Source organism: Sparus aurata, chromosome 9 (genome assembly GCF_900880675.1).
Source record: "Sparus aurata chromosome 9, fSpaAur1.1, whole genome shotgun sequence".
NCBI lineage: Eukaryota > Metazoa > Chordata > Actinopteri > Spariformes > Sparidae > Sparus > Sparus aurata.
Window position 1 is genome coordinate 5,147,739 of NC_044195.1, and position 132,543 is coordinate 5,280,281.

The window sequence follows — 132,543 nt, forward strand, 5'->3', positions numbered from 1 at the left end:
TATTATGAACTACACACATCAGTGCAGACAAATGACAGAATAGTTAAAAATGTGTTAAATTTGTTGCTCCGTTGTCTGGTGGTACAGCTTTCGATACTTCTGTATCTTTTGCCATATAGTTGCAGGTAGATGGTACCAGTGATGTTCTGGGTGGTTTTAATCACCGGCTGTAGAGCCCTCCTGTCCTGGGCCGTGCATGAACCATGCCAGTTTGTAATTTTTCCAGTCAGGATGCTTTCTACCTCTCCTCCAAACTTGGGACCAGAATTTAACCGTCTTAAGTTTCCTTAGTGAGAAGAGCCTATTTTGTGCCAGGGGGGTGATTTTTGAGGACCATGAAAAGTTCTCTGTTCAGAACTGTCTTTCTTTCTTTCTTTCTTTCTTTCTTTCTTTCTTTCTTTCTTTCTTTCAACCTTTATTTAAGGTTCTCAGAGAAATCATTGAGGGTGATCCTCATTTACAATGATGCTGAAATTACACCACGGAAAATATAAACGTACAAAATGACCACACCAAATCAATTCAGATAGTCACCATGGGAAAACAACCACGTAGATCAACAAACAAAGTCAGTCAAAACAGTAACAGGTTAGAAATGGACAATTACTCTGTAAGCTATGTCCTCAAGAAAGGATTTTAGTGCTCCCAAATGCTGATTAAATGAGATCTTATCTGATGGCAGCCCCAGTTTATGGTTCATTATGACAGGTTTTCACATTAAAATCAGCTTTAGCCCGCTTTACCCTGTCTTGCTTGAAAGGCCGATCTAAGAGGACACCTCAGCAGAGTGATACCAGTAATTTTGTACCCAAAACAAAGTCACAGAAGCATGTATGCAGAAGGACGGCCCCGACATCTCAATTTTCTGCACAACCGATGCTTTTAATAAAACACAGCTTTGTTGATGTTCAACAAGCATCTCTCAGTGGAGAATCTCAAATCCTGCGGGTGACATGAAATCCTGGCATACAATCTGACAAACTGCCAAACACGTACAAACAGACAGGCCATTTCCTAGGGAGCACACTGTAATCTTTCTGACTGTGAACTAAGACACAAATAGTATGTGTGTGTCTTTCACTGTATTCTATCTAAGCAATAGACAAACACAAGCATGTTGCTGAGTCATTGATTTGTACCAGCCTACCTATCATCATCCTTTCAGCAGCCTACATAATGTCAGACAGTAACACTGCAGTCCATTCATTGCAGCAGTCCCTTGATATACTTTTCAGACAGACGGGGAATCATGCAGACAACAAAACTCAGTCTGACCTTTCTGAGGCACCAACTGTGATTCACAATCGAGGTCTGATATCAGCACATGTACATAGGTTCCACTTCTCTGTCTGTCAGTCAGTAGGCTGGTAATTAGGAGACATACAGTTTTTGTCCTCAGGGCTATCAATAATTCAAGGAAAGTTGAGCCAAGGCGGTTCTGAACAGCCCCTCACAGATCTGTAGTCACCACACACATAAGCCACAGTCTGATGAAGTGAACAGACGAAGAGGAAGAAGTGGATATGACATGACATGACATGACATGACATGACATGACATGACGTCCGAATTTCAGCAACCCCTTTAGCGGGCAAACATGAGCCAACTACCACTGCTGCAGGTGATGGTTTGAGACACCTGACAGTCAAGCAAAAGGAAATAATTATATAGTACCATTCTGACATTTTAAATATGTTCATTTTGAAAAGCACCACGTCAGAAAGCATTATCTAGCACCAGTTAGAGGAGCTGCATCTTAAAACACAAGGCAAAATAGGTGATATTCTACATTTTTCATTTTGTCAGCACATGACACGACACGACCAAAACCAACAGTGAGTTAGATGGTTCCTTTGTTCTCTCAAGCATCCCTACCCTGTGACAGTCAGCATCAAGCCCACTGGTTCTTCTCACATATAAACAGTTTGGTTTTTTAAAATGTTAATAAAAGCAGATGTTTGTTTTACATGGTCATTGGTTGGTTGAGTATTTACAGCCCCCCTGGCATTGACTACAATTTAATTATAGTGACCTTCAGTTCATGTGAGTTCCCCTAGTGTGGCCTAAGTATGTGCTTTTATAATTTGATGTTTATTTTATTAATACATTTATGGCATGGGACTGTATGTGGCTACACAGGCAATCATTTTTGCACAATTCCTCGTTGGTTTTAGTCTTATTTGTTGACAATTACAACAATTGCAAATATAGAAAATTATCCTTAAGGCACTTCACGCTGCCTTCATGGTGAACTATGGTGGTCATCACTGGTCAGGAGAAGGCCAGCCAGCCTGTGGTTTTGTTGTGTCAGGACTTGTTTGACAGCGGCAGACAATACTGACAGTAGCAGGAAGTGTCACTGACAGTGGAGCAGAGATAACTTGTTAATCATAAAACATGTGTGCTTTTCACTGTCAAGGCTGTGAGGAGCACGGGAGGCTGTTAAACTCTTTTTGATAAGCCAAATGTACTAATGTCAAAGCAATTGAACTTTTCCTCTTTCTCGTGCTGAAGCATGAATTGTCAGATCCAGATGTGTGGAGCAAATGTGTGGGATAGTGGCAAATTGTTATCATGTCTGGTAACACTGGGAAGTGGGGATGGAAGCTGAGTGATGTCATGACTTTTTGCTATTTTGACTGACAAGCTGGTTGATAAGGCTTGCACTTGTCTGCCATAATCGAGGATTTATGATTTATGATGATGATGAGAACTGGACACAGCGTCAGAGGTGGAGCCACATTCACTCCTATGAAAGCTGCTCAGTGGCGCATGAAACCCACACCTTTTGAATTTCTGGGTGTGTAATTACCCTGATTTTTCTCATTGTGGGGTCCATAGAGTGTGCACACTAGAGACAATAGAGCTGGCTAACCTCCAGATTAGCCCCTGGCTAACTTGAATAGGGATAGTATGATTTAATTGTGTGACTCCTCTAGACCTTCCAAATGATATTGGACCGAATGGATCAGGGAAACAAGTCATTTGGTCGATCACATTTGATCACGTGATCCACTGGGGCAAAGGCTGGCACAGGCCTTGGGGGCTTATGACATCACTGGGCTTGACCATAATAACCTGTCAGGTTAGCTGCTAACTTAGAAGATAGTTAGCTTGGTCTCTAGCTCAACAGTTACAAAAGTGTAAAGCGTTCCTCTTTTGTGGAGAAGTTTATAGTCTGGCAGAGAAGGGTTGTATTGAACTGGATATAGCATCATATTGCATATGATCTAATAGCTTCTTCCATTGTGGAATATCTAGCTTTATGTTTCCTCATATGTCCATTTTTACCATTTGAAATTGATGAATGGCTTCTCTAAACAGTTGTAACATGATGTGGGCACTACTTGGGTAGAATATTAGACTTTTTCTGCCGGTACCGGTCCCCACAATCTCAGATTATGAAAAGCCTAGACAGTATTGCACAAATACTAAGATCATGTGTCTCCCTCTTACGTCTCTGGCTGCAACATATAATCAAATCATCCTTCAGAAGGCCAGTTAAAACCTCGGTGAGTTAAACCTCATTCTGTCCCAGGAGTCTTCTGGTAGACACCTGTGCTTCCTCAGTACAGACTGATACATCTAGCCTGTGGCATACTAGCTGTTATTATGGACTTTATTCCTTATACTTTTTTAAAATTGTATTTAATGCGTTTTGATTAGTTACTGTAATGACCAATGCCTTTATTGGTGTTTGCTCTGCTACACATACATATGAATTGCCCAACTGAGGTTGAATAAGGTGGATTGCATTGAACAAATTCACTGAACACAATAATTCCATCACGATAATGTGATTTCAGTCCAAAGTTTCGCTGTTTGACTGCAGTGGAAGACAGGAGTTCAGGACCACAGACAGCTCACAAGTGAGTTCAGTCAGCTCTGCTCGAGGGGACATCAGCACCCTGGACAGGGCAGAGAGGATCCACACTAACATTGTGTACAGTCTCCACCAACAAGAATAACAGCCCCATTTACACTTATTGTTTCCAGTGTTTTGGATAACATCTAGATAAGATTTGAGACAGTGCAGACAAAATGATAAAAACATGTGAGTGTACCCCAAAACTGTTTAATGACACCACAAACTGCAGCTTCCAAATAAATCCCACAACTGAATATTTACACAGCTGAAACAATTTCAACAGACACTGAACAGTAGAACATTCATGAAGGTATGATTTATTGAAGGACTGTTCGATTAGACTGCATTTATTTAAGCCAGATGTAACTGGCAAATGAGATACTTAGGTTGTTGTTTCTTGTGCTGTTTTTTTTTTATTTAGGTAGTATTTCGAGAAATTATCAATGTCCTTAATACTTAATTCTTACATCTTCTATGGCCCTTATCTTTAGTACTTACTAGAGATTTTGAGATTCATCACCGTCTTGCTTTGGTTGCTTGATAATTATTAACAATCATTACCAACACCTGTATATATTCAAGTTAAATCTGCTGTTAGCTAACTAATCTCCGGACATGGCAGCAATTTAAAGATGCTTTAAATTCAGGGCAAACTGATTCAGGGCAAATTCCTCAAAGCATGATGAAAATACTTGAATGTTGTTTGAATCACATCATTCTACATTCTCACAGTCTAATTCAGCGTCATAAACTGAAACCATATCCAGGTAATGGATTAGTGCCTTTTCTCAGTGTGTCTTCAGTGATGCAGACTCTATTATAGCATCCTCCTACAAAAACAGCAGTGATGCCCTCAATATTCCCTTATGCATTGAAATGAAATAGTTTGATCTCTGTTCCACAGGCAGAGACATGCATGTAACGTCTTAGTCAGGTCCACACTTCCTCTGGAGGCTGGAGGTTAAGTTGTGCTAATGACAAAGTAATTAGGAAACTACTCAGGTGTTAAATCCTCTAATGTTGTTGGTTTAGCTGCCTGACTGGAACTCAATTGTCACCTTTGCTTACTGATACCGACAGGCTGGTCTCACTGTCTGAGTATTCACACACAAACACACGCACACACATACGCATGTACACAAGGTCAAAGCTTCTTGCCTGAAGTGTCTGATGCCAGAGATCAATGAGTGGATGCATCCATATTGTATTATTTATATTCCCTCTCTTGCTGTCTGTCTTTCACTGATTCTGCTGTCAGTGGCTCAGCTGGGTTTCACCACTCACCCACTCGCAAACACTCTATTTCAATTATTTATCCCTCGTTTGCTTCCTTCTTTGTACCGTTTTTCCTTCTTTCCTCTTTTCTTGGACATTTCCCTTCTTTTTTCTTTTCTTCCTTCTTTCCTCTGATGCTGAATTGTTGACTTGAACCTTATAACTTGAATTCTATCTCTTTAACATAGCTCACTGGGATCATAAGATGGCCCCTTTGTTGGCAAAATGAAATATTAGCACATTTGTTTTGAACTTTAATCTTTATTAACTAGGGCTTCTTTTTCTTTCAGAGTCATGATTTCTTGGTCTGGGGTATTTCATTTGATGTGTTTTTTTATTTGTCCATGTTAGACCATTCAAGATGATGTCTGGGTCCACTGAATAGGTCATTTTCAATCATGTGATTCTGAGGACTTGATTGAATTCAGATGGAGGGCAGAAGTGAAAAGCAGAATAGATGAAATGATGACAAGTTCGATATTGTATTCATTGTTGTTCAGTTACAGGGGTACACACTAGGAATAGAAAAAAAAAAAATTTAAATTTACAAGTAAGGAAACAGTTAGCTATACAATAGCCACAACGTTACAATGTTGTATTTGACTAAGTGGTCTCTGCATAAAAAAGCATTATCCCACTTTTAATGACATTTTAAAGGTTTGGACAATCATTAAATGTGCAAGGAACCTTGTGTATCACTACATGTATCACCATACCACCACTGTTGGAACTTGTGTCAGAATAATTAGAGATTAGAGAAAACTAATTGTGTGATCGTGTTTGAATTGTGCCATAAATTACATATTTGATGTTTATCAATATTAAAAGATGATCTTTCATCTTGAGAAAGTCAGAGTTTTTTATTTAAATCAGAGTTTGACGATACATAACTAGAAAGGCTACACACCCAACAGTTGTGTAAGTGACACCGTCTGGTTTAGAGATGTGATATGTAAGAATTCCACTTTAAGGTGTCTAAAACAACTCGACCTGTGTTGTATGTTTCGTTGAGTTGTGTACGGACATTATTACAAGTGTTTCCAACAATGTTCAAACTCACTCAGAGTGATGAAAGACGTGGGCGAACAAGACTAAGTCATGTTTGACGGGTTTTCATCAGCAATGGTGGTGGTTGATCACATTCATGCGAGTCTGACTATGGGGTCATTTGCGTTTACTCATGTTACCCGCACACGTGTTTATTCAACACAAACAGCCAGATTACTTTACTATGCATTATGCCTAAACTAGCTAGAAATGGTATGCACCTTATCAGTGACTTTGTACAGTGGGAGATGATGAAGGTGTAGTTTTGTGCTATGATAAGTATTGGAAAGTACTCAGTACTGAATTGTTGTATCTTAACTAGCTAAACAAACAGATTTTAATTCATTTCTTTTTTTCTTTCAGGATGGCTCCATGAGCTGGCAAAGCGCCTGGGTACGCCCTACTTCCTGTCCCCCCTGACAACGCTGGTCCCCTCAACAGTCAGCACCCTGCCTGCCAACAGCAGTCAGTGGAACGTGTCAGGGTCAGAGGTCGGGCAGGGCTCCTGGAATTCCAGCCAATATTATGGAAACATGTCGGGAGGCGAGGCGGTGTCAGGGACGAACGCTGGTGGTGGGAGTTTAGGGGTGCTGGGTGGCGGCCCGTCAATGCGGAGCAGCTACGTTACATCACTCTACTTTGCTCTCAGCAGTCTCACCAGTGTGGGATTTGGAAACGTGTCAGCCAACACAGACTCAGAAAAGATCTTCTCTATCTGCACCATGCTTATAGGAGGTGAGAAATGTTTGTGTGCATCTTTCTCTTTAGTTACATATTTGGCAGTGCATTTGTTTTTTTCTATTCCAACGTATCAAAAATATGAACAGATTCCAACAAAAATTAAACAACTTTTCTTCTACATTTTAATGTGGTAGAAAAATGCAGCTCTGCTTTCTAGTTAATAACAGGATTTTCTTCTTTCTTTAAACTAAGCCAACACGTTTTATTGGATTCTGGTCCATTTATTTGCAAATGTTTTGTCAAGATATGGTCAAAGACTTAGATAGAAGACACAATCTATAAATAAAACCAACAACAAAAGATGGAAAATGTAATTCAGTAAACATACCTACATTAGAATTTATTGACCAAAGCAATACACACACATTCTTGTCAGATATGCACACTGTTTCATGTGGAGAAGACGTTTAGTAACATAGGATCAGAGGACATTCTGTACAAGCTTAGGTTTTTTTCCAGTCACTAAGTAAAGACATCAAGCAGCGTGCCTTCAATCAAACGTCAACAAATGCTTAATGTTCAAAAGGACTTAAATGTGTGAATGAACTTCTGTTAGTCCAGTGAAGATCCGAAGACTACTGGGAGAAAATTGGAAAAAGATATTCAACCCTGTTTTTCCCACTTTGTAGACCTGACAGACTACTAATTTTCAAAACATGGCAACACATTAGTTCAGTCAACTATAGTCATCACTGTGTAATGCCAAATATGATTAATTCATGTTATTTGATGATTAAATTAGAATTCTGCCTTGGAGTTACAATCATTGGGGATGACAAGTTAATATAGCCTAATACCTTATTTCCTTTGTTTAGTCAACAAGTTGTCAACAAGACAACATGATAAACATACAAACACTGTGATTATGAGCTTACATATTCTAGCGCTCTCCTTACCTTACTTAAAGCATCTTTTTAAGGCCCCTTTGAGTTTGCTCTCTGATGTAAAGTGCTTTAAGCGATCAGTAGACTGGAAAATCAGCCTAGAAATGCAAGTCCATTTACCATGTGATCCACTAAACTTGTTGGGAAACGTATCCACAGATAGCAGCCTAATACAGGAACACATTTTTCGTTTTTACAAAAGTTGTTGAGTGACCTCTTGTAAAATATCATTGAGCATCTCTAATCACAGAAAAGTACGTAGTTCCCTTGTTGCATCAGCATGGAGTATTTAACAGTGAATTGCATCGATTCATCATATGTACCCGAAGGGAGCTTAAAAACTGATTTTTGAGTTGTTTTTCTTAACGAGCAGAATGAATGTCAAGCCTTGTGAAATATTGGATGGATATTATATCTAACATTAACTTTTTAAAAATCATAAAATATGTGTTGGATGCATATAGTACAGTTAAACTATGAATTCTGATAATTTTTGTTTTTTTTGTGCTGATGCACATCAGTAATGAAGAGAACTTAATGTTCAGGAAGAAAGCAATAGAAGGAGAAATCAGAAAGAGATGGAGAGACTGAGAAGGTTGTTTGGTGAGAGGGATGCTGGGATGTGATTGTTATGATGGTGAGAGAACACAATGATGCGTGGCAATGTCTCAGACCTCAGTACACAATAAGTGGGCTATAAACAACCACACACACACACACACACTTTTTCATCCTAAAATATGTGGACTGAAGCAAGGTTGGTCCCCACAATGTGACTTTATGTTTATGAATTTATGTTCTCACAATGTGAGTTGTACATTGACACACACACACACGTAGACACACACACAGACACACACGCACACACACACACACACACACCGCACATACATACACACACACACACACACACACACACATATACACCCCTGGGTCACTATTTGGGAAATTACTTAGACTCATTCATTCATTCAAGAGACGTACCCCTCACATTAAAGGTCTCAAAATGTCCGCCCACTCCAGCCACCGTCGATTTAGCCTGCTACCTGTTGTCGAAATATGATATAATCTGGCCTACAAAATAATTTATTTTGTTATGGTTTATCAGTTGTTTCACACTCATTTCCGGGACACCTTTGTATGCAGTTGAAATCAACAATAAAAGTGAGTTCACTTTTATTTTGAAGAAGACTTGTCGCAGGAAATGCAGTGTTCAGTTAGCACTGCTGTCGCTCACCAGAAATGTGTCTGCAGAGCAAAACAGCAGTCATTGTTGGTATTTTTAGACAATAAATACATTTTTCCCAATGTGTTGGAGTAGTTTCATTCAGTCTGTGGAAGTATTGAACAAGAAGGAGTTATTTGATGAGGAGCTGCAGGCGACAGGCTGCACACCTCCAACTTCTCAGTGCGGTAACAACTCCTTTTCCCTCATTGACATTATCAAGTTCCTTGAATTGACATGGTTCCTTGAGCACTTCTAACAAGGAATCCTCCACCATCAGGAGTGAAATTTGACTCCTGTTACCTGTTATTGCTGGGACTCTGCAGCAGGCCACACTGCCAGAGTAGATGCCTCTGGCATTTTGTAATTGAAGCTGTCATAGGACTATTGATTGATTTTTAAGTAAAACAACAGTGCGGGAAAGTAATGTATTCAGTGTAAGCCCGCACATTTGCTTGCTTTGCAGCAGTGCAGGGTTTAAAATTGGCACCCGCCACTCGCCAAATGCGTGTAAAAATATGTTTTGGCGAGTAAAATAAATATGTCACACGCCATTGGCAGGCTGCTGAAATTTGCAGACTTTGCTATATAACTTTCCACATAAATGCCAAACAGTAAAACAGACACAGTTTACAGCTACAGCAGATCTACTGATTGCGTTTCAAATGTGTCTCTGGCTGTCCACCGTCATTCAACATTTGAAAATGTATCAAGTTGCGCAAGGCACGGGTCGGGTATTGGTAAACATAATGACCGGCCACCGCTGTCAACGTTTTTGTGCCCCTGATTCATGTCTTCATGTCTTCATGTCACTCCACAAGTCCATTCATTTGTCACGATGGAACTTCAGTGAAAGCAAAGCTCCACCAAAGAGCCTGCAATCATTGCAGAAGGTTATCTGATGTGTCAGTGTTTCTCCTATATGTATTCTACTGCGGGATTTTCAGCGCCGCCGTCGCAAAAAAAAACCCCAAAAACATGATTTTTGTCGTTTAATATGACGGGCGAATGGCGAATTTAAGTTGCACACAGTGAAAGCACTACACCCTAAATTATCCTGAAATCGATTATTACTGCTATTTGTATAATTTCTACAAGTCAGCGTTTAAGTTGAGTGACTGAAATCCTCGTCATCCTATTCAAAGGCTGCAACAGGCGACTCATCAAACTGGGGTGAAGTTAGTTTCAGGTTGGATATTCAGTCGGGTCCAGCTGTGACTTTACTGAGGTTCTCCCAGTGTGAGCAGCAGGAGGACGGTTAGCTCACCTCCCAGAGCCGCGCTGAATCACTGGAGACTGATTTAGGGACTGTCATTAAATTACTTAGCAGAAATATATGAATACAAAATAATTGCAGTTTTTTCGATATCTTCCATGTCATGTGACCCAGTGACTCCAAACCAGCAGCAGATTGTATTAGTAAACTGGAGAAATGAAACACAGCTCTTTTTATCGTATTTTAGTGCTTCCTCTATTTTATATGAATATTAATATGCAGAAATTATGATTTTTTTCTCAATAGCTTCCATGTCATGTGACCCACTGGCCTCTGAAACAGATTCTGTTTCCATAAGATATATAATAATAAAGAAAATAATGGTAAAAAAGTTCTCTAATGCTCAAGAGGTTAACATATTTTCAAGCAGCAATGTCAGCTTCTACACTATTTTGTCTTGTGTCTTAGATTCTGAACCTGAAATTCTGAAAAAAAAAAAAAAAATTTCAAAAATCTCACCAGCAGTCACCATTTAAAGGGTTATTTTTCAGATTTTCTTCCAGACCCCCCTAGTGTTGCTCAGTTAACAACTCAGAGCACCGCAGCTACAAAAAAATCTAGGGGAAACACTGTGTTCAAAGAATTTGGACGCGTGGGGCGAACTATTTCTTTCTTAGCTGCAGCAGAAACAGGACAAAATAAATGTAAAGAGAAACAAACTGGAGCCGTATATTTTCCTGCTTTTTTGTACTTTGCCAATCACAACTATGAGTAGTAGAGGAAGAGGAAGAAGTAGTAATTTAGATTGTTCCCTACTAAAAAACAATCAGTGGGCAATTAACAGTGAACAATTATCTCTGTGCAGTTCAGTGTTTCCTACAAGAAATCTGTTGGTTAAGGTCGTAAATTGTGAACACTTCAGTGGCCGGTCAAAACATATTTTGGCCGGTAAAATTTCAAAGCCTACCTGCCATTGGCATGTAGGCCAAAAATCTAATTTTATACCCTGCAGCAGTGTACAGCTGTTTTAGGAAATAAGTGAACCTATGTTGTTTTCATAAAGTAACATATTCAGTGAAAACCAGTTAATTAAAGAGGTCATATTATGCTTTTGGGGGTCCACACCAAAGTTAGTTACTCTCTCCCACAGAAAACACTGCTCCTGTACTGCCTGAAGCCCCTGGTTTGAAGTCAAGCCCATACTTCCATAAATGATGTCTGTTACTATGTAACAGGCGTTATCTAAATATATGTTTGTATATTTTTATAATATATATTTGGATGTACCACAGCCATGCTTACCAGCTGTAGCTGTGTTGTTTTGAATCAATTATAACCCCCTTGGATAACACCACCTTGCTCGGCATGACCCTCTCTACTCTGCCTCTGATGGCTTCATCCTGCCTGTTAAGTAATGCACATGTGCAACTCTCATCAAAGATTGAACAGAGGCTCAGATATCTCACTCCATAGCTAAAATAGAGCTTTCAGGTGAAAGTAGATAAACTTTTTTTACTAGGACCCCCAAATACAATTATGAACCTGAAAATTAGCATGATATAATCTCTTTAAATGTGGGTTTTAGAGTTGATTTTCTTTATGTTGCCCTGATTTATAATAACCTTGCACCCACAGCCGTGTTTGTTGAGTCTTCTATAAATGCAGGGCCAACAAAGCAAAACAGAGAAGGAGTAAAAGACTATAGCTTCATTAATCTCTCAGAATGTTATCCTCATACTGAGTTCAGAGTTTTAGTGGTGAGCAGTCCCGAGGCAGTGGGTGCCCTTCAGTTATAACTCAAAGGTATTTATACATTTACAGCAGACCAAAATGTTCGGGAGGGTCACCCTGCCTAAAGGAGCAGTCATCCTAAAATAATGTCATTAGTCTGAGCGTCGGTGAACTGTGTAAGTGTCCTGTGGTCTGAATGCTGTTTTAGCAGCTTTTCTACTTGGGCAAGAATTACATTTAGGGAGAGAAACCGTGCAGCACACACAGGAAAGTACATTATAAAATAGATAGTTCTTACTGGAAGGTGTTCACATTTAAAGAAATCCTGAGTATGACTGTAGACATGTTAGAAAATATCATCACTACACCAGGAGTCACCTCTCATTCAGGAATAAGAGCTGTTTTGATTTTTAGAATAATCATTTAGCTGTCTTATTGGAGTTTTGTTCCCTGGAAATAAAAGTTTGATTTTATTTTTTTTATTCTAGTGTGGTACTGCCATTTTGTGAAAAGCAGTAATCCACTTGAGGCAGTGTTTTACAGTAGTTTTAGAGCAGCTAAATCCTTTAAAGCTCTGTGCTCTCTAACTCCTTGGGGCTTATTAAGACGTAATGTAAAGGCCCCCTGCTTTGCAGAAGCATTATGGGATTTTCCTGAGTTTGCGATAAAAGCCAATCAAATGACTTTGTAATTGAATCGAGATTGAGACCTAAAAACACACCACCTTTCCTCTGTCTCCAGCACTGATGCATGCAGTGGTGTTTGGTAATGTGACGGCAATCATCCAGAGGATGTACTCACGCCGCTCACTGTACCACACGCGCACCAAGGACCTGAAGGACTTCATCAGGGTCCACCGGCTGCCTAAGGCCATGGAGCAGCGCATGCTGGAGTGTTTCCAGACAACGTGGTCGGTCAACAATGGAATAGACGTTAGTGAGGTGAGGAGAGAGCTTACTTCAACACATGTAACAATAAAGGACATGAGTGTGTAAATATTGCACTGTTTATACTGATTTCATGAGCACTTTACCTATTCATTCACATGAAAGGGTTATTTCACTCAAAAGAGAAAGACAAGCACTCGTGGTGTCTAGCCCTAAAATGGTTTATTTTAGCTGAGAGGCTTTTGAGATATCTGCCTCTGAGATCTCTGCAACCTTTCCAGTACAATTTTTACACTGGTCAACACGCTAAAAAAAGACATCTGCAACAAAAACTCTGCAACAACAAACAATTTCCTAATTACTCAGCATTTTCTACATTCAGCAGTGTCCAAGTGCCAGACTGAAGGCTCCCTTGCTGTATTAACATCACTGATTAGACAAAAATTACTAATCCATAGTACTAATCCATAGTATACAGTATACACATACATGTAAATGTATGTATAATGTACTATTACTTGTACTTGTAATACATTTAGTACATTTAACATCAGATACATTTACTAATTAATATTCATGTGGTTGACTTTCACTTTTACCAAAATGATATTTTAACACAATTCCTTTTTCTCATGTATGAACTTTGGGTAAGTTTTATATCACTGACAGTGAGGTTAGCAGGAGGGCCGGACTCCTCATATCTCGAATAACTGGACTGAATAAATCATTTTGCTTCCACAATAAATCACAATAAGTCTGCGGAGTCAAGGCTGGATGGAGCAATCTTTATTAAAACAGAATCAAGCGCCTTGAGTCCAGGTCAGAAGCGGCCGCGTTCTGATATTATCAAATCTGTGGACAAAACAATGTGCTTATATGTTATAAGTGACACCTGAATGAAAAAACAAGGTTAATTCAACTTTCATCCATCTCCCCATTTTTAAATGAAAGGATGGGGAGTTTTGTGAGTGGCTGTGTGGAAGCCTGCTGTGTAGTTGAAGCAGCCATTGCATGTCTCAGGAAACAAACCCTGTTAAGTGTAAACCCCCTCTCACTTCACAGCTACTCAAGGACTTCCCAGATGAGCTGAGAGCCGATATCGCCATGCACCTGAACAAGGAGCTGCTCCAGCTGCCCCTGTTTGAGTCAGCCAGCAGGGGCTGTCTGCGCTCCTTGTCCCTCATTATCAAGACCTCCTTCTGTGCTCCAGGCGAGTTCCTCATCCGGCAGGGGGACGCCCTGCAGGCTATCTATTTTGTATGCTCAGGGTCAATGGAGGTCCTCAAAGACAACACTGTGCTGGCCATATTGGGTAAGTCAGAGCAACAAGATGATGGTTACAGATAGAGATGTTGATACTTATGTGAATTGTAATTCCCAAAAAAGGACAACTTTTTAGCCTTGAAAGGGATACATTCTTTAGATTTTATTAAATTGAAATACTGTAGAGATATTTTGGAATAGTAGAGTACATTTGTTGACAATGAGTTTTATAAATGTGTCACTACCATCTTCTATTTATTTGCCAATATCTGTATATTTATCCATTTTTTCATGGGTCATATTAGCCAATCAAAAAACTGAGATAACTGCTGTGACCTATGTTTTTCCTTCAATATCCAAGTTATTTTCCATTTTGTTTCCCAAATTACTACGAGGAATAACATCACTTTCCAAAATAATGAAGAAACAGTAAGAAAACTTGTAAATGTAATGCTTTTAGAAAGAGTGAGACTGGAGTTTATGATTGCAGGATTGCAAAATGACATGCTGGGGCCTCATTACAGAAACTTGAGTCTAAAATCTTATCTTATCTAAGTTAGGATTACATTTAGGCCATTATTTTAATTACAGAAACATGCTTCCTAACTGTATTTGGGGGGAAAATCTTATCTCAGGTTAGGAATTTTACTCCTAGAAAACCGTCTTAACTAAAGAACAACCTATGTTTGGAAGTAAGGATGCATTGACCCTCATAGATTCAAAAAGGCCAAAAGCCAAAAAGCGCAGCACCACTGTTGACAGGTCTGTCTGGCAAAGACAGTGTAGATTGTTTTCTTTAAGTTTATTTTTAAAGTTGATGTTGGGACAATCCTGTGCTTCTGGTCTGTTTAGATCTAGGCACAAAAAACACTTCCTTAATTACCATGTTTTGGCTTGCCTAGTTTGGTCACCACAAACACGGCTGCAAATGTCCCAACGTATCATCATGAAAATATCTGGTTTGTTTCTTGTCTTGTTTTGCTTTTTGCAGGGTTTTTTTTGTTTTGTTTTTTTTGCCACTGATATCTCGAGTAGTCTCACTCTTTCAAATGTTCAAATGACACAGTGGTCTCTGATTTGGAAATGGGAACAACATGAACACTGAAATATTGTGACTGGGCAAACCATGTGATGATGCTATCAATCTTTACATCTTCAAATCGTATAATTATTGGGAAGAAACTTCACAAAAACAGAAGTTTCCCTCTCAGCCACAGAGGCAAATAATGCCTCCAACTCATCAAAGCCGAAGTCCAACACCCGTCCTGTTCTTTTCTACTATTCTGAGCTTATAGTTCTTTTTATACATCCATGGTAGCGTCATAAAAATCAATTACTGGACCCAATTTGAGTGTACACCCCTCAAGTGCAGCATGAGTCATCACCATTTTTTATTATTTTCTAGGAAGTAACAAACTCAAAAATGCTACAGAATGACTTTTTTTGCCATTGTTGGGTCTGATACTGGACTGTAGGTGACATACAGAGCAAGACAATCATGATAACAACACTTGAACTTCTTAATGGGAAGATAAGACAATGAGTTAGGAATATTTCCTGGCCCTAATTAGAATACATGTTAATCATGTGCCTTTCATTTGAAGGAAATTGTGTGTAATCTTGTGATACAGAATGGAATGAAAACCACACGTACCCCTGTGGTTTTGATATTTGATGTCAAACTGAGACTTAATGAGAGGATGTGAGATGATCATGATCATGACACTGTGTGGCATAGCTAATGAAGGTGAGAACTGTTAATTTCGAGAACACTGATAAGAACCAGGTGAATTTGTGTCTGTTTGATGCCAAATACTGAACAGACTTTGGAGGGAAAAAGAAGAAAGATAAACTCTCAGTTCAGTGATTACAGTGCTTGGTTTGGTTTCATCCAATCAGACCTGCAGAGCAACTTGATCTGGATTTTATTGGAATTAGGTTGATGAGGGAGAAAGAAAAAAGGAGGAAGGAGAGGACAAAAAAACAGGTGTGTGTGTGTCTGTGTAGGTGTGTGCGTGAGACTCAAACAACAGGGAAGACAGGGCTGAGAGAGCGCTGATAAAGAGCTGTTGTTTGTGCTCTGCTGCTTGAAAGAGTTATCACCATGCTCGACACATACACAGAGTCGAGGCTTCCCACAGTGTTGAGCCTGTGAGCTATACACAGTAATCCTTCAATCCAGTGTGAATAGACATATAGGAAGTCTTCCTATCAGACCACACATATGGCAGTATAGACATTGAAAAAGAGACGATCTGATGAATGAGGATGTTTGTAGGCAGCTGGCCACTCCTGCTCCTTGTCTGTGCAGCAGACAGTATAACGAGATGAAGCTCGGCATGCTTTTAGCGCTTTCTCTCCTCAGGTATCATATACATTCTGCAGACCCCAGGGATAGCCAGTGTAACCTCAACGCTGCTATAGTTTCTATAGTCTAGTCGTGTCTGTAGCACACACACAGTATTGAATAGATAGAAAATCACATTTTCATATCAATAACCAGTTGTTTTGCTGCTCAAATCCACTGTTCAACTTCTAATCCACTCCTGAAAGATTTACACATCTGCTAAGCAACTTTGTGTCTTTGTGTGTTTGTCAAGATGTCTCGTTTACCCAGTGATTTTCAACAACAGCTAAAGAATTGCCTCCGAAATCCACATCAAGTTACAGTTTACATCCGCGAATGTCCAGACTCATATTATATAGCCTTTGTAGTGAGACTTCACACTATATTGACATGTTTGATTCCAGTGATTCATTTCCAGTGAGAAACTTGCTGTCTTCACTGAGAGACTATTGTTAGGCATACAGAGGACTGATGGAGCGCTTCATCACATGGCACAACAACAATGACCTGATGAAGATCAATCAATCAGTCAAACAAGCCAATAAACTTAGGGACTAATGCTTTATGTCTATTAATGTTGAAGATGATGGACAGAAACAAAAAAAAATGTCAAATTACCTCATACTAAACATTTTGGGAGGTCACTTTGACCTTTGACCTTGGAACACCAAATTCTACTTGGACATTTGTAAGTGTCATTTCTACCAAATTCCTGAGATATTGCATTCACAAGAAGAGCACGGATGGACAACCAAAATACTTGTGGGGAAAAATCTCTAGTGGAGAAGCATAAAAAGAAAATAGAGTGTTACGATCCCAGAAGTCGTATAAACAATTCTATTATTTACGCTTCAATTGCCTCTGTACCTTAATGCCCCTCTGTGTTACCTGTGTGTGTGTCTGTGTGTGTGTCTGTGTGTGTGTGTGTGTGTGTGTGTGCGTGCGTGTGTGTGTGCGTGCGTGCGTGCGTGTGTGTGCGTGTTGTGTGTGATTGATTGCAGGTGTTTTTTGGGTTAATTGAGGGAATGAATGTAGGTGATTGAGGGAGCTGATTGGTTCCAGAAGTTAAAGACCAGCTCCTGTCCTGTAGGCTCTCCTCCCTCCTCTAGACTGCCAGCACGTCTGTTTGTGAACTACAAAAAAAAACATTAAAAATACTTTGGTGCTTGGGAGCTCTTCAGAGTGGGGAGTTTCATTTTCATTTTGTGCCAGGGTTTTCCCCTAGGCCCTAGTCCATACATAGACAAAGGAGAGAAAGCTTGCCACCCACAGAAACTCATACTTCATCAGAGGGAATTAAGATGAAAAGGATATTAATGTGGACAAAAAGAAACCCAAAGCTTTCATCCCAAGATGTATGCACTGAGAGTTGCCAAGTTTTCCAAAAGATTTCCAGTAAGCAAGCGTGGTGCTCAAAGCTTCTTGTCACAGTTGGTACTGTCATGTAAAGCACGTATGTACAACAGCAACAAGCTGGACTACCAAGGCCCCGTCCAGACAACAACACTCTTTTGCGAAAACACACATGTATTGCATCGTTTTGGCCGACCGTCCATACGGATCCTGAAAACGCAGCGCCTGAAAACGCACTTTTTTGAAAACGGGTCTCAGGGTGGAGAAATCTGAAAACGCAGCCCTCCCGTTTTCATGTGGATGGCGAATCCGCATACTTTCCAAAACGATGACGCCATCGCCCCACCCCGCAACGTCCTATAACAACAACAACAACAATGGCGGACTACATGCTCGTGTTCGTGCTGCAGAAGATATTGAGCCTTTCTTGCAACTTACATGCCTTGTAGTGGAGTGTGAGTCGCAGCAGCAGTTCGACCTCATTAACGGTCCACACAATCGATTCTGGTTTCCTTGCACTAGCCATTTTCATCTTCTTCTTGTTGTGTTCAGTTTCTCCTTCTACTGTCTGTTTACAGTGCGCAAGCTTCCATTTTTGGTGAATGTCAAGCGCCACCTATAGGCCTGGAATATGAACCACAGTGTTTTCAGTCATTTTCAGTGGATCCGTGTGGACGCAAATATTCGTGAAACGATGCCGAGGAAGACGGAGGAAAAAAAGATCGTTTTCGCCCGTCTGGACGTCCCCCAAGGCTCACATGAAAGAGAAAACAACAACATCACACAGTACACCAAAATAATGTGTCCTGAATAACAGCGAGCTGTCTTGAAAAAAGTTTGAATCAGTGTTTAGTGAAGAGTCAAGCATTTTTTTTTGTCAAATGTCTTAGCAGGCAGCCTGCAGCAGTAATGAGTACTTTATTCTGAACAAAGTCGATGTTTTTTGGGTGGCTGCTATTATGTTTTTTGTCACTAGGAACATGCGAATAAAAGATCTTGTAGTATGACTGTGATGTAAAATATTACCTCTATTATTTCTAAAATAAGACAAACTCTGGCTGCATTAAAGCAAACCTAAATCATGAAACTGTAGAGGACGTGAAAAGATTTCCATTTATTGCGAATACTGCTGTTGATACCAACAAAGGTTCCTCTTCCATGAGGATGAATGTGTATTTCCATGCGTGCTGTAGTGTCAGTCCTCAATTCTCTAGCATTCCAACATAAAACTGCACGTATTTTTATGAAAGATACAGGATATTCATGGATTAAAATTTGTCTGACATCAGTCCTTAATTATGGGCAGAACCTTTACAGATTTAGCCCAATTTTAGCCCATAACTGCCCCAGAGTAATTACCTTTGCCAAGGATGTAATGTTTTTTAACCGTGTCCATTGGTTGGTTGGTTTGGTGTGGCACCGAAAATACTAAAAAGGTCTCCACAAAACTTGGAAGACAGGACTCAGCCCAGAAAAGACACACATTTTGGTGTGGATCCAGATAAAGGGACAGATCCAGTAATTTTCTCTCAATTTCTTTACCATTTTCGCCATTTTCATTACTTTCTCCGAGCATAAAATCAGGTTGCTAAGGTGGCTGGTATCTATGAGTGAATACATTTTGATGCAGATAAAGGGGACTTCTGGGTCTTGGTGGTGGAATGTGTTCTCCTGAGGGCCATTCGAGTTTTAGAATTGGTTGGATTTCTGGCATGCTTGATATGTTACAGTTTGAGCAGAGCTTCCACATGGCTGCTGTCAAAAGATCTGTTATAAAATGTTTTTATAATATTACTTTACATATTGCGGTAAAAAAAGACAGTCTATTATATTCTCTTCTTGGTTTCCAAAGCAGAACATTTAGCTGTTACAGGTAACAGGCTTCTACTCACTGAGTTCTGTTTTTGTGACATAAGCATGTTTTTGTGTGCTGAAAATGCAAATGTTTGTTTGTGTGCATTGTGATCATATGTCCTCGCTCACGTTGCTCTCTGGAGATGAGGTTCTGTGAGTTCCAATGAAGACTTATATCAAACAGGACTGATTCACAGACTGTGTGGGTGAAAACAACCAGCCATGTTCTGCACAACCCATCTCTGCCACAACAATGAACATCATAACTAACAGTAACACATTACAGGTCATTTTCAAAAATACAAAAATGTACATTATTTACCTCCCTAAAGGCCTATTCATTAATTAAAGAGGCAATTAAGTCATCTTTTTCTGTTTGTTCTGATCATTCCTTCCATATTTTATAGTGTTTGACAAAACAGCATCAGTCATTTCAAAAAGTGCCCTAATACAAAATATTATTGAATCAATGGGTTTACTGTTTCCAGCAAACATTCAGTGTTTTTGTCTGTATTTAAAGGCTATATTAGTTGAGTGATGAACGTTTTTTATGTAAACAAAACATTTAAAAAACAAACATCTACAGAGCTTGTAGATTGCAGGGTTAAGGTTACATGGGAGCAAATTGGAGCTGAGCTCCAGTAAGGTAGGGTCTGAGCTCCTATGAAAGCTATAAAATCATACACCTGCGGGGTCTCATATGCATTACCAACAACCATTATTTTAACACAATGAATACATTTCTCAGTCTTTTAAGTATTGATGAGTATTTTTTTTTTTTACATATAAATAGCAAGGCTGCTCCCAATGATAAAGCACCGATCGTTTTCAGCCAATATACTTTGTAAAAAGCCTGTTCAGAAGAGTCTATTAGATAAACACATTAAACAGTTTGTCTATGGCTGTCAGAGTATATGAAAAGCGACCAAAACGCAAGACACACAAGCTAGCAGTTAAGGAAATAAAAAGCTAAAAACCAGTCTATTAGATCCAGAATCAAGAACCTGGAGAACCTCATCTTTTTCAATGTCACCTCCACCTGCCTGTTTTCCAGCTGACTAATCTGCGTCTTCAAAGCTTTATTTTTTCGTCTTTGAGAGACTTTATCTCCTTGATTGCAGCTTACAGGGCGCCGCTGAGTCCCTGCACAACTGCAGGAGGGAGCTGCTCAGCATTCTGCAGCTGAAATGCAGCCGGCATGTTTTGGATTTAAAAGGCAGCAACAAACTGCATCAGCTCAGATGGCTGAAAGACAAAAACATACAAGCCAGTCATACAGTGCTATGATGAAGTTGGATACACAGAGCTCTGTGAGACTGTTTTTCTGCACAGCACTACTTTTAGGTAATGCTAATATCATCATGCTAACATGCTCACAGTGACAATCTTAAAGGGATATTCCGGTGTAAATTTAATCTATGGTCTAAATCACTGTGAAACTGTGTTACACTCCCTCTCGAGAAATCAAGTTAGCAGACCGCTAATTTACAGAGTTTTGTCAACCTCAGAAACGACCGCAGGACAACAATACACTGCAGTAAATGGATCCAAATATAAACCGCCACCAAAAAGCCACAAATAATGCTCAGAACAGCACCAAACTTCAGCAACAGTACAAATAGGGTCTCAACACATAGTCCGGGGCATCTAACCCCGCTAGCTTCGCTAGGGAAGCTATTGGGATACTAAAAACAGAGTTCAACTCTCCTCCATCAGCTTCCGGGTTGGGGAAGTCCCGACGATTACCGAGTGCGATTAGAAATGCTCAATTCCGTTCTTTTCCCTGTCCGCTCTCGATAATAACTGTTATAAACTGGCAGGCAAGACACATATACATTTTGATTGCTTTTCCATGGAGTCATAATCATACATTTTCATCCATGAGCCGCGGAACTCTACTGCACTCGGTAATCGAGTCGTCGGGACTTCCCGTCAACAGGAAGCTGCTGCAGAAGAGTGGTAAATTTAGTCAGCTTTTCAGTGGAAATCCAGCTAAGCTAGCGGAGGTTAGATGCCCCGGACTATGTGCTGAGACCCTATTTGTACTGTTGCTGAAGTCTGGTGCTGTTCTGAGCATTATTTGTGGCTTTTTGGTGGCGATTTATATTTGGACCCATTTTCTGCAGTGTATTGTTGTCGTGCGGTCGTTTCTGAGGTTGATAAAACTACGTAAATTAGCGGTCTGCTAACTTGATCTCTCGAGAGGGAGTCTAACACAGTTTCACAGTGATTTAGACCATGGATTAAATTTACACCGGAATATCCCTTTAACATAATGATATTTAGCAGTAAAAGTTTATCATGACCACCAACTTAGTTTAATATGTTAGCATGCTATCAGCTGTATTAGCACCAAACACATGGTGTATATTTTTTGTTAACAATCAAAGTATTGGACAAAATACACATTTGTCATCATTTTGACCTAAAGTGACCACACATTTAGTACAATTTGTCCAGAGGATATATGAATGAATATATCGAGAAAAAAAAACATGAAAAATCTGAGCTGCTGCTAACTTTCATTTGCAGCCTTTCCACTTATGTTTGGAGAATTCTGTGCCGCCATGATCTCTAACTGCTGTACAAGAACCTGGCCAAACTGAGTAGGCCTATATACTTCTTCTCTTTTAATGGCTGGTAACATCAGAAGCTAATCCCTGTCATTTCAAAGGTACACTTTTTTGTGTTGTAATTGTGTTGTAAGACACAAACCTTAAGCAGTGAATGTTAAAGACAACACTGGAAAAAAAATAGAATAAATGAGAGATTGGTCAGACATGATGCCGCACCTGTTACAACAACTTGGAAGATTTCTTCAGTTAGCTGTTGAGCAGGCTGAAAGCTAATTTCCTCTGGATGTGCTTCAAAGCCTTTGCAACACTAATCCAGCAAGCAGCTTTTCTCAGATGTTTGTGTGAATGTGTAATAGACAGTGATAGACACAGAGATGAGGGAGGACGGGTGGGGGTTTTGTGTGTGTGTGTGTGTGTGTGTGTGTGTGTGTGTGTGTGTGTGCACCAAGGACAGATGTCTTATATGTCTACGCATCAGTTTCTCAAAGTGGCACGATGTAATGAATTAATGGTCCATACCTGTTTGCCTGCATTTCTGTCTGTTCATTCATCTGAGTGTGTGTTTTATGTGTGTGTTTGTGTATGTGAAATGAAGTAGATTTATCTTCAAATGCCAAGCCCCTGGTCCATATTTGATCTTGATCATGACACACACACACACACACACACACATCAATAGATGGAGTGCGGTGCTGTGCTGGTATTAATAATAAATAGATTTTACATTATTAAAGCACCTTGATTATTAATGCTGAAGGGTGGATTGAGCAGAGTCCTGCAGAGCCCAGGAAGCTCTTCACATTCTACAGTCCATTACGGCCTGATTTTCTCTCAAATATACTCCCTGGTGATCCTTGAGAAACCCAGAGCTTCACTTAACAACACAGCTGTTCTGAGGAATTTTCCGTAATCCCCAATACTCCTCTGCTTCTTCATCCAGGTACTCTCTAGCTGCCAAGTTGGACTTACTATTCAATGTGGATTCACTCATTGAATACAAGCACATGAACTGTTCCAACTATTTCTTCTGTCAATATAATGTAAACTGTTGTGTGTGTGTGCATGTGTTTATGTGTGTGTGTGTGTACATCAAAAGACTATACTCCTTTGGTGATTATACATATTTACTGTCATACTGATTTTAGTATGACAGTAAAGCCAAATACTATTACTAATTACTTTGACTATAACCGCTAAAAATGTTCAATAATTAAAATGTATATCCAATGAAGCCAATTTTAGTGTTTACACTAGCAGCCCTTACATAAATATACATAAGAGGACAATTAAACACCATAATGCAAGATTTGCAGAGGGTTTAATCAATACAAACCCCAGTCCCCTGCAGCAAGTCATTAAATATGCATATTAAATAAAATCTGTTTTCACTGAAGTAAGAGTTTTTTTTGCCGACCAAAGCCAACAGTAAAACTATGAAGGCTAACTTTACCTGAGCTTGTGACAATTATAATGCTGAAAACTTTTGGCATTGTCACTGCCATAAAGTGAGACTTTAAGGGTTATCACCTATATAAGCCCAGTTCAGACCAAAGATTTGCGGTTGATGAAAATGTTTCAAAAAGTAAGATGAGAGTTGAACCTACCTGTTGCAGCTTGACTCAGGTCAGCTGATGATGACGCCGATTGTCAAGGCGATGGTGGCTGGTGTAATTAATATAATGATCGGCTACTGCTTTTCCTGCACTTGAAGTTACAGCCACTCTGCACTGATCGCTCTCTCTTACTCAACCGTACATTTCTCAACTGCTTTTTCTCTTTTTCTCCAACGTATTAGCTTCGCAACACACACACCTTTTTTTCTCCATTTAATCATACCTACAAATGCAACGGCAGCAAGTAACTTGCTATCACTGTGCTCATTCATGTTTTAAGCTGCTGCAAATGAAAGGCAGCTTTAAAAAAAAGCCTGAAAAGCCAGCAGTTAAGTTAAGTACAGAGAGACGTTGCATTTGAGATGATACGCCATCTCGTCTGGTCGTTTTGGTGTGGTTTTCAGAGTATTGCAGACAAGCACACTGCAAGCAGTTGCAAGTTTCATCCCGTCTCATCACAAATCTTTTGTCTTGGCTGGGCTTTAAAGTCTTCATAGTTCTGGGTTCCATAGTTCCACATTTTTTGTGAGAGTCCTCTCTCTCTTTTACTAAACAACTAATGGGGACAACCCATTAAGAAGAGTAACTTATGATTAAGTAACTGATATTAAATGAGTCTATTTGGGTAACTACTCAGTATGACGTCTCCTTTGACTTGAAGGTTCACAATAACAACAATGATTCGGTAATTAGTAATCACTTGTTCAATCAGTGGCTGATTGATAGTTAATCAGGAACAACTCATGAACGAAGTGGTCAGTATGTTGACTCAAAGATATTTCTAAAGCTAATTATTACCTAATGATTCATAAATGTACTGACAACCAGTCTTTTATTCTAGTAACTCATCGTTATCTACAATATAGTCCTCAAATCACAGTTATTCAGGAATTACTCATTAAGGATGTATTAACGATCAAGCTGTTCCTGGTTCATTCCTTACTCACTCCTCAGTAACTACTCACACTTTTGTGTAACTTATTGTAAAGTGTTACATCTCATATTTAACTTTGCATGATGTTTAGACTTTTGAAACATGAACACACAATCAGCCACACGCACACTCACAGATTACCAGCAAGGTTATTTAGAGCTAGTTGAATCCATTTTCAAAGCTAAACCCTCCTCCACAGAGGTAACCAGGGTACAGCAAATTAATTTGTTAATTGATAAATAAAATTAATTATCACCAACAACAATTAAAAACTGGTTAACTGTGGTATTATTGTTCATTTGCGCCATGTTAGCAGAGATCAAGCATGTCAATCATGTTGAGATAATTACAGTTTGAGTGCTAATTTGTTAAGTTATCTTGCTACCGGAAATATGTAGGTGGTAGCTAGTTTCTAGTACTGCTTGGTACATGTTGTTGTTGCTGGGATTACTCATTGGCTTTAGTGTGGACCTTTTTTGCAATGGAGTAAGTGCTTTCTACAGACTGCACAAATGTTGCCGTCCTCCACAGTGAACAATGATAAATGTTATATTTCTTGTCATGAGTAATCACCTGCAAGTAACATCTAAGGCCCAGTACACAGGTATGTGGGTGTTTTCTCCCTCCAGATGAGCAACATAGCATCGTTTAAAAAAATAACCTTTGTTGTTACCAACATAGCTGAAAATGTGTCACATAGCCATTCATGTACTGGGCTAGCTGGTGCTGGTGTAAAGAGGAAGCAGATTGTATACTTACTTACAGAAAATACTATGAACGAGACTGAGAAACTGGACTGCTCAACACAGAATCCTCCTGGATAATGCTATTTTTTATTAAAACATTGTAAGCAGGCATTTTTGACTCCTTTTTCCATTATTGCACATATGTTTTTGTCTCTCTAAAACAGACAATATAACATCCTTTCTGCCAAAGTCTAAACTCTCATTTTCAAATGATGCTACATACACTGATGAAACCAAATTAAGATGCAAAAGTGTGTTGCTTCATGGAATCCAAAAATCTGTTTTTCTGACTGTCCTGAAGTAAACACTGATTTTCTGATGTCTTCATCCATAAAAAGGTTTTCCATAAGGTCTGTTTTCAGTTTACTTAGATGCAGTTTATGTGTGTGTGAAAAGCCTGAAATGCACATGTATCTTTGGACTGGGCCTAAATATCTCATGTTGATTTAAGCTAAAAATATATTCTATCTTACTTTTCTACATCAGAAAACTGAAGTGACTGCAGCCTATACACTGGGTGTATGTCCACTTGTAATGGCTGTATAAAGCATGTGAGTCCATTCATGACAAATGGAACATGGTGGTCCTACTGATGATGCCAGCACCTGCTCGACCAATCAACTAACAAAAACATATTCTCTGAAAATGTCAGCAAAACAGGACCGGTTACGTAACCTTTACATCAGCCTTAAATTAACCTTTACCTTGACAATCACACTAATCAGTCTAATATATAGAGGGATGTATGACTTTGAACTAAATGAATGGTGTGTGACACATGTAAAAAAAATGACCTTTTATTTCAATACACCCCCTGCTATGTCGCGCTTCCTACTTTGTTAGCATGACTGGATGAGGGAGCAAGTTTGGTGCCAGTTTGATGAGGTATGACTTCATTGTGCCACTCTCATTAGGTTTTCAAAGTAGCTGCAGTGCCACATTGTGAAAATCCTGCCTACAAGTCTTTTTTATATATATCAAAAAAGGACAAGTAGTGTATAAAACATAAACTGAAATTCCACATCAGGAGCAAGAGCCTTTAGGCAGTGCATACTAAAGGCTCAATCACTGGCATCGATGAAATGAGAATCCTTCAAATGCTTTTGTTCCCTGCCCTCCTTTTTCACCTATACTCAGACAGTCACATACAGAGGCATCAAGGACTAGACAAATAGACACTCTTAAATGCCACTTTCAAGCATTCATCTCCTGCTCACTTTAACATTTTGCTGTGATTACGAGCAAAAGCTTTTCCTGATGCTGCTGACAGTCTTGACTCTGTTGCCACCCATCATCTCTGTGACAAAAGACAATTGAGGCTGAGCTGTGGTAGGCGGTGGGAGTAGAAAGAAGCAGAGGAGCAGAAGTGTGAGCGATGTGAAAAGACAAGAGAGACAGACAGAACATGTGAAAACCCCATCATGCCAAATTAAGTAGCACAAGCACATATGGGGGGGATGGGATTAAGAAATGAAGCTGCAGATGATGGTTGGACAGCGCTGAGTGCATCGACAGCAGGGTGTAGAGGAGGTTTTAGTGAAGGGGTACAGGACCATGTCCAATAGCTGCTATCGCTCACATGGCCTACTCTAAGCTCCTGCTCACCCTGTGACGCCCACCCTTTCTTTTCGCTTTTCTCACTCCGCCCTGCTATTTTTCCTGAATCAAGTCATGCCAGGCTGCGGCAGCCTCCACACTCATTCCCTCTTCAATTTCGAAGGGTGTCACCTTTCTTTCTCTTGCTTCCTCCATCTTCTCAACCTCCCTCTTTTCAGTCCTCCTCCACACTCCATCACCCATTTTAGGTTACAGCCCGTCCCTGCTTTACCCTGTCTCTGTCCCCTCTTTGCTTGTTCTTTCTCCTTCTTCTAAATGGTCTGTTCTCAGCCCAGGTGGCTGTGTAGCCCCGGAGCGGTCTTTGTTTGCTTTGTGCCTTTTATCCCTAATATCAGAGGGGCTTTGTCTATCAAAAGCCTCACAAATGAGTGTGCTCCTAAGCATGCAGTTCCTTGAATGGCCACTTGGGGCTGGTTCCAAAAGCAAGTCTATCTCTTTAAGAGCCCATGTTAACAGCAGAAATAAACATGGTTGCAGCCTATAAGAAAACGTTTTTGGTCTGGATGGCTAAAACCCCCACGCACAGTATGATACCTGTACGAGGAGTGTATTTCCATATGATTTATTTGTTTTAATACATAGGCTCAAAGTTATGCATAATTCGTAATTGGAGTGGACTCTTGGAGTGACAGCTACCTACACACATTTTCTACGAAGCAGATGGCTGCCGGGGCCCACAGGCTCTGGAGGAAACAGCTGTGGGCAGAGCCTGGAGCCTTTAGAGGGATAAACACATGGAGTCGGATGAGCACAGAGTTAGCTTTTTAAGTAGATCATCTTCACTCTCCCCTCTCAAACTGTCTTCACACAAACTCCTTCGGTATCTGTGTGCGTGCTATCTTGCAGTTCGTGTACAATAAGGTATTCTGGCTGTTTGGGGCAAATAAACCCACAATCAATCTCACAAGAGTTTAAATTAGCTAAACTTTATGTGTGAACACAGCTTGTTAGCCTAAGCTAGCTTGGCAGTTTCCAGCTAGGTAGGCTTGTTTAACTAGGCTTGCTTCAGGTCCCCACTTCTTCCCTCTAGATCCTCAGAAGCCTGTGGGTGATGTCATGGTGGCTCTGTTGAACAACAAAGGGTGATGGCGAATAATCTGAGCAGGAATTTGTTATCTCCAACACACTAGCTTTGTCTCTCCCAATGGTTTATTTGTTCTGTGAAATGCCAACTGACAGCTGTTCTGCATTACATTTACTTACAAAACTCGCCCCCTCATCAGGGCCTTCAAAAATAATCCTCCCAAACAGGATTAGCTTTATAGAAATAGTGGATAGTGTCCAACAGGTTTTTTTTCTATACTCACGGGTAAAGACTTGCAGGAGAGTGGCTGAAGGAAAACCAGAAGAAAATTGGTTCTCACTGTAATATCACATTAAAAAGAGTAAGAGACGTTAAAATTGTTGTGTCATGAGTGATTTCCATTTATATTGTATATTAATGGAGTATATTCAAGAGATTTAGTATTGCACTTAAAAGGTTGGATGACTCATGAGAGACCAGTCAAAAGAGGGAATAACCAAAGAAGCAGATGCTAAGACATCCTTTCGTTTTTAGTCATTACTATGATGAAAGCAGTCGTTCTATCCATTAAGGAACTTGACAGTGTTTCTTTGTTAGATGCTCCCCAACCTACTTGGTCATATTTTTACTCTTTTGACTTCAACAATGATGAGTCTGGTGACATCTTCAGGATTAAACTGAACACTAGCCTGACAATCAGGCTGTTCCTCAGTTTTGTTTTCACTTTGTTGTTGAAGCTGATTATGAGTTAGCTGATTATGGTGAACTAGTGCAGTGTCACAGACTCATCGGGGCTGCCTGATAATATCAAACATATCTGATATTTACAATTTAAAATCTGAATGATTACATAGGTACTTTCTGAGCCTGAACACAACAACCGATGGGGGAGCCATCCTGGTCCAGGAAGCAGGTAGTTGGTTTAGAGGAGGAGACAAGTTTAGACAATTTCTCAGGAGAGAAAAATTCTAAAGTATTAAGAGCTGAGACTAACTGAGAATCAGCAGGAGGATGTTTAAAAATCAACTTTCATTTGAAGCCAGAGATGAAGAGTTAATTTTGATCGAAGAAATCATTTGCATTGAGGGGTGCACAGCTCACAGACTTTTTTTTGTGTTTCCGTTTGTTTTTCTTTATTAGGCCGGAGAATTATACTGTTCTAGCAGCATTAAGAGCACGCTTATAATGAAGTACACTATCACGTCATGCAAGATAAAAAACATCCAAATTTGATTTACACCACGCTAGTTTCATTTTCCTGCAGGCCTGCTTGAGTTCTCGGGTTTCATCAGCAAACCAGGGAGTAGATTTCTTTGGTTGTCTTTCCTTGGTAGAGACAGGTGCCACAGAATCAAGGAGAGAAACAAGTACTGGGTTAACATCATTAGTGATTTTTTCCACAGTCACAGTCACAAATGGAGCCAAGACCCCAGGCAAGTTTTTACTGAGTGTCGCTGTGAATGCGGAGCTGATATGACAAGAAGTAAAAACATTTGTGTCACCTGCACAAGGACAGGCTAATGATGCTTCAAATGTTATAAGGAAGTGGTCCAACACGGCAGAGGAGACAGAAGCGACATTCAGGGCTGACACATCTGATCCATGGGAAAGGATCAATTCCACAGTGTAACCACTGGAATGGGTAGGTTCATGATAAAGCTGAATGACGCCAGAAATAGTCCCAAAAGGACCCACGTAGAGGGTCAAAAGGTTTATTTAAGTGGATATTGAAATCCCTAATAATTAAGATTTTATATGAGCGAGTCACACGATCTGCAAGGAATTCAGTGAATTCTTCTAGAAACTGGGAGTAAGCCCCTGGAGGTCTGTAGGTTACCACCAGGTGAAGGCCTGTTCCCTGGAGAAGGCTGTTACTACTTGATGAAGATGGTTTTAAAACCAGAGCCTCAAATGAAGTAAACTTAATATCCTAGTTGGAGGTTAGACTGAAAATAGATTCGTAGATTAGAGCAACACCTCCATATATCCACTGGCATGTCAAACAAATCTTCTCCTTAAACTGAGAGTTCAGCTGCTTGCACCTTTTTTTTGATTGTCAGTGATTTAACTTCAGATCAAACTTCCTGCTCCATTTATTAAGCTGAATCATTTTCAGACCCTGTCTCTGCTTAAAGTTGAAGCACTGTTACTACTGCTTTCACACTGTACATGTAAACTTATTTTAGTGGATCCACCTGACCATTTCAACTGCTTTCAGTGATTGCATTTTGATTGCCACTTTGATAGTATTGATATGTCATCACGTCAATGTCATTTTCAGTTGTCAAGACATCTGTGTTAGTGTTCGCTAGGTTCACCTTTGTCAGGTTGAATGATGGATTACACAGCCGGAACACTTTCTCCCAGCTGTCTTTGTGGAAGTCATTTGCAGGTCCATTCCTTTCATCCTCTTTCTTTGATGATCTGCAGCTCAGAGTGGTTCATTTATTTAACAAACCTCCCTGATTCCTTCAGGTGGAGACTGTAAAAATAAACTCACGCTGAGTTACTGCTTTAAAGGCGCAGATATGTCTTTCTTTCATTAGTGTGTTATTTGTCTTACACCTGTCTCTATGTCGGTGCACCTTCCCAGGTAAAGGAGATCTGATTGGTTCAGACTACCTGACCAAGGAGCAGGTGATCAAGACCAACGCTAATGTCAAAGCCCTGACCTATTGTGACCTGCAGTATATCAGCCTCAAGGGCCTCCGCGAGGTCCTCCGACTCTACCCCGAGTACGCCCAGAAGTTCATCAGCGAGATACAACACGACCTCACCTACAATCTGCGAGAAGGCCACAGCGCTGATGTGAGTATATACAGTCAGGTAGAGCCTTGAAGGACAGAGGGCTGTGAAGGAATTGTTGCTGTTTTGTGTTTTTTTCATTTTCTTATATTAAATTGCTCCTGAATTGAATTGAATTGAAAAGACTGACCCCTTGTGGCAATGGATGATGGGGTTGTTAGATTCTCTCAGACGTTATGTCAGAATGTGGAAATTCAGAAGCATTTAAGAAGACTATTTTTAAATGATAAAGACAAATTGGCGTTGATAGCAGATTTTCCTGTTATTATTGGATACAAAAAATAATACAATACACATTTCTTGTTAGGACAGAAAATCACTTTGCTTGTTATATCACAAAACCTTATCCGTATTTCACAAAATCAACATATCTCAAACAAAGCATTTCTCATTATAACCTGATCAACTGGCTTGATACTTGCAAATGGTGTATATGTGAGGGCCTTTGCAGTACCTAAAGTGAAGCTCTAGCCCAGAGAGATAACATTACACAATTCATAACCATCTGACATGGTGATCTGATTTTATGTATTATGGCTGTGGGTTGCTTTTATTTGGTTTAGGTGCCCTTGAGTAATCAGCATGGGCTGTGTTTGCTGTGTTGGCACAATGAACTGCAGGAATTGAAGTATTTAACAAGAATCTACCCTCCATCCAGCGTCCAAACCTCAGTCCTGACCACATATCACACCTTACGTGGCTATATTTCAATGATGTAACCAACTGAATGAATTATTCAGTACCTGGTATCAGCACCATCACCTCTCCAACTCTGCCTGGACCAGAGACAGCACACTGCTTGGGTTGTTTCTTTTCTACTCTAAGTTTTAAATATAGTTTTACCCTGGTTAAAACACACACTTACAAACCCCAATCAAATGTGTTTGTCATAACAGCCCTGTGAGAGACAATGTGGCCACTCCAGTGTGTGCCCAGCTGTCACCCTGGAACGGGCTCCTGCCAACCTGTGCAGGATAGGCAGTACAGACACAGTAATGGATGGATGGTACTTCAATCAGCTGTGTCCCAAACCATCAAATAACATTTGAACCATATGTTAACCAGTTATGATATTTTTTAACCAGTCACATTCCAACACATGTCATAAAAACAAAATATTAAAGACCTTTTGTGATATAACAAGAAAAGTAATGTGTTACTGCACCAAGAACAATTTCTTGTCAAAGTTTAATGACCTGGTATAAGGTAACAGGAAGAAAATATTTCATAATAACATAATAAAGATATTGTTACAATATGAAAAGAATCTCATAAAAAGAGTGAAGTTCTGCAACAAAATGTTGCTAATATTTTTTAGCTATTGAGGCAGCATTACACTGCCATAATTGTATGATATGTACTGGGCCTATATGTGTTTACACACCATCTACAGACATTCCTAACACCACCTGCATACCTTTCTTCAGTGTTACGGAGGCAGCCATTTGCAAATCAGTCACATCACTCCACGTGCAGCCGTGAAAGTGCAAATTGTAAATCAAGTGTTATATGGTGCTAATGTAATAGCCTGAGTAGACACTCACATTAAGAGAGCTCTAATGGACAAAAGGTATGCATGACTTCTCAACAACTTCTTTAACATTCACACACAGATCTGTGCACACATCACAAGTGCACAAGCCTAGCCTTGAAGTGCTTTTTTTTAACTACCGCTATAAAACACAAACACACAACCTATGCCTTTGGCTGGTGCAGCAGCAGCAGAGGGAGCAAAACACAGGGACAAGAATAGCTCAGTGCTGCTGTTTGAAGCTGTCCTGCTGCTAAAAATAGTGCAGGGGGGAAGCACGGGCTGTCCCTGACTGGCTGAGTCGCCCGCAGCTGTTGCTAAGATTGGATCCTGCTCGATATAAATAGCCCAGCCAGCCGAGGAGAAGAAAGAGGAGGAGGAGGAGGAGGAGGACAGACAAGGGGGGAGGGGGGAACTCTGGCATCTCATTTTCTGTTTTGCTCTTTCTCAAGTCCTCCTTTTCCACTGCAGTGCCGATTGTTTCTCCAAGGCACAGCACACACACTGCGGAGTGTGAGGGAGATGCAAATGTGCAAATGTGTGCACATATCAGCATGTGTCTGTAGCAGTACCCAGAGGATGCGTGATTCAAAATACATCAGCTGCTGCCCATATCTTAAGTCTGGGTTGCAGATGTCCATCGTGTTTAAGTATGCAAAACCCCACTGATACCAACACCCCAGGAGAGTGTGTATGCATATGTATGTGAGGAAAGACTGCTGCAAAATAGAGGGAAAATCATGCACATATCTTGTACCTCTTTACTCAGTGAACACTGCAAGAGGCAGTCTGAAGGGTTGAAGGATGATATGACCATGCTTATATCACAGCAACGTTTTGTCCAGCGCAGACTTGATTAGAAATACAAGAAAGCATTACTTACAGGAGAGGAAAAACTGAAATGTTGGAGTACCAAATGTGGTTTACCGAGCAAAGAAAAGAACAAAAGATCATCATCTAAGTGATGGTTGTGTTTTCAGTGACTGTCCCTGCTGATTCACAGGCTGCAGACTGACTGTCATGACCCCTGAGCCTTCGGCGAAACAATGCAATGTGCAAGAACAACCAGTCCACTGGGTGCACTGAGCCGTGCTATGGAAAGAGGGGGAAATTACAGCATATTGTAGCCCATGTTCTTGTGCTGTTCAATCTCTGCAGCACAGATGTGACCGGGGGAACATATTGCACCTGCATGTACTTTACACACCAGACACACTGCTGCACCAAAATAAGAAAAAGCACTTTGTTCATTCTTGTCCTTGAGAGCACATGCACAGCTTACATACACATCCAGTTGTGCACGTGCCTGCTCTCAGATGTATGCATGAGGCAAATGCAAACTGCACACCCACACACTCACACACAGACAAGTCTAACGCCAACACACGGCAAGTGCACACTTATCACGCCCCCGCATCGCAGAGTGCTCCTTGGTTTCCTCCAGATCTGGGAGCTAAGATTAGAACAAGTGAGCTAAAAATACATTACGGTAGCATGGGGTCGGCTGAGAGGAGGGCAGTGGGGGAGGAAGATAAAAATGAGAGTATGCTGAGCAGGCAGGGACTGAGGGGGAAGAGAGGGAGTTGATTAAAGGGTGAGGAGAGGGAGTGAGGCTCAGAGTGGGAGAGAGCAGGGGGAAAGCAAAAGCATTGGGGCGTTGGCTTGTCTGCATGATGAGATATATAATACATTCATCACTCACTGCACCAGTCATTGTATGTTAGGGCACATGTGATTATTTTGAAGACAGTTGAGGATAAAGGCAGGATAAACTGTCATCACTGAGGAGGATGTTTTTAATGGTGATGTAATGAATTTGTTTGAAGGTAGACTCAATCTCTATTATATTTTAGACACAATGTATATGAAGTAAGACTGACACGTCACACCAACACACTCATGAGCACCAAACATCAAGGAACATCTCATTTGATCAATATAAATGTTCTTTTCTGCTCTTGTTGTAGTCTATGTTGTTGTATTTTAGCTCAGACAGAGTCCTGTTTTGCTAAGCCAGTCTTGTGGAAGTTTCAGCAGCCCAGCATCAACACTGCAGTAAGCCTAAATTATTCAGTTCATAAGCAGGGACATAGCTGATGGGGAACAGGGACAAGTGTAAATGCCGGGGGACTTTGCGTGTGTGTGTGCATGCACGCGCGTGGGAAAATGTGAGGAGGAAACATTAGACGCAGCAGTCTGTATTAAATGTAGCATGACAGGCTTCTTTGCTTGTCTGGCAAATTCTCCTGACGTCTCATCAGGTCCTTAAGTTAATGACTATAGTTCATTGTAATGGCAGCAGCCTAAGACGTGAAACTTATCTTACTATTGTTGCATTTTAGAGTCACAGGACTGGAGGTGCACTACAGATGCTTTACTCTACATAATAGTGCCTGTTTCATTTTGCCCAGTTTTCTCCATATGTCATGAGAAACATAGGACAAAAAGGTTTCAGTCCGAGAAAATAAATAATAAAATATCAAATTTGACACGTTTGAATAGTACAGCAGCACTCCACGCAAGCCAAGGTATAAAAATAATAACAGTAGTGACATGAGGGGGAAAGTGCCATGAATTGAGATACTGAAGTATTTATACGTTTATGGTATATTACTACACACCATTTGTATTACAGTTATGGGTACAATGGGGTGTATACAGTTTTATTATTATTTCATTTATGTTATTCTATTTTTGTGTCTTGATTTGTTTGTTTAAAAACTCTTGAGCCGTTCTAACAAGTGAATTTCCCCAGTGAGGGATCAGTTTTGTTTATGGTTAGGGTCTCAATTATCTCATCTTATTTTTGGATTTGAAACCACAAAAGCATCAATCAATTAGTTGTCAACCACTAATTACCAGCTATTTTAATGATCAGCCAATCAGTTTCAGTTTTTAGTAATAGTAATAGTAATAGTGTTTGTAAGAGTGTTTGTTAGAAAACAAAAGTAGGGGCGCCGTTTAGCTCAGTTGGTAGAGCAGGCCTCCCATGTGCAGAGGCTTTGTCCTTGCTGCAGTGGCCCCGGGTTCGAGTCCCGGCCTGGGTGCCCTTTGCCGTGTGTCTCTCCCTCACTCTCTCATCCCGTTTCCTGTCATATCTCCAGCTGTACTATCAATAAAGCCGATAAAAGTGCTTTGGGAAACACTGATCAACTTGTTTCTTTTTCTGACATTTTGTTGACCAAACTCATCAATGAATCTAGAAAATAATCAACTTTTATTCAACAATGACAAAGAACATATGTTGCAGCCCCTAGAAACCACTGGAACGAAAAGCAAGACACACCAACCTATTCAAAAATTTGACATCACCTTTTTCTCTGGAGGAAATCTGCAACCCCTTCAACTAAAATGTCCCAACTATAAAAGGAAAGGTGCTCAACAGTCTTCAAAAAATATATAAAATGAATGTGATAACTAATGAGGTTTGCTCACTTTGTGTCCCATTAATACTCTGTTAGAAGATGGAGTGTGTTCAGGTGGAGTGGTGTGAGCACTGTGTTCAGTACATCAGACAGTACCAGCTCTTGTGTTTTCCTGCCACCCACTGGTACAACCATGTCACTGCACTAAGTTTCCCAACACTGAGTCTGATGCAACTGTTGCTGTGAGTAACAACAGGTGTCATGGCTCAAATCATTTCAGTGTGACTACATTCAAACTCTCTGTCTCTCAGGTGGACTGGGAAAGTAACGGGGGCTTGGTGAAGAAGCTGCCATCGATCCGTGAGGATGAGGAGGGTGACGAGGAGCAGAGCTCTGTGTCCTGCGCTCCTCGCTCCCCGCTGCGTCTCAGCAGGGGGCTCAACTCGCCCTTGCGCTCCCCTCTCCTGCCACCCAGACCTTTCCGCGCTCCCTCTGAGCATTCCCGCCCCACCACCCTGCAGATACCGGTGGTCAGCTTTAGCAGCGTGCCGCCTGAACTCAGCCCGAGGTGAGTAATGTTTCAGTCACTGTTGAGGACATTACACAGACCTGCATTCATTTACTGGAGACTGAACCATAACCACCACCTGCCAAACACTCAACTTTAACCCAACCTCAACAAGTCTTCACCCGAAAATGAAAAAAAAAGATGTACCTTATGGGGACCTGCTTTTGGTTCCCATAAGGAAAGCAGGTCCCCACAATGTCACTGTGTAGCTGATTGATGTCCCAACAATGAGAGTGATAAACATTGCACACACACACAGATCGCTGGAAAAGAAGTAACCCAGTGTGACAAATAATCAAAAGGATTAAATCAACTAGATCACACACACACACTGCCTCACAGCCAGAGGAGCAACTGCAAATACGCTGCAGCATAGGTGTGTGGCTGCCATGGTAACCAGCAGATTATAGTACTGGTGGCTGACATGGAGCCTGGCTGCTGTTGGAGGGTGAATAGGTTCTCACACTGTAAGATGATGTGTGCACATGGAAAGTAACTGTGCCCATGTGTGCACAGAGATTAATTACAGCATGTCGACTGCACAGTGGTGCAGTGGTGTGTGAACAAAAGCTGCTGAGAAAGTGCTTTTTATATTTAAATAAAAATGCTGTACAACCAACACAGATACACTAATTACTGCTCTTTAAGTCCCCAGTCTCATTTACATTCCTCTCCCGTGTGCTTTTTCTTACTTTTAATCCCTCTTTTCTGCAGATTCGTGGACGGCATTGAAACAGAGAGCAATTCCAACTCATCACAGAAATTTGAGTTCAGCCCTAGCTTGTCACCGGCAGCACCCCCCTCCCCATACCCAGGTAATACACACACACACACACACACACACACACACACACCACCTCTCACAAAGTAGTATTTTGTGTTGAGGTTGACCTGAAGGATTAATGTTTATGCATATGTGTTTGTGTTGTGTGTAGGAATTCGGGAGCACTCTGAGATCAAGCACAGTGTGTCTAAATTAACTGATGAGGTGAGTGCTGATTTGGTTCAAACATGATCATTATGCCTGTTTCACATTTATCACAAGGCTCAAATTATTTTCTCCACAAAAGAGCTGTTTCTTTCTCCAAAGATAATACCATACTTAAAATATTTGTCATTCAGAGCTATAAAAAAACTTGATAAAGTTTTGAATGGTTTGATCTTCGTATGTGTGTGTGTGTGTGTGTGTGTTTGTGTGTTAACACTGTCTGTCTCTTCACCATACAGATGAACAGTCTCTCTAAACAAGTCTCCAAGCTCAGTCAGGAGCTACAGGAAATGACACGCCTGCTTAAGCCCCTCCTCCAAACAGCATCACCACCAATCCTAATGACCATGATGCCAAATTTAACCCCACCCCCTTGCAATGCCAGCCAGCTATCAGCAAGTACCTGTGTCATGTTGCCAACCGCAGCCCCATCTTGCTCCCTCCAGAGACCTGATAACCATTCCCTGTTGGACAGTGGTGACACAGAAGGTGTAGATTTGCCAGGATGCCTTCTCCCAACTCCTCATTCACCAAAAAGGCCTAATCCATCCTCTTCAGCATCACCACAGAACCCACCAAAACCCCCAGGGGGCCACACTCACCCCAACCTCCCTTCACCTGAGGACCAACTTCCTGAGGGATCCCCAGTCCCCCAAAGCCCCCACGCTTCCTCCAGTAATGGGGTATTCTTGCCCCCGCTGCAGGAGCAGCCTCCCATGGCCTCTCACACCCCTTCACCTTCTCTCTCCTTCTCCATGTCTCTCTCCTCCTCACCATCCCTTTCTCCCTGCCAAGGCCCCCACCTTTCCCGACCTGGCAGCTGTGCCAACAGAGACCTGCTCCCGCCGCCTCCCTTACAGGACACCCCTCCTCCGCCGTCCTCCCACTGCTCTGCTCCCCCATCGCTCACATCCTCCCCTGGAGATCTTCGGCTGAGGCCTTTCCCCTCCATCCCTCTCGTATCCCCTACTGTCTCCCTCCATCCATCCTCCCACTCCCTGCCCTTGTCTCTGGACTTTGCTAGTGCAAGGAGAGGGCAGGGAGATAACCAGACTCCACCTTGGTGTAGGTCACAGCTGCACCACAAGGAGGCCAGACCTGTCACTTATCCTCAGGAGCTGGAGATGCAGGAGTGGGGACAACAGGCAGAGGATGCCAATACCTCCACAGAGCACATCAGCTTCATTGATGAAGAGGAGCCAGCATTATGAACGTTTTAAAACGGAGCAGAAGCTCCATTAGAGTGGCAGAGAATGAAAGAGATGTAAAAGTGGTATCACAAGATAAGATCAGAGAAAGTGATGACCGGATGATGGAACAGGAAACAGACAGCTGGTCCTTATCACACAGGAAGTGATATGTCAGGCAGAAAATGCTAGAAGGCAAGACAGGTAGTCAGAAACACACCTGGGAGGCTGAGACGCAATGCCAGATGTCAGCAAATCAGTGTGAAGGACAACTTTACACTAATCAACCAGAACTAAAGCAGCACAATTTGTCTTACAGTTTCAACACTTCAGTAGCATCAGCTGACCCCTGCAGCGACTGGCACACACAGAACCAGAGCACAGCTTTTTAACTGGTTCCATTTATCTCTGAAACCTAATTTAGCTCTTTCCTGCTAACTGTACGTACAATATTGCTTTTTAAAATCAGTATGGATGTCTCCTCAAAGGGCAGGTACAAACACACATATCTCAGTGGGAAACGTCTTTACCAAGAGAGATAATTGAAGCCACCACACTGGGACTGGGAATGTACACTCTTCAGTCAGTCTCAGTCACATCAGGTCACCTCACCTGGAAAGCCAGTTTGCGTCATCAGTGGGATTATTTGTAAAGATATGCGATCATCTGCCTCTGGGCTGGTGGAGGTAAACACTCAGCTGACATGGAACCATTTCTTCCGAGTCATATACATACTCATCTCTCGTATTTGCAAAAAACATAGTTATTTGAATTGGTTCAAATTCTAACAGAAACACATATTCTTGAAGTCAACATAACTTTGAAGTACACAGTCTAGTCAGTAGATGAACATGTAATGGGGCAGAAATGCTTCTATTTGAGAGTGAACCATCTGGAACGTCTGAGCTAGCAGTTGTGTTATAGACAAAATGGGAAAAGTTGGGGAAATGCATATTTCATAAAGCCCGCCCATATATAACATCACCATCATGACTGTTTACAACCAGCCTATCAGATTGTATAGCAGACTCCCACATCACTCCTGAGCTTTAGCCATCTAGCCATTCGTGCCTTCTCCATATACAGACATGGACCTCCCTAAAGTCCTTCACCTGTTCAAGACAGGCAAGCATTTGGATCAAAATTAACATAGAAAGCCATCAATGTCACCTACAGAGAACACTCGCACCTTTACCTAAAATGTAATTTATGTATTTATTTAGGGTGTGGATTTATTTATTTTTGTTGACGAAAGCAATGAGGAAATATATTGTGACTGAGGGATGGAAGAGAAACAGGCTGAGGAGGAAGGTTTACTATTTAAATAGATAACTGGATGCACTCCAGACCGAGTGTAACCTTCCCAATTCTTATGTAGCACACACATGAAACATATCATCAACACACAAGTTTCTTCATGTACAACCTCTTTGCCAACCACTGAGCTTTATGCTGGTACGAGACAACAGCCTGACACTAACAGTACAACAGGCTGCATCACTATGGAGGTCTCAGGACGTCTGTACATTTATTTGCTTTGGTGAGGTGCTTTGTGCACCACGTTACTTGTAATATAGACAGTCAGATTTCTGGTTTCTATTTTCTGTAACGGGAGCAGGGGAGGGACTACCTGGACTCTTTACACACTGACATAGATTCACTGAGCAGAATTCACTGTGGAGTTCTGGTTCTTTGGGTTACTCCGGGGTGGGGGGTGGGGTCATGGGTACACAAAAGGGTTTTTAATAAAAATGCATGTCACAGCTTTTTTTTGCATGAGGAATGTGCCTGCTTTTGAGTTGTAGAGGTCAGAGGGCTGATGGGAGTAGACTGACCTTGCCCAATTAGAGGCTGTTGGGTTTCAGATGATTTATTAACAACTGCTGTTACATAAAAAACTTTACCAAGATTACATACTGTACAACAATAAAGAAGTGTTGTTTTGTACAATCTCTGTCTCTTTTGTTGCTACTCTAGGGAACCATTAACCCTAGCTTTATGTTACAGCGTCACAGAGGTAAGGTATGTTCTCTGAAAACAGAGAAGGTCGAATAACAATACGTTCTGCCGTTCTGAAGGCTTTTTATGTCTCTAACCATCTGGATGAAAAATGTTCTGCTACTCCTGGACCAAATAATTATTTTTGACCCATTACTTGTAACCCGGCTGCTGAAAATGACTTGGTGTTTTTGTGAATGCAAGACGTACATAACTTCATGATCTATCGTATTATAAAATATACAAGAAATAAAAAATAGCAATATAAATAAACATGACCAACCGTAATTGAACTTTTTAGCTAAAATTGTATAAATTAAGCAAAGACATACTGTGGGATCTGACACCACTTTTAAAAACTCTAATACTGTCGTATACACCTGGAAATTATCACAATATATGAGGAAATGGACAGTTAGTGACAGTGTCAGGAGTTCAGGGGGCAGTGCATGGAACTCTAAAATGCTTTGCAGAAACTTGATTTGTCATATCCAAAGCACGATCAGGCAAACCCAAAGTGATCACGCCATCAGAAGATCAATACATCAACCTTAGTTCCCTGAAGGATAGAACAGCAACTTCATCACAGATACAGAATTAGCTAAATAAGCAATGCAACACTCCAAACACTTGAGGTGTGCTAAGAAATACCAGAATTTGTTGGATTCTATGTACTGATGAATACAAGTTAGAGATGTATGGCAGTAACACATGGGTGTATATGAGGAGATGATCAGGAGAGAGAACCACAATGTTTCAAACTGACAGTGAAACATGGTGGTGAGCATATTTGGTCTGGAGATGTTTTGCCTACTCTGGAGTTGGACACCTGCTCCAAACTGACTCCACTCAGAACAAGGAGAAGTGAAGTAGCACTAGATTCTTCAGAGGCATGCTACACCCTCTCTCAACTCCACTGGGCCCTTGAAGACTGAATGAGCCAACCATTCTGTGACATTACAAGAAACATTGTGGAATACTGTCAAATCATGCTGGGATAACATGAGTAAGCGGGTTGAGTCCATGCCAACTCGATATCATGTTTTATTTTATATATTTAGATGTAATCTACTTTTGTATCCAGGTTGTTAAAAGGAATGTCGTGGACATGTTGAACCATCCTCAAAACAATGGTAAGTGTTGTTTGAAAAGTTCTCATGGCTGCGTATTTATTTTTTGGACAAAATAGTTATTAGCTTTGTCGCCCAAACTCCGCGATGAAATAGGAGGAAACGTGAATCCTCGGTATAAACAACAGCGCATGAAAAAAGTAATTTAGGATTTTTCTCCTTTGGATAAATCTGATTGCTTTGGCTGAACATGTGAGCCAACCCCTCAGTCCTCTGCTTTATGTAAACTAGTATTTAAGGTGAAACATAATTGTAACAAGAATAAAGAAGACGCAACACAAAGGAAATCCTTCTTCAGGTCTGCATATATTTTCCAATGGTAACATTCATTCTATCAGAGTTTCCATAAGGTTTGAAATGTCAGGGAACAACACTCTAGAAATATCCTGATGGGAGAAGAAATTATATGATAGAGGGATCAAACACAATGTAGCACTTATTTCTGCTGCTGTGGGTGCACTTTTTGTGCCCTACCCTCCAGGGGCCAGTCTCAAGTTGTTCTTCCTTATTCCTTACATCTATTCTACCCTTGCTTGCTTTTCAGAACACATCATAGTAAAAACAAACCCAGGAGCTTTCATTTATCCCTTTTGACAAACACACACACAGAAGGAGGGGGCTGCCAAAAACAGCAACAGATATTAAATCTGATTCAATAGAGGTGTGAGGATACATACATCCTCCCATCTCTGGTGTTCTGTGTACTCATGCCTGTTAATTAGTAACGGGGCAGGTCAGAGTGAGCACTCTGGAACTACATTTCCCATTGGGATCATAAGGATATTGGACAGAAGTGACAGGCTCCAGTGCACGCAGAACCACAACAGTGAGGGGGAAAAAAAACACAAGGGGAAAATACATTTCTTTTCCTTATTCTCCTGTATAGACCATGTTCACCGTCATATACATACTGAATCAGACTGCAGTGGATCCACCCTACTGTGCCAAGAATCATGGTTCAGAGAGAATGAACGAAAACAAAGAGGGTCAGGGAAAAATAAAAATCCAAAAATAGATATTTATGTTTATATTTATATATATTTATATATTTACGAGGTATGTATCCACAAAAAAGAAAACACCCATTTCAAAATAGGCAGTCTGTGTTTTTCCAAATGTGTCCTTGCTTGTGATGCCTTTAAAGGAAACATTAATATTAAGAGTAATATTATTTAAAAATGTTAAAAATAAAACTGGGAAGCTTTGCTGTCCAACAGCCCTGATCTTGTATCAAACCTCGCAGTCCGGTGCTCTGAGACCAGAATCTCCACCACTGGGAGTCCAAAAGCACCAAGGTGGTGCTGGTTTCAGGCTGCTGCACTCCAAAAGAAAAAAAAAAAAAATCACAAATCTCAAATCACAAAGTCCCAAAGGAAAAAAAAAATCACTTCATTGATTTGCCAACAACCACGGTCTCAGAGTCTCCAAGATGAGGTTTGGAGTGAACAAAACTGTTGAGGCTTGGCTGAGGTGGTAGTTTTGGGTGGTGGGTAGGAGGTGAAGGGAGGCCAGCCACAGGTCCAAAAAAGGTGTCTTTGTGCAACAAAACAAGCCTCGACAATAAACAAAATGAGAAACAAAAAGACCAATGGCAGGCGTCCTCCTGGCGATTGTTAGTTAGGCTGGCAGTAGGGCGTCTCTCTCCTCTGTAGTCATGCTAGGTACTGCTGCATCGCCGTCTTCGCCCTGACAGACACACAATCAGTCCACCTGCTCAGCAATTAAAAACATGTGTTTAATGTTTGGTGTGTTTTATGATTCACTTTTCTGACCCACCTGTCGCTGAGGTTGGGGTCAGAGGCCTGGGTGAGTTTGTGCAGGATGTCCACAAAGCCCATCTCCCTCAACTTGTCCTGACGCTCCTGAGAACCTGAGAACACATTTGACAACAGATGAGAAAATTAATTCATCCAACATTTCTTAGCATCTGCCAACATCTTAAGTCCCATTTAAACGTGCTAAATGATGGGAATTCAAAAGGGTTAGTGGTTTGCAGAGTTCAGTTTGCTCCTAATACATCTCATCATCATCCGGAGCAGAAGTCCCACCATCTTTTTGAGAACTATGAATACACTTGAGAAACACCATCTCAACCATTGTCACTCAAGTATTCACACATTACTGTGGACAAACTTTTTTGCGAACGCCTTCACCGTCATTGTGTTTATGGTGTTTTTGTGCTAGGTCTGTGTGGATTTCAATTGTGCGTTGAGTCGAGTAGGGGTCCAAAAGCTCACATTTGTTGAACTTTGACCTTAGCTGTGCTGACCTGTGCTGACCTGTGCTGACCTGTGGGCGCAGCCAAACACTGTTGACCACTGCTTTAACCAAAAGACAAACAAGAAGTTATCGTGTTTCTGAATGCCCAGAACAGTACAATAATACGTTTAAGACTGAAGCAATTAAAGGGGAATTCCAGTTTTTTAAACCTGGACACTATATTTACATGTTTTGGTGCGCAAATGATTCATGCTTACCAAAAAGTTATGGAATCGGTCCAGTCGATTGCATCACCTGGCAGCCGCAATACAGCTGCAATGTAACTGCTTGTGGCAACTCCAACAGTCAAAGTTGCAGCCTCTAAAAGTGCTGAGGTGGAGGTTTTGGTTCTAAGTTTCTGACAACATTACAGACACACTCCTGTCAGGGAGACATTTTGTAAAATAAGATCCAAGTCTTGTTGATGAACAAGTCTCGTTTAAGCTTGTTGCCTAATCTAGATTGTCAAAAATCAGTTTAATATTCAGCCATGAGAAAGAAAGTCTTGCTGGCTGCTCCTCTGGATAAACCCTATACTCCACTCTACAACTCTGACTCACATTCTCATTGTCGTCTTCCTGTACCAACTCGGCTCTCCTGAGATGTCAAAGCAATATTTCTCCTTGAATGAGACTTGTGTTTGTGGTGACAAAAAGGATCTTATTATATAACAAAAAAGCCAATCTCCATAGGAATCATTTCCCTGATTTTGTCAAACAGTTGGACAAGCCAGCCTGTCAGCTGAGGCAATTTACTGGACTTATTCCTTAACTTTTGTTGTAAGTCATGTAAATATAATGTGCAGGTTTTAAAATAAACTATTCCCCTTTAAGTAAAAGGTATTAAGTGTGTTTTTGTAGAAATAGCACACAATACTGACATATATTATTCCAGTGGATAAATTCCTGAGAGTGCACCAGATGTGTATACCTAACATGAAATACGGTCAGAATCTCTCCTTCCATTATCGAGTTATGGTGTTGAATAATGGTGAGAAAAGTGTTTTTGCACAACACATCATGTCACACATTTTCCCATCTAGCATATGAACTCTTGGGTCATGACCAAAAATGTGTTTTGATTCGTCAAAGTGACCTTTGATAACCAAAACTCCATGTGTCCATGTGGTTGCTTGTGCCAAATTTGAAGAAATTCTCTCAAGGCCAGAGATATCGTGTTCACAAGTAAAGGACAGCTAACGTGAATATGCTGTAATGTGAACACACAAGACCTACAGCGTTTCATCAGACATGACAAAACTTCAGCTTTCCTCACAACCTCTTCCTCCTCTCTCTGAGCCCTTTTCTACATTCCTCATCCCACTGGTGTGGTGTTCCCCTTACCGTCTTCTTCATTCCAGATAAGGTTTGAGATACAGAAGGTGGCAGCGAGCTGCAGTTTCACATTCGAATGCCCCTGTGGGAACAGCAAAAGTCAGACAAAGTTAGGAAAAATAAAACAAAAGGTCACATCAGGTCTCAATCAGATGTTTACTTCTACTGTAACAAACAGTGTGATCTAATAAATAAGAACAAGGGTGAGAGTACCATGTAGTATTTGATTTTCTGGAGCATGTCGTCATTGGTCATAATGAGTTCCTTGGCTGTGTTGCCATCGGCGATGTTGGCTAGTATGCACAGTGTCTGACAGATAAGACAAGTGTGTTACATCACTGCTGCTATCTGATCATTTTGTTTTTGTGATACACCAAAAGAAAAAAAACAAAACAAATTGCCAACAAATTCTTCTTCTAGCTCAACAGACAGTACTACACCACTGAACATACCTAACTAAATAAAGACTGACCCCAGGTGGACAGCTTATCATCACACCTGCAAAATCTCTACTACTCTGCAATGCTGGCTTTTCATGTAGCTGGAGGATGAATTCTGTATGACAATCATTTGTAAGCATAAGCAGAGAGCGAGCTCACCTGTTCTTTGACCTCTATACTGTGCTCTGCTTCCAGGATGAGGGTCACTGCCTGCATTATCTGCTTCCCATGAGAACTCATGATCTGGTCTATGTGCTGACATCATGACAGTTATGGAAAAAAAAGAGTAAGCAGGAGAGAATCAGTATGCATGTTGTAGATTTCTGGGGATTTTATGCAAAAAAAAGCTCATATCGGTGTTTTAATATCTGCAGATTAGGTAAGAAAGTAGGCAGCATTCAAGGTCTATGCAATGCCATAAAAGTCCCCATGGAACAACTCTGACTGCAGTACCAAACACAACAGTTCAAGGAGCAACCTGCAGACCGAGACAGTCTACACTCAGACCTGTGACAGAACTGGAAAGAGTGCTCACTTGCTTCTTAGGGTGCTTTTTGTGCACACTACTGTGGACTGTTTTACATGACATGGATTTGTACAGTCCCTCTGGGCCTTTCACTCACTACATTCTGAGCAGTACACACTGTATCTAAGGAGAAAACGGATAGCAGAAACCAGATAGATGTTGTTTAAAAGGTGTCATTTAAAAATATGGCCAGATTTCATAGGTAGCTCCAAAACTATAGTGGCCAGCCTATCACCTGAATATCTAACAACTGCTGCCCTTTGCTAGCTATCCATGGCTGTTAGGGTGATGGAGGTCAGATTTTACAGCAGCTCTGACCAGAGGGGCTTTTCATATACATGTGCTGGCTCTGCTTGACTCGGTTTGACTCGACAGGTCAGCCTAGCACGGCAGGGATTTGCATTTCCATTACATTACATATCTTTACTGATGACGTGCTTGTCTTGGGTAGTGGGCAAGACAATGTAATTACTCTTCCTCAACTTGAAAGTGAACATGATGAAACAGTAAATTAAAGCAGAAGTCTGAAAGTACAAACATGGACACCGGAGAAAAACTAAATTTCAAACCAGATAATAAGTGAAAGCTACATAATTGCTGGGAGCTGAACACAGCGACATTTACAAATGTATTTTTCTCTGGTGTTCAGCACAGACATGAGCTGTGTATTGCAACACATTCTTTTTTGAGGGAGTAACGGGGGTTATAATATAACGGGTGAGATGTCACCACTCTTGGGATCCACTCTGGAGAAGTCAATCTCTGCATGGCTTGGCTCAACTTTTTTAGGGTTAAACTGGTAATGGAAAAACAAACCAGACCGTGTAGTTTGATTCAGCGCAGCCAAAAATGACCAGGACTGTCACTCAGGGGACTAAAAGACACCATAGGCAGAGACATGAAAGGGTGTCCAGTGGGAGAAGAAGGAAGGAGGAAGAGGAGTGGGAGGTAGTCAGATATCAGCAGAAGCTGAAAACAGCATGTAAAGCCAGGATATTTTCATATCTTACTGAGTGAGTGAAATCAGAATGTTTACGTTTTTATTTTCTGTTTATTAAGTTTATTTTGTTCATTTATTCCAGCAAAAGCTGACAGCTCCCAGCTGAGACTACAGGGGCTATGAGACTATGGCCTCTCAGTGTTTCTCGTGAATGGTTTTGCATTTGTGGCAGCGGCAAAAACAATGGCATAAGTAGGTCTATATCAAATAGGAGAGGTCGGATCACAATCAGTGCTATTACTAAATAGAATGAGGTTGGCGTCGTTCTCTTAGATGGATAGGAATATAAAACTATAAAATCCTATACTGGGTTGCCAGATATACTTGGGCGGGTGTTAATATACCTGGACGGGCCGGCCAAGTAAACTATATATGCAGGTAACACTGCCTCTTGCACAAAGCCGTTTTCCTCTGCAACACAGTACATAGATGTCTTTGACATAACATCCACACTATTTTTTCTTCATACTGATAATGTTATTTATGATAATAATGAAAATTCTGTCTATATCTTACATATTGCTCCTTTAAAGCAACATTATGTAGAAATTGGCAACACCACTGTGATGAATACAAACATCACATATTGTGCTTTAATATATATCAAAGTCAGGTTCATATCACATCTACCAAGACACTATCAGCACACTCATTCATTCAAGTCTATCAAATTCTTACTTTTCCAGAGGATTGTCCATACAGTGCTGATACAAGGCAGCACTAATGTAAATGTTTACTGTATATTAATAATATTGTGTGTATGTGCGTCTCTCACTGGGCGCGTTGACAGCAGATTGCGCAGCAAACCGAGGGTCTTCATCAGCACATTGGTGTCGGGGTCCGATAGCAAGCGGAACAACTGTTCTGTACCCAGACACCGAACAATCTCTCCCTTCACCTTCTGATCCGCCTGGAACGCCATGTTCTTCACACACACACACACACACACACACACACACACACACACACACACACACACAGTAGATATAAAAAAAAAAAAACAGGAAAATAAATGTGTTTCATTATATCAAAAACTTGAACAGTGTTGGAAAGCATAGATTCAATTCACTTGCCAGGATTTTGGTGGTTATAAGAAGCCTACAAGTGTAAAAAGTGTCAGCTCATCTTCTTACCATCAGGGCCCAGATCCCATTGACCCTCAGTGCAGGACTGTCACTCTGGGTCAGACTGCATAGTAATTCAATCACCCCTGACTCCAGGATGGGCTGGAGATCAACAAATTGTTCTCAATTTACACGTGAGAAAATCAATTCCCCTTGTTGTATTACATATTACATATACATTTATAAGTTTCTGTGAGTGTGTACCTCTTTGCTGGGTGAGAACTCCAGCAGTAGATTGCATAGTGTAGAGGAGGCCATGACCAGGACTTCATCTGGTGCGTTCTGCAACAGCTACACACAGCAACAACACACCACGTTACTCAGTATGCTTTTATTTTCACATTCAAACACCTGAAGATATGTGGTATCCAAATACAATATCTCCTCCTACTTTGCCATATGTACTCACTAAAACTAGTTTCATTCAAATACTACTGACCTTCATGAGGGGTTTCCACACCGCATGGTCATGGAAGCTGGTCCTCAGCTGTTGCACCGACCGCGAAAGACTGTGAAGACACCTGGACAGAAGAACAAGTATGATCGGACACACACAAACACAAGTTTAGCTGAGTTTAGTTACAGCTGCATATGTATTGAATCAAACCTTTTATTTATTCAATTTAACCAGTTTGGTTGCATCATTCAGATTAAATGTTATGTTAAAATTTGAAAAAAAAAAAAATACAAATGAAAAAGTAACACATAGTTATCTTACATCTTTTGATGCAATTTAGACATTCAGAAGAAAGCCATTGCAGCACAGGTATGGTTAATTATGAAAATCAATGCTGATCAAATTTTGTAAAACTTAATTTCACACATGTCAGTTAAATCTTGGTGCAGGGACTAGAATGAATTTAAAGTGGAATATAGTATAGTGGACTCGCTTTACACCATACCTGACAGCTGCCAAACGGACTTTAATGCTGGATTCTGATAGACCACTGACTATCCTGTCCATCATGTTCTCTGTCTCTGTGATCTAAAGAGAAAATAGGAGGATATATACGTGTTTACATGTATGTAAACACAAATCATAAGCAATTATTATGACATAATATGATTGCAAGATTGTTCAGGATTAGTGGGAATTATTATTTTTGCATCAAAAGTTCCATTTTCATTGAAAAAAGCATTAACATCATGATGATGTGATATTTGTTGAGCTCTGTACCAAACAAACATGTTCTCTTACATCTGAAGACAAATATTGGTGGGACATCTCTGCAGCACCTCCATACTTCATAATAATGTTGTTAGGTCACACATTTTACCTTTCTCAAAAAAATTGCTGATTATGGCATTTGGATTTGTGCAGCCCTAATGTATGCGCACAATAATAGTTGCAAAATAAAATACATTTGAGGGTAAGGTCACCTTTTTGCGGATGTCCTCGTCGTTGGAGCCTAGTGATGCGTAAAGTTTGAAAGCAGCTTGTCTCAGTTCATGTGCATGCTTCAGGTCATGATCCAGCTGCAAATGACAGAGTGGACAAAGTGAACTGGTGTAAGATGTCAGCAGGTGATAGAACTTTTTCACAAAAATGGTGATAACTTCAACACTGAAAGATTACTGAGTCATAGTGACTATGGTAGCACAGTTAGACTGGCCAAAGTGCTGTCAGAAGTTCTGAGCAAAACAATCTTTGCCTTTAATTAATCTTCTTAACAACAATAATTGTGATAATAATTTTTAGCCATACTAGTTGCTCGGCTCTACAGATGTAATGTTCAGAGTGTCTTTCCGATGGACTAAGTCTGAGTTTTCCTTAAGGGTCAACACCAAGTCAAGGTTGAAATTAGTCCAATACTTTTGGTTTACTTTGTTACATTCTGCTCTCGAAAGGTGCTAAATAAAAAAAAGTACTATTTAAATTGCGACTGGTTCAGGAAGCCATGAACGAGCTACAGCCAATGAGAGCAGAGCTTCTTCTCTGAACTCATTCTAATCATGCCTCTTTGTGTTTACAAGACAGAACGCTGTGTAGCCTGCAGTATAGCAATCTGACAACTTTGTAATTCATGTAGTATGGCCAGGGCATAACATGTCTGTAGACTCTTAGTCTTCTGAGTCTAACAGTACGGACCTATCACATACATTAAACACCTGCCCCTCTTCACATGGCTAAAATACCATTACATGAAATGTTCCAATGACCCACCCTCTTGATGTCAGTAATGGCAGACACAGAGCTGGGGTATTTGAAGTAGTCAGCCAACATTGCCACCAGGTGGTCAGTGGTGCTTGCGATCCTCTGCAGCTCGACGTCGGGCTCCATCAGGTAGGCCAGCGTCTCTGCACCCTCCACCCTCTCTTCAAGCAAATGCTCTTTACTGCACATCCGCACGAGGCACGGCAGAGTCTGGATGAAAAGCAGGAAGCCACATGCACTTTCATTAAAGAAGTGCCACCGACATAATATAATATAAACATATAGACAGAGGTCTCCTACAAGGCTAACCTTTAGGACTACGCAGCTGTCATCTGTCCTGATAGCACCGGCTCGACACATGTATGTTAGACTGGGAAAGAAAGAAGTCACATTCAAGGAAAAAGTATACATCAAAATATATGCATATATTCTCAATATGGTTTTATGTCACTCACCATTTGGCTGCTGTTAGCTGCATTTCAATGGGTTGATCCCTTTGCATCATTCTGACAAATACCTGAGAGAGCAGTTCACCATCCACCAGCACTGGCAACAAAAACAAAAGATGGATAGGTTTAAAAGTGAAGCTCATGAGAGGAGAGGGAGATGGCGAGGGAGAGGAATCCTCACCATTCACCAGTGTCATGGAGACCTGAGTGTTCTCATAGGCCAGGACTGAGAAACACTTTAACGCCTGCATCCGGACCTGGAGAGCCAATGGGGTTGAAGGAGGAGAGAATATAAACACAGGTGAATTAGTCCTAGGATTGAATGGTCGCATCACTGAATTGGGCAAATGCATATGCTTACAGAGAGACAGTCATATACCTTATAAGAGGGTGAGATAAGTAGAGGAGCAATGTTCTGGATGGCGCCATGGTTGAAAAGAACCGTCTGATGCTCTGGGGTCTGGACAAAACAAGTGTCCCGTCAACAATGAATCTTGGTCTGGCTACAAGTGTGATGGACTCTGTTTTTGTGGCACTGTGTTTGTGTGTGAACAAATACCAACAAATACCTTACAACAGTGGGAGAAGATCTGTGTGATGTACTCCTGGGTTCTCTGTGAGCGGCTCAGTAGAGACATTAGATGAGGAATCACAGTGGAGTCCTATAAAAACCATTAACAAGATGGGAATGTTTAGAATTGACCATATAATAATGGCAATAATATTCAATTAGAGGTACACTGAACTGTTTGTATGGCACATGATTTGTCAGCACTATTACAGATTATAAGTACCTGTACATTGTTTGTTTCAAATGCTGCAGAGAACACTTGGACATGTAATTTATTCAAATGTATTTAAAATCTACATTATTCAATATCTCTGATATTATCATTAAAGTTTTAATTGTGTAATGTGAAAGGGTGGTTCACTGTACATTAATGACAGAAAAACTATGATTGAAACGTTGTTTCTTTTAGCTAATGCTTTGGTTTTATAGATTCATTCATTGAATGCAGCTTTACGTTTCTTTAGTGTACCACACAGGCTTCTCCATTGTTTTCTCAGATCTAAATATTTCAGTTTGCTGATGCATGCATTTTGTGATAAATACATTTAAGAGTAATTTGTAAGAAAGTAGCTCCAAAAACTATACGGGGGGAGAGAGAGGAGAGAGAGTCAGGCATCAGCAGCGGGGAGAGTGGGAATATTTTCAGATCTTACTCTGATTTAATTGAGCTAAATCCTCAATTCACAGAGGCGATTGTATAAGACAAACCAAAAAGTGTTTTGATGAGATTTACTTAATTTAGGTTGAGTTTATCTGAAGTGTTGACGAGTTAACAAGAATTATGAAGGTGCATGGTTGTATTTTCTGTTTAGTAAGGAAAATGTGTAAAACTTAACTTTCCCGACATTTGTAAGTTTATTTTGTTTCTTATTAATAACTTGCTCCTTTGACATCTCCCAGCTGAAACCACATGGGCTGAGACATCAGACAAATCCCAGGCCTGGGCTAACAGGTTAGCATGCTAGTACAAAGACACCGTTCATATAACATTAACACTGTTGTTTCTTCACACTATAACGTTAGTTCATTTTTTTTATGTTTTAAACTAAAATTCTGGCCATATCTTACAAGTTGCCCCTTCAGTGGTATAATGGCAATACATGCGGCTAATTACAAACAAATGGAGAGTGGTACCCTGCACCAGTGTGCTTGCTAATTAGACAAGGTATATCAAAAATTGTACTGGTGCTTATGTATTTAGATGACAGAATATGTACAAAATAACCTACAGTATAGAGCAGCTGCACAGGTGTGACTGGACTTATGAAAACCGTTCTCAGACATCTAAGACAAGCTTCAATGAAGATCAGGTCCGGACACAGGAGACCTATGAGCATAAAACACAGGGGTTGTATAGGTGTGTATCTGTGCAAGTCGAAGATCTTGTTCCCCGCGGGAAGTATTTGCATGCAGGAGTATGTGTGTGTGTACCACCCCAACCTTGAAGAAGGGCAGGGATGATGTGACAGTCCACCAGGGACTTGATGTTGTTCTCGGTGCCCATGGCTAGGCTGCCCAGTACCACGGAACACTCTGTCCGCAGCTCCAGACTGGACGAGCTCTGCTGCAGCAGGTACAGTAACCTGGAACCAACGATCAAACACACACACTGAAGCAAGAGTACTGTAAAGGGTGTTAAGTAACCTGTAGGGAAAGGCTGCAACTAACAAATGTTTTCATAGTAGACTAAACTGTAGGTTAATAGATGATCGCTCAGTGTTTGTATGTCTTGTGTTGTCCACAATATAAAGATACACATTTTACTGCCATAGAGGAGTAAAGAAACTGCTAAATGTAATCACAGAATTTCATCTTTTTTTCTACAATAAAATTACTCAAACAGATAACTCGATTTTAAATGATACTTTATTCAAAATACTTGGTGATTAATCCAATATTTGACACCTTAACAATTCATTGCCACAGCACTTATTCCAGGTTCAGGGTATATAATACTACTAAGTAACATCTGAGCTTTAACAGTTCCAGGTTGTTTTTAAATGGCATTTTAATTTTACACTGTCTTCTGAACAAACATGTGCTATTTAGCACCAATGCCAATGTGCTGAACAAAGTGAGTGCGCTTGAACAACATTTTTAATTGTCAAAAAATGGGAAGTAAGAACAAAGGCAAAGTCAGAGGTATTGGAAGTGTAAAGTTGTGCAGAGACGCACCTCGGCACAGCTCCGAGGACAATCAGATTGGCCTTCTGTTTGTTGTTTCCTATGACTGCATTCTTCATGTCGCTGAAGTAAGACACATAACCATTATCAAAATCACCCAAACAATCTATTCAAGGCATCTGTGACAAATGTGTACATATTACAGTACAAAGGAACAAGATGTGAAGTCAGGTAATTAGAGGTTAAAAGTCTGGGAATTCAAAAAAGAAAAACAAAGTTTTGATTAGGGATGCACAATACATATCGGACAGATAAATTATCAGCCCTATAATGGAAAATTTACATTAGCGGTTATCTGCAAATAAAGAAATTATAGACGATACATCTAGCTGATAATACCAAGCCAAATTGCCTTAACAAGTGCAGCATCTACACACAGTAGGTTGTGGTATGCACCTTTAAAGTTGTTTTGTGAGCAGCCAATAATCACAGAAGATTGAAAAATACGCTGATGTCGAACATCAAACTGCTGCACCTATGTAGAGCCACACAATGTAGACATGAGCCACACATGCCATCACTGTGTTTGTTCTTTTAAAAGAACAACACCACAAGAGGTAAAAAGTCTTCAAGTTTGACCATAAAATCTTATCACAGCTATGGAAAAAAAGGAAACCATCTTTGGTCACTTCATCTTAGCCTTTCTTGCTCTTGGCTGTCCACAGAAAAAAAAAAGAGTCTGTATTTCTCACTCAAAACTTGAAAAATGAGGACTCCCGAGTGTCAGGTAAAAAGTTACAAATGGCACTGATGAAAAACAAGGAGAAACTACACTACATGGGTGAAATCATTGATACTGCAATGACTGGCTTATGGGGCTTTCTCTTTCTATTCCCGTTTTTATTTTCCAGCCAGTCCGAGGGATTTCTCTCACTGACAGGCTCCACAGCCGATTCTTTAAGCTTACTCGGCTGCCAACAAGGCTGTCTAATGTCAACAGTGCAGGGCACTAGGGCTACAGACTCACTGACAACACTGTAACTGCAAGTACGTGTAAGTAAATACTGTAGTGGGGGGCCATACAAAATTTCACACCATAAATTGGGTAGAATCATGCTGTCTGTTACAACACATCATGTAAAGTATTCTGGTCCCTATACTTTATCAATACTTTATAATAACAATCCTTACCAACAGGGACATTTATAGTTAGTTAAACATGAGTTCATTGTTATTTCAACATAACAAACAATGAAATCCATTTATTGAGCAACTGCTCATTGTAAAAGTTGCAATTTATGTTTATAACTCTTTGTAAATGGTTTATCAATATTGTGCAGTTCATCTGTACACATTTGGATAGCCATTATACATTTGCGACTAATATTCATCAACGTTTACAATTGCTTAAGAAATGGTTTATAAAGTTTTTCACTGTAACTGTCAGATAACTACTTGCTAATTTGAATTGTTTATAAATGTACCATTTAATAATAATGGTGATTATAAAGTGGTACCTATACTTCTACAACAGGTGAGAGAAAAATGAACTTTTATTCTAAAAATAAGAAACACACTCTAAGTACAGCCTATACTGTTTAATTAAAAAGGCATTTCCCCCAGTGGTGTCCTGATAATATAAATTAAGCTAATAGTGCTTAGACAGTTCACAGATTGTCAGAGGGAGTCTTCAGCATAGCTGAGGACATTAGCTAGATCATCTGAGAAGTAACAAAGACACCAGGCACACAGAGGTCAGCCAGGCCCACATCTCCAAATTGGGGAACAGGGGGTTTACAACAAGCAGAGTCACGACAAGGTCTTGAAGAACACAGAATGAGCCAATTCATTTGTATTCACTGCATTTAGTTTTCCATGCAGTGTTTCCTCTGCATTGCAAGAGCCCAGATGATATCATATAGCAGGTGAGTGAGGCTAGTGGAAAAGTACTGCTACAGCAGGCAGTCAAATTAGTCAGGTGCTCCGCTAGTGGAGCGCTACAAGCCGTAACCAGAGCTAGTCTCTTCAGAAGTTAAAAATAACTATGAAATAGGCAGAGTCCAGGTCACTGCAGTTTAGACAGAGAGTGAGAGTGGGAGAGGGATACAAGGTGTAACTGAGAAGTGAATTGCATTTTGATATAGACATCACATGAAAGTCTGAGCATGTAAACAGAATCTATGCTCACTGAAGAACACCTCAATCGGTTATGTTTTCTATAGAAGTAAGTGTACGGCTTGTAATCAAAAGAAAAAATTTTTATGAGCAAATTGTATCACAGCAACATGTGAAAGACAATTTGAACAGATTCAGAACAGGACAGCTTATCAAAAAAATAAATGAATACAACTTTTACACTATTACAATGTATGGGAAGGTAACGTTTGCTGAACTTACATGACTCCCTGCAGCACTTTCTGTGGGTCGGGGTCGAACAGTCTGTCAACATAATGGCGACTAGTGGCAGTGACTTCCTGCATAAGGACAATAATTACAGAAACACTGGTGACATAATTCAGTGACATTTACATTATCCAGCTCAGACTATCTTGTAGAAAGTTAATAAGAGTAGGCCTTTCTCCAGCTCTCTCTCTCTCTCTCTCTCTCACACACACACACACACAGCAAATATTTTCTGCAGATTAAAAAAAAAATGCAAGCATTAAAGGAGTACAAAAACTAAAAACAATAGCCATTAAACAACAGTTTAAACGGCTGATTTTTGTGATTTTGTCTATGAGTAATGCTGTCTCACTGCTGGCATACATTGACAGACCCACAGTCATGCACACTGACACACACAGCAGCATCCATGACAGGGTCCTTTAAAGGCTGTTATGACACCCAGTGGCTACATGTGACCGCAGAAAAACTTTGTTGATATCATTGACAGCTTTAACCAGAACTTTCTACATGACCCTAGAGGAGCAAACCTTACAGAGCTCATTTCATGCTGCAACCATTAGTTTCTGGTGCTTTCAAGCAATAACTAGGTGTTCAGCATATTCTGTACCTGCATAAAGCGTCTTTACAAATATGTCGTTTATATTTTAGCTTCAATGTTTATCATGCAAGTACAATACATACAAGAACGCGTCCCCAAATGTTATTAGAGTGAAGGCAGCCATAAGCTAACATAATGTCTAAAGGGTATAAATCAAAGTCTTCTTTCTGCATGTACCTAACGTGGGGGCGTTTCACCATTACAAATCCCTAATATGCTCCTTTACACTACCCATTTAACATTAACTTTAGCAAGTGCTATCACCTACTAAAATACATTACTATACCGTACTAATTGCTAGACTTCTCGACTGCTGCCAAGCTAATTGTACCCAGTCGGAAACTCCTCAAAAAGTAGGCAATAGGTAAGTTATGTTAGCTTCGCTAGCTTACCCGTATGCTAGTTGTTAGCTAACGTTACTTCGAGCACCTATGTTAGCTAGCTTAAGAACGTTAAGTTTGCTTTTATATTCCCGACATGCAACTGTGAATATTATCCGGTGGTTGTAATAAAAGCCCAGACCTGCAATGTATTGTCCACTGTGCATTATGCAATATTTTAATCGTGTCTGGTTATTTGCTATGGGAATATTAGTGACAGCACTCTCAGTCTTAGCAGTTAGCTGCTAACTCATTCCGAGTGACACTGACAGGTACTTCGTTCGTTTGATTTTGATTCCTTGCTTCGCCGACGGGGAGACCGGACACATTAACAGCGTGCATCCCTTCACATTTTCAGAACGTTCCCGCCCATCCGGGCGAAGTCAGAATAAAAACCGTTCTCATCGTCAGCTATGTAGGCGGACCGCTACAGTGCTACATGTTGCAAAGCCTTTAACTTAGCTCGTGGGCTAACAGGAGACATACAACCTTGCTCCTAGCGTCCTTATATTACTGATCAAATTAAATTTACAACTCGCTATTGGAGGGCGCATACTGTAAATTTGACAATGATACTTAAAACTATGACAGTGACACTCACAGACAGCACACTGATGCGGAGAGGGGCCTCCAACAAGCACGCCATCTCTCTTCCCCCGATCGAGCGCCCCAATCGGCGCAGCACTTTGCAGACTCTCCGCCCCCCAGAGCAACTGTGAGTGGCTTTTAAAAAGTAACTGCTGCTAAATCACGCCACCCCTCACCGGCGTTATTATAAAAACAGGTCACTATATTCTGCTGAGGGCTCGGCTGCAATCAGAAGCAGTAGATATGACGGTACTGCAAAAAAGACAACACAGCTAACTTGGAGAGCGCTCTCTGTCAGACCGTGGATTTGTCAATTAAGTAAATTGTGACTATAGACGTGACGTAGTAGTGTCTCTTTGAGTCAGATTCGACACGAAAACTTGACCAATGAACCAGTGTCGTGAATTCAAAACTAGAGAAAATACGGACTGTGCAGCAAAATGAACCAACATTTTCTTTGAGCATACTTAACAATACGTAAACATAAAATAATTATATCACAAATATTTCTTGGAATCTACCGCCGATGATCAAAATGGGTTTGCTCAAATAGGGCACGTTCTGCGCATGTGCCGTCAGTGGTGGACGCGAGGTGGGAAAATTCATTCTATCGTGGCTCTGCGAACCTGGAGCGTAAACATGATTTTTAGGAAAAGTTTTTAACTTTGCGGAGTACACAACATACAGACACACTCCTCAGTTATTAATTCTTCGCCGTAAGTGCACAGTTTGTACTCAGCTTCTCTTGTTCTGGTATGTAGGACATATATAGTTCCCTGTTTGCTGTTGGGTCGTATGAAAACGTTGTAACGTTAGCGTTATCTCGCATTAGATGGACAAGCTAGCTAAACTTAGCATGGCTAGATATTGCACGTTTTGTTTTGTTGCTGATTTTTTGTATTAATGTGCTATTTGGTTGTAGCAAGTATCGGTACACAGCGAAGACAAAAGATTGAAAAGGCCTTGTTGACACGCATAATTGGTCAAATGCTGCTGCCACATTTGTCAACGAATAGTCAGGTTTACATACATGTTTACGGTCCGGTCGCCATTCCACATTTATTTTGTCTTACAGCAACTGTGTAACTAATGGTAACCGATTAAAACAACTGTTATGTCAGCTTGTTTTACACAGACTGGCAGTTCTGTTGATAAGCACCCTTGTAGACAGTTTTAAGTCGTATTCCATTGTCCTTTTATCGTTCTCCATGTAGATTCCACGTTTTTCGTCCCCTGTCGTTTCTGATACTTAACCTATGTTTATCCCCACAGGTCCCCAAGAGATTATTTATAAAGAAACAGGCTTCAGCATCTTTGAGTGTGGTGGCTGACAGCCCCTCGATGAGCACAGACTAGCCTACAAACCAAGACTGTGATTTTCTCTGGGACTGTGCAGCTCATTTTGTGTGCAGCATGAAGATTGCAGTAGAAGGGTGTTGTCATGGGGAGCTGGACAAGATCTACGAGACAATCGAGTACCTGGAAAAGAAGGAAGGGGTAAAAGTGGACCTTCTGCTTTGCTGTGGAGACTTCCAAGCAGTGCGAAATGAAGGAGACATGAAGTGCATGGCAATACCAGCCAAGTACAGAATGATGCAGACCTTTTACAAGTTAGTTCTTTGGTCCTCCTTTGTCAGGTTTCAAGAAGTGCAACAGCATTTAAAACATTTATATAACTGTCTTTGTCGCAGATACTATTCTGGAGAGAAGAAGGCTCCAGTCCTGACTATTTTCATTGGAGGAAACCACGAGGCTTCCAACCACCTGCAGGAGCTGCCTTATGGTGGCTGGGTGGCACCCAACATTTATTATCTGGGTAGGGAACTGTACACAGTAGTTGTGATTATTCTGTCTACCTGTCTATCCATTAATCCCTGGGCCTGACTTGGCCAAATATGTTTCTAGGTTATGCTGGTGTTATTCGCTACAGAGGGATAAGAATTGGTGGAGTATCTGGAATCTTCAAATCACGGGACTACAGAAGGGGTGAGGATATTTTTTTTTTACTATGAGTCTGTTGAAGTACAGGTGTGAACAACCTCAAGACGCATGGCAGACTGAGGACGCAATTGAGATCCTATTGCTCGGACCACATTCAGCAGTGAAATATGTCCTGAGCCACATCAAAGGAACACTTACTCAACTGATATCTCCTGTGGAAAAACAAGAAGACGCCACAACAAAGTGAAGAATGAATTGCACACTGTCCAATTTCCAAGTGTTTCACTGTAATGCAAACTACGTGTCTGGGCTCTCCTAACCTACACATGTTGGCAGCATATGCTTGTAAACACACTGTTGGTTTCAACCAATCAATGAACAAGAAACCTCAATATCTCTAAAATGTTACAAATCAGGTGATTGTAAGAGATATGGTGTGAGGAGAAACTAAACAAACTTTGCCAAAAGTTGCTACAACAAATTCTGAATCATAAACACATCCTTGTAAATTTGACATTAAATTAAAATAAATCGTGTTCACTGAATTTTTGAAAGAAGACAACATTTTATTGACTGCAAACAGATTTTACTATTGTAGTAAACGGTAACCAATATAGGCTACTTCTTTGGCACCCATGGAGAAAATCCCCAGACTCCTTTAAAAAAAACCAAAAATAAATAAAATAACACTAAATTAGTGTTACTAGGAAACTTTTTATAAACTTTTTAAACATGGACTAGAACATCTTCACAACTATTTTGGCCTTATTATTAATTCGGCACACATACATGAAGATTTTTCTTAATTGTGTAAAAAGCAACCATTTCTCCCAGTGATGCGTGTGTTTATTTGTTATAGAGCAGGGAAGTGAGATCCAATCACAAGTGGTAACTTGAGAAGTACAGTATGTTGAGTTTAATGCTAATTCCAGGTGTGAATTGAGTAGAGCTGTCCACTTGTAAGAATATTAAAAGTTAATGTTTAAAATTTTACACACTATGCAATGTTTACAAGAAGTATGTGGTCTTTAAGGTCATCACGAATTCCCTCCATACAATCCTGATACCCTTCGAAGTGTGTACCACATCCGAAATATTGAGGTATTCAAATTAAAACAGGTAAATATCACAGATTCAGCTTCTCTTCTCTTGCATACAATTTTGAAGATTATTTATATTATTTATTTGTAATTGATTCATGAATGTTTATTTTCACTAAGATCCAGATGCCCATAGACATTTTCATGAGCCATGACTGGCCTCGTGGAATCTACCACTATGGAAGTACAGGGGAACTGTTGCGAAAGAAGAAATTTCTGCGTCAGGAAGTAGAGTCCAACAGTCTGGGAAGTCCTGCTGCTGAGGAGCTCCTAGCTCACCTCCAGCCCAGCTACTGGTTCTCTGCACATCTTCATGTGAAATTTGCTGCTGTTATGCAGCATCCGGTGAGAGTGACAGTTTTTCAGGACCAACTATATTGTTGCTACTTCAGTATTACCTACTGATACATTTAAATTTTGATTTTAATAATTGTGGGTACCAATGTAAAATACCAAATATATCACACCAACTCAGTGAGTTCTCTTGTCTTTAGGCCAAAGGTAATGCTGCCCCACGTGTTACCAAGTTCCTGTCGCTGGATAAATGTCTGCCTTATAGGGAATTCTTACAGGTGAGAGAAGTTTGTTTTAAAAAAAATACAGCTTAGTTTGTGGATAAGGGGTGACAGTCGCATGAAAAGTATACCTGTGTTGCAGATTGTGGATGTTCCAGAGAGACCTGGTTCATCTGGGGGTCTTGAGTATGATCCAGAGTGGCTTGCTATTCTGAAGGCCACCAACAGTCTACAAAGAATCACCCCACACCCCTGGAACCCCCCAGAGAATAATGGCCTGCATGAACGGTACAGACATTTAGACTTAAAATTGCAGGCAGAGCAGGTGCAATCAATTGAAAGTGCAAAGGACAATAAATATCACTATATGATGTACTATATACGAGTTAACATTCTTTCAAACTGTGAAGTTTACTAACACAATCAAAAGGGGAAAAAAAATAAAGCAGTAATGTAGCTAGCATGATTGCAAGCCTGTCATTAAAAATTGGGCTAACTGTTACATTAGACTTGGCAAAATGTAGCTGCTTAAATATACAGCTGACATTACATACCCTATGTACCTGTATGAGTGTATACACTGTATATAAACTTCTCATTAGTTATTAGGATATTTTAGTGTTTCACTTGATTTTTTATCCTGTGACATATCTTTATATCTATTTTGAGTTGTGTGAATATTTATGGTCCCCAAAAATATTGAACAAACTTAAATTTTATAATCTGCTGGTTATTTTCAAGATTAAATTAATCATGTAGTCAAAAAAAGTCAAAACACAGTGAAACCTGCTCGTCAAAATTTCCCAGTGTTCAAATTGACGTCTCCAAGTTGCTTCCTTTGATCAACCAATAGTCCAAAGCAGAAAGACTCTTCATTTACTGTCATAAATGACAAAGAAAAGCTGCAAATCCTCACCTTTTTAAAAGCTGGAACAAGCAAATGTTTGTCATTTTTGCTTAAATAGTTGAGAATTAATTTCCTTTGGACCAAGTTGTCGAATTTTTCGTCTAATCATTGCAGCTCTTGCTAATACTAAATGTAAATGCACACCCAACCAACAAAAATATTAAGCACCTTTTATTAATACTGACCACAGCAATGCCTTTTGCTCAGCACTTCATCGAGCTTCTGAAAAGATGCAGTTGGCCACAGGCTTAAGTATGCACACATAGTTTGCATTGTGAATAGCATACAGGTGTGGCTTGACCGTGTCAGACAATGCAAGTATAAAAAAACAAAATACAAAATTATCAAATCCAAAAATCAAAAATGTAGTTGTTGTCTTCTCACCCCCTTGACAGTGGAAAGTCGAGTGACATCTTGTAGTCCACAGAACATTTCTATAGCTTTACAACACAATAGCGTTGCAGCATTATCCTGAGGAACTGTGGTGGATGAAGTAGATGGATTCAAATGTTTTTACAAAATGTAGAAAAACTTCCCCTGACTTTCCATTAGCATGGGGGCGAGTAGATAACTTGTATTCTGTGAATGTATTTTAATTTCTTGGTAAACTTTTCCTTTTAAAAACATAAAAATAATTTCTGTCTTGAATTGTCAGTAAACTGACTGAGCAGTTGACATTTCCCTCTCATATCTTTACAGTTCACTTAAACATAAAGGCAAAGCTGTTGTGCTAATAGTTTCTGTTCATGATGTCTTTTCTAATATGGACTGTCTATACCCATCAGGTGGGACTTTAGCGCGTCAGAAGCAGATATGATGCAGGTGGTGGAGGATTTGAGCGGTGAACTGGCCATCCCAGACAACTTTTGCCAGACTGTGACACCCTATGAGCCCAACAAGCCCCAGCCCCACGCTACTTCCAGTTGTAGCACCAACCCTCAGACGACAGAGCTCTGTGCCACGTTAGGTCTCACAGACATCTACGCCCTGGCTGGGCAGGGAGGTGATGGGTTTGGGAGAGCTCAGGGCAATACTGTAGGGGAGGAGGATGATGAAGATGGAAATAGTTTAGGAAGTGTGGATGAGCCCAGTGAGTACCCGAGCGACACTTCGGGATTGTCAAATTCATTTAATCCGGATGAGATCACGATAGAGGATGAGTGGGAGGAAGAGGAGGGAGAGAAAGGAAAGGATGATGTCGAGGACAGGTCTAACTCAAATGCAGCAGTAAAGGGACATGTAGGTGAAATTCACACCCCCAGTCGTATGGTCCTGCCCGATCCCAAATCTGATGCCTCACCTACTCATCTGTCCCACATATTGAACCTGCCACCTCCCTCCCACTCTACTCCAGCAGTAGCCCGCTGTCAGTCTGTAGCAGAAGGGGAAGGGCATTTGGAGCCCGATGATGATGATGATGATGATGATGCCACAGCTGTACGCATCCTAAAACGTACCAGTGATGAGACAGGGGATCCTGGCAGCAGAACCACAACTCCCAGAATCAAACGCAGGAACCAGGTCATCTATACAACAGTAGAGGATGAGGAGAGTGAGGATTAGCGGTCAGGGAGAGATCAGGTGAAAATGGAGGACTCAATCCGTATTATTGTCATTAAGTGTACAGTGCTCCCTTAGTTTAACTTCATATGTAAAACCTAATTTACTTATAAACTGTCTGCCTGAGATATGGCATTATTAAAAGGCTTAAAAGCAGACTGTACACAACAAAATAGTTCCGTTTCAGCATTCCGTTTCTACAGTAAGGCAGTTATAGCCATGGAAATGTTGTCTCTTTATTAAAGGATAAGTTCACCCAAAAGGAAACATTGACTCATTATCTATTCCCCTCCATGAAGGTAGAAAGCTGGGAGAAGTTTTGTAGTCCACAAAATATTTCTGGAGGTTAACAGCAAGGCATCAGCATTCTCTTAAACAACTGAAGTGGTGGGGGACTTGTAAAAAAACAAAAAAAATATAAAATGATTCCATACAGCTCTTCCAATGTAATCCAAGTCTGCAGGAGCCCTGAGATCCAAAATGGATCTAATGCTAAGCTGAATACATCAGCCCATCAACTCGACTGCGAGTAAAGGACATAAATAATGTTATTGTAAATAAATGTTAATTATGTTTTCAATTAAGTGCCCAGTAATATCAATTGTTTAGGATAATGCTGTTATGCTTTGAAGCTCCAGAAATGTTTTTTAGACACAAAAGTTCAGCTGACGTTCCATCTACATAATGACTGAATCTTCAATTTTGGGTGAACTTCCCTTTTTAAAATATTTGTATTATTTTAATCCAACCAAACACTTTTAGAAACCAATCTTTGCTTTTTGTGTTTTTATACTTCATGTAATTTCAAGAGAAGAGGCTGGAAAATGAAAATATCCTATTTTTTTTTAGAACTGAGTTAATGATGCACCATTGTAAAACTCAAAAGGAAATAATAAAAATGTGACTGTTGGTGACTTTTGTTTCACTTATCTGAGGCACGAGGCAAGTGAAAGAAAAGTAATCAGCATTCTGCACTCAAAGCGCCATTCACAGCTTTATTGAACACTATACATACTCAAGGAGCTGATGGAAAAATCAAGTATCATTTTAAGTGCACAGAACACTGAACATACTTGTGATTACTGAATAATGAATAAGCAAACGCTGTTCAATGTATATAATGAGCTGAGGAGCTGTTTGCGTCCTGGGGGGGCGGATGAATCATTTTTGTTTGTATTTGAATACTGAATGAAAATGGTATTGTAGTTCAGATCTTCTTAGTTTGGCCTTTAATTAGTTCACCATATTTCCTTTTTTTTTTTTTTAAATCAAAATGCCTAAATATGCAACCTGAAAATACAGCAAAGATTTTCCTGGACACACATTTGTCAAAATCAAACAGATTTATAACATTGATTAGAGTCCTTTCAATGATCCATTCTGGGTTCACAAGTGTGCTCTGCTTAAGTCAACATACTTTCATTTAAATTAAGACAATATATAACATACAGTGTATTCAACATGAGCTCTTTACATCCATACAAAGAGCCAATACAATATAGCCTAACGACAGGGTGCCATGTTATTGGTTTATTGTACAAGCAGATGTCAGGGAAATGGTTCTCTTGCGCTTAACCTAAGAAGCACACAGTTATAGAAAGCTCCAAACATGATTCACAGAAAAAAGAAAACTGGGATTAGGCACTTCTGTTTTTTTGTGTGTTTTCATTAATTCCTTGCTCATTTTCTTCAGCCAAGCCTTGGACAGCCACCAAGCACACAAGTCAGTTTCGAGCATCATATTGAGTAAATGAATCAGTAAAACCATTTAAGACCACAATGATTTCATGTCCACCAACAACTTAGCCTAAGGACAAGGGACAGGAGGAATACATTAAACATGAGATGGTAGATTTTCTCCTACAGGGCATGGCACAGGTTTATTACATATCAGCCCCTGATATATCATATACCATTATTTATCATTTATCAGATGCCAATCTTTGTTATCTGGGCAGAGATGTCAATGGACTACCACATTTCCTGCTATTCCAATTAGACCCATCACTCACTCTGATAATTCAAAGGTGAGATTAAGCTACTTATTACAAACAGGGAATTAGGAAGTCTTGTAATTGATGTAATACTAGTCTTTGGGTTTGAGGGATGGGTTCTCTGCTACAGGGATGTCATTAGTTATAGTTAACAGTTCCCTGCTTATACATGGTACTAAGTATACTCCATATCAGGTGTGTATTGTTGCTGTAAAGAGCTACAGCCTGTGATGCTTCCCTTATAAACACTCAACCACTGAAACCAAAAACACTTGAGGAACACTGCACTTCAGCTTCTCATCAAACAAGCAAGTCTGTATCTGAAAAACAATGAAAAATCATCATATTTGTGAATACAATCAATCTTTTAAATCTTGTATCAGAACTTTGTAGAAGAATGCTTCCCTCACATAATTGGTGAAGTTTCTATCTGGTCAAAGGGAGAGCAGTCATGTGGGTGAAAGCATCACTACAAACAGACAACAGAAGAAAACAGACAATAAATACGTACAGATTGACTTGTGTTTCGGAGACACTGTGCCATGTGTTGTATTGGATGTGACTGGACCGCGCCACTGACACCAGGGAAGGCCAGGCAGGACAGAGGGGGATTTCAAATTATGGGGTCAATCCATTGGTACATATACGTGGCAGTATTCACAGCAGGATTTGATTGAATCAGGAATAGGGGGAAGCAAAGCAAGCAGGCGCAGGCTCTGACAAAGGAGAAAAAGAAAGCAGCACCAACCTACCCATTTGGCTTTTATAACTGAATGTCTTGACCCCTTTTTCTCCTTTCCTTTCTCGCTGCTTGCCAGCGTGTGCTGCTCATTTTGTGCATTTTTACACAAACAGGATTGTGACTGTAACAATGCAAGGTAGAATAAAAATAAAATAAAAATCACAATTAGTGCTAAATACTACAACAGGCTTGCCACTGCCTTCCACATTCTTTATTTCCCTCTGCTCAATCTCACTTCTCTATACCTCCCCTCATAGTTTCCAAATGCAGGAACTCAGTGACTCAAGAGACACAGATGTGGAATATTGTGTCTTTCTCCATCTCCTTTTGCTCTTCCTTTCCTCTGATTCTCTCCCTTGAATTTCTGTCTCTGATTTTCTGTCTGCTTGGACAGGAGGATGAATGGAGGGTAAGGGGGTGAGTGGATACTGGGTTTCCCCACACCAGGCCCACCCCTGTAAGTTGGTTGAAGGAGACAGGATGGTTGAGAGCTGTGGTGGTGTGGATGGTGGAATACTGGTGAGAGTTGTAGAGGTCTAGTTTCCACCACAGCAGGCTCTGGTAGAGTGGGCATCAGGGTCCTGAAGGTTGACTCCCCGATGTCGAGCTGCATGTGTCGGGTTTTGGGTGTCTGTTTTTGGCATCTTTTTTGCTACATTAAGAGGACAAAGTGAAATGTTTTGACATATCATTCATTAATAATTAATCACAATTAACAATAGACTCCACTTTCTAGCTAGAAAGAAATCCTTTTTTTTTTTTTTTTTAAATCAGGAGATCTGAATCTGCACTGAAATCCACACTTTGGATGACCAATCTTTGGATACATGCACCTAACATTTATCATCAAAGTAAGTACTTTATTTGGGAGGAATTTCAGAAAATGTATTTAAAAATAATCACATTTCACAATGTCAACTCACCGCAAGACTCAACTTCCCACCAACAACTCCCTGTTTTGAGTCTTTTGACCACTGAGGCCTTTCAGGAATCCTTAACTGTTTTTAAATTTCTACCAAAAAAGAGCCACAGACCAGTTGTTTTGCTACCTAAATGTTTTTTGTTTTTCAGCAGATTTTATGTAATCCTGCTGATAAATGACCCAATCAACAAACAAACAGACAGACACGGGTCAAAAGATGCCCTCCTTGGTGGAGGTAACAAGTATTGAAATCCCTAACTACCGTAACAATGTCTTACTCTTTTACATCTCTCACTTTATTTTCATATCCACCTCATCACTATACCCACTGCTAATTCTAGAAAACGTGTGTACACCTGATCTGAAGTATGCATGAGGTATGCACATTCTTGGCACATATTTGTCCTTGATAAATACTAGGTAATGTCTGTATCTGCATGGTTTTTGTGTGTACACATTGTTTATACATCCAGCTCATGGACCTTTGAACAAAACTAAGAAAGATTATGGCTGCAGATTTTTTTTTTTTTTGGCGGCTGAAATAAAATGCGGTGAGCGCTACACCAATCAGAAACACTCAGCTCTGCAAGCCCAACCACGTTCCTGTACTTTTGGAAAGTGCTACCCCCAAATCACAGATCATTCAGGGGGTAAAATAATGCCCCTAGATGACCCTGCAGTGGAAACAAGTTCCTGTAAAGGGTCTTAGATGCTTGAGAAAAATTCTGTAGTGGAAACACTTCTTAACAGCCAAACAACATGACGTGTCTTCTGATATGAAACCAATTTTAAGTTCTAATGCAAAAGAAAGGACACTCACCAATGGCCAGGAAAAGCTCATTGACGTTCATGGCTGTTTTGGCAGACGTCTCCATAAAGAGTAACCCAGTGTCTTCAGCATATGTCTGAGCTTCCTTTACCATACAGGACACAAACAAATACAGATATAACATCAGTAGTCATTTGAAAAACACACAAAAAAAGCCTAAACCTGAAACTAAAGATCTAAAATGTTTCTCATCTGCAAATAGCAGCAACTCAGTAGAGCACAGGCTTGACATCACTCCACAAATCTGTGAGCATTAAAGTGCAGCCTCTGCAACAACTGTTCACGCTGTGTATTCAAGATGTTCTGACAAAATTGCTCTTGAATGCAACAATGTCAGGTAGCAGCTGACTGATAAGGGTTTTTCCACCAGTATTTAAATGCAGTCAGATTGGTTTAGTAAACATGTGTATCACAAAATGTTTGACAGATCCTTGTGCCCTATTCCAAGCATGAGCATGAAAAAAGCCACCCAGTATTCATTAATTGATAACACATATTTAACCTGTCATCAGCAGTGATTACCATCCTTCAGAAAGGTAAGGTTTAGTTGAGAATAGAGTCACAAACAGTGGTGTTACCTCATACTCTACTAGTCTCCTCTCTGCCAGGTCAGCCTTGTTCCCAGCCAGGGCAATAACAATGTTAGGACTGGCCTGCCTCTGTAGCTCCTTCACCCAAGCTTTGGCTCTCTCAAAGGTTTCCTGCCAGACACAGCACCGAGGTCAGATAAACCAGCAACACACAGACCACAACCACAGGAATTTATTCATCACTTAGGAGACAAACCTAACCAACAAACCAACTGAAGCTGATGTAAGCATAGAGCTAGACAATATTCTGCTACAATTATATTTAATATTCGGTTGTGGCTCAGGATGTTTTTTGTGTAATAGTGTAAAGTAGGTTCTGTTTTACAGTTAAGTAAACTGATTTCTAGGGATGCATGAAATGGTTTTCTTCAGCCGATACCAATAACCGATAATTACCTGCTCTAGCAGATACTGAAAAAATAATCATAAATTCAGGTTTTTGTATTTTAAAAAGAAGTTCATTGTGGATTGCAAACAATTAGAAATGTTGAATACCATCGCCAGATTGGTTTGATGCTTCAGGCAGCTGCTCAAAATCTAGTAAAAGTGATTCAAAAAATGTCTAAATATTATCTGGAATAAATTATATAAATGAATGCGGAGACAAAAGCAACAGTATGGTGGTTCATTAAAAATGTTCAGTATGACAATAAAATAATAAAACATCGATTATAGTGCACACGGTGCACTACAACACAGCATATGATACAACTCTACAACTATTTTCTATTTCTGCCCTCTACCTTTAAAAAGTAACAAAAAAAATAGGTTTGATCTAACTTCGTGAACTGCAACAGGCCTTGACAGTATAGCTTCAGGACCCCCCCCCCCCCCCACACACACACACACACACACACACGCACATGAAGGGGGAAAGGAGAGAGAGCGTGAGAAGAAGAAACAGAGAGGAGTACGCAGCCCATGCTATCACAGTCAAACAAATAATGATGTTGTAATTTGGCTGATATATTTCATGCATCTCTGCTAATTTCTTCACTTATTAGAAGAAAAGAGAAATAAACCATGAATGTCAGACCCATAATGATACCTACATTAACAAATGAGTACTTAATGACTCGGTTTATACTGTACCGGCTTGGTGATGTCAAAAACAACGATGGCAGCCTGAGCACCACGGTAGTACATGGGAGCCAAGCTATGGTATCGCTCTTGCCCTGCAGTGTCCCAGATCTCAAACTTCACTGTGGTATCATCTAGACACACCGACTGAGCCAGGAATGCAGCTGGACATGAAGAGGAAAAATTACTTTGTTAAAAAGTACCATCATGCACCTTTTTGCTACCCCTTCATCAGGGTTCAAATTATGAGGAAGCTGGGCTTCTGTAAAGACAGGTCTGTGCTCCCATGAAAACTAGTTAAGCCATACTTCTGTGCAGGTTGCTAATACATTACGTTCTACATCCAACTACTTTATTATTTTAATCCCAAATAATGCATTTTTTTGAGTTAATGAGCAAGTTCTAAAGTTAATGATACAAATAGGATTTGATAAATAATCATCAATAATGTGGATATTATGACTAAGTGGGTAAAGGCATACAAGAAGAACAGTCTGGTAAGTTGTGAAAATTACACTTTACTGTAATGCAGCCTTTAAAACCAAGAAAAAGACAACACTATTGTCACATCACTATATGACTTAAGATGATATTAAGTCTCATATCATGATAACAAATATACTATCAACATATTGCCCTGCACTAACACACATTTCCCAGTCCTCACCTCCTATGGTTGTCTCCTGGAACTCGTCAAACTGTCCCTTGACAAAGCGCAGCACCAGGCTGGACTTGCCCACAGCCATGTCGCCCAGCAGCACCAACTTGAACTGGCAGATCTTGGTCTGTGGTAGTGTGCCGTTGGAGCGGCCTCCACTCCCTCTGGAGCTCATACCGGCCCGTGTAGGAGACGGCAGGGGGGCTGGGCGTCCTCCCTGGAGCAGAGCAACTTGCACTGCCTTCCAAACAGAATGTAGTCAAGTCTCACTGTTGGTGTCTTTACCTCCCTTAACTCCTTGTTTTGTCTGAAGGAAGAAGTGAGAGGTTTGTTTGGTTTTTTTTTTTGGTGCAAGATTACATCATGGCTTGCCTCAAGGCAACGAAAGCCCTTTTTTTAGGGCCATCCATTAAACCTAAAGATTATATGTTTTATGAAGAGGGATGGAGATCTGACATGAATTCAAGGAATAAGAAGACAAGTTTCCATTGCACCTGCATTACTTTACACTTACCAGCCCTTCTGCTGTCACAACTTACCCTGCCTCACACACACAAACACACTTTTCTTTCTTTCTCAAGGCAAAAGCAACCCCGTCCTGTACACTCATAGACTCTGAAGAGTAAGGGTTTTATGAGGAAGGGCGGATATTTCCTTGGCATGAAACCAAAGAATAGCGAGCTTGCCTTGCTTTACATTTCCCAGCCCTGCATGTCTATTCTATTTACTGAACCAGAGCCATGTCTGAAAATATTGCCCGTCGTCAGCTGTGTCCCAGTATCCTGCAGTGAAACTTGAGCTAACAGGGATGCTGCGCCTCAAATTGCTGTCTCCCACCTCATAGACAACAATAGTCAACATCCACCACTGCAGCAAATGATTCATTTGAACATTAATAAAACGTCAACGGCATATAGAGAAGAGTGTGGATGGAGAGAAGCTGGCATGCCTACACTCTGTCACTATCGGCGTTAGGGTTACTCCCACAATAAATGCTATCAGGTCAGCAGCCCTTATCTTGCGTTATGTGCTAATGTTAACGGGACACCGCTCCGACCACTCAGGTCGGACGAGACAAAACTGAATCAAAGCTTCATATTTCGACGCCTAATTAAACATACCAGTACTACAGGTCCATGTGAACAAGACATGAATACTGGGAGGGACATGTAAATAATATTACCGTATATCTGTCGTTTCAGCAGCGCAGGTATCGCAGGCTTAACTGTTGACAATTTGGCTATCAGCTGGTTAAAGAAAATGTTAACACTTCCTGTAAATTGGCGCAGGCGCACTAAGTGCCGCATTGTCAAACCGCATTCCCCAACGGTCCATTAAGTGACTGTTCACACATTTGAGCATTCTTCGGCTCCACTTCATTTTGCTCATGTTCACAAAAGTGTACCCTTGTTGTAGCCGAAGACTAAATATAATGTAATGGAATTTGTATTTACAATAACGAGTATGTATGGTGAATAATAGTTTTATCATAATAATATGCATATTAACAACGCGAATTGAATATTTTTGGCTCATGAACATTACCCCCTGATGTAGAAAGTAACCTGAAAGAGCATTTTAGAGAAACAGCATTGACCAGGAGCTTTGTTATCCCAGACTGTATACTGTAAATGTTTATTATTGTAGCCTCCAGGCCGCAAGGAGGCGCAAGAACGCAGATATGAGGGTACCCGGAAGTTTTTATGACGTCAAAGATGACTTATTTTCATCGCTGAACTAACTACCGGCAATTCTGAAAATCTGTTAACACGTATTTATTACACTGTCCAATGTGTTTTGGAGTGTATCTGCGGAGTGCTGTGGCAGCCTACTGACATTATGCCAACCACCAACAGAAATAAGCAGAAGCAGGGGAGCGACACCGCAGTAAGTCCTCATTTACTACAACTCATCAGCAAGACCCGGTGTATCAAGTATGTTAAAGTCAGTGATGGAAGTTGTACTTGAGTACTTGAGTTTAAATGTGAGCAATGTACTTTTTTTGAACAATTATTTAACAGCCCAAATGACTGTAAAAATGAATATTTTACATGTAAAACATTTCGACCTCATGACAGTTTATACAGTTTATAAAAGCTACTACTACAATAGCTCAATGCTATGTGCACATTAACACATCAGTAGTACAGTAATATAATGTATGATCGTGTAATGATCGGGCATGTTTCTGCTCTGACTGACTCTACATATGATAGTTTGATAAATACATGTTTCCAAAAATGACTTTTCAATGGAGGACAATTATTTTTACAGTAATCATCTTTTGCTTGTGTAAAGGAGTATTTCTTCCAACGCTTGCAACAAGTACATCAAAATGATTTATCTGCTTTTATGATGGCTCGGTTGTATGTGAGTATGTATGTATGTATGGATGGATGGATGGATAGATTGATTTTGCATGTTTGTTTGTTTGTTTTCATTGCTTTCCTCTTGCTCAATCGTGTGTTTCTCCAGGTACAGGGAACTAACGACTGCAGTGTGGTGAGCAAAGTGTCTGCTGCAGCACAGGGCTACTTCCAGGATGTCTTCCTACAACACTTTGTGTGCAAAGTGGCCAGGAGAGCTCCACTCATCAACAGGTCAGGTCAGCAGGGATCTTGGGACTAAAATATCTTGATACCGATTCTGAAACGATACCACGGCGGAAAACTAAATATCATCAAAAGTAATGGCATACATTTTAGATGACAGAATGTGGCACTGAAAATAATTTATTTCTTTTTATTATATATATATATTTTTAAAAGCTGCTGAGCTTTATAGCTTCTCTATCTGTATCCAAGGAGACAAGTGTCTTCTTGTTTTGTTCATTTGTATTGTTTGCTCTCAGAGATCATTAAATAACCTGATTTTTCATTAAAAGCTCAGTGTCAGCAGTAGAAAAAAATTAACAGCACATTAACTACAATTTTATTCAGCATAAAAATAATGAACATAAATGACATTAACTGCAAGTCTGGCAATTCATAAAATAAGACAATACTTTATTTGTCCCACAAAGGGAAAATTTGCAATTTGCATTTCATGTTGATAAAGTTCAAACCCTGGATTATTAGCCTGCAAACTACATTAGTGCACTAAAGTACAACACAAATGACCCAGACCTGGTGGAGGTCTGTGCTAATCAGACCAACTTCTAATAATATAAATGACAATAAATATTATAAATTATTGACAAAAATGTACATGCTATGATTATATTACTAGTACTGATTGACTTAAAATAGATAATTTAAGTGGTGTTGTTGATCAGCATACTTGTGAACACCAGCGCATGTTCTGGTAAAGTTCATGTTACCAGTGTGAACGTTGTGTTTGCATACACAGATGTGTGGAACCACATCGGACTGTTGAACAGTTAGCTTTACCCCTGACTGCCTCCTGCAACTCTGATAGTTGAAAAAGTTCGCTTGACTTCCATCCAGGGGATATTTAACGTTATCTATCGCTAACCTGCAGCTTTTTGAACTCTTTGAACAAGTCTGCATGTCTGTCAGCTGAAAGTGGCACGAGTGCTCCTGCCGACCGTCCTAGGCTTGTTGAAAAAGCAGACGCAGCGAGAGAAATATGGAAATATTTCGCTCACGTTGCCGACAGTAAGGGCAAGCCCACGGACACCACAAAGCCTGTCTGTAAACAATGCTATCCATAATGAACAAGAGAGCCAACACGTCTGTGTCGCTCTGTGACTGTTTGTCACTGTGAAACCACGCCCACTGTGGCTGCAGGCAGTGAGGAAGCAGAGAGAAGCTGCACACAGACACGCTGCCCCGATGTCGCACCAAGTTCATAAAGTACCGATACTAATAAAACGTGAAAAAGTATTGTTATTAACGGCTGGGTACCGCGGTACCTTTCTAGTGTCGGTTTACCGTGCAACACTAGTCACAATCAATACTCGGACATTTTCTGGTCTGTTTGTTGTATCTTTGCTGATAATCATAAGCTCATTTGGGCTGGGCACATTATTTGTGGGTGACACAAAGATAAAATCCATCATACATGAAGAAGAGTTGGTCTTGTTTGAAAAATGTGGTATAATATGTTCTGCAAGGTAATAAAAACAGTGTTAACTAAAAATAAGAACAGACTTTTTTATTATGGATTCACCCACAATATTTTTCTCATTTGCTTGATTAATTGTTTCTTCAATAAAAAACTGAAAACAGTGAAGCATGTCTATCATTGTTTCAGTTGCTGGTTCAATAGCGCACTATTATTTCCATATGGAACAGTGTATATAGTGTATAATCATAGTAATAATAATAATATGTTGTATTTGTATGTTTTAGGGGCTACTATGTACGCTGTAGGGCTGTGGACCATTGCGTGCGGAGATTTCTTCACATTACTGAAAACTGCCCCAAGAGACAGGTAAGTTAACAGCATACTGCCCAACACTATTTTGTATAGACAGTTTAGATTCTAAAGGTCTGTGTATTTTATATACAATCGTTTGTCTTTATTTCTCCCCCTGTCTCTGTCATCTCTCCTCTTTTTGTAGATTTTGTCATTGGGCGCAGGGTTCGACTCTCTGTATTTTCGCCAACAGGCAGATAAAGCACTTAACAGAGCTGTTGTGTTTGAAGTAGATTTTCCTGACGTCGCGCGGCGCAAGGCTGCTCTGATCAATTCGAACAATACACTGAGGGGGATGTTGGACGCATGTGTACCTTCTCTTACAGGTTTGTACTTTCCTTCACACGCTACGTGCTTGTGTGCACTGAGGTTCAAAGAGATTTTCTTTTCAGCAAGATAGAAAAATGCACATGTCATAACTGGATATCATAAGTATATGCCTACCTGTGTGTCTTTAGGACCTGTATATGTATCTAGCAGACAGTACCGTCTACTGGGGTTGGATGTTAGAGAGCAGTCCCAGGTAGAAGAGGCTCTGGGTGGGGCTGGGCTCGACTGGGCTGCCCCTACACTAATTCTGTCTGAAGTGGTGCTAACCTACATGGAAACACGATGGTAAGGTTTGTTTAATCTATTTAGGGGACCATATCACCCCTTTTGTGCATTCACTTTATATAAGCTAGGACTTTAAATCCATGTTCTTTATTTTGATTTTAGGTAAGGTACAATAATAACAAAGCAACTTACAAAGTAATCAGGAATATGATGTTAGCTAAAATCGTACAGCTCTAATGTGAATGTTTGTAGTGGATACAGCACTTAGATTTACCATGACCCGGATAACTGAGAACCCTCAACCCTCATCAACACGTGGTGGTTGTATGTTGCATGTCTTCCAGGTCTGATGCTGTCATTAGCTGGGTGGCAAAGGTCTTGCCGCAGTCACTATTTGTTGTGTATGAGCAGATAAACCCACATGATCCCTTTGGTCTGATCATGCAAGATCATTTCCTGAAACTCAACTCAACTCTACATGCCCTCCGACAGTACCCAGACACTGCTGCACAGAGACACAGGTTCCTGGACAAGGCCAGTATACACACAACATATACTGCAGTCTAATGTACACACTTTTAATAAAGTGGAACATTTCCCCAATGATTCAGGACACTCAGAGACGTATAATAAAATATGATTGTTCTGTTTTGTTGTGTATGGTACACAGAAATGTTTAGTTAGATATATTGTCTCAAAAAATATGTGTGATTGTGTTCAGGGCTGGGAGCAGTGTGTGTGTCTGGATATGAATGTCTTCTACCTCGGGCTGGTCCCTGAGGAAGAGAGGGGCAGAGTGGATAGTCTGGAGCCTTTTGATGAGTATGAGGTAGGTTAGCTATTGAAACGTGTCTCCATCTTCTTATTTTGTGGGGTTGTGGTTGTCTCTCTGTTGTACACTTTATAAATACTTCTTCACACAATAATATTGAACAGAATTATTAATACCTGTGTGCCCTCAGGAGTGGCACCAGAAATGTTCCCACTACTTCATTCTCACTGCATCTCGAGGCTCTTTGATGGCACAGGCTTTACTCCCGCATGCTCCAGGTAGCTATCACTTTATTTCCCTCTCACAGAAAACCACTGTCTACTTACAAAATCTACAATATCTTTGACATGCATGTCTGTATGTTTTTCAGTGGCGATGGTTGCAACATTTATGTGATTGTGCGTATGTTTGTTTGCCTCAGTATCTCCATTGCCATCCATTTGCCCATCATGGAGCCTCATAGCCCTGAGTGTACAGATCATACCAGTTCGTATGGAAGGACTGGGGATGGCCACCTCCTTGCTCAGCCCTGGGCAGGTCCTGCTAACAGGAGGCTCTAGCAGAGGAGGCAGAGGGGCAGTGCCTAGGATCCTCCTAAGGAATCAGGAAGGCTGGAGATCTGTTAATGTGGAACCATCAGTAGATTTGGGTGAGAAAGCTTTCTGCCTCTTGTCAGTAGTACATTTGGATCTTACATTTTCTGATTAATCCATTCAAAGTTAATTTCAGGTTCAATTTTATATTCATTCAGGAAGCTGAGTGCCAGTAAATGTCTTACCCTTATCCAAATATAGCAGACTGGTAGCACTGACAAAGGCATCTGTGTCAAATCATTTGTTCAGAGGAGTCCGCTGGTATAACCATCATTTATATTCTTTTTCATTGTTATCAGGATTGTGCAAGTGAGACCAGTTTAGCTTTCAGTGTGAACAGCTAGTTGCCTTCTTCCAGGTGTTCGACTCTACCACACAGTTACCTCTCTGCCTGGAGGAGGTCTTGTGGTGTACGGCGGTCGCTCCTCTCCACTCAACCCAATCAGAGGCCTTTTCAAAATAACCCTGGACTCCGGTGGTCCATCTGGTCCTCGTGACTCAGAAGACCAAGACACAGTGAAACTTTGTGTAGAGGAGATCGTCTGTATAGGCAATCCACCACCGACAAGATGGAGGCACACTGCTACTGTTGTCAGTCACAAAGGTGAGATTAAACAGGAAGTTGTAGGTCATTTATTTCTTTCTCTCTCTCTCTGTCTAGCTCTCATTTTCTAGAAAACTGTATTATTTATTATATAATGAAGCCTTCTCATTTTTCCTGCAGGCAAAAACTTTCTATTTGTGTTTGGTGGAAAGAACCAAGCAGAGGCAGTTCTGGGTGAAGGCTACTTCCTGTGTATGGACCAGCAGCACTGGACTGAGGTTTGCTTCATGCCTATCTATGTGTTATCGTTAAAGATAGGTGTTAAATTGCACACACACTTGTAGTATTTATATATTGTTGTCTGTCTTTACACTGGACCTCATGCAAGAACCATTCATAGCAACAGGTTCCTCCTTAAAGAATAAGTTCACCCAAAATGAATATTCAGTCATTATCTCCTCCCTCCATGCTGATGGATAGTTGAGTGAAGTCTGATGATCCATGAAACATTTCTGGAGCTTCACAGCAAGACAGTGTTGCGGCATTCTCCTAAACAACTGAAGTAGATGGGGAAATGTAGAAAACAACCCAAAGTAAGATATACTGTGTGGTTCTCTGCAATGTGTTCTATGATGTTCTACTGACTTCATACAACTGCAGCCCACTGTGCTGTGTGCGGTTAATTCATCCCTACATATTAGTGGTTAGTGTAATTTGAAAGGCATACTACGGCTGCTTTGAACGGAGTCATGTGGAGGCGTCGCTGTTTGTTAAAACTACCCCAAAAAGTATAATTTACCCCATAACATGAGGGTGATTAGATAATGACTACGTTTTCATTTTTGGGTGAGCTTGTCCTTTAGGTGACACGTACGAGTGATTTTAGACAAATTGAGTAAATGTGGCAACAGTTTTCTCACACTTGTCATATGACTCATGTCTAATAAAATCTGCCTCCCATTATCCGTCTGATATCTTAATGACTGTCACCGTTCCCCCTTGACCCCCTCTCTCATCAGTCATGGATGCCTCCTTTGTATCAGACATTCAGACAAGCAAGGCATCCATCTATGTCAGACAGTTCTCTCTTTCTATATCTGTGACTGTCACACTGCAGCGCTGCTCTGAAGACATGTGGTTGGACGCTGTACTATTAATATTTTGTAAAAACTAATGTTTCAGATCCTCTGTTACAGCCACTGAAACGGGTTGACTTGTTATCATTTCTTTCTGCTGATTTCTTACAGCAGGACTTAAAACTCCACTTTGTGAAAGTCTATTTTTTCATCTTTGCTAGCATTGCTATCAGTTACATTAAAATGGTATTTTTAAGGGCCTAATGAGGAAATGTCACCAGCGCACACCTCAAATAAACAGGCAGTATTTTGCAGGCAGAGAGTAAGTCAGCATAAAAAGTGGTTTACAACAAATCTGTCCAGTTAAGACAGTTTGAGGATCTGATTTGTGTGAGCTAACTTGACAGAAGAAAGTGTTTGTGTGGTATTACTTACAGATGCCAGTAGAGGGTGCAACTCCGGAGGCCCGTCATTCCCACTCAGCATGTTCATATCAGGGAGGTGTGGTGGTGTTTGGAGGACTAGACAGAAGAGAAGTGCCACTTGGGGACACAGTGGTGTTAAAGCCAAATGAAAGAGGCTTCTCCTGGGAAAGAATAGAGTTGCAGCCATCTCCGGTTCCCAGGTTTGTTTGCCACAGACAAAGCTCCCACATCATTCAGTTAATCGGAACAAAACAGTAAGACCTGAAATGATTTTCTTTGCTTTAGGTACTCTCATTCTGCCCATGTGATTGGTGACAAGCTGGTTGTGGTTGGTGGAGTTTGGCTGCATTCAAGTGGTGTACCAGGTGGTGCCATTATCAACCTTACCACACACAGCAGTGTGGAGTTCAGTCTGGACACGGTAATTTTAATTGAAATATAATGCCACATACTGTGCCAATCATTGATACAGCCCGGGTTTCTTGCCTGAAAGGCAGCATCAAGTGCTTTGTACAAATTCATTTGTTAGAATTCACATTCACTGTTCATGTAGATCTATAAGAAAAGATACTGAATAATGAATCCCTGTGTGTCCTGCCATCTCCAGACTCCTGTGCCCTGGCCTCTGATGCTCCACTCATTCTGCTCTGAACTTATGGACCCAGAGGAACCAGAGTTGCTCCTAATAGGTGGAGGAGGAAACTGTTTCTCCTTTGGCACTCACTTGAACCCTCAGCCTATCACTTTGAACCTCAGACCTGTGCTGGAATGAAGTAGCCTAAAGTGAAAGAAACTGTTAAGAGGCTCAAATCAAAGACTCCACCTGAGGAGTTTCTGTGATCCAAACTCTAACCATCAGACATTCCAGTCAGGATCAAATGGTTAAACTTGGATTATCTGGGACAGTTTTAATAGAGTTCACATCAGGCCTGTTGAAAGCTCCAGACAAGTGTCATGTTTTTTTTTTACCCCTGAGGTGGCGATGTTTACTGTAAGTATGGAGGGGCACAACAGGTTCAAACAACATTAAACAACTCGTGTATGGAAAACCCAAAGACATGTTGTCAGTTTGCTTACTGGACAGGCTTTTATTTGTGAGACCTCAGTTCAAAATCACAAAATAGTCAAATCGACATGGCAGGTCTTTTTGTTTAACATTTTGGATGGAGGTTAAATCATTCAGTGAAGCGCCTGAAGGACTGGACCGTGGGACTGACGGCACCCCAGTCACCAGGCTTGCGGTATTCACCCTTCTCCAGGAAGTACTGGCGCCCACGGTAGTTAGGATGCTCATAGAAAACCCACCAGCCGTCGAACACTTTGCAGGAGTTGACCTCTTTCCAGCGGAACTTCTCCAGAAGTGAGGGACAGTCCTCTGTGGCCTCGAAGACCTGACCCCCGAAGTCTGCCTTCTCATACAGCTGCATCTTGTACAGTGTCCCACTGGCCTGAATGGTGACAGGGGGGAGTGAGGGAGAAGGTGGGGGTATGGAAGTAGATGCCAGGGGGTTAAAATGGAATATGGGCGTAAAGGGGTAGCAGGTGGAGAGTGGTGAATGTAGGGTGGAGGTGGTGGTTAGTGTAGGGGGTTGGTAAACGGTAAGGAGGGGATGTGGGGTCAGAGAAAAGGGGAAGGGGGGATATATAGGGAAATGAGATTTGTATCTTACAAAAGAAAAACGTGTTAGTAATACTGCACCACTAGCCTTTGATTCTGCCTCATCAATTAGATAACTGACTTAAATCAAACACCATCCCTCATTGTTTGCATTCTGTTCTTTATTTAAAACTGTACACACAGCTTGTACCAACTACATTGATTTTTATATGAGTGGCTACCCTGAATCTGCCTACAGGCTGTGGGTCGGTTGGACCAAAGCCTAGTCATACAAATGGACTGACCCAGATATTGGTCTACATTGACAAAGCCCTGCAGTCAGTGTTAACATTAACACCATAGCATGGCCTCTTCAATATGTCCATCAGTTGGTTCTGCTCTCCTCTGCACTCACTAAGGCTTTCAGTTAAACTTACTTCTGGCTGACTCATGAAACTCGAGTTTACAACCCACCAAGTCGGGCTTCTCTGCTTCTCAGCTGAGGAAATATCCTACTAGAAGTCATATTTGAAAATGTTCGTAGTTAATCAAGAGCTCTGCAGCACATTCATGAAAAGAAAATTAGATCTCAGAATCCGCATCAGACAAGATCACAGGTGATGGCTGACTTACAAAGTGGATCATCTTGCAGGAGCTGATGCGGTCATTGAGGCCCATCCAGCGCTGGTACTCTGGGTACTCTCCCCTGGTCAGGACATACTGGTAGCCCATGTAGTTGGGCCTCTCGTACACCACCCAGGCTCCACTCTCCACCCGGATGGAGTTGCAGCGGCTCAGGTAGGTGTGGAAATCAGAGCAGTCGCTATCGCACTCATAGCGACGGCCCTGGAAGTTCTTGTCCTCGTAGAAGACAATCTGTGGGACGACATGTGTTCTTAGCTCCCACTCACATTTCTCACCATCTGCAATAGATGAGCTCATGGGTGAGCCTTAGAAAAGTCACATTTTCCTGAGCAAAGATCCACTATTACACAAATTTTTTTGTCATGCTCTCAATGTGCAGCTTTATGTTTCAGCTGCCTAAACCCATCAACACCTAGAGCACTTTGAAACTCGCTTCACCTGCAAACCAAATTCAAATAAGTTCAAATCCCAATGATCACACAGAGAGACCTTTACCCACACATTCATACTTCGCCTACGTTGTCACAGTGTTACCTGACTCTACGTCCACGCCAGTCACACTTTGTCTTAACTCACCCTGCCCATCTTGGATATAAGGTGTGGGATAGCCTCGGTGATGTTAAGTGATGGTTCCCTGAGGTCTCGATGTTTCACTGGCCCCTCACCAGTCCCTTTTATATCCCCGCCTTACCACGTTTATAAACAGCAACAGTGGAGGCAATAGGGGAACAATCGCTTTGTCATGAAAATGAGATCCAAAAATTGAGTCAGTGATTCTAGTGCTATTCAGTTTTTCCAGAAAAGCGAGGAAGGATTACGGCATAATGGCCGGGCATGATAAGCGTCTATTGACCCCACTTCTCTACTGGCTGGGTCCAGTGCCCACCCCCTGCTCCAGCTCTCGCACCATGCTACACATGCCAGCTCCACCAGTTTGCCCCCACCTGGTGAGGACCTGCCAACTCATGACTTATTTCTGCCTTATGGATGAATCCAGATAGAGCAGTGTACTATGGTGGGATAAGTATTTAGACCATTAATTCAACTATAACTATAGTGGCAAACAAATGTCTTGAAATAATTTGCACTGGAAGTATACAGTCACATTAAAGGTGCAGTATGTAAGAATTTTAGTTGAAAACATTCAAAACTAACTAAATATATCAACATAATGTCAAGAAACAACAGTTTTGACATAATGGCATCTATGTGTTGTGCTGCAGTGATACTAAAATTAGCACACTAAGCCCCGCCCTGTTCTGGTCCAAAGGTGCCGCGCTAGCAGTGTAAACACAGACACTCCCTCTTTGCTCCAAGCTCAAAGGCTGGACTGCTAGCTGCACAGCTAACAGAGCTAAGTAGCTAATAACGGTATAACTATAACGGTAGCTACAGTTCACAACAATTAATGGTTATGCTGTCCCCGATTTGTTTTAAGTATGAATTTGACAGAACTCTAAATCTTACATAGAATACCTTTTTAATGGAAATACTCAATTACAAAACAAGTAACTGAAGGAGTTCAGCCCTTGCAAATGTCACTATTACTTTTCATTCAGGTTGGACTGTAGGCTGCACAGGAATCTCTCTCTCTCTGGCCTTGAAATGCTGGATCTGAACTGTCACCTGTTACTGTAAGACCCCCTTAGGGAATGGGGTGGAGAGGAGGTCGTGTGGCTCGGGCACCACATGGTAAAGCCGCTGCCTGCTCATTCATCCTTCTGGATCCACACATATCCTGCATATTTTGTTATTCAAATCAGTATATGTATGCATTTTTCCCTGCTACAAGGGTTTTTTTAGGATATTTTTCTTCACTCAAACCAAGGGTCAGAGGACAGAAGATGTAATACATTGTACAGATTGTAGAACCCACTAAGGCGAGGAAGGATTACGGCACTTTTATGCCTGTTTTATCTGAAATCATGTCCCAGATGAAATCAACTACGTGCAGTCTTGATATTATTCCAACAAAATTTCTAAAAGATGTCATTGATACAGTTGGGCCCATTATTTTATTGATTATTAACAGCTCATTGGAAAATGGCATTTTTCCTTCTAGTTTTAAACATGCTGCGGTCCAACCTCTTTTAAAGAAACCAAACCTTGATCCGTCTGTTCTTAACAATTTTAGACCAATTTCCAGACTCCAGTTTTTATCCAAAGTTTTAGAAAAGGTTTCATCCCAGCTTTTAGCATTTATGTGTCATGATAACATCTTTGAGAAGTTTCAATTGGGTTTTAGAGCATTACATAGTACAGAAACTGCCCTCCTTAAGGTAACAAATGGCCTGCTTTTAACAGTCGACAGAGGGGAAAGTGCAATTTTAATACTTTTAGACCTCAGTGCCGCGTTTGACACTGTAGATCATGACATTTGTACTGTTCTCCTTCGATGTTGCTATCAAATTTAACAGCAAGTTAAACCTTTCCACACTATACCTCCAAGGAACAGTCGTGTGTTATGATTGGCAGGATTTTAATGAAGAAAAGGTGAAACTGAAACAAATAAAGGATATAAACATAAAATCAGTTCCTTTACAGACCCTTAAACATGATAGAAATAATAACTTATTCTAACAACTGTACATATCACGTTACGTAAAATACTATATAATAACGTTACCACAAATTAAATTACTTCAGTATTCATATAACAAAATAAAACTCACTGCCAATGCCACGCGAAGAGAAGTGAGACTGGATGTAGTGGGATTGCTCTCTTCTTGCTATGCTACACAGAAAAAACTGGCAAACTCAGGTCCAATCTATACGTAACATCTGTTCCTTCTCCATTACCAAAATAAAAGTCTACATTTCAAAATAAAACAATATACCTATCTGGTGTTACACCACACTCCCCGCCTGGCGTCCCTTGGACGCTATCCTTCTCCACATCTACACAGCATCTGACTCCAAAAGTAAGACTAACTCTGAAGAAGGTCTAAGGTAGGTCTTCGGAGGGTGATGAGACGTCACCTTCACTTCCATCTTCCTCACCAAACCATCCTTGCTGGGGTATGTCTTCAGTATCCTACCCATAGGCCACTCATTTCTTCTTGCTTGTTTATCCTTCAACAACACCACGTCACCTTCTTCAAGGTTTCGCCGTGTCGAATGCCACTTGCGTCTGCACTGAACAGTACTCAAGTATTCTCTGCGCCACCGGGCCCAAAATATGTTGGCAAGAGCCTGTACTCTTTTCCACTGATACTTCAGCAGGTCAGCGGCTGTTGAATCCTCGGGAGGGATTGGAGTCACACCAACCTTCTGTGTAAGAAGCATAGACGGTGTAAGGATCAAAGGGGCCTCGGGATCTGAGGACACTGGAATCAGCGGTCTGAAGTGGATTATGGCTGTGACCTCAGCCATCAACATACTCAGAATCTCATGAGTGAGCGTTATCCTTCCAGCTTGTAGCAACATGGAGTCCAGGATATGCCTCGCAGTCCCCACCATACGCTCCCAATTGCCTCCCATGTTAAGACGCATGAGGAGGGTTAAAAACCCAAGTACATCCCTGGGTGAGAAGGTAGTTTCCCACAGTGGCATCACCTTCTGCTGCAAACCTCAGATCCTTGGACGCACCAATGAAATTGGTGCCACGGTCTGACCGTAGCTGTTTAGCTGGTCCCCTGACAGCAAAGAATCTGCGCAGTGCATTAACACAACTTGAAGCACTCAGAGCTTCAATGAGCTCAATGTGGACAGCCCTTGTGGACATGCACGTGAATAGTATTGCCCACCTCTTACTGTTGGCACTGCCACCTCTGGTCCGGCGGGTACAGACTTCCCAAGGCCCAAACACATCTAACCCTACATAAGTAAAGGGTGGTTCTTGTTGTAGACGTTCTGAGGGTAGGTCGGACATCTGTTGTTGCTCCACTCTTCCTCGTAGTTTTCTGCATGTGACACACTTGTAGATAAATCCAGTGATAGCTCTCTTCGCACCCACTATCCACAACCCACTTGCACGGATCGCACCCTCCGTGATGTGTCTTCCTTGGTGCTTAATCCGCTCATGGTGATGGCGAATAAGTAGGGTGGCAACATGATGCTTCCCAGGGATGAGAATAGGGTGAATCTCATCCGTTCCCAGATTTGAGTGCTTGATTCGTCCACCTACCCGAAGAAGGCCTTCACTATCAATAAAGGGTTTAAGCATTTTCAAATGGCTGTCACCTGGCAAATCCTGTCCCTTTTGGATGCAGTCAATCTCATCTACATACGCCTCTTCCTGTACTTTCTTGATGACGGTGAGCTCGGCCCCCTTAAGATCGGTACAAGTAAGACCTCTTTTGCAAGAATGCCAACCATGACATTTCAGGTCCTGTAGTGTCTTGTGGAAAGCTTGGGCAATATGACGCAACAAGGCTATAGCCTTAGTCAACACATGCCAAGAAGAGAAACGTTCGAAGCGCTTGGTGCCGAGTCGCTTCTTTGAGAATCTAGTGACCAGAGCTGAGACTTCTGGACGGAGTTCCACATCTGTGGTTGCATTGACCAGCTCGAAGTTATTGTCATTTGATGGTGAACTCTCAGGCTTAAGCAAGAAACTCGGTCCAGTCAACCAGTCGATGCTCTGTAGCTGTCCAGCCGATACAGGTCTCGTAGCATTATCTGCTGGATTGCTTCCAGTGGGAACGTATCTCCACTGCTCCGGTTGGGTTGACTGCCTGATACGTTGTACACGGTTGTGTACATACACGTAAAACCTTTGTGACTCATTATGTATGTACCCAAGTACAACTTTGCTGTCCGTAAAGAATGTTGTCCTGTCAAGTTTGTGCAGCATGCTCTCCTGGACTACCTCGGCAATTTCTGTAGCTAACACTGCAGCACAGAGCTCCAATCTGGGCACAGTGAGGCCAGCTAAAGGTGCCAGTTTGGCTTTGCCCAGGATAAAACTGACTTCAACGAGGCCATCCCCCTGGGTGACTTTAAGGTATGCTACAGCTGCGATTGCTTGAACCGATGCATCTGAAAACACACACAGTTCCACTTTTGTGGCCTTTGAGAGAGAAAAGGAGGTGTAACAACGTGGAACATTCAAACTGTTGAGCTCTTGCAACGAAGTTTGCCATCTTTGTCACTCTGCAAGCTTCTCTGACGGCAGAGGTGTGTCCCACTCTGCACCTTGAGACATCAGTTCTCTTAAAAGCATCCTCCCTTGCACTGTCACAGGGGCTAAGAAACCAAGAGGGTCAAAGACACTGTTGATGGTGGAAAGAACCCCTCTTCGGGTAAATGGTTTCTGGGCTTCAGGGATGTTGAACATGAATGTGTCGGTCGTCATGTTCCAAGCAATGCCAAGGCTGCGCTGGACAGCTAAGTCATCAACAACAAAGTCCCTAGATGTGGTGTTTTGAACTCGATCCTCTGTGGGAAAGGCGTTTATGACATCTGCCTTGTTTGAGGCGATCTTGTGAAGCCTGATGTTGTGGCATGCCAACAGACTTTGGGCCCTCTTCATAAACTCCACAAAGTCATTTTTCATGGAGGGCTTCTTTTCAAAGCTATGCCGCAGGGACATTAGCCGTTGGAAGGCATATTGACGATTGTTTGGGAGCCATTTTCTTGGCCGGCGAAAAGGCAGGGGAGCTACCCAGTGACGCGTTTCTTCTTTATGGAATCCCCTCTCCATCAGTTGCATAAACACCTGGTCTTCAACTGAAGGTGCAAGGTGATGGTCCTTTTCAGTCCTCTGAAAGACAGTGTCACCCAAATGATGTCCTGGTTGAGCATAAGAGTCCATTGCATCCTCACTTGCCAAAAGACCCTGTGCCTTAATTCCTCCACTGAAATCTTCCTTAACATTGACAACATTACCACAGGGTAGGAGGTGACTTGGGCGTCCATTATCCAGAAGACATGTCTTGAATGAACTGACGGCCTTGGGCGCGTGTGCTCCGCCAAGACACACATCACCAACAATAACCCAGCCCAAGTCAAGTTTCTGTGCAAATGGTGCGTCACGAGGCCTGTTGTACTGCTGGAGCACTTTGTGGACTCTGACGATGTCCCGTCCCAAAAGAAGCAAGATATCTGCTGAAGAATCAAGAGGCGGTATCTCTGAAGCTATAGCTCTCAAGTGGTCATGATGGTATGCCGCTTCAGGAGTTGGAATTTCCTCTCTATTGTCCGGCATACGATTACATTCAATCAAGGTTGGAAGCTGAATGCTCACGTTCCCGTCTAGTGATTCAACGACATAACCATGAGCTCTTCTTCCCTTGGTAGTCACAACTCCTGCACATGTCTTCAACACATATGGCTCTGCTGCTCCTTTAATCTCGAAGACATCAAAGAATGCAGTTTTTGCCAGTGACACATTACTTTGCTCATCCAAAATGACATACATTTTCCTTTTCTGTGGACAATGACCTTGAGGGTACACATAAACAAGACACATCTTTGCACATGACTTCCCTTTGATTCCACCACAAACATGAGTACACATTGAGGTTGAAGCTGAGTCAGATGGATCTTCTGGAGCACCACTGGGCTCCCCGCCATGATCCTTGGAAGCCTCTGTCTGTCTAGTTTCCTTTGGGGCAGGGCCCGGGTGGAGTGCAGCCACATGTTTCTCACTGTTACACTCCATACATTTTATTGGTGTACTGCAGTTCTTGGCTTGATGACAGACTGAGGCACAACAGCGAAAACAAATACCATTGTCTCTAAGAAACTTCCTCCTGTCATCAAGGAGCATTCCTCGAAAGACTTTACATTTCCGAAAGGCATGAGGCTTCTTGTGTAATGGACACATTCTGTTCAAATCTTCAATTTGTTTTGCTGTATTGGTAGTTGGGTTGCTGAGCACATCTGTTTTACGAATGGACGCAATGTTTCCAGGAGTTTGGTTTCCAAGCCTTTCTCTTCTCATGCTTGGTGTTATGGAGCTGGACAAGCTGAAGCTTGGATCGTTCCTCGCCTTTGCTTCTCTTCTAACAAACTGAGAGAATACTGGGAATGGTGGGAATGCCACATCATTATCTTTCTTTATATTTTGATCCGAACGTCATCCATTTTTCTTGAAGATGGAAGGGCAACTTTTCAACAATTGGACCAATTCCTCGTGCTGTATCTAGACACATCAAGCCAGGCAAATATCCATCCTCTTTTCCTGCTTCGAGCTCAAACAAGAGGTCACTGAACTCACAAAGTTTCTGATTATCTCTGCTACCAATCCTTGGAAAGTGCTCCACCTTTGAGAACAGAGATCTTTTGATGGCCTCTGGTGGGCCATAGCACTCCTCCAGCCGAGTCCAAATGAGTTTAAGGCCAACCGATGGGTGTCTAATGTTAACCGCCTTGACTCTGCGTGCATGTCGGCTTGATTCTGGGCCCAACCACTTGATGAGAAGATCCATCTGCTCATGGGCTGAAAGATCCAAGCTCTCAACTATGCTGTTAAATGTTGACCTCCATCCTAGATAATTTTCTGGTTGGTCGTCAAATCTTGTTAATCCTCCTGAAACCAGCTGGCTCTTGACCAAAAACTTTGCCAGATCTGATGTGGTACCCTTTACATCTTGAACCACTGGTAATTTCGCTGGGACACCCATCGAAGTGGGATTAGGCTTATGAAATAATGCGGGAACATACTGTGAGTGATGTGCAGAAGTTGTCTGCGGTTGTTCTTGATAACGCTGATGGGGGACCTGTTGATTAATGTGGACTAGAGGGTTGAGGCTTGAGTCGGGCTGAAACAAACCTGACTGATGTGGGCTAGAGTGTTGCTGCACAGTTTGATCTTGATCAGTCTGGTTTTGCTCTTCCTTACATGGACTCAACAAGGGTTGGCTGGTTGGCTGGGGTTCCCAATGCCCCTCAACTAGCTCTTCTCTAAGGGACCCACAGATTGCAGGTGATAGTTTTTCTAAATATTCTTTCACTTTCTCACGAGAACTCCTCTGTGAAGGTAACGACTCAAAGCCAGAGCGATTTGACTCAGCAGCAGCTGCTGCTTCCATCACAACAGCCTTTGCCATAGCTACTTCAGCCTCTTTCTCTTGCTGCAGTGCATCCATCTCTGCTTCCAGGCGCGCCTTTTCTGTCTTAATTTGAACCTCTGCGCGAGCTTTAGCTGCTGCGATGGTAGCGTGCAGATCTACTGCCTGAGACTCGTGACCTTGTTTCCAGGCTCCCCTGTTCCTTTTGCGTTTCTGTTTCGTTATCCATATTTTAGCTGACAGCAATCAATATGGGGTGCTGAGGCCGTACAGTGTTACTACTGTTTAAAACTGTCCAACTGTAAAAGCCGCTTTTGGGGTATTGCTATCGACAGCAAGTTAAACCTTTCCACACTATACCTCCAAGGAACAGTCGTGTGTTATGATTGGCAGGATTTTAATGAAGAAAAGGTGAAACTGAAACAAATAAAGGATATAAACACAAAATCAGTTCCTTTACAGACCCTTAAACATGATAGAAATAATAACTTATTCTAACAACTGTACATATCACGTTACGTAAAATACTATATAATAACGTTACCACAAATTAAATTACTTCAATATTCATATAACTAAATAAAACTCACTGCCAATGCCACGCGAAGAGAAGTGAGACTGGATGTAGTGGGATTGCTCTCTTCTTGCTATGCTACACAGAAAAAACTGGCAAACTCAGGTCCAGTCTATACATAACATCTGTTCCTTCTCCATTACCAAAATAAAAGCCTACATTTCAAAATAAAACAATATACCTATCTGGTGTTACACCACAACATTTTAATTGACCGCCTCAAAACCTGGGTTGGCATCAAGGACACTGCACTTAGTTGGTTTCATTCTTACCTTTTAGAGAGAACCTTTGCGGTCACCATAGGTAATCATACATCATGTACAGCTCAAATAACCTGTGGTGTACTGCAGGGTTCAGTTTTAGGTCCGATTTTATTTTCTATTTACATGCTTCCACTAGGCCACATCATCCAACAACACAACGTCTCTTTCCATTGGTATGCAGACGACACACAGATATACCTTCCGCTGAGACCGCATGACTCGAGAAGCCTAGCTGCTGTCTTAGACTGCTTCAATGATATTAACTGTTGGATGGCACAAAACTTTCTTCAATTTAACAAGTCAAAATCAGAAATCATCTTGTTCAGTCCCCCAAATACAGACACCAGCCTCATTACAAATAGCCTTGGTCCACTCTCCAGTAACATTAAACCCGCTGCTAGAAACCTGGGAGTCATATTCGATTTAGATCTCACCTTCGACAAACACATTAAAACAGTTGTCCAGTCCTGCTACCTCCAACTCAGAACCATCTCCAAAATCAAACTGATACTTTCTCATTCTGATTTGGAAAAAGTCATTCATGCATTCATTTTCTCCAGACTAGACTACTGTAACTCCCTCCTCTCCAGCATAAATCAAAAGTCTCTTTCCCGCCTCCAACTGGTCCAGAATGCAGCAGCTAGGCTTCTCACAGGTTTTAACAGACGACATCACATCACCCCAGTTATAGCTTCTCTTCATTGGCTCCCTGTTCATTTTAGAATTGATTTTAAGATTTTACTGATCACTTTTAAAGCTCGTCTTGGCCTGGCTCCAAGCTATATAACAGAAATGTTGACCCCATATGAGCCAGTTCGCAGCCTTGGATCCTCAGGTGGGGGCCTCCTGGCAGTTCCAAAGTCAAGGCTTAAATCTAAAGGTGACCGAGCTTTTTCTGTCATTGCCCCTCGGCTTTGGAACGACCTACCTGAGGAGATAAGGCTTGCAGAATCAGTAACTTCTTTTAAATCACTTCTTAAAACTCATTTTTATAGACTTGCCTTTTTGTGATGTTGTCTCCTTTTTACTTTTTAATCTTTAAGTTTTGAGTTTTAATTTATCATTTATTTATTTTTATCTTCCCAGTGTTTGCTGCTATTTACTCCATTATGTTTTTACTTAATGGTCTAAGATTCCTTATCTGTTTCTATTGTTCTTATATGAAATCTTTTTATTGCTCTTATTAATTTTAATTAACTATTAACTATTTCTATTCCATTCGTTTGCTCTACATTTTTCAATTGTAATTTCAGTTGTGTTCCTTTTATTTGTTCTGCTTTGTTTGTCAAAGCACTTTGTAAACCTTGTTTTTAAAAGTGCTATATAAATAAAGTTATTAAAGGCAATGTGATTTGTCATTTTGGGTCATATGGTACTTGAATGTACCACATTCCACCAATGAGAGTGTTGCATAACCACAAATGCAACAAATAGTACAGTTTGTAAATATTGATGCATTTCAATGTATTTCTTTATTACTCAGTTTAACTGGTTCCCATCATACCAAAACTTGACATTCGCTGTTTCCAAAGGACTGAAGAGACAGAGTCAAAATATCCAAGACAAAGGCAAGATGTGATTTCGGTCAAAATCTTTATTTTTTTTAACAATCAAAAACGTTATTGTGCTCTTCATATAGTACCTGCGTAGAGGAGCGCGTGTTCTAATCACAGGGTAGGTGTTCAAGGTAGGCAGCAGCAGTAAGACATTTAGTGTCATCACTTCCATCTTAAAAATGAAAAGACACATCCCAGCATTTTGAAAACTTTTACAGTGTTCTCTAATAAGTAACATTTTAAAAGTACTGTTTTTTTTATCAAGTCCATCTTTTCTCATTAACTTTCCACAAGTAATAAAATGCTGCAGGTCTGTTGTTTGTAATGAGTTTCCCAGTCTGTTAATAAGAGGAAACTGTAATGAACCGAAGTGTACAAACAGGAAGCTAACAGCCTGAAGTACACTTGGAGGTATGGAATGCTACAAATGTTACTGTAGGCAGGGTAGATTTAATGAAAATAATCTTACTATAATGCCAAAATATATATATACATAAGGTGAATTCATCAAAACATTCAATTTAAGCAACATCTGGCCACAATTCTCCAAACTCACCAAAAGTTAATTTTTCCACATTTGGCACAATAAACAGCAAATCAGATGTTACTAAAGAAATTAAAGGATAAGTCCACAAAAAAAATTGCCGCTTCACTGCTCATGTTGTACTTGTACTGGCCACCCTGCAGTCACTGTCATCCAAGAAAATATTTCCTTTTGACAGCTAGCAAAACACCTACTGTGATATCAATAATTGAAATGTGGCAAAAACAAAACAAAACAACATGAACAACTGAGCCCCTGTACAGAAGGCTAGCTATTGTTTACTTATACAATGAACAGAATATGACAGATGGACGGTGCAGTAACATGCCTACAATAAATTATGTTAATATTCTTTCTTTACCCCATTCAGAAAACACTTGATTGCTGTTTTTAACATTCTATTAACACTAAAAATTCTATGACCTGAGTAACTGTAGGAGCACTAACATGTCTTTAATACCCAAAGTGCTAAATCATTCATCTACATTCTCCATATTTAAATGCACGTGTCAATTTCCCTTACTTTTTTACAGAAAGTAACATGTAGTTGTATATGTGGGCACAACTGAGATGAAATGTTGACACTTGCTCTGGACAGTTTGGAAGAGAACCAAGTGCTCACCGCAGTCATGGTTCTCCAGAACCCGACCACAGCTCAGCGGGTGCTTTAAGTTCCTCTAATGGTTGCTACATGCTGACTCCAAAATTCACAAAGTTAATCACTTTTTTTACTCACGAACAATGGGTGGTAGGTAGTTTTCTGTTCTCAGATTGTCTCAATGTAGGTGTTTCGGAATGATTACACATTAAAGAGCTATATGCTTCAACAGAACATATTTTAGGGCATGTCTGTCTACCTGACTGACAGATCTATCAGCTTGTCACATTCCGTCAGTACCTTGTCTTTATTCCTCCTCAGCTGCACCCACTGCCTTTCACCAAATTTAGATTTTCTGTCTCCAAAAGATGATGTTCAGCAGTAAACCAAAACCTCTCTACTCTAACTCTACTATGCCTGTGGTGTCTTCATAGATGCTATGTTTATTTCAGGCTACAGCTCCCCTCAGTGTTGCTTGGGATGTTGTTTTACAACATGCCAATCCACTCCCTACTTGGCTTAGACAGGTTACGGACTTAGCTGCCTTTTGTTAAAAGTGACTCAAAATGCAGCCCATGCCAGCCTTCCACTCAAGAATGAGAGGGACATAAGTTGTTATAAAAGCTGCATCAACAGACTTGACCGATTAAGGTGCAAATAACCATGACCATACTGCACGATAATACTGGCAGCTAACATAGTTATGAACTTACAGGAGCTCCAAATATAAGACCATATGGAGCCTGGGCATGCATTCTGGTTTATCCTGCTGGCTGTGACCCAAATAGGACTAACATAACAATTCAACAAGCCATAGGTGACTGTCCAACTGCCCGCCCAGTCCTCACATGTTTGGCATCAGTAACTTGGGGCGTGTCCATCTCAGGTCCATTGGAGTTCTTTAAGGAGGCTATCGTGGGTGGAATAAGGCTGTCAAGTTCCTGTCTGTGCCCTGTTTCCAGAAGCCACTCATGGAATTTGACCTCCACCAACTCCTTAAACTGCTGCTTTTGCTCCCTGGAGAACATAATGAGAAATCGGTTACAACAGAAAAACAAGAAAACAAGAGGAAGGAAAGGGACTGGAGGTGGGAAAGGTTATTGTAAACATACTGTGATATAGAAATCAGACAGGATCTTTCCTCGTGAAATGGCACCCTATGATGATTTCCCTGTTGTCCCTGCGCTGTCAGGGTCACATCAAGTGCAGAGCCCCTCAAGCAAGTTTTGTGACACCAATTCCATCACTGAACTCCATAATATCACACTAGCAGAGTACCTAATTCACATTCTTATTGATTTTTTTGGAATGGCTGTTCCATTATCACCTTCCACTAATTAAAATAGCACACTGGACACTGGAATAATAAAACTAATTGTGATACATGCATAGATGACAGATTGTTAAAGTATTATCAGATATAACTACGTATTAAAGGGTAACTTCAACAATTTTCCAAAATACAGTGCATTTACAAGCCTTGGGGACTAAGACTGTGTATGTGATAAAAGTAGCCACTGTTGTGGCTCCAGAGGAAGCAGCTTTTAATAAATTGCTATTATTGCTAAAATTGCTGCTAGTGATTTCACTCAGTGGCTATGCTGCATTTTGGGTAATGTAGGCACCAGGTTTTGAAAAGGAAGAAGAATGTGTGGAGTTGATATCTCTGGTTCTGTTATATTGATTTTGATCATTTGTTTTTTTAACCTTCCATAATGAGTCCAACAAAGTTATAGTAGTACAATGCTAGACCAGTGGACTACATTTCAAAACCTGGTGCCTACATTACCCATAATGCAACTGTTAGTGAGACCACTGGAGGTCATTAAACAGATTACATTCTGTGGAGCCACACAAGGCTTTATGGTACTTTTTTCACATAAACAGTATTACTCTAAGACCTGTAAAGACACTTTCATGGTCAAAGTTGGTGGAGTTACCCTTTAATAACAGAGTGATGAAGACCTGACTTGTCACTCACTTGTTTAGCCGGGCCTCCATCACAGTCTTCTGCCACTTCTGTATCCTCTTCTCCTTATCATCAAGTGCTGCCTGATATTGAGGAGGTAATCCCCCAGGCACCTCACATGTGTCACCCTCCATCTGGAAAGGCACAACCAGTGTGTGAAACTCAGCTGGGGGCAGCAGGCGGTAGCAGACAGAGTCTGGGTTTGGTGATGCGTTGAGAGAGCTGCTGATGAGGCCCTCGGTCCCCAGAAGCAAGGGTTGATCCCAGGCACTGGGGACTACTGCCAGCCCAACACTGGCCATATGATCCTCCATGGAGGGATAAAAAGTGTGGAAAGGCCCCAGTGTAATGTCTGTGTTTCCAGGTAAGAGCAAGGGGCGGGTGGGCGTCAAGGCGTGAATAGTGCAGCATGAGGAGGCTCCGACAGCGATCCTGCCAGCCACACACACCACCCGCACATTCTGACAGCTGTGGATGTGGACGCTGGTCTCAACAGGACCTAAAACCACAGTGCTGTCCCGGCATTTGTCCACGCTGACTGATCTGAAGGAGCAGGTGCAACAAAAAACCATGACTGATGAACTGTGTCCCAAATAGTCACTAGTGTCAACGTATATTAATGGTAGCTAGGGAGGCACAACTAATAGAAATATTATCAGAATCACAGTAAGGCCCAATCAGCAATATCCAAATCACACAAGCTACCTACAGCCTACAACTCCTGTTCTCCAGATGTAAGGGAACATGCTTGTTTGGTACAGCACCCAACACATGTCACATCATCATCATTTCAATAGTTTTTTCTGTAAAAATGAAAATTGTGATTCAAAAATAATCATTCCCACTAACCATGAATCGCAATATCTGTAAAAACACAATATGATTTTTATTCCCTTGTCATGCGGCCCAGATGGAAGTTAACTTTACCTGAGAGGTGACAGAAGATATATGAAGGCATCCGAGCATCTGTGGATTTTGATGTTGGCACCGGTCAGCTTGTCTGAGGTTTTAGCCAGAGTCTGCTTGAACACTTGCGACATCAGCACCATTTTACTGCCTGGTGGAGCCATGTGGGTGTTTCGAGCTATTTTGGCTCTCTTCATAGCCCCCTCTACTGTGATGTAGAGAAAACAAGGTGACAGTCAAAGAAATGATGATGACTGCAAAAGTGCACTTAAAACACACACACACACACACACACACACACACACACCTTTAAACACTGTATTCCTGACTTTTAATTATTTCCCCTCAGAGACAATATTCTAAAGAAACTGCAATTTAACATTGGATTTAAGAAAATGTATTTAAATATACCTTGTTGAGCCCAGGCTAGCTTCTTGCCTGAGCGCAGGCAGGCAGTTATCCCAAAGGGGTTGAGTGTGAGGCTCTGCTGGAGGGACGACAGTAGCTTGTGCAGGAGAAACGAGTGGGTGAGTGTGGAGTAGCCAGCTTGTTTCTGCACTGGACCTTTGGTCAGCAGCCTGTGGATGGGTTGGACAGCTCTGCCATGACAAGCTGAGCCCTCCAAGAGCAGGCCCAAGCTGCGCACAGCCTCCAGGGATATCTGGAAAAACACAACTGAATAATCAGCTGCAGTGCATCACATGATGGGAATGGCAGAGGTAGACTGGTTTTAAAGGTTTATATTAGCATACTTTTTTAAAAAAGCACATGTGAATGTGGCTGCAAACCATACTTTTCTGTAAGTAAAGATTCACAAGTAATACATTGCTTTTACAGCAGTGGAAATTAGATTTAAGTTTTCTCACCTGGGAAAAAGTTCTTAATTGTAAATATGCTACCATCTTCAGTCTTACACCTCCAATATCTGGAATTTTTGGCCATTTGGGGTTGACAGGAACAAGTTCAGTAATAGAAAATACCAATGTTTTTAATTTTGCTTATGTGTTATTATTGCAATCCACAGTAAAATCCTTTATTGTCCCATCCATTATTGTGTCTGCCTTCTATTACGTCCTGAGCAGGTAGTGTACAGTGTTTTTTTTTTTTTTTGCTGAGGATAGCTGCCCACTGCGGCCAAAAACAACACTATGAGAAATAAGGGTGAATTAGAACACTTAAGTTGAGCTGGACAGCTCTGAAACTCTTTATAAAGCTCTGTAAAGTCGATGGGAGCTACAGATTCAGCTGATAATTCTCTGCAAGTTCATCTCTATGAGTGACACCCTTCACATTGTCATTCAATACATTTCTATTATGATGTCTGTTGCTGCAGGATGTGTGCTGAGTGTCCACATACCTGGCAATCTCTAAGGGCCTGACCAGACTGTGACAGTTGGCCTGGCTCCACCAGCAGCTCCAGAATCTCAGCTAGGTGACTATAAACAAATGAAAGGTGGGCCTGGTCATCCCAGTTCTGCTGATCCAAACAGAAACAACAAAAGAACTGTGAGTGGCTCATCTCGAAGAGCTGAGATATCAATAACTTTTGCACTTTAAACAAGATATTGAAGATGCTTTGGACTAGGCAATATGTAGTTATTAGGATGACAGACTACTGAAAGACGATATTGATATTATCAGTCCGTCTTTTGTAGTTCAGTTACAGTGACCTTGTTCTGAGAGCTAGTCTTGGCCTCTCGGTCTGATGGAGAGGGGGAACGAGTACGCTGACTGGGCCACTCTTCACCAATCAGAGAGGTACGCAGAGACACGCGGTTTAGCTGCTGGATATAAAGGAAGAGGAGAAACTGCAGTGTGTCCACAGACAACTGAAATGAACAGGAGAAAAAGAAACAAAGGTGCATATCAATGTGTAGCTCCTCCTCATATTTAAGAGCAGTGGTACAACAACAATCACCTCTGCCTGGAGCAAAGAGCAACAATGCAGTGAGCTACACACCTTCCAGAAAGAGTCAGACATAATACAAAACAGCTAGTCGACGAGACGAGATAGTATTACATTGTGAGGGAGATCAAGGCCTTCGTATGTAATCTTTAACTAAATGTACTCAACCCTGGTCATTTTTTTCTTTACCTTGTTCCTTTGTTGTTCGAGCTCAGTTTTGGAAGAGCACTGGGAAAGACACTCCGCCCACTCCAGCCTCTCCTCTGGAGGGTGGCCAATAAGTAAGTCAAAAGTCTCAAAGTAGAGCCATGCGAAGTCCTCTGGAAGCTGGAGCTTTCCGCAAGCAATATGCCTCCACATGGGCCAGCCCAAAATAGGGAAGCAGCCATCCCGTGTTCGCACGTAGCTCGCCATCTTGCGGAGATAGTGCAGGCTGAGCTTGGAGGGTGGAGCCACCTAAAATGGCATCAACTCCAGTTATTTAACAACATGTGCATCCAGTGGATAATGTCAGTATATTTAATTGATGGAGAGAGTATATTCACCTGCAGGGCACCCAATAAGAAGGGTTCCATGCGTGGCCATATGCTCACCCTGTCTGCCTCCATCCTTAAAGAGAAAGGAAACAGGACACATGTCAGACACATGATACACTGATATGTTTGGATTTCACACTATAAGAAAGCAGTTTATGTGAGTACAGTATACATGTCTATTGTAATTTAAACTTTTGAATCACATGACATCATCATAACCGGCTGAAGTGGGGATTACTCGTATGTATCCTTGTGTACAGCTGACTGACCATACAAGTGCACCAACATGATAGTAAGAGGCCTTTTGTAAACAGCTATTTGTGTGTCGTTCATTTAACATGGTGGCAGATACCTCCTGCAGCGCCCCTGTGACGCTCCTATGACAACTGGCAGCCAGGCTGCTCATGTCATCAACACCTGACTTCTCATAATAATAACTTTGGCACGCTAACCAAGCCGACTCTTAGCTGAAACCAACCCAGTAAGACGGTACATCAATATGCACATTACACATTTATTGTTATTACGGAACGCGTAAGGCCGTTTGATAGCTGTGGGAATGGCTCAATTGTTAATAAGTTAAAGTTAACTTAACCAAACTAGGGCTCACCAGCTAGCTACAGTTAGCTAGCAAGGCTAGCAAGACACAGAGGGATGGGAGACAACTGTGACTTTGCACTTACTTTCAGCCTTTGTCTTCGTCCAGGCAAAAGCAATACTCCGTGTCGATGGGTCCAGTTACTCATACGTGAAAGTACGGATAAGAGCGACTCTTCCCGTTGATGCGGTTTGTTGTGATTAGAGGCAGACCCCGGAGTCAGACACACATCTGCCGTCCTTCCTATTTGGCGCCCTCCTCTCTGTCGAACAGACCTGAACTGACATCTGTTGCGCGCAGCTCGCGGGGGCGCGCTTTAGTTTGCACTATGAGAACGTTTTTTGTTTCTATACTGGAAGAAAAACTGTTTTTGCCATAATTGAATCCATACGTACTTTTTAAAAACACCAAGAAAACCAGTGTCCCATATTTTTTTGAAATAACAGATGCTGTTGTAAAAAGAAGAATGAGAAGTGTTTCTTTAATGTTGGGCGGGGCTTTGAGTGAGAGGCGGATATACCGACATCCAGTAGGCGGGCTTTCGCTGAAAGGAGGAAGGAGGCTTGTGACTGGCAGCGGGATCCAACCTTCAAAAGCCGGCTCTTCTCTAGCTACCTCCTTCAGAAATACTGGGATATATGGCTGCCAAAGGGATGAATCTGTGCAATGTATGCTGCCTGCTTCTTTACATTACCACGGCGGTGCTTGCGGGGTAAGTCGCCTGTTATGGGAGAGTACATTACTCGCACAGCGGTGAAACAGCATCGCCAGGTGGTACACATGTTTCACTGTGATTGGTCTAGACCTCTTCTACATGTGTTAAGTGTACTGAAGTAGGCTGTCACACTGAGCTAACTTGCTAATAAGTATTTGTTGTGTTTCGCTGTAGTCTAACTAAACGTTTACATTCAGCGACTGCCTCTCATTACTGTAACTGCAATTTCTGGGTGATTAGTGTGAAAGCTTAGCTAGCTAGATGCTAGCTTGCATACCAGGGAAACTGAACCGGCTGCCTTCCTGGGGACTGAAGCTAGCTGAGCTAGCCGGCTGTTTTAATTGCGTCTTTCACTCTGTCAAAGTATCAGCCGTGTTATTCAACTACAGCTTTTCTTGTCTTGTACATTTTGCTCTTGCTGTCTGTCTCTGTTTCGTGTATAACCTCTGCTACCTCCCCTACTCTCTTAGGCGAGATTTCTATAAGATCTTGGGGGTGAGCAAGAGTGCATCAATCAGGGACATCAAGAAAGCCTACAGAAAGCTGGCTCTCCAGTTACACCCCGACAGAAACCAGGATGATCCAAAAGCTCAAGACAAATTTGCAGACTTGGGGGCAGCCTATGAGGTGGGTGTATTGCTATTATTGTATGCCTGATGTCAGTGATGACTGAGGAGAGGCGAAGTAAACTTTGACTGACAATTCTATTTGACCTCAAATACAGTTGTATTTATATAACTGTCAGGAAAGCGTACTGTATAAAATCTGAACGTTTGTGTGCAATTATCTGCGGAAGCGCCCGAGGCACCGATACAAAAGTCTTTGTACGCTGGCTATTTGGTTGTTGTTGGAAACGCTACGCTCATCGTGATTGGTTGACTATACCGTGTGGCTGCATCTGATTGGTTGTTATGCAGCACAGCTGGCATTCAGGAAAACCAGGGACTGAGATGTGGGAGTGGACCTCAGATAAGCGCTGCAGGTGTTTCCGTATCAGATGTTCACATTGCCCTTTAAGAATGACGGTCATGTAATGTGATATACAGTATGCCAAACAGATTTTTTTGGTATATTTTTATATTCAAGTTCTGTTCAGACTATGCAAAACGCATGGATGGTGTGTGTGTGTTTCTTGTAATGTAGTTGTATTTGTTTACACTGTATTGATAATTGGTTTGGACACCTGTGTGAAATGTGACTAAAACAATGTAGAAATGAGTTGTCCTGTGACTGACAGCTTGTTTATTTGTAGGTGCTCTCAGATGAGGAGAAAAGGAAACAGTACGACGCTTATGGAGAAGATGGACTCAAAGAGGGTCACCATGGCTCACACAATGATATCTTCTCCAGGTTGGTTTCATAATCAAAGGACTGCTCCCCCCCCAAAAGACAAAAAACAAGCTCTCACTCTGTCCTAGTACTATCCAGCCATTTGGTCATATATGCTGCCTCCATCTCTTTTAAAATTGAGGTGAATATCATTTTGTTTGTGGTGATCACGATGTTGAAAGATTGTGTTAGCATGTATATGGAAACAGCACCACTGTAATCAGTTTCCACAGGAGTCACTTCTTTAACCAAAGACATAGTTCATATGTACCTACTGTCATTGTGTCCTTTGGAACTGAGTATCGGGTCATGCTGACTCTGTGTGGGTCAGGGTTTCATCAGTATGAGATTTAAACAGTACAAGGGTGCCTCAGCTTAGTATTTTGGGATCACTGGAAAGAAGTGGCAATTCTAAAATATTCATAAAATCAATACTAGATTGTACTTAAGTGACTAGAAAAACCTGTCTAGCTTGACTGTGTAAGGATATTCACATTTATCCTGATTTTGGATTATTCAACTTATCCTTGGTTTTTATCACAACCTGTGATAAAATTTCATATTGTCACATCTCTAAAATGTACATGGTATGATAACGTCAGTTGTATACCTTCATGATATCCTAGTGTCAATGTGAGACTGAGTCTGAAAACAGATGTGGTTGTTTTATGTTTAGTTTATTTGTTTTAATCTAAGTTATAAAGCCAAGGGAATTGGTCTAAAAAATTTATATTGTTATGGTGTATTTGCTACAAACATGCACCAAAAATAATGACTATAGAAATGTACTGGCAATCAGTTATAAGTGTGGTTTTAGAAATGGAATGATGCTAAATGATATCAGAGATTAAATCATGTTTTTGTATATGTCCGCAGTTAAAACGAAAACTGTACGCATAATATTCATCCTCTTACTCTTTCCTCCTTCTCAAGCTTCTTTGGTGACTTTGGCTTCATGTTTGGAGGCAACCGACAGCAGCAGGACAGAAACATCCCCAGAGGAAATGACATCATACTAGACCTGGAGGTCACGCTTGAAGAAGTGTACTCTGGGAACTTTGTAGAGGTGAGGAGAAAACTCTCTCAGTGGCTGCATCTAAATCTCCAGGCTCTGGACTTGCTGACTGAACCCTTGTGGACTTCAGTTGTATGTATTGTGACATGTTCACGGTCAATAAGTCAGGTCCATGATGACATGTGACCACAAGGCTAATATGAGCCACTGATGGACAACCATAGACTACATTGATAAAATGCACGTGATTACTTCTACAGCCCATGCTTGTAAATATTTCTGTATCATGTTTTCGATATCATGATATTATTTCTAGTCAAGATAATTCAAGTATCGTTTTAATAAAGTAATTGTTTAACACCTTAATAAACATTTTACAACATCATTTCCATATCGCAATGAATTTTGGGTAATTAAATCAGTGAAGTCCAGCGAGGAGTCCGTCTGCACCCAAGCGGACTCACTGGAAGTCCACAGAAAGTCCACCTGAGGGCCTTTGTGGACTGGTTAAAGACAAACGTGCCACGAGTCTGTAAGAATGGTGAAATACGGACATTTGGATGCAGCCAATAAAAACCCTACACTCATTATCCATATTTGAAATGTGTAACACAAGTGGAATTGCTTATAACATTATAATAACTTATAATGAAGTTGTCAAATTAAGCTTTGCAGCCATTTAACTAATATCCCAATTACTCTCTGCTGCTTTACTTATGTACTTTTGATTTAATGATCTTTTCTAAAACCACTTTTTTGTAAAGGTTGTACGTAACAAGCCTGTAGCTAAGGAAGCCCCTGGCAAGAGGAAGTGTAACTGCAGACAGGAAATGAGGACAACGCAGCTTGGACCTGGCCGCTTCCAGATGACTCAGGAAATGGTGTGCGATGAGTGTCCCAACGTAAAGTAAGTCACTGCTTGTAGTCAAACTGTAACTGTCATTGGCATCCTCAGTAATGCTGGGAACATGCGGCGCAATAGAAAATTTGATTTTCACCCACTCTTTATCATGGTAACTGCTTTAACAGACATTGGATGATATAAAAAAGCTTGATTTCAAGGGGTCCTCTCAGTATCCAGAGACCTGATCTAGGATTTGAAGCAAGCTTGGTCCAAATTACACTACTCACAATAAGTTAGGGATATTGTTATTTACATGAGTGCTTTTCCTATTTGGTCTGAATTTTAATGAAATAAGTAAAAGTTCCTTTTGATATAACTAATAATGAATGAGAAGAAACACCATTTTCATTAGTTTGATATTTATTACCCCCAAAATTTAGACAATAACAAGGATAGCCCCAAATAACAAAAAATGACAATGTCAGTAGCGGGTGTTTCTACCATTTGCCGCAATGACAGCTTGACAGCGACGTCTCATGCTCCTCACTAGCCTCATGATGTTGTTCTGAGGCAATGCGTTCCACTCCTCCACAAGTGCTACACGCAGTTCTGCCAGGTCACGTGGGGGTGGGGTACGATCATCCAGTCTCTGCTTCAGCTGGTCCCAGACGTGCTCTATGGGGTTCCACTGAGTCTCTCACAATATCCCTAACTTATTGTGAGTAGTGTATATTCATTCTAATTGGGCCTGATAGTTTTCCTTCTATTTCTTTTAACTTTGTGCATGTCTGGGTTATGTAAGTGCATCGATTCTTTGGGAGGGTGTGCTCTGTTTGTATTTGGGTCTGTTCAGCTTGACCATTGTAAAAAGATGGAAGTGTTATTTCATCAAGGTACTCACATGATGCTCTAGTTGATTCCAGTTCTATTGAAACCTATAGGAGATGGATGGAGAAGCACACTTATACCCAACATAACTACACTGTATGACATTTTATGAAGAAATTCCTCTACCAATTGAAAAAACACACTTCAGAGAATAGCTACTGCCTGATATTTCCAAACTTGCATAACTGTTTATTTGCTGTTGATCTTCAAATGATATCCAAAGTTGACTGTAGGCATACTTTACAATGCTCACGGTGATTCAAATGAAAATGAAATTTGAAAATATAGAGTTTTGGGTTAATAGACGGTGTGAATGAAACCTGTGTTCTTTATTGCCTCTAGGTCTGGGCGATAAACCGAAAATTTACCTATACCGAAATTTATGACGATAACCGACGTCATTTTGGCCATGTCGGTATATTCGGTGTCATAGGCATAACATCCACTAGGGATAGGGGACATGTTAGGTCCACTTGATTAATCTACCCCGGCGTATACCGATTTGCTTATTTTACATTAATTTTAATGCAAACTCCGCCCACTGATGCACACCAGCTATGTCAGGTTAGTAATCAAGTGAACCCACTCTCGCTGTGAGACGCGGACAGTTTGTGTAATGATGCTGCGTTCAAAGGCTGCAACAGGCCACTGTCTTCGGCCGGGCCGTCCATTGATCAAACATTTGTGTTTTGTTTTTTATTATCTCAAAATAATGACTGTATTTCCAGCTAGAAAACGTGCATCTCTCTCCTCCCTCCGTTGTTCTTTGCATTTGTGTCTCTGCGTGGTCTGACACGTGAGTGTCCTCATGCTGGAAAACGTGACTTTTCGCGTACGTGACGTCACTCCCCGAGACGCAAGAAGAAAGCAAAAATATATTTTTTTACTGAGGAAAATGACAAAATTAGTAACGCGTTACCGGCATCACTGATTGTGTAGCTTAAGTGCAACATGGAGCATGAAGATGTAAAGAAAAAAATAAAAACAGTAGAATTAACTTTGAGCAAGTTTGGAGGAAAGTCGGAGGTGTGGACCCATTTTAAACAAGTCGTGGGCCGTGATAATAACATTTGTCGGCTTTGTCGAGTGCATTAAGTGCGGCACTTGTTGCATTATTCATTAAGATTTCTGTAGTTCAAACAACTCGCAATTGTAGTCGAGAACGTCAGTTATAACAGCCCACGTATTAAACAGCTGTCGGGTTTAAATCGGTCTCGGGCTCATAATTACATTCAGTGTGTCGGGCCGGGCTCGGACACAACGTGCACGGGCTCGGGTCGGGCTTGATTCTAAGCTCTACTCGGGTCCAGCCGCGACTTTACTGAGGTTCATCCAGTGTGAGCAGCAGGAGGACGGTTAGCTCACCTCCCAGAACATGGCACTGAATCGCTGGAAACTGATTTAGGGACTGTCATCAAGTTACTTAGCATAAATATATTAATACAAAATAATTGCAGTTCTTTCAATATCTTCCATGTCATGGGGCCCAGTGACTCCAGCAGCAGATTGTATAAGTAAACTGGACGAATGAGACACAGCTATGTATATTGTACTTTAGTGCTTCCTCTATTTTTTATGAATATTAATATGCAGAAATATTGATTTTTTCTCAATAGCTTCCATGTCATGTGGCCCTCTGACTTCTGAAACAGATTCTGTGTCTATCAAAAATATATAATGATAAAGAAAATAATGGTTAAAAAAAAGTTATCTGATGCTCAAGAGGTGAACATATTATTAAGCAGCAATGTCAACTTCTCCACTATTTTGTCTCATGTCTTACATTCTTATTCTGAAGTCCTCAAAATGTTTATTTATTTACATCCAACCTCTTCCACCACCTGCTGTACAACCACGTGATTCAATTCGAAGAAATAAAAGAAGTGAGAAGCTTAGAATTTGTTTATAAGGGACTGTATATTTTATACTTTTAAACTTATTCAGTTGTTGTCATTTCAAGTAATCTGTGCTTTTCAGCTGTTCAATCGTGTGCTTATCAGTTGTTCTTAACTACTAAATAAATAATATAAATCTTAACTACAATGTAGTTTTACAGTCCTTTAAAGTGGCATTTCTGTAAATACACAGGATTTTTTTTCCTTTTATTTAGATGCGGGGGGGGGTTTATTACTTATTGTTCATTTATCGTAATCGAGGTGAGTTGCTCTATATATCGTGATATTGATTTGAGGCCATATTGCCCAGCCCTAATTGCCTCTCTGTTTTGCTATTTCGAGGCTGCTCAACATGGATAAAGGCTGGGAATATCACATTTTCAAATGAACATTCAGAAACCTCCTGTTGGTTATAAAATTACAAAGGATCATTTCTTTGCTATCAGTCATATAGAAATACTTTTAACACTGAAGCAGTCTCTGCCTTGATTTGACAACAACACAGATCTGAACTGTAATCCCATTAGGTCGGTCCCCTGCTGTGGTTGTCTGTCTAATGCCTTCATCAGTTAACAGGCTCCAACTTAATTTTGTTAGGGTATTATCACTGTTTAGCTAACTTACTTATTCTATTACTAACCTCAATAAGGCATGCATCGGAATTCCAGTCCTCCATAAATCTAGCATGACATTAATGTAACTTTCAAACAAATACATATTTAATTAAAATACAAATTACTATTGTACCAGACAGAATTAGTGTTGCTTGGTGTTATGGCTAGGCTAGCTAGGTAACTAAGAGGTATATTAGAGGTGTAATAACATTTTGTAAATAATTTGCACAAAGTGAATATCCCAACACCTGTTTTCTATCTGAATCACAGACTTGTAAATGAAGAGAGGACCTTGGAGGTAGAAATTGAACAGGGAGTGAGAGATGAAATGGAGTACCCTTTCATTGGAGAAGGTAAATCTGCCCCTAAGCTTAACATGAAGTACTTTTGTTATCCAAATATTATCTGTTGTGTTAACATCGTATCTGTGTCCCACAGGGGAACCTCACATCGATGGCGAACCTGGAGATCTACGCTTCCGCATCAAAGTGTTAAAGTATGAATGAATTTTTACTGTGAAACTTCTTCTATGGTGTGCAACAATATACCTGACGGATATGAGCTTTGTGACATATTAATGTGATATGGTGTGTTTTTTTTGTCTTTAGACATCCTGTGTTTGAGCGCAGAGGAGATGATCTGTACACAAATGTCACCATCTCCCTGGTGGAGGCACTGGTCGGCTTTGAGATGGACATTGCACATTTGGACGGACACAAGGTTCTGTAGATGCTTGATATTGTTACAGAGCTGTCCTAGTGTGGGGCATTTGTTATCTAATGTGACTTTTTCAGACCTCAGACTATTAGAAGTCCATAAAGGATTATTTAAAGTTCCATATTATTAAACTAACAACAAAATAGAGGTATGGGATTGACTGGGCCAGTTAAATTGAATGTTTGCATCCGTCTTTGCCTGACAGGTCCATATAGTGAGAGATAAGATCACTAAGCCTGGTGCTCGAATGTGGAAGAAAGGAGAGGGCCTGCCAAACTTTGACAACATCAACATCCGAGGTTCCCTCATCATCACCTTCGATGTAGAGTTTCCACAGACACAGCTCGATGAACAGCAGAAAGATGGTGAGGATGAAGGCAGTGTTGAAGGACATCCTGGGACATCGGTCCTGACGGGGTTATTGTTGGGCAAAGTAACTTTACTTCATGACTTACCTTTGGGTAAAATGCCTACAGATGCCAAAGAGATGAGCATTTACCAGGCAGATGGTTGCAATTTTTAGAATATAAAATCCAGTGATCAAAGAACTTGACCCATACTAGTGCCTAAGTCAGGATAACTCATCATCCCTGCACTACAACATTTCTGGAGCTCACCATTACCAAGCACTAGTGGCAAATTTTGTGCTCATTTTTAATAATTAAATTTTGAGACTTTCTTACTTAAATTACATAGAGTAGCAATATGTAATGTATATATGATTAATGTTTTTGAAGCTGCTGTAAGTGTTGTTGTAATTTCAGATAACTTCCTGTCTGTTTTTGCAGTTAGTAATCCCCTCCCTCTCTACGTTACCACATGTATGCTCCAGAAATGGCAGCAAACAGGAGGAGGCTGCTCTCTGCTTGCTCATTTAAAGACAGAACTGCCCCTGTATGAAGTTCTCTGTCCTCATTGGATAAAGTGGACAGGGATACCAGAAATGTGTCTATATCTTGTACTGAATGAGCAGCAGGAAGAGAGACATGGGTTAGTGGACCAACGTTCTGTAACAGTGGTTACTGTTGGAATATAGAGCTATTTAATAAAAAATATATTACTTACAGCAGCTTTAAGTTGTTCTTGAGAGAAAAGCTACCTCAAAAGATGTACGGTCTGGCTTCTCAAGTGTGAGCCTTTGTGACTTTTCTGATTTAAATAATGCATGTTGTTTCCATGCTTGTTACTGGAGGGTTGATCGCCATTTCAATCCCTTGGACCAGCAGGATAAATATCAGTATACTTTTATTTTATATGTTGCTGTTGTTAACAGTTTTCGCTCTGTCACTGCAGGTATTCGGGGTCTTCTGAAGCAGGGCTCTATACAGAAGGTTTACAATGGACTACAAGGATACTAATACTAACAGACACAACCTGGACTGACTTCTTTGCCACACAAACACACACATACATCATCAGTCATCAGGAGGATGCTCTGTAGTTTTTGGCCAGGATGTATTTATTATTTTCAGATTGTTCTCAGGATGGCTTGAATCCAATTTCTTTTTAATGCAGTGGCACAGTCACAGATGTTTTATTTGAAGTGTATAAATGGAAAGAATGCAATATCTTCTTTTTTTTGTCCCATCCCTATTTTGTAATACGGCCTTTTGTTGATTTTTAAAATCAAATTCACAAATGAACACTGTCTGCTGGTTTTAGACAACTGTACCTTTCTGGAGAAGACAGTCTGACTTTTACTGAGCTGCTGAGAGAGCTGGACCGATAAAGAAGAAGAAAATTCCCTGCCAACTTTTGAACAAATTTCAACCTGTACAAGACCAGAAGATGTTCTGCTGTTTGTTTGTTTGTTTTGTGAATGTACCAGCTCCACATGTTGACCCATAAACTTTTCCAGATCCCTATTCAGTAATGCTTGTAAATAGGGAGAAACAAAGCTCATCTGTTTGTTGTGTTTTAGTTTTCCTAATTTATGTTGGTTCTTACTTTTCTGTTTGCATTTGTGAGACAGGAGAACTGTCTGCATTGCACAGCCCCAACGTTCACTGTGGCAAGAGTTGACCTCTTAAACAGTGAACTTTTATTGTTTTGGAGGAAAAGGGGCAGGTTGCACATCCTCCAGCACCACTGTAGAAAACGTCTTGTTTCACACACCTCTGACGCTCTCCCCATCTGGGCACTTCAACTCAAAGGGACTTCAGACCATGAAGTGTCAGCATCCCTGTTGGGTATTGCTGTTCCTGACTGGCCACAGTTTAGTTAGCAAGTACTGACGCTGGTTTGGTTTATAATGTGTTTTTAGGATTTCCCTTCTCTCTGTTTTTACTGTCGACTGGAACGCTGCCTCCAAATTTTATGAAAGTGTCATGGCCTTAAATGTGAATTATTTGGCCATTTTTAATGAGTGTCCAAGGGGATAATGTACTTTTGACCGACTATAAATAAAGATTTCTACAAATTCTGATGAGCTGTCATACCAGATTTCACCAGCAGATGACATCAAAGTCTAGTTAATGGCTATGAGTTAAGTAATGCTGATGTGCAAGGAGTGATGCAGCTGGTTGGAAGGGAGTGAGTGTCGGGAGAGATGACAGGAACAATTCCACTTGTCAGGTTACACTCACCATGGATCCAACTGGCATCTAGATTAGCATGTAGAAATGCAGAGAGCACTCCCTGAGATGTTGAACTAAATGTTTAATAAACAGTTGTGAAAATGTAATGTAACAGATGCCAGATATTTTACAGTTTAACTTTGAACTTTTTTGTATAAAATATAGAAAATGTCACTGGCAATTTAATAATTATATAACCTGAGCATCTATTTTCCTTCATTATAGTTTCTTAAAAAGATTTCTATTTGGGCCTTTATTAGAACTAGTGCAGTGCCCGTAGGAAATATGTATTCCTATAGAAAAGTGGGAGGTTAAGTAGCTTTTTCATGGATGGCCAAATGAGGCTGTGTTTGAAGGTGGGGCGTCAGGGATATTTAGGTTTGTTGTGAAATCCGATCTTCCAGGGTATAATTGGCCGTTTTTGACTATTTTTGATTTTGCCATTATATTTCACCTTAAAAACTATTTACTTGGTGTCATTATTTTCAGCACAACCTCACATGTGTGACTGTACTGTTAATTTTTTATTTTGACATACTGTATTAACACAATGGACCTAAAATCACAAAAAAACTTCCGAGTAGAAAATGTTAGATTTTTTTACTGTGAAAACCACAAATATGTTTAACAAACCATTTTTTATTACTTATAATGCAAATATAAATTGTTGTTTGCTAAATATGTGCATACATTTAAAAAATGTACAAAGTTATATGTAACTATTTACATTTAAATGCAGGCAATGCTCAGGTCTGCCTGAGCTCCTTCCAGCTGAATGAAGAGCTGCACTGCCTGCCCCACATTCAGCTTCTCCTCATTGTTTTGACTCATTAAACAAAAAACCGACTCCACTACACACTAAACACACTACACCAAACACTACATAACACACTAACTACACACTCCAAACACGCTAAATGTCACAAATCTCTCAACTCTCAATATCGCTGTCTCTACACCAACCGTCGTTGCCTGTCATTCATCCGCCTCCGTCCCTCCCACAACTTCCCGTTCCTCAACAACCAAACTTGCTGCTTGGACACTTTCGTGACAAAAGCCCGTTTTTACCGTTTCTTCCTGCACCAGACACAAAGCAAACGTGACGGCAATGTTTGCGAAAAAGCGTGGCGGACATTATTTACCCTAAGTCCGGTTTTGGACGTGTCGGTGCGTCCGGTCTGTCGACTCGGAAGGTGGGCCGTGTGGGTGGGCTAGCAGCTAGCTACACACGAACATCCACAGATTCCGATTCCACTTTGTTGTCCGTGCGTCTCCGGATCTCCTCAGACCCGAACAGACCCAAGCAAAATCCCGGTCTAGCTTGCGCCTCTGCAGGTATAAATCTGCTTGTTTCTTAAGGTGGGGGGTGGCGGTGGGCTCTGCAGTGATTGGCTCTGGTGCGCACATGGCTACGGTGTGCAGTGATTGGCTCTGGTGCGCACGTGACTGTGGTGGCTATGGTTAGCAATGCTAGCGGAATTCGTAAAGCATTTCTGAAATGATTTATTAACAGTATCATTGCAGTCCAAACAAATGCGACGTTGCACACCCTTGAACCATGCAGCAGCCACGTGGAAACTCTCAGGTCAGTCTGATCCTGATCCGCAGAGATATTTGAGGAACACACACTCACACAGACAGACAGACAGAGATTCCTTGCTTTTATAGAGAGATGATCAATTAATTTGTTGAATTAGATTAAATCTATTTGTAATAGTATATGAATATACTGTGTGGACAGTGCTAAGCCAGTGAAACACAAACAAACAGTACAAATGCCCCATAGTTGTGGTGAGTAGATCAGGGACATAATAAGGAATAAGATTATTTTTTGGAGTTGAAAACCTGTGTGTATGTTGGGGAAATAGATTTAGTGATTGAACCCGCCCAGAACATCGCTGGTACCATCTACAGAGCATCAGTGATGTCAGTGAGGTGAGATATCTGCACAGAGCCCAAGTCAAAGACTAGACAACTCCCACCCAGCCACAGTCTGTTGACCCTGCTAGCATCTGGTAAAAGATACAGAATTATCCACTGCCACCAGACTCCAGAGCAGCTCCATTCTTCAGCTATAAGACTCCTCAACTCATCCCTGTTCATAGTTTTTTCTTTTGTAGCACAACATGACAACACACCTTGTTGTTCTATCCTGTGGTTTAGGGTGACAATTAAATGAACATGGTTACCATTAATACAATTTTTCTATAATGTTAACCACTTCGGATGAAAATTGTCACCTCATAGAGCCTACATTAAATGGCTGTATACACATCCAGCAGACATTGAGCAACATGATCATTCATTTGGGGCTCCATCTCTAGCTACTTGATGAATAAAAAGCAGATTTTCACTCTCAAAGTCTCCATCAGCTACTTCAGGGAATGTCTGTCTCAATAAATCTTAAGTGATCCACTAAGTAGTGGTAGCTAACTAGCCGGTCCCAAGCTTTGTCATTCTGCTGTTTGTTGCTGGGCATTTGCCATGATATGGGTTCATCTGAGCTTTTTTTGCTGCCTGCTATTTGACTGAAAATGAGGTTAAAGACGGCAAAGGAACTAAAACTGCAAACTTATGGGCCATTAAACCCAAACAATGAGGTCAAATATGCAAAAACACTCAATAGAGGGGAAATCCAGTGTGATATGATAATTGTTTTTAGGTTTAGAATACAAAGTAGTGATGTCTGCCTTGTCTAAAATATAATGGAAGCTGGCCTGTGGTGCTTAGGCGCCATTTCATAACTCATCAGCACATGTCTCTTTCCAGCAATCATGATGAAGCTGAAGATAATCTGACCTTGATGTAAGCACTTTCTTGTAGGAACTATATTTTCATACCAAACTACACATGCCAACTGTTCCATGTGCATCTACTCATGGATAAGAGGCTCGTGTTTGTGACAGTCCAGGATTTACAACATTCATAACATCCTCCTCTGCCGAGCTGTAACGGTAGCTAGCTTAGTGAGCTATCCTTTTATCCATGAGTAGATGCACTCTTCCTTCTGCACTGTGGTCTGGGAAAAACTATAGTTCCTATATTTAACTCAACAAAGTCTGTGGATAATCTGTAGTAACCAGGTCATGAATTCTGTAAAGGGATGTTGCTGTTGAGTTTTTCAAATGCATTTCTTTGGCACCACATGTAGAGTGCCATGTAGTTCCATTATATTGGAGAGGGGGCAGTCATCTCTACAGTAAATATCTCCAAAACTCAGCAACTCACACCTAAGCAAACTAGATGAATGAACAGCACTGCAGGTACAGCCCATTTGCTACAATAGCATTTCTGAAAACCACTGACATTCACATTTGTGTGAATGTGTTATCAGATCATATTGACATTTCCACAATACATGTTTTTCCATGTTCACATTACATGTTTATAACCTGAAGCTTGAGGCTGTGTTTGAAGGATAAGTGTATAAATGTAATGCCACTGGTTTCTGCTGACAGCAAACTGTCATTTTCTAATGAGAAGTCAGGACATCTCCAGCCATTTCTTTATTGTAACTGAGGAGGTATTTTGAACCAAAACATGATCTTCTCTTAAACCTAACCTGGTGGTTTGGGGCCTAAACCTAACCAGGTCTTAAGAACAGTGTACTCACAACCTAAAATTGAACATCAAGCCTAAAGAACTTAAGTAGCAACTTAAGGAAATATAAACTTTAAACATATCAGTGATTGTAAAATCATATGGCAATGGTGGTTGGATGACAGGTGAAAGAAATATATGTTTTTGATTTTGGAGTGAATTGTCTCTTTAATGTCTGTGCTGCTCAGTGGCTGATTCACTGTTGATCAGGAACAACTCAACCAAAAAGTGGCTCATCTGTTGTTTCACAGACAGGCCTATTTATCCACATATCATTACCTGATGATTCAATTATATAGTATCTCCCAGTCTGTGCTCTAGTAACTCATCATCTACTAGCTTATCATCATCTATCTCCAGTATCTGTGAAACAAAATAACAGCTAGTTTCTTCGTGTTGTTCCAGATTAACATAGAATCAGCCATGAACGGCACAAACTTGTTACCACTAATTTATATCACACGACTTAAGGGCTCTTGCTGTGCCCCTTCAGGTAAACTGTCACAGTTTGGGTTTTTTGGTTTGTTGATTTCCTTTTTTTTACTTTGTAGTTGCACCATGAGTGTGTTTATTTCTTGACTCTTCTGGTTACTTAGTACTTCCTTCTCACCTGTGTTCCTGGTGTTCTGTTCCCCTGCTGTGTTCCTTTGCTCCTCCCCAGTCTGATTGTCCCCTCACACCTATCTCACACCGGTCCTGTTAGCCTGTGTTGTTCCCTCTTTGTCACTCTTTGTCAGTTCGTCCTTTATGTTTTCCCCGCATCCATCCCGTGTCTCCAGTGTACCTCTTGTTCCTGCCTATGTTCCCAGTGCTTCTTTGGTTTGTACCTAATTTCGTTTTTTTATTTCTCTATGCAGTTTTGTTGGCTCTCTTTTTTTTTTGGACTTCAGATTAGTAAAGCTTGCTTTGGTTTTCCACCTGCCTGCCTTTAGTGTTTTGCATTTGGGTCCTAATTTATCAACTGACATTAAAGTGACACATCATACTAATTATCAAGACTACTAAGTGGTACCTCATAACCTTATTTTAACTTTACAACTCTTTTTAATTACCATGAAGAGCAGGTCTCTCCTCTAGTAACTCATCATTATCTAGGCTACTATATCAAAGTTATTCAGGAATAAGGATTGACTAATTATTAGATTGTTCGTCACTCATTAACATAGTACTGGATTGTTAAATGTAAACAGCATTTGTTATAAAAGGATTTCATTAATGCAGTTTTAAGGAGGGTCAGGAGCTAAAGAATGCATTTCGTAAATTATGTAAGTGTACAAGTGCGGTTGTACAAGTGTGTGTGTGTGTGTGTGTGTGTGTGTGTGTGGGTGTGTGTGTGTGTCTGTGTGTGTGTGTGTGTGTCCATGTGACAGTAGCACAGCCCCTAACATGTCCTGACCCTGTGACCCCCTCAGTGGCTTAACTCCTCTGTCTGTTTTACTGTAACAGCTGCCATCTGAACACCAGTGGTTCGGTGTCACAGACATCAGGCGCGCCACTCTATCCTACACACACACACACACACACACACATACACACGCACGCATCCCACACCTTGTGGGTGGAGGGTTGTCGGGGAGTCTGTCTGCATGGGTGGGGCAGGGGATGTCCACAGAAACATATTCATGATGGTTAGTTTATAGTGTGGTGAATGGTGTACACATCTGCCCACCACGTCACACACTGTGAGTGTGTGTGTAATAATCTCCCACAGTATTGCATGTGTGCATATTGTACATAGAATATGTGCTTATGAATGAGTATGTGTGAGTTTTGTGTACATGTTTATGTGTGTCAATGTGTGTGTGTATGTGCGTGCATTCATGTGTGTGGCCGGTCTGTGTGTATAATGAACTCCCACAGAGATAGCAGGGTTGTGGTAAAGGGAGTTTCCTCCCCGGCCCACCACACATCCCGGAGTCATTTTCAGACTGTCGAGGCTCCAGAGAGGAGAAGAGGAGCTTTGTGATCCAGCTCAGATAAAACATCTCGCTGTACCACCTCCAGCTATTACACACTAATACGACCAGGGAGACTCAGACCTTTTGAGGCCATAATAACACACAAAGCGGAAGTCTGTGCATGAGCTGGGAAAACCCTCTCAAAAGACGAGCACTTATGTCAGTCTGATCCACTTATGTGATTCATGAAACACAAAACCTAATGTGTTTCAGGATGACTCAGCACCTTAACTGAACAGATGTCCATGTGATTCTGTGTCAGCTCATGTGAGTTAGCATGTGGATGTAAGGGTCCAGTGTGTCCAACTGTAAACTATATTATTTGACTGCTTGTAAACCTCTCTGTGAGATGTCGGTCTGAGAAGAGAGGGCAGTGTGAGTTATGTTGGGGATTTACCAATCATCTACAAATAATCTCTTTTAACCACTTGTAATTACAAATTGTAGAGCACATGAGGGCAGCATTGCCTCTTCAATCAAATCCCTCCCTAAATCACTTTTTATTACCCACAACACTCAGCAGAGGTCTATGGAGTTTGAATGAGTGTGTGTGTGTGTGTGTGTGTGTGTGTGTAGAATGTGTCTGTGCAGAAGAACGCCTGCACTTGCCAGTTGGTGATGCAGATAAGCACAGGGATCACACTTGACCCTGAGTGTAATGACTTATAAGCGTAGCTGCGGGGTTAAGAGAGGCACAGACTAAAGGAGGGCTAATTGAGCAATCTGTGTGTGTGTGTGTGTGTGTGTGTGTGTGTGTGTGTGTGTGTGTGTGTGTGTGTGTATGTGTGTGTGTGTGCGTGTGTGGTGGCGCCAATGGGTGTTTTGACCTGCTCTGACTCGGCAGTGTGCTCAGTTAATGGTGCCTGACCTGTCAGACGCAGAGTTTGTAGAGAGAACAGCCTCGAAAACAACACGGGATCGTTACTCCGAGCAGAACATAGAAATGTTTTATTTGTTTCTGCAAAAATGATTCAACCTTTGACCTTTGAATATTCTGTGGTTTTGTTATGATCTTTAGTATTTAGAACATGAAATACATTCGCTAGAAATCTGCAGGGAGATTTAAAAGCAGATGTAAAGTTTTGTTGCATCTAGTTTAAGGTAAAATGTAGCTGTTTGATGCCACTGTTGGTTTATGTAGTGAAATTAGTAGTCCACTGGAACTGCTCTCCTTAATGGGGTCAAATATTGATTAGGAGGTGTCTTTTTTAGACCTTAAATGCACAGGGGTCATTCAGTCAAAGAAAACAAAAGACATCATTAATTTTATTGTCTTCATTGTCAAATAACCACCATTACTGATATATATACGTGTTTACGTATATATGTATATAAATAACTGTATGATATTGATTGGGTACTTTATTAATCCTTGACAAGAAATTGCTTCATCGCTGCAGCCATTATTAGACACACATGCATACATGCATATATAAAGATAAACATACATAAATAAGTTTATGTAGCATGAAGGAGTTCACGAACCCTCATTTCATTATGGAACGCTCTGTTTTTATAACGACAAATAAATCAACTTGAATCTTAAAAATCTATCTGTCGTGACTCGAGCACAGATGTTTACAGATGAGGAATTGCTTTCAAGCTTCATTCAAATTACATCTTTAGGCGCGTTCAGCGACTTCCTTCCTCACTCTCGGACTCTCTCCCATCCGACTGACAGGCAACTAAATGAAATGCACTGTTATGGTGAATTTGTTTAGAAAGTACACAGCTCAACAAGAACTACATTAAAGGTCCAGTTGTTTTATGTGTTTTAATGCTGAAATGTTACATATTATGTCTTTCAAGACTGAATCCAAAATGCAATTTAAAACCTACATGAGAATTCTGATGACAGTCTGTGTTGTGTATGTAGTGTATATATATAAATAGTGTGTATACATATATCCTGCACAGATTCTGTAACGATAGCACTTAACAGCAAGTGCTATCGCTGAGATCGCTGAGGTCATGCTTTGGCTCTTATGCTGCTTTTGATGAGCTGACACAAAGGGTAGATGTATTGATTACTTTAACCCTTTTTCTCCAATATACTCCATGATTATGTTTTGACCAGTTCCATGTTATTAGATATTTCTGAACATACAAATCAAGTTGTGTGAAACACAGTTCAGATTTGTGGAGTAGCAATGTAATTCTGACCGTTCTAACACATTTAAATTCCATAAAAAGTAGAACACCAGTGGAAGCTTCTGAAATGAAATAGGGATCTTTAATAGGGAAATATGAAATTGAAAATGTCACCTCCGCAAATGTTCTTAAAACTGCATTGAATGTGATATCTCTGAGCTGAGCAGGGCACTGATTGACATGTCACCCCCTTCCCCTCGAGCCCCTACAAAGCTGCGGCTGGATGAATTAAACACTCAACAAAAAGTTGTCCGACTGTTTTTAGTGTGTGTAGTGATCGCTGGCGTGAAGCAGCAACACATGCCAAGGCCAGGGAGGACAGCAGGGGGGGGACAAGGAGGGAAAAAGGACTCTGCCTGAAATAAGAAATGTTGACGGACAAAGCCTACAATTTGCGGGATTTGAGCATAAAGCAAACAAAGGGCAGCTTTTGTAAGGAATAATGCATGTCAGCCGTATCCTTATCCCGCCACAGCTTTGAACACTGTTGGGGACGTCCATTGCTCCACTGTGTATGTCGTGTTGCTATATTAAAGCCAGTCACCTCAAAGGGAAAAGCCTCAACTATTCAACAATTGAATGGTGGGGCTCTCATTATGGCCAATGTGGGCAGGAAAAAGTGGCTTTGGGGGTTTTCAATTCAGCGACTTAAAGCCCTCCTGTTAGCTAGGACGAGCTGCTGTTTATCCCAATGCCTTTCTGGGGGCTAAACATAGTCAACTGTCATTATGGATCTCACTCTCTCTCCTTCTCTGTCTCTCTCTCCTTCTCTGTCCTCCCCCTCACTAGCATTTATTTATTTCTCTCCCAATTTTGTGATCTAATGACCCGTGTTGTGTTGTTGTTTGAAGGGGCTGATCGCTCTCCGGTCTCCCACATCCTGAGGAAGAAAAGGGGTGGCTGGGATAGTGGAGGGCGAGCACAGGACAAACAGTGCTGCAGACCACCTATATGGATGAAAGCCACAAGTATATGGACAGCATTCCATAGGCAACATAAAGCCGACGAGGCAGCATTGTACATGCCCTGGCTGTATGTGTATATACCCTCCGGTAATCCTTCGCAAAAGACCCACCTTCACAGCTGTCCTTTCCAAAAACATTTTTATTCAGGTCATCAGTGTTTGGGGCTTGGACAGTTGGCGGAGTAGCTTCCCAGCAGCTCCAGCTCCACATGAATAGGGCCATATTAGAAAAACTGTATGCACAGTACATGAAATGATGTAAATATGTATTAGTGGGTGTGGGGGGGTCAGGAGGGTAAATGGTGGAGTGCAGAGGGGACTGGGTAGCGAGGTGAAAGCAGTCTTTGTGTTTAGAGCAGAGCCCTCTGGTGGACCCTCCCCTCAGCGCGGGGTTGCCCAGGCCCTGTGGTGGCGGATCACAGTTAATAACTGTGCGGTGGGCTGTCAGAGGCACTTAGCCTGACGCTGGGCAGGCCGGGCCAGGCTGGGCCCGCATACACAGCCGCCTCTGCCTCCTGAGCCTGGACCAAAGCACTCAGCCATGAAGGGGAAGAGACAGAGAGGGAGAGAGAGAGAGAGAGAGAGAGAGAGAGATGGAGACTTATATGGATAGAGGTTGGAGAGGATGGGCGCATGACTGAGGCAAAACAAACAGAAATATTACAGGAAAACATTCTATATGTGGGGATTCTTTTGCGATGTTTAATAAGCATGAAGAGGCTAAATAACTGGGACAAGACCAGGTTTTCCAGACAGAGCTCAAGTGTCTTCCCTAAAGAACTCTGCCAGCCTTAATGCAAGAGGAGAACTTGGTCCAAGATCAAGCAGCAAGGATAGGGTCACATTATAAAGTCTCTCTGAAAACAATACTCACATGCACATAAGTACATAGTAAGAGCTTGTGGTCACTGTCAATGCTCTTGTAAATGTCTATACTGAGGAGATCCTTTCTGCAAGTAATTCCAGTGTGAGACAGGGGGCAAAATCCACACTCTTGTTTTGTGCAAAAATACATTCTAAAGTTAGTCCAATATGAGGCTTCATCACTTGGACGAAATCAACTTGGCATCTTTCGAGATCACAGTCAGCAAAAATAAGTACAAAAAAAATGAGTTGTGCAGCTATCTCTCAGTTCAGCTCAGCAGGAAATCACAGACAAACAGAAAGAGGGGAAGGGGTACTAAGAAGATTGGATGTTTGGAGAATAACTGCTTGATTTGTTTAACTCACACTGTCGAAGCAAATGAGCTTCGACTGAACATTTGAACATTGGGGATTTTGTCTCCCATCACCTGCATTAGATTGCTGATTGGAAAGGATCTCTTTAGGGCCAGTATGGACAGGAGGAACAACTACAGTAACCAAAAACCGTTACATTTGAACTTGTAAGTTTTGAAAAAATGCGACCGTATCCTTTAATTTTTGAGAATTAAACACATCTACCTAACACTTCCAACATACTTCACTGGGCCCTGACAAAACAGCATGTTGGTCAATGCTACCAAACCTTCGACTGTCGCCCATCTAATGCAGTTGCTCCACAGGGACAACAGCACCATCTCCGATGATCAGCACCAGACGTTATCTGACCCTCAACAAAGACCCTCCACAAACCCTTATCTGATCACCGCTCGTAAAGCTTGTACTCCAAATGAGGACCGTCATGGCAATCGACCAATGAAGTCTTGTCTGATCTCGAGTGGCGTTTCAAACAATACTCATGAACAGGCTGCCTTGTCTGTCTGCGAACTCCAAAGTCCAGCTCATCCCTGTTGACTAGATTAGATAACCCGGTTTTAAAGGCAGGGATACTGTTTGCTCAGTGACTCCTCTCTGCCCTAATAGCATCTGATCTAATGAGAGATTGCAGGCTGCTTGTTGACAGTGGAGACCCACACAGCGTCATGGCAATGGCCAAACAACACAGAGAAACAAAGCAGGGCTGAGCTTTAGTACCTGTAATTACCAGATAAATATCAGCCTCTCTGCTTAAAACCAGCGGCAATAAATATTATACACTGACGTAAATACAGCTATTATAGTCTGTATTGGTTCAAATATGAAGGCTTCATGCAGACTGGACTAAAGTGGGTTGTTATCTTTATTTTAGTGGTTATTCATTAAGTATATAGAAAGTACACTTAGCTGCCACTTTATTAGGTACACCGAGCTCAAACTAATGCAGTCTTACACACCAGTCCTGATTTAAATCCTGCTTTCAAGAAGGTTATAATGTTCAGGTTTGTAAAAACTGTTTTAGAGAGGTGTTGATTCAACTTTGTGATCATTTGGAAGGATGCAACATGTTATATTATAGGGAGAACAGGATGAGCTACTTTTTACATTTGGTTTATTTCAAATATTCAAATACCTCAAGTTATTGTGAACCCATGGAAATTAAAACAAGGTCTCTTCTTGTAATGGTTTCAGAACAATGACCAATCAAAAAAAAAAAAAGATTTTTCATAGATTTTATCGTCCACTTATTTCACCTTTAAAAGTAATAGTTTGACATATTGGGAAATAAACCTTTTTGTTTTGATGGCAAGAGGCACATGAGGAGATCTATAGCACTTACCTTGTAACTAGTCCCCATGATACCTTGCTCAAATTATGGTTTTGGCACGTCCTGTCACTTTATTGTAACTGGCATTCTCCATGGTAACAGGACATTAATCCTCTTTCTCAGAGCGATGCTTCGGCCTATCATTCATTCATGAAGATTTAGGTCAGTGACTTTACCATGTGAATACTCCTAACACTTAACCATATATACCACTTACTGTACTAAGATGTTATTGCTAACGGCACTAAGCTAACACTACTAAAGCCTTGAAAGTGCTACAGACAGAAGTGCGTCAGTTATTATGATACCTTTTTACTCACACTGGTTCTGCTGAACACCAGAAGTATCGGCCATAATCATTCACTCTGTGACCTCTACAGTGCCCCCCCCCCCAAAAAAAAAGGTGAGCATGAGGCTACGGCCACCAAATGGTTAGCTTAGCTTATCAAAAAACTGTAAAAGGTATGTACAAAATCCACTTACCAGCAGCTCTTATTTATATATTGGGTAGATTTTGAGCGGCATTATCATTCTTTCCTGCCACCTGATGAACGTTTTTGTTTTCTTCCGCTTTTGCGTGAGAGTCGCGGGGATGTTGCCGCTTTTATCCCCCTTTTTCAAGGGGTCGCGGCGTTACTGGGGCCAAATCCAGTGAACTGTATGGGCGAAGGCCAGGGTATACCCTGGATGAGTCGCCAGCTCATCACAGGACCCTTACTGATGGCAGCCGCACAAGGTGCCAACTGCACATCAGGAGCAATTTTGGGGTTCAGTATCTTGCTCAAGGATACTTCAGCTCAGTTCCACCCTCAGTTCCGCCCCAGGGGCGAACCAGTGACCTTCCAATCAATAACAAAATTCTATTTGTGGTTAATCTGGCACTTTAGCTGCTAAATGCGCCACTATCTTCCCGACAAACTAGTTTAGATGATTTTGTTTGTCTGCTGTTCGGTACTGAGCTACAGAAACCCTGAGAGGCAAGGGAAGAATTTTTTCCTGGTGATCCATTTCCCAAGTCTGATGAAAATTGTTTTCTCTCCTGTGTGTATGACTTCAGACTGGTGGGAAAAAAAGATTTGCCAGAATAACCTTTCGAAGTTTCTTTTTTTTTTCCATCTGTGAAAAAAATATTGTCTTCTTTTCTGCATGTATGAAACCGATCAAAAAATTTTTTTTGTTGTGAAATGTTTTCACAGATGAAAATTAAGGAACTTATACTGACCAGATTATACTGGCAAATCATCCCCACTTGCCCCTCAGGGCTTCCCTCAGAAATGTTGGAACTTTTTTGGTCAAAAATGCCAAAATGAATGACAGCAGTAAAAGTTGACCAAAAGGTGAGAGGTGGTAAAAACTAAAACAATGAGCTTAAAGATGCTAAAAGAAAGTCTTAAATCTGAAGAGAACTGCACAGTCGTGCGATCATATACAAGTAGTTATGTGACCCATTGTTGATCCAATGAAATATTGATTACAGCCGGTTTAAATCAAATGACTCTGCACGGGAACTTGAATGTGAAACATAATTCAAAGTTTACCTGTTCTTTCCTTGCATATAGTCTCTGTGTGAGAGAGAGGGAGGGTAAGTGGTTCTGTTGCTGGCGTCTCTGGTGCTCTGTTTAAATCATCACTTCCTGTTCTCAATCCCTGCGTCTGCGTATCCATCATTTCATAAGCATGCATGTGTATGTGTGTGTGTGTTGATACGTCTGGAGTCCTATTGCACCTACTCCAGCCTCCCATGGGTGGTGGTGGTGGTGGTGGGAGAAAAGGGGGCTGCCCCCCTCAAATTATGGCCTAATCAGTTAGCCCCAAGAGCAGGCCTTCCAGACGGACAGACAGACAGACAGACAGACAGACAGACCTACAGCAACCTCATCTTACCCCCCTCCTCCTCCTCTCCCAGCCACACGACGCTGAGCATGGCCTTGTCCCTGTAAAGACCTCTCTCCCTCTGTCTCTCTCCTCACACTGAGATAAAACAGGTCCAGCTTTGGTTTGAGAAAAGTGTCGGCTGCTCCTGTCCCTCACTTATCCACTCCTCTTGTCTAGTCTGCCTCGCCCTTTCACCTCTCACACACACACTTTTTCCCCTCATTGTCACACATACACACACTCTCACACTCTCTCCCCCCCTCTCTCTCTCTTTCTCCCACTTTCTCTCTCAGGCACACAGACACACAGTTAAAACACAGTAATATTCTGGAAGCTAGGGTAGTAAAAAACACTGTATGATAACAGATAATAGCTGTCTGATGAGAACTCAGTCATTTTCTGGAATTAAAATACACTTATACATTTTGATTTTACATTAGATCTTTTTGAAAAATCTTTAATTATTATTTAATCAACGTGATAAAGTGATGTTCTGCCATTAAAACATTGGATTTACATTTAAAAATATTTCAAAATGCTGTTGTATAACTGGTAGTGAAATTTAATATTACAACACTGACTATTGTTTGACAAAATGATCAGCCAATGTTGTCCGGTCACAGACACATCAGTACGAGTGAGTCTGTTGTCCAGCAGCTCGTACTGCTGCACCAGGTAGCAGCTGCCAGGATCCACATCACAGCTGAGCAGACAGTGGAGGGAAGTGGAGCTGTCTTTTACAGTGAAGCTGCTGTGTTTGTGACAGAAACACAAAAACTAACAAATCCATCACACAAAAGAACCAATACTTTCTCACTTCATTTAAATAAGAAATGCATATTTGTCAAATGATGCTAAATTGCAAAATAATTTTATGTGCAAAAGGGGCATTTCTTTTGGAAAAAAAGGAAATATCATGGTTATACACATCTACAGATTTGTCATGTTATTTTATTTATTTATTTATTTATTTTCAGTCTAGATTTGTAATTGTAATGGAGGAAAAGTCTTTTTTTTTTAAAGTGCACAGCCATATACAGGCATACTGTAAGTAGTATTTGGAGATGTATTTTTTATTCTGTAGTCTGTCTTTTAGCTGAAACAGCATATTCAACCCAGGTAATAGCTCCAGAGACACTGTGGTCTCTGCTGCCAACTTAAATCCTCATTGTTTGTGCTTTTCACCTTTTTTCCTGACTCAAATGGTTTCAGGCTCTTTTAGGAGTTGAGTAAGCTGCGTGGACTTATGGTACATGAAACCAACTCCAAACCCATTGTATAATTTCAAAAAGGCATATCAGCTGGTCGGATTGAAGAGCATGTTTTGTTTTTGTTCCAGACACTCAAACTGAAAGGTTTCACCATGGTGGATTTCATTTGTGGCATGAAACTGATCAACTGAATTATATAAAAAAACATTCATTACTATGACAATGGCCAAACAATTGCTGTCTTGTTTTTCAGTTCTATTATTTACTGCTGCCGCAAAGTGTTCTGCATGAATCATTTTGCAAATACCAGTTCCAAGACAGCAGTCATAATAACGAAAAATAGCACCGTGAGAATAAAACAATGTCACGATATCAGTTTGGCATCTCACACAAGTATCTGGCTTTTCCCTGGGTCATTAATCTATACACACACACACACACATACACACACTCAAGCTTGGATTCACCGCACTAATGTGATGCTTTGTCAACTAAATCATTGCAGCTCTACTCGGTTAATCAATGGCACATGGCAGTATCTGGCACTGTCAGACCTTCACTGACTCCATCGCACCATTCCCGTCATCTGCGTTGTCATTCCCATTGCTCTGTTACCATCAACCCCCCCCCCCCAACACACACACACACACACACACACACACACACACACACCATGTGGCAAACCAGACCACTCACCATATACACTAATGCTTCTGTTCCCTCCGAGCAGCTCCATCCGTCATGTTCACCTCACTTAGGATTCCCATTTGTTTTCATTTCACAGCTTTCGCAAAACACCACACACACGCAGGCAAATATCTGCATACGAATTTGTGCACAAGAGCACGCAGGCATTTATGCCTTAAAACTCATATTTGCACACATGTACTATCACCTCTCCTGACCTTTTTTGTGAGATAATCCCGACTAATGCAAAAGCACCGAAAGAAGATCGCAGAGGGAACAAACAGGTGCTGCGTCACCTCAGAAAAAAGAATAAATAATGGTATTTATCAGCAAAAAGAGACATTAATCTGTAACATCTTAGGGAAGAATTGGAGGACCGAGATGGAGGAAAGGACAGAAGGATGTGAAGGGGAGAAAGGCAGCAGCTAGGGAGGATTGGTCCATATCTAGTATTTGTGCTGTGATTATTTGTACAGTAGCAGTAAAGCCCTGAGGCCTGGCCCTAGTTCCGGAACATGTTATCCCAAAACCTCCCTGGACTAAAAAATAATGATGGATGAAGTGGATGCTCTCCTCTTCTTTCTTTCACTCGCTCTTTGTCTGTCTCACATGTCCGGCACTCTCGCCCTCTGTCCCCCAACATGTTCTGTATTACTGGGTCTTTGTTGAGTGTTTGAAGTATGAAAATCAAGGAGGTGGGTGGGCATCTGACCGCCATACTCAGAGGAGACCTGTGACGCACACAAAACTATCCTCTGACTCCATTAGCATACCTCTGCTGGCAGCGCTACAGTCAGCACAACTGCCTCTACGGCCCTCTTTTGTGGCTGCTATTATATTTGTATGGAGGCTACACCACAAAAGTATCTTGAGGCTAAAGCCTGTCGATGAAACAAAGCCTGCGATCAACCCTGTCAGACCTGTCGCTTTGCTTTGAGGACGTGCACATACTGTATATGACCAGTAGAATCCTGTTCAGTTGGTTTTTAGGTATTCAGGTAGACAGAAAATCGACCACTTGTCAAAGTTGTGATGAAATAATAGATTCCCAAAATATGCAGGGTTTTTTTTCAAATATATGTTTGGTCATGCTTCACGGTGCACTGTTCAGAGTTTAACTACTTATTCAATTTGAATTGATTTTCCTTTCTATAGGCACAACGGCTGCTAGAGGTTGTCGCCTCACAAGAAATGTAAATATGGGTTGTAATAAGCTGCCATCATGGTTGTTTCTTTCCGATGAGGATATTCTGACTGAAAAAAAGAAAAAAAAAAAAACAGAAGGCGTTTTACAAACACACTGGAGACCTTCGAGGTTGGAATGAATGGACTTTTGGTTTCTTGCATGCATGCACTGAGCTATGAGGAAACATAGTGTTGAAAAACAGAAATGTTTTACTTTTATATATACTGTTGGTTTAATGTTGCAGCCATAAAAGCAGGACAAAATGTCTGAAAAAGAAAACACAGAATATATATGTGATGCTGTCTTATTATTACATAGTATTTTTGTACCTCGAGGGAAACTGAAGCACAATGGGAACCACTCCAGTGTCCCATTCAGCTGGAACTACCGCACATTTTGTGCTGAGAACATGAGCTTTCAGGTAGTTAAGTTGAGATGACTTAGACGTGAGATGAAAATGTGTACTGTCTGAAGGAAATATAGTGAAATATTGCATCCTGCAAACAACACTTTTCAGGTCAAACATAACAAGCATCTGGCAATAAAAGATGCCTCCAAAGCGCTTAGCTGTACCCTGATCATCAGGGACATTAAGGAGAGCAGTAGTGGGGCTCCTGTCCTCTCTGTAGTGGGATAACATTTCACCAGTTTAGATTAGTTCACTCAGGGCCCATCAACACATGTGGAAGTGACCCTCAGACGCCTCTCACCGGCCCGCTGACTGAGCAGTGTCTGCGAGCGTGTCAGAGGAAGTGCACAGACCAGCTGATGCAGTGTGTGCTATGTTAACCCGTCCAAGGGCAGCATAGCAATAACAAACACAAGATCACAGCAGTGAGGTCACCTCTGACCCTGCACCCTCCACACAGACGGCCAGATCATTATCGCTCTGACAGCCACTCAGGACCCAGCCAACACACACACACACACACACACACACACACTTAGACATACTAAATACTTGACAGGCCAATATGGATGTCCCTCAATGCGTGTTTTTAATCATTGACTCTTGGAGAAATCACAAGGGTTTACTCTGGGAGACAATGCTTCCTCATTGGTGTCTGACAGTAAATGATTGACATTTACTCTGGATGCATTGACTCCGCCCACCCAGGGGGGCCTGCAAAGTGAAACCATCCACTCTCCCGCACCCTTGTTTACCCACAAGGCTGTTTGCTTGTCTGTGTCCTAGTGGTGAAAAGCTGGACACGAGATGTTTGGGAAATTAGTGACGGCGAAGTCGACAGCGGACGACACGTATCCAGAAACCCAGGGGACCAGCATTCTTCATGGTAGGATCTGTGTAAAGGTGTGTGTGTGTGTGTGTAGGTTTGTTGGCGCGTCCTTCTTGTCCTGGTCCTGAGTAATAGTATTTTCTTGCTAACCGCACTCCACCTGTGACCTCTCTTTATAAAAACGGAAAATGTATTTTCGCCTTTCATCCCTTTCCCTTCTCTCATTCTCTCCTCTTTAATATCCTTAATTTCGTCTGCCTCCTACCTCGTCCACCAGAGCAGACGCTTTTAAACCATATCAGTTTGCGTTTCCTCAAAACACCAGCCTGCTCCTGACATGAGGCTCTCAGGTAATAAGAGGTTATTAGTCCAGACAGCTTGACATGAGGAGTGGATGTGTTTGCCGGGGTGATTGTGTCAGCCTCAGAGCAATGTGACCACCAGAAGTGGAACGGAGTTGAATTTGGAGTGACTTCATGGTTTGAGTGTAGCCTAAATGGTCTTACAGCCAGAGAGCATTTTATTTTACTGGCAGGCTGTGTGTGCACCGGTCCACAGACAGTCCTGTCTGTTAGTCTGCTCATGTGCTTCATTTAGTATTTTCAGGAGAGAGACCATCACGGAAACTTTCATGCTATAGCCAGTTGACTAGCAGAGAGAGAATTTCATTTTATTTCATTGAGGTTGAATATTAAGGGCCAGGTTGCAGGATGAATTAGGCTCAGAATTTTGATGAGTTGACCCCATTTGTCTGGGGCACTCAGAAACACTCAGATTTCCTCATTTCTTAACAGATTTAATACAACATAGGTAGTTGGTAGTGAGTGCCTGGACAGCTCGGCTAAGCCTCTGGCACGCTGTCCATTTGGAAGACAATCTCTCTGGCAGGTCAAGTAAACCCTGGCCCCCAAACACTGAACACACTTTCCAAACCTCATTACAGAGACCTCCGCTGTTTTGTTGCTCGTGGGTCCCAATCAAATTCTCCCAGCCTCCCCCTTCGACTCCCTCCACAATTCTTTTCAAATGAGAATTGAATTTCTTTTTTTTTTTTTGTTCAAAGTGTTTATGTTATCATTTGTAAATCTTACCAGAAGTGGACCATGAGGCACAAGAAGGGAACTCATACACAGTTTAATGAAGTATTTACAGATAATTCCAACTGTCAAATACTTGTGCCCAATGACATAGTGCAGAGTGCTGACGCTCACAACTGCCTCTCTCCCTCCAACTCGCTCCCTCCTCGTTAAGCAGGAGGATTTGATTTCAGGTAAGAACTTATTGGGAGGAAAAGAGGCTGCGGGGGCTGCCAGCGAGGGCCACGGCTCTTACCAAAAGCAAAACAATCCTGTGTGTGCGTATCAGAGCTCAAAGGGCCAACACAGAGAGAGGCTGAGATAGACAGCAGTGTAGACGTATAGCTGCTGTCTCTGGTAGATTTGCTAAGGAAATATATCTTCTGAAGTTTGTATGGTCAGCCTGTTATTGTCAAGTCTATTATGCACTTTGTGAGACTGCAAAGGAAATCTAAGATCATGAATGTTCTGCCGATCAATCCTCGTTTAACAGCAATGATGGAAAAAAGGCGAGCTATGAGAAAAATGTGCCACTCTCTGATAATGCATGTTTTATAATGTCAGCTATGAATGGTTACTTTATAAAAACCATCATTAAAATGGACAGTTAAGAGTTGATGAAACTTCAGTTAATAATAAGTTCACTGTAAACATCAGTTGCAACTTAAGAATAAACAATTACTCCATAAATGGTTTATAAAGCATTTAAATGTTTGTTAACAATCATTTTTAAAATGGTTTATAAATACTGTGGAGTTAATCTAGAAACATGACTCGGACAGACAGGTACTCTAAAGTTGCTAATGATGTTTTTAAATCTTTACAATAGCTTGATAAATGGTTTATAAAGTATTTCACGGTTTGTTAACAGCAAAACTACTATGAACTAATGTTTAATTGACCATACATCTACTATTTATTAATGACTATTAGAAAATGTTATCAAACACCCTGTGTTAAGCTTGTCTTTGTGGGTCTATAGCTGCAAATGTTCATAATCTTTCAATATATGCTTAATTGTTAATTAATGGATTTTGGTCTTGATCCTTAATCAGTCAGGGATTATTCTCAACCTTGCAACCCAAAAGTTTTCTGATTAACGGCTAACCTAAATTAAACATTTACACTTTCTATCCTTTGTGTCCAATTAGAAAGTGGTACAGGTTGCCTGCAGGTCCATAGTTTGAATGTCAGGGATTATCTGCAACCGGCATCCTTGATTACATTTTTTTTTTTTTTTTGAAACATTAGTTAGTTGAACAGTTAGACTTTTCTTTAATAATGTCCTACTGTGAAGTAGAACAGGGTAGCGGTAAAATGCAGGTCAACAGCTGATGGTCAGCAGGCAGGGGTTGTGTCAGGATGTTAACTTTCTTTGATGTTTTGAAATAATACACTTATTATTAAGAAGTTGTAATGCATGTCATTGTTATCAAAAATATTACTAATTGACAATAATTGACACAGAAGTAATGACACGAGTTATTAGTGTTTCTATTATCGTTATCATTGTATTTACTGTAGTTATTAATATGTTATGATTGAGTTGAACATATTGTCACAGGTGATAATCAGTCATTAGATAAGGAAAGGTATAATCTGTGTTAGTGTTGAGTCTCCTCAGCGGTGTCGCGGCAGAGTAGAAGGAGCGGGCCAGTGAAAACAGCGTGAAGGAGCAATAATGAGCGGTGAGTCGTGACCTCTGTATGGAAGCAATTTGGAAGAGGTTGAAAGTGAGTTAAAAGACAAATTAATTCTCGACGGAAACGAGATCCATCCTCTGAAAACAAGCCATTTCAACCGCTTTGGCCCATCAGGACTCTTTCACTGAACCAAAGGGATATTAGCGCTCCATGGCGCAATAACGCACATGAGATTCATCATTTATTTGCGCAGAATCTGTGCATTAACGGATAGAAGAAAACAATGGCCTTTTCATCTTCACATATTAAATTCGCCCCAATCAAGCAAACGGCAACAAAAATGTGAAATAGGTGTTCTGCAAAATATGTATTTATTTTCGCTCGGGTTTTTGTTTAATAGTCTGCTTTGTGTCACGCGTCTGCTGCTCCTTATGCGTTAGTTACTTTCGTTTTCAATTAGACGTGATTCAAACCATCAGCGTTTCACCCAGCGGGAAACTGGAACCACTCACGGATTAACAAACCTTTGCGTCATTCATTCACAATGCGCCGGTGATGATGATGATGATGATAATAACAATAATAATAATAATAATAATAATAATAATAATAATAATAATAATAATAACAATAGCAATAGCAATAGCAACAACAATAATACTAATACTGATAATAATAATAATAATAATAATAATAATAATAATAATAATGATAATAATGATAATAATGTTAATAATAATGATAATAATAAATAATAATGATAATGATAATAATAATAATAAAAACGATCATGATAATGTTGGTGATGTTACTACTACAACTACTACTACTACTACTACTACTAATAATAATAATAATGATAATAATTATATGGGTTCCTTGTTAGTCCATTTAACTTCAAAACATTATTATCATAATTATTTTTTACTGTCTGTGGTAAATATCTATTTCTGCCATGTTATTGTTGTTAAATAAATATTACGTTATCATGAGTTGGTAACACTCAATCCATCGCTGATATGAAACAAATATGAAAGATGGAACCACTTTCTGAAAAGCCACCATTTAGTTTGTTGCAACTGGGCTATTAGGCTAATGTTTAATAGATTTAAAATAACCACTATTGAGAACAGTTCTATTTATAGTTAATTAAACTTTAGCTGATAATTATCTCACTGAAATGCATTTATTAAGCAATTGTTTAAAAATGTTTCTAAACATAAAATGACCATCTAAATAATGCTGATCGATCAACTACACAGTATTTATTGACCATTTACTAAGTATTATTAACATCTTTACAATAAGCAGTTGCTTCAGAAATAATTCCTAAGCATTTTATTCTTTATCAATAACCACCAAAGTTGATTAAACTATATATTTAACAATTATTAACGATGGTTATGATAAGGTGTTTAACTGTACACGTCATGATGTGCCCCGCTCATCTGTTCTCCCCGCACTTGTCCCGCACAAATCTCATATGGCCTGTCCGACCAGCGTGCACACGACTAAATGATGCACTTCATGACGTGAACTGACGAATGAGAAAAGCTGTGCCGTCAGAAAAGGCCGGGGAGAATTCAGTGAGACACAATCCTTTCTTCATCACGTTTCTAAAGCACCTGACACACCGACGGCACGACACATGCGTGCTGTACTGTCACTGCACCGCCTCGCGTTGTGTTCACGGACCCTGCAGAGGAGTGCTGATGGCGTGATCATTCAATCATCTCCTGAAAAGTATCTGCCAACATGTGTTTAATAAAAAATAATATAACGTTCTTCTCTTGTCGCGTGCATGTATTAGACTTCCTGACAGTAGTTTCATTGTGTGACGTGTTCAGCAGGTTCACCTGTCTGCTCACCTGTTTTATGTGACGGCCGCGCTGGCATCCTCATTCTTACCATGTGATTGATGAGGAACAGTTCGGATCAGATCATTTGCATCCAGTCGTTGTTTAACAACCGAATGCCAAACATTTGAGCGCACATTTCTCCCTCTGCTTCAGTAAATCAAGAGCCACCCTGAGACGTTACAACGTCATTCAAGCTGATTCCAGAGCAGTGTGGTGCCCTGGCCCTGGCTTTCCTGTTCGCTCTGTTGTCTCCGTCTCCTCTTCACCACACAGCCGCGCTGTTCGCACAAACGATGCTTCTGGTTTGCTCAGTGCCACACTCACAAGGTGCACGGACACTTCTGGAGAAATCTGACGGAACAAACCCGCTTTCCACATGACAAATCCAGCCACATGGCACGGCCTGTCCGGGTAACCCACACGCTGAGCAGGAGATGTGCTCTGGTCAGTGATTATCTAAGGACCCACAAGCACCCACACAAACCAGAGCGTTCACAACAGCGCGTTGGTTACAGTTCAGTTTAACTCAAGAGGCTCTATTGGCAGCGTATAATGTTGCCAAAGCACATCAACACCAACTATAGTACACACAATTAAACAAGAGAAGACATTAATAATGCGAGATATAAGCATACAGTCTAAGAATTATTAATGAATAAAGATGAACTGTTAGTCATGCAGGACAGACAGGCTGCTACATCCACTGTGTCTCCCGGCAGGACAGGACGTTTCTCACAGTCGCTCACACGGAAGAATTCTGGGATCAATTGTTAGTTTAGTAGAATATTGATCTCTATGACACTGATGAGGGCCGCAGTGAGCTGAAGGTGCCGCTCTGTCCCCACACGGTGTTTTTCTTTCTTGTCCTTCAAAGAAAGACTGACGTTCAGTCCTCAAGACAAAAGTAGATCAATTCTGTATTAAAAGAGTCCTGAGTACATTTACATGTTGTCTCGCGTCTTTTCCTGTGCTTTCATACCATACACGCAGGGCTAACACTAACTATGGTTATTTATTAATGTTTCATTTTGCTTGATCCAAGCCAGATGCATTCTTCTCTAAATTATTCTGCTGACTTCTTGAGTTTTAAATGAGGTTTGTGCCGGGGGCCGGCTCTGCTTAAAATCACAGGATCACTTTCTATAAATTGGTCTGGTCCTCTGATGTGAAATATGTAAAAGACTGTTATTGTTTGCGTCTTTTTGGAGGGGGTCGAGCGGGTGAGTAGCCTGGGTAGGTGGTACTCAGGGGAGGTCAGACAGGCAGACAGACATGCAAACAGACAGGGGGCTGTTCATATTCGGTATCGACATTCGTTCTGAGTGAGTGTGAGTCAGATCACATAGGACAGCTTTATACCCGTCAGTTCACGCCAACAT

General features: G+C 41.0%; 8 protein-coding genes across 13 annotated transcripts in view; 4 read left to right on the forward strand and 4 right to left on the reverse strand.

Annotated features, from left to right (window-relative positions):
- kcnh3 (potassium voltage-gated channel, subfamily H (eag-related), member 3) overlaps nt 1–40,595 on the forward strand; it is a 177,258-nt gene extending 136,663 nt beyond the window's left edge. Inside the window, exons 8-15 of the mRNA XM_030427642.1 lie at nt 6,554–6,925; nt 12,729–12,928; nt 13,937–14,186; nt 30,795–31,009; nt 36,214–36,470; nt 37,185–37,285; nt 37,406–37,458; nt 37,698–40,595. Coding sequence (XP_030283502.1) covers nt 6,554–6,925; nt 12,729–12,928; nt 13,937–14,186; nt 30,795–31,009; nt 36,214–36,470; nt 37,185–37,285; nt 37,406–37,458; nt 37,698–38,669 — 2,420 coding nt within the window. The 3' untranslated portion in view covers nt 38,670–40,595. The remainder of the gene's footprint in view (nt 1–6,553; nt 6,926–12,728; nt 12,929–13,936; nt 14,187–30,794; nt 31,010–36,213; nt 36,471–37,184; nt 37,286–37,405; nt 37,459–37,697) is intronic.
- Nucleotides 40,596–42,060: 1,465 nt separating this feature from the next.
- armc8 (armadillo repeat containing 8) lies at nt 42,061–58,056 on the reverse strand. 2 transcript variants are annotated; one of them, XM_030427644.1, is made up of 22 exons: nt 57,741–58,056; nt 56,153–56,229; nt 53,807–53,878; nt 53,072–53,214; nt 52,861–52,958; nt 51,630–51,722; nt 51,440–51,520; nt 51,242–51,317; nt 51,067–51,157; nt 50,921–50,981; nt 50,621–50,821; nt 49,837–49,932; nt 49,359–49,441; nt 48,896–48,977; nt 48,661–48,747; nt 48,466–48,558; nt 48,108–48,257; nt 45,966–46,061; nt 45,580–45,675; nt 45,376–45,448; nt 43,550–43,643; nt 42,061–43,459 (listed from the first exon to the last, which is right to left on the reverse strand). In XM_030427644.1, exons 1-22 carry the CDS (start codon nt 57,783–57,785, stop codon nt 43,426–43,428), a joined length of 2,022 nt encoding a protein of 673 aa, XP_030283504.1. In that variant the 5' UTR covers nt 57,786–58,056; the 3' UTR covers nt 42,061–43,425. The 2 variants fall into 2 exon arrangements, with proteins under 2 accessions (XP_030283504.1, XP_030283505.1); XM_030427645.1 differs by lacking the exon at nt 57,741–58,056 and adding an exon at nt 57,282–57,397.
- A 250-nt stretch (nt 58,057–58,306) lies between these two features.
- dbr1 (debranching RNA lariats 1) lies at nt 58,307–64,730 on the forward strand. Its single transcript, XM_030427648.1, has 9 exons — nt 58,307–58,443; nt 59,000–59,337; nt 59,419–59,543; nt 59,633–59,713; nt 60,702–60,787; nt 60,889–61,113; nt 61,263–61,340; nt 61,426–61,571; nt 62,976–64,730. Exons 2-9 carry the CDS (start codon nt 59,141–59,143, stop codon nt 63,751–63,753), a joined length of 1,716 nt encoding a protein of 571 aa, XP_030283508.1. The 5' UTR covers nt 58,307–58,443; nt 59,000–59,140; the 3' UTR covers nt 63,754–64,730.
- Nucleotides 64,731–64,990: 260 nt separating this feature from the next.
- rab5b (RAB5B, member RAS oncogene family) lies at nt 64,991–71,883 on the reverse strand. The gene is made up of 6 exons (XM_030427652.1): nt 71,749–71,883; nt 70,575–70,872; nt 69,920–70,071; nt 68,816–68,938; nt 68,229–68,322; nt 64,991–67,138 (listed from the first exon to the last, which is right to left on the reverse strand). The coding sequence occupies exons 2-6, from the start codon at nt 70,738–70,740 to the stop codon at nt 67,023–67,025; spliced, it is 651 nt and encodes a 216-aa protein (XP_030283512.1). The 5' UTR covers nt 70,741–70,872; nt 71,749–71,883; the 3' UTR covers nt 64,991–67,022.
- A 339-nt stretch (nt 71,884–72,222) lies between these two features.
- Nucleotides 72,223–79,965, forward strand: lcmt2 (leucine carboxyl methyltransferase 2). The gene is made up of 14 exons (XM_030427643.1): nt 72,223–72,452; nt 73,041–73,165; nt 74,879–74,960; nt 75,091–75,271; nt 75,404–75,560; nt 75,845–76,034; nt 76,222–76,329; nt 76,463–76,550; nt 76,694–76,921; nt 77,224–77,469; nt 77,590–77,687; nt 78,923–79,110; nt 79,196–79,331; nt 79,518–79,965. Exons 1-14 carry the CDS (start codon nt 72,405–72,407, stop codon nt 79,680–79,682), a joined length of 2,040 nt encoding a protein of 679 aa, XP_030283503.1. The 5' UTR covers nt 72,223–72,404; the 3' UTR covers nt 79,683–79,965.
- A 12-nt stretch (nt 79,966–79,977) lies between these two features.
- On the reverse strand, nt 79,978–82,167 carry crygs2 (crystallin, gamma S2). Of its 2 annotated transcripts, XM_030427654.1 has the most exons (3): nt 81,729–82,167; nt 81,141–81,383; nt 79,978–80,358 (listed from the first exon to the last, which is right to left on the reverse strand). In XM_030427654.1, the coding sequence occupies exons 1-3, from the start codon at nt 81,735–81,737 to the stop codon at nt 80,086–80,088; spliced, it is 525 nt and encodes a 174-aa protein (XP_030283514.1). In that variant the 5' UTR covers nt 81,738–82,167; the 3' UTR covers nt 79,978–80,085. The 2 variants fall into 2 exon arrangements, with proteins under 2 accessions (XP_030283514.1, XP_030283513.1); XM_030427653.1 differs by having other exon boundaries at nt 81,141–82,167.
- A 9,351-nt stretch (nt 82,168–91,518) lies between these two features.
- tbccd1 (TBCC domain containing 1) lies at nt 91,519–98,998 on the reverse strand. 2 transcript variants are annotated; one of them, XM_030427647.1, is made up of 9 exons: nt 98,643–98,998; nt 97,969–98,032; nt 97,613–97,879; nt 97,188–97,346; nt 96,875–96,991; nt 95,929–96,178; nt 95,539–95,722; nt 94,624–95,154; nt 91,519–93,659 (listed from the first exon to the last, which is right to left on the reverse strand). In XM_030427647.1, exons 2-9 carry the CDS (start codon nt 98,029–98,031, stop codon nt 93,446–93,448), a joined length of 1,785 nt encoding a protein of 594 aa, XP_030283507.1. In that variant the 5' UTR covers nt 98,032; nt 98,643–98,998; the 3' UTR covers nt 91,519–93,445. The 2 variants fall into 2 exon arrangements, with proteins under 2 accessions (XP_030283507.1, XP_030283506.1); XM_030427646.1 differs by having other exon boundaries at nt 95,539–95,725; nt 98,643–98,996.
- An 84-nt stretch (nt 98,999–99,082) lies between these two features.
- On the forward strand, nt 99,083–108,999 carry dnajb11 (DnaJ heat shock protein family (Hsp40) member B11). Of its 3 annotated transcripts, none has more exons than XM_030427649.1 (10): nt 99,083–99,269; nt 99,743–99,899; nt 100,525–100,622; nt 101,535–101,667; nt 102,381–102,523; nt 106,128–106,210; nt 106,296–106,353; nt 106,466–106,577; nt 106,780–106,939; nt 107,363–107,643. In XM_030427649.1, exons 1-10 carry the CDS (start codon nt 99,196–99,198, stop codon nt 107,608–107,610), a joined length of 1,266 nt encoding a protein of 421 aa, XP_030283509.1. In that variant the 5' UTR covers nt 99,083–99,195; the 3' UTR covers nt 107,611–107,643. The 3 variants fall into 3 exon arrangements, with proteins under 3 accessions (XP_030283509.1, XP_030283510.1, XP_030283511.1); XM_030427650.1 differs by lacking the exon at nt 107,363–107,643 and adding an exon at nt 107,868–108,999 and having other exon boundaries at nt 99,088–99,269; XM_030427651.1 differs by lacking the exon at nt 99,083–99,269 and adding an exon at nt 99,363–99,635.
- Nucleotides 109,000–132,543: the final 23,544 nt, after the last annotated feature.

Coding starts and splice junctions, on each gene's coding strand:
- armc8 (XM_030427644.1), bottom strand. CDS start 57,785: ATGGCGTGCTTGTTGGAGGCCCCTCTCCGCATCAGTGTGCTGTCT. Junction 53,879..56,152: donor AAAGTGCTGCAGGGAGTCAT/GTAAGTTCAGCA, acceptor GTCTTACTTCAG/CGACATGAAGAATGCAGTCA. Junction 50,822..50,920: donor ACAGCTGCGTAGTCCTAAAG/GTTAGCCTTGTA, acceptor CTTTTCATCCAG/ACTCTGCCGTGCCTCGTGCG.
- dbr1 (XM_030427648.1), top strand. CDS start 59,141: ATGAAGATTGCAGTAGAAGGGTGTTGTCATGGGGAGCTGGACAAGATC. Junction 59,338..59,418: donor ATGATGCAGACCTTTTACAA/GTTAGTTCTTTG, acceptor TCTTTGTCGCAG/ATACTATTCTGGAGAGAAGA. Junction 60,788..60,888: donor AGGTATTCAAATTAAAACAG/GTAAATATCACA, acceptor ATTTTCACTAAG/ATCCAGATGCCCATAGACAT.
- rab5b (XM_030427652.1), bottom strand. CDS start 70,740: ATGAGCTCCAGAGGGAGTGGAGGCCGCTCCAACGGCACACTACCACAG. Junction 70,072..70,574: donor CCAGGAGACAACCATAGGAG/GTGAGGACTGGG, acceptor CTTCATGTCCAG/CTGCATTCCTGGCTCAGTCG. Junction 67,139..68,228: donor TGAGCTTTTCCTGGCCATTG/GTGAGTGTCCTT, acceptor CTCTTAATGTAG/CAAAAAAGATGCCAAAAACA.
- lcmt2 (XM_030427643.1), top strand. CDS start 72,405: ATGCCAACCACCAACAGAAATAAGCAGAAGCAGGGGAGCGACACCGCA. Junction 76,330..76,462: donor AGCCTTTTGATGAGTATGAG/GTAGGTTAGCTA, acceptor GTGTGCCCTCAG/GAGTGGCACCAGAAATGTTC. Junction 77,470..77,589: donor TACTGTTGTCAGTCACAAAG/GTGAGATTAAAC, acceptor TTTTTCCTGCAG/GCAAAAACTTTCTATTTGTG.
- crygs2 (XM_030427653.1), bottom strand. CDS start 81,449: ATGAGCTCATCTATTGCAGATGGTGAGAAATGTGAGTGGGAGCTAAGA. Junction 80,359..81,140: donor CCTGCAAGATGATCCACTTT/GTAAGTCAGCCA, acceptor GTCACCATTCAG/GCCAGTGGGACACTGTACAA.
- tbccd1 (XM_030427646.1), bottom strand. CDS start 98,031: ATGGAGGCAGACAGGGTGAGCATATGGCCACGCATGGAACCCTTCTTA. Junction 97,347..97,612: donor TCGAACAACAAAGGAACAAG/GTAAAGAAAAAA, acceptor TGTTCATTTCAG/TTGTCTGTGGACACACTGCA. Junction 96,179..96,874: donor AGGCCCTTAGAGATTGCCAG/GTATGTGGACAC, acceptor GTGTTTTTCCAG/ATATCCCTGGAGGCTGTGCG.
- dnajb11 (XM_030427649.1), top strand. CDS start 99,196: ATGGCTGCCAAAGGGATGAATCTGTGCAATGTATGCTGCCTGCTTCTT. Junction 101,668..102,380: donor ACTCTGGGAACTTTGTAGAG/GTGAGGAGAAAA, acceptor TTTTTTGTAAAG/GTTGTACGTAACAAGCCTGT. Junction 102,524..106,127: donor GATGAGTGTCCCAACGTAAA/GTAAGTCACTGC, acceptor TCTGAATCACAG/ACTTGTAAATGAAGAGAGGA.